The 122,041-nt window shown below is 56.3% G+C and overlaps 6 protein-coding genes across 9 annotated transcripts; 5 read left to right on the top strand and 1 right to left on the bottom strand.

Annotated features, from left to right (window-relative positions):
- The first annotated feature begins 21,358 nt into the window (after positions 1-21,358).
- NOS1AP (nitric oxide synthase 1 adaptor protein) lies at positions 21,359-52,963 on the top strand. Of its 2 annotated transcripts, none has more exons than XM_062581307.1 (10): positions 21,359-21,506; positions 29,402-29,473; positions 43,488-43,580; positions 44,099-44,157; positions 44,600-44,708; positions 44,991-45,132; positions 46,134-46,297; positions 47,035-47,202; positions 49,546-49,711; positions 50,353-52,963. In XM_062581307.1, exons 1-10 carry the CDS (start codon positions 21,402-21,404, stop codon positions 50,754-50,756), a joined length of 1,482 nt encoding a protein of 493 aa, XP_062437291.1. In that variant the 5' UTR covers positions 21,359-21,401; the 3' UTR covers positions 50,757-52,963. The 2 variants fall into 2 exon arrangements, with proteins under 2 accessions (XP_062437291.1, XP_062437290.1); XM_062581306.1 differs by having other exon boundaries at positions 44,084-44,157.
- A 319-nt stretch (positions 52,964-53,282) lies between these two features.
- SPATA46 (spermatogenesis associated 46) lies at positions 53,283-53,960 on the bottom strand. The gene has a single exon (XM_062581665.1). The coding sequence runs from the start codon at positions 53,958-53,960 to the stop codon at positions 53,283-53,285; it is 678 nt and encodes a 225-aa protein (XP_062437649.1).
- Positions 53,961-55,386: 1,426 nt separating this feature from the next.
- On the top strand, positions 55,387-74,356 carry UHMK1 (U2AF homology motif kinase 1). Of its 3 annotated transcripts, none has more exons than XM_062581303.1 (9): positions 55,387-55,717; positions 57,425-57,717; positions 60,602-60,793; positions 61,605-61,699; positions 62,667-62,743; positions 67,182-67,280; positions 68,226-68,314; positions 68,807-68,879; positions 73,904-74,356. In XM_062581303.1, the coding sequence occupies exons 1-9, from the start codon at positions 55,432-55,434 to the stop codon at positions 73,939-73,941; spliced, it is 1,242 nt and encodes a 413-aa protein (XP_062437287.1). In that variant the 5' UTR covers positions 55,387-55,431; the 3' UTR covers positions 73,942-74,356. The 3 variants fall into 3 exon arrangements, with proteins under 3 accessions (XP_062437287.1, XP_062437286.1, XP_062437285.1); XM_062581302.1 differs by having other exon boundaries at positions 70,086-74,356; XM_062581301.1 differs by having other exon boundaries at positions 68,807-74,356.
- Positions 74,357-75,670: 1,314 nt separating this feature from the next.
- UAP1 (UDP-N-acetylglucosamine pyrophosphorylase 1) lies at positions 75,671-85,242 on the top strand. Its single transcript, XM_062581664.1, has 10 exons — positions 75,671-75,992; positions 76,091-76,295; positions 76,976-77,151; positions 77,558-77,730; positions 79,180-79,373; positions 79,807-79,950; positions 80,572-80,760; positions 81,308-81,355; positions 83,946-84,012; positions 84,673-85,242. Exons 1-10 carry the CDS (start codon positions 75,671-75,673, stop codon positions 84,763-84,765), a joined length of 1,611 nt encoding a protein of 536 aa, XP_062437648.1. The 3' UTR covers positions 84,766-85,242.
- A 3,294-nt stretch (positions 85,243-88,536) lies between these two features.
- Positions 88,537-107,290, top strand: DDR2 (discoidin domain receptor tyrosine kinase 2). Its single transcript, XM_062581413.1, has 17 exons — positions 88,537-88,591; positions 94,351-94,460; positions 97,154-97,256; positions 97,375-97,606; positions 97,781-97,928; positions 98,179-98,284; positions 99,343-99,526; positions 99,601-99,844; positions 100,063-100,125; positions 100,308-100,438; positions 100,763-100,973; positions 101,746-101,969; positions 102,458-102,594; positions 103,033-103,224; positions 103,542-103,776; positions 104,768-104,917; positions 105,846-107,290. Exons 2-17 carry the CDS (start codon positions 94,376-94,378, stop codon positions 105,981-105,983), a joined length of 2,583 nt encoding a protein of 860 aa, XP_062437397.1. The 5' UTR covers positions 88,537-88,591; positions 94,351-94,375; the 3' UTR covers positions 105,984-107,290.
- Positions 107,291-111,004: 3,714 nt separating this feature from the next.
- Positions 111,005-117,882, top strand: HSD17B7 (hydroxysteroid 17-beta dehydrogenase 7). The gene is made up of 9 exons (XM_062581177.1): positions 111,005-111,039; positions 111,122-111,325; positions 111,401-111,493; positions 112,069-112,183; positions 112,793-112,987; positions 113,946-114,050; positions 115,562-115,618; positions 116,195-116,293; positions 116,909-117,882. The coding sequence occupies exons 1-9, from the start codon at positions 111,005-111,007 to the stop codon at positions 117,005-117,007; spliced, it is 1,002 nt and encodes a 333-aa protein (XP_062437161.1). The 3' UTR covers positions 117,008-117,882.
- Positions 117,883-122,041: the final 4,159 nt, after the last annotated feature.

Below are 122,041 nucleotides of genomic sequence, written 5' to 3'. Positions count from 1 at the left end.
CTGAAGGACTTGTACTATTTTAATGAGCGTCTCAGAACAGAAAAGCTCTCTACAAAGTATTAGATTTGGGGACCCGAAGCAATCTCACTAACGCACACTATCAAGTTTGATTGACAAGGCCAATACCCATAAACTATGCTGATTGACATTAATTAGTCTGCCAGCCTTTAATTGCTTCTGATCATGTCCTACATCACTCTGATTAAAAAAGTAGTCCCATTCCAAAAATCAGTGCAGCTGGGGGAAGACAGTTGGAGAAGTTCTCAGCTGGGGCCTGGGCTGTCACACTCGGTGCTTTCGCTCTCAGTGCACGGACAGACCGTCTCGAAGCAGTGGGACAGAGCAGGACCAGGTAGGCAGGTGGGTGAAACAAGCCTTTCAGTCCAATAGTTACAATGAACCTTTGCTGCTGCAGATATATATATATTTTTTTCCGGAGGGACCAAATGCTACCTGGGCCACGCAAGCCACTGCGGGGACAGCAGCACCCCATACCCCCACAACGAGCCTGCGGCACTGCCTGTCCTCATGCACAGCCCAGCATGTGCACTTCCAGCACAGGTTCTGGCTCTTACAGCTGCTAATCAGCTGGGCAGTGGCTAATGAGGCACTGGTGAGGCTGGTTTCCCCTCTCTTTAAAGATCTGGCCACCTACAGCAGGTGTGTTTTGGGGGAATTGCTAGCAGTGCTTGAGGAGGGGGGAAATAAATCCTTGCCTAGGGATGCTGCCCTAAGCAGTAGACAGGCAGCTGGGGTAGGAGGCATGGTGTTCGTAGGCAAGGGCTTGCTTAGAGCACGCTTTAAGGGAACTAAGCTCCCATGTTGGGGGGGGAAAGGGTGCAAGCCACCCCTGGGAGGAAGGCTGCAGCTCTGCTAGGCTTGGAGGGGTGGGAGGGCAGCATGGCAGCCAGCCCACCTCAGTATGGGAATTCAATAGCCAACTTCCTAAGACAGAGCCGGCTCCCTCAATGCCTTCTGGAAGGACAGTGGCAGCTCCCTGCTCCCAAGGTGGCAGCTAGCGAGGTGGGCAGAAGGTGGAGATGAAGTGCTGGAGATGAGCCTTGGCCAAGAAAGAGGGGTGAGTCTTGGGAGATGGAGGTGTCGGCCCCTTGCAAAGCCAGGCTTCAGGTCCCTTGGCAGGGCTGGCGCAAGGACACGACGCTGCTAAGCTGCACCCCTTTAACTGCCTTCTCAGTGCAGTGAGAAGGCTGGGTAAAGAAAAGCTGCAAGAGGTAGGAGGCTGTGGGGGCTCACCGCTTCTTCCCTTGCCTCCCCTTCCCCTGGTACATCCAAACCAGAGGCGAGGAGTTACGTGGACCACGCGGTTCCCATGGCAGCCAGCAGCAGCTCCCGGACCAATAAAAGCCAGGATATGATCACACTCTATTAGTCTGATAATATCATTTAGAGTTGACTTAGAACCGCGTCCCGTCTAATTAAAACGGAGCCGCTCGTGAAAAGCGCAAGAGCACAAAAAGGCACAGCGGATCCTCGCCCCGGGCCGGCGCAGCTGTCTTCTTGGTGAATGGCTTTTTATTTCCAGCTTCGCATCGGAGCTAATTTCATCCATCACCAGAACCAATGTGATTCATGCCTTCAGCAAGAGGGCTGTGCAAGGAGGCGGCGGGAGGGAGGGCAAAGCGCGCTTCTCCGGAGCGAGTGTCGTCTGGAGCTCAGCTGTCCCTTCGTTACGCTGCTCTGGCGCCTGGGTTGTTTTTTAGAGGCTCTTGTTTCTGCAAACCCAGGAGAAGGCAGGCAGCAGTAGGCAGCTCTCTGCAGCAGGCAAGTGCAGAATTCGGTCCGTGTCCCACTCCTCATCGCGGCCGTGAACGCGAGGAGAGCAGTGGCTGCGCAGGGCTGGCTCGAGGGCGCTCGCTCCACGGGTTTCGTCTGGAGGTCTGGGTGAGGGCAGGGATCCGCAAGAGAGAGCGCCTTCTTGGCAAAATACCAATTCGGTGAAAAGCAAAACGTCGCGTTTCTCACTTGCAGCCCAAGTGCTGGGATTCCCCGCAGTGCTCCTGAGCTGGGAGAGGGAAGTGACCGGCTGTGCGCACCCGGGGCACGTTGCTGACCCAGAGCCTGTTCTCCACCTGGGCGGCTGCGCTCCCAGGAGGACTCGTCCTCCGAAGCGGTCCACGTGCCGCGTTTGCCCCCCAAGCCATGTGGGTGCAGGTCGGGGGTCTGCAGCAGGGCTGTGCTTCTCCAGTGCAGGACTGGCCTGTGGCCTGCTGAGCTTCTGCAGGCCATGGTGGCTCTCCTTTCCTGTCTACCTGTAGGTAGCCAGGAGCGAAAACCTACCTGGAAGCTCTTTGGAGTCCACACGAGTGGGACGGAGGATGCTCTCCGGCGTTTCCCAGAAAGGCTCTGCAAAGGTTTTTCAGCGTGGCTGAATGCAGGTACTTTGCTGAAAGGTTGTCTTGGGCAGGAGAGTATTTTCACTTGGTATTTTTGTGCAGCAGCTGCAGAAGGGAATAACTCCAGGGTGCCGAGGAACCGGCCTCCTCCCCAGAGACTGGGTCTGCAGGCGGCTTCATCTCCTGGGTCTTTTACTGGCATTGCAGGGTGCTTGTGCCACCAAGGACTGCCAAGCACGCTCAAGCTCCTAAATTATTTCAGGGGCTTTTGACAGCCGTGTCCTCTGTCTCTGAGCAAGGGCACGTACAGAAATAGCAGCCTGGAGGATCCCAGGCTGTCGCAGCAGCGCTCACCGCCGGGAATTCCCTGGTGCGGCCACGCTGGCGAGGAGCTCCTCTCCCTGCACCCAGCTGGCAGCGCAAGGCAAGTTTTCCAGTGCGCAGGCAGCGGTGCCAGCCCGGCTGCGCTCCCGACCTGCCCCGGGGATCCCTGGCAGCGCTGAGCCCGGCTCCCCGCCGGCCGGCTGCTGCTTTCCTCGAGGCCTCGCTAGCGCTCTGGGCTCGGGCCCACCTGGAAAGGCGGTGGAGAAGGGTGTTCACGGCCGAGGCACGCACAAAATCTCTAAATTGGGTGCAAGCTGTGGCCCCGCAGATGAGCACAAGGCCTCCCTGCCCGCCTCCGGGCCACCTCCCCTGGGGACCTTTCCTCCAAGCAGGGCTTTCCCCTGGGAAATCGCACAGAGCAGCGTCCTGCTCTCCTTCAGCCTTTTAGCACCTTTTCTCTAGGCATTTAATCTTTCTCTTGCATGCTTAGTGTCCACCAGCAATTCACGGCCTGGTGTGCTTCTCCCCATCAAAAATATGCTCTCCACGCCTTTGGCTTGACTTCTGCTGGGGAGCTTGGGCATCCCGGCGCTTGGAGCCCGAGGAAAGAGCCCCCCTGTGCAGAGCGGACTCATCGCGAACCCACCGGTACCTGGGCCTCTCCCGGGCAGAGCTTGTCACCTTTGAGAGCAGATGCAAAAAAGTTGCTTTCAGGAAAGGAAACTGGGCAGCAGCTCAGATTAATTTTGCAGGTCATAACTGGGCTGCGAGTGCTGCAGCCCTGTGCAGCGAGGCGGTGGGGACGCCAGCACGAGGACCTGCCCTGTTGCCTGACATTTCTCCGGTTAAATTCATAACTGTCTGCTACATTAAAGTGCTTTTTAATTTAATATTCCATCAAATCCATGCAGATATAGAAATACAGGGCAATCACTCCATTTCATGGTTCTGGCGACACGAGCTTCTCTCTGGATTTAAGGACATCACTAGGCTTCATCAATGGAATTACAGCCTCCAAATTCGGTCATTTTACTTCTCTATAAGCTCTCCTTCCCCCCCCCCCCCCAACCTGGGCTCTCACTGCACTGCTGCTGAGCTCCTCCTTGCCCATAAAATAAAAACCTCTGCCCAGGCTGGGCTGCATCGCTCCAGTGCTGAGCTTCCCCCAGCCCCGTCCTGGCTGGGCACCCTCTCCCGCAAGTGGCCGGAGCTCAGGCCTGTGCCCAGGACACGGCGTTCGTTCACGTGCTTTGCATCGTAGGAGGGCTTGCAAACGGAGCCACCGCGTGCAAAACATGGCCTGTAATGAAGTCACCGAGAGCAAAGCCGGCGCAGCCCGGGGGAACCGCTGCAGCATCCCTTCGCAGGAGCGCGGCCGTCAGCGAAGAGCAGCCCCGCAGCCCGCTGCACGCGGGGAGGGAGCTGGGCACCGCGGCTCGCGGTGCCGGCGTCGGGAGCAAAGCCAGCGTTGGGGACGGATGAGCTGCTTCAAAGCAAAGATTCTGCTTCCGCGTGAACGTACTCTGCAAAGACACAGGAGAGTTAAGCAAACTCGTGAAGCAGAAGCATCCCTAGATGGGTTTTCTTCTCAGCATTAGCCAAGAGGGTATCAGCCCCCTTTCTAATCACTTCCCATTGGTGGGGCGATGGAGGACGGCGCTCGGGGCGAAGAGCCCTTCTGCTGCGGCCAGGATGCCATCGCGCGGTTGCGTTGTCTCGGGGCAGCTTAAAGCGAGCCCGAACGCAACTCGCGGCGACAAACCGGCGACAGGGCCGGGTGGTGAGAAACGAGCTCCCGGGTCCCCTGCGAGCCTTAACGCGGAGGCGCGAGGACGGAGAGGGAGGAGGCAAGCTCCCCCTGGGTGGGAGCTGGGGCTCGCGCTTCGCCCTACGCCGGCGGGTCGGCCCCTCGCGGTCCAGGTGCCGAAGGGCCGGCCCGCGCGGTGGGGTCTCCCGGGGCTGGGACGAGGATACGGTGCCAGGGAGGAGCCAGGCAGCGAGGAGGAATTGAAGCCCATAAAACCGAGGCCCTTCTGACTTCTTGGAGAACCTGAGCTATGAAGCAGAAGATGTCCAAGGCGGAGTTCAAGTGGACCCTCTGCCCTGGGGAGGCTTCGTCTTCGTCGGCCTCGGGGCGCCGCCGCGCGTGCATCCGTCTGGTCCGCCCTCTCAGTATTTACGACCTTCTTTGTCTGTGAACGTCCGAGAGCATCAGCTCACTCGTGCAAAACGCTCGTGGAGAGGCAAGGCGTCGCGTCTCGCTGAGAGCCGAGAGAGGGGAGGGGTTCCCCGCCTCTTGGAAAAGCGCCTTTCGTAATCTGCGTGCTAAACGCGCAGGCTTCCAGCGCAGAGGGAAAGGTACTCTCAGTGAAGGAAAAATCTCATCTGAAGTAAACCTCTTTATGCCAGGAAATCATTTAATTTGAATTTGGGTCAAGGTTTCTAGCCCATGCTAAGCGCCTTTGCAAAAGGGCTCTTGGTTTTCATCATTAAAAATTTTCCCAGCGATTTTTCAGCTGAAACATGGATTCCTCTTACAAGCTTGATCTCCCTGAGGACGAGACGGTTCTGGCGAGACCGGTGACTTATTTCTCAGCGGCCGTGCCCGGGCACCCAGGGCCCCCGGAATCGCTCCCCGTTTCCTCCGCAGGCGCGCGCGGAGGAGCGGGTCAGCGCCCGGGGACTGCGCTGGAAGAGGAAAGCTCCGGGCAAATAAGGCGCTTCCCCGGCCAAATGCAGGTTTGCTCATCGCTTAAAAACAGGAGGGTGAGCCGAGAGGAATTAAAGGACAGGAGGGAGCTCGGGGTCCGTGTGTAGCCCCTGACCAAGGGTCTTCAGACAAGCAAAACCATCAGCCCCAGTTTGGCGGTTTTAACCCTTGCACTGCCCGGGCAGCGGCGCTTTCGGAAGCGGCTCCCTTGGACTGCCAGATCGCACCATTCACCTGAATATTTCCGACCTTTCTTTTCTTTTCTTAATATATCTTAAGCCCTCCTCAGATAGGATCTCTCTCACTCGAGCATTCTCATGCAGGCTAAATTCCGGATTTTACAGGGCAGCTGGTGCGCGCTCTGGAGTTGCCATGGTTACTGATGCGTGCACTTCTGATTTCACAGCCCGACGGCTGTCCCGGCCTCTTGTTTGTGGAGCAAACTGCATAACCCTGAAAGCAAAATAAAATGAAGTATTACGGAACTTCGGGTTCAGAGAGCAGACACTGTGAATCAGCGCTCAGCATTAATCACGTTATCAGGCCCGGATTAAAATAACGCAGGCCCGCGGGAAGGCGGGACGGCCCCCGAGGCAGTCCGCTTCCGCGGCGGGAGCTGTCGCCCTCCCTCCGGCGCGCCCGGGTCCGGGTCCGGGGCAGAGCCGCCGGCCGGGGCACGGGGAGAACCGCGGAGCCAAACCCGGCGTGCCGCCGCCGCCGCCGCGTCCTTCCCGGGGGCAGCGGTGAGGGCACGCCGAGCGGCGAGGACGCGTTTCCACCACGTGTCTCAGCGGCACCAGGCACCTCTGGCGAACGTGGCCGTGGGAGGAGAGAAACGGTGGGACCGATGGACGGACGGACGGACGGGCGACAGGCAGATGGCCCCGGTGCACGGTGCCGTTGCCCTTGGGAAGCCAGGCTGGAGAAGGGTCTTTGCGTCCGAGCCCCGTTTCCCAGATAACAAGCTCTTTAGCTGTCTTTACGCCGATGAGTGATTTAAGGAGTGCAATCTGCTTAGCTTATTAAAGAAGTGGGTAAGAAGAAACCTGATCGGTCTTCAAGTATCTGTGCGGGGAGATGGTGTACGATATTAGACAGCACTTCGCTGCAGCTGATGAAGACATCCTGCTGCTCGGTCCCCGGCAGAAGGCACCTGGAAAGGCGGGGGAGGGCTTTTCCTCCTCTCCTCCGCACGCACACGTGCTCCCCGCGCTCTCCCACCGCTACCTCGGTGGGTAGAATCACAATTTTAACTTATCTGTAGAAGCGGGGCACAGGAAAGAAGCGGTACACTGAGGAAAGCAATTGCGTACGCACGTTCTTGGTAGGTTATTAAAAGATGGAACCAGCCTCGTTTCTTAGCTCATCAAGTGCTTGGGAAAAACATACTTTAGGGCAAGAACATGGAAATGGGTGATGAGCGCATCACCTTCAGGAGCCGGCAGCGTGAGCCTGGCCGAGCCACGTAGCTCCTAGCTCGCAGCCAGCCGCTTTCCCTCTCAGCCGTGGAGACACAGAGAGCCTGAAGGGGAAGAAAAGCAGTTACTTTTTTTTAGCTCTGCTCCACTGAGAATTTGTTTTTAAATGATGCCACAGTTCAGGGCATCTGCTATGTTCCCCGTGGGTCTCTGCACCTGGCTAGTCGCCTGGTTGGCGACTTAGTCCAGAGTTTTCTCAGCAGCTCCTAGAGGTGTTTACTTTACTCTCTCACGCTATGTATTTGCATACATCCAATTTGCAGTTCCCATCATCTAACCGCCTTGGTAATTGGGCAGCTGGTCTCAGAAATGCTGATTTGCTGCTCTGCTGATGGCATAATGTGTGTTTGTGTTTGCGAGATGCAGCCGTTACATCCTTCCCTCCCGGACTGAGCTCCGCTATCGATTCTGTTATTGGATTGGGATCACCACGACCCGCTGTCTCACTCAACGCGTTGACCGCGCTCGCAGGACTCCCCCCGTGCCAGCCGCCTGCCGCTGTCAGCCCGAGGCTCGCGCTCGGCTGCACGTACGCCCCGCGCGCGGCGTGACCTGGCTCCGGCTGCCGCGCGGGCCTCACGTCTGCTCTCTGTCCAGCCTGAAATAGGGGCAGTCTCCAAACTGAAGGCCGTTGCCGCTGCCCAGGGAGACCGGCGAGCAAGGCCAGCCCAGAGCGGAGCGCAGCAGCTTTTCGGTGTCTTGCCTCGAAGAGGGAGAAAGACAAGGAGCAAACTCGCCCTGGAGGAGCAGGGGGCAGAGACGGAGCACAGGCACGGAGCAACGCAGCGGACGGCTCGGGAAGGCCTTTGGGAGAGCAGGAGAAGGTACCAAGGATTTCCCCTCGGTGCTGACTTTATACAGGGCTTCTCGGAGCTTCTGAGCAGCGAGCTCAGAAGACCTAGGGGGACGCAGCGTGGCCGTGCATCGCCCAGCGGCCTGCCCCCCGGCCCCTCGCGCGCTCTCCCAGCGCGCCCGGCCCCGCGCCGGGGGCTCCGCGGGGCGCCGGCCGCGATCAGAGCCTCGAGAGCGCCGCGAAGCCGCCCCGCGCCGACGAGCCCCGATCGCCAACTCGAGGCAGCTGGTGGGGTTTGGCATACCAAAACGCCACTCTTCCCGTCTCGCCCCTGCTAATTTTCCTCCGTCTCTTAGTAACTGCCTGTTACAGGTTATGTTAATACATATTTAAATTCTCCAAAGAGCAGAAAATTAAAGGAAATTATGAATCAATTTATGTTTCATCTGATTCATAAACCTACACACTCTACAGAATGAGTTGATTTGAAATAATTAAAGTTAAGAACGTCCTCGTCACCTCTTCAATAATTCTGCTAGATGCGCTGCATTTTCCCCATCTCTACCCTGCTCTCTTTAGCATTTCAAATTAAACACCTTCCTTTGTTCTTCCAAGCTATCGCAAATTTAATGGGCAATTAAAAAGCCATATGTAATAATAACGACAGCAATAGCAATAACAATAGCAGTGCGCTGCTGTTGCAACACGAGGAGCAGACTGCCCAAGGAAGCACCGTGAGAAGGAAATTCCTGCTGGGTGTAGCCGTCTGCGGAGCAGCTCCGGCACGCTCTCCGTGTCCAGCCGCGGGGGCCTGATTATTTATAAGCCCTGTACACCCAGCACACGCGCTACCTGGGCAATGTGCACCTCTGCCTGGCCCAGCACAGGCGTTGGAAACACGGGGCGGAGCGGTCCGGTACTGAGTCCACGGGCTCCGGGAAGCGGCCCGAAATGCAGCAGACCGGGATGCACCATCTCTTCCTCTGCAAGCGCGGCTTGGCGCTCCAAACCTCGCCGCGGTGCAGCAGCCCTCGGCTTCGGCAAACCCCTTCCTTCGCAGAGCAAAGATGCCTGCACTCTGCTGCAAGGGTTTATTTTGTGCAGCTACGAGGACAGTCACTTCAACCCTTTTGAGGATTTCTCGTTAAGCTAATTTTTTTTACTGCCAGGTCAGACCCCACGTACCCACATGGCAGGGAAAAGAGGGTCTCAGCAGCAGGCTGAGCTCTCACCACCACTCCTAATTCCCAGCTCGCGCCGAGTCTCAGGCGCCCGCACCGTTCAGGTGGTGACCGAGGTGGCCGAGGTCAAGGAGCCCCCAGACCTCTGCTTATCTGTGACCCCTCGCTCACGAGCCAGAGCGAGAGCCTCCAGCCCTCACGGGGTAGATCAGTTCTTGAGGATGCTAACATTTCACGCTTAAGAAACAAACTGGAAATCAGATGAGACCAACATCAGTATTTATTCAAAAGCTTTCATATTTAGGAGAAGATAACTCATTGATTCTGCACGGTTGGTATTGGTAGTACTGCTTTTAGCGGGCATGCTTTTAATTCTCTTTATCTAAAGCTAAAGGCAGGAGACAGGCTGTTTTCACAGAAACCGGCCGCATTTCCCTAGTCTCAGGCATGCGTTTGCTCCCATCGCTGCTTTTTACCAGTGTTTGTGGATTTAGAAGTGGCCGCAGAGATTCTCTTCCCCGGCAGATAAAGCCCAGCTACGCGCAACACCGTGGCAGCGGTGGCATTTCACTCCAACACACGACTGCTGTCTGTCCAGATTGCTCCAGGGATAAAGCAGAAGGAAAATGTCAGGGCCCAAACACCGCTCCCCAAAGCCTCCGGGGAGCAGCAGCACGTCCCCCCCGACGCGAGCGCAGGCGGGTGTTACGGCAGGGGGTAACAGTCCTCTGTGGGGCAGCTCCGCTCCGAGTCAGGAACTCACAGCCGGAAACGTACCTCCTGACAGCGGCTCCGGAGTTACTCGGCGCCCGGCTTGGGAGGAGGCCCCGTTTCGCTCCCTTTGGAGCGACCTGACCTGGCTGAGCATGGGGGACCTCCTGCCCCAAGCGGGACGCTTGCAGAAGATCACCGCCCCGCAGCGCCGCCGGGATGAGCGTCGATGTTGCAGACCCTTGCGGGCCATGGGTAGTTTTCTGCAGTCTCGGAGAAGAGCTGGATTTGTTTCCTCCCCATCAGAAGAGACACGATGGCCTCCAAAGGCGCCACAAGATGTCTGGACTCTTTTCGGAGTCAGCAGAAAGCAGATGAAGATATCGAACCCGAGATATTGAGACCGCGTGCTGGATTTCAGCCTTGCCACGCGGGCTCAGCGCCGCGTGAGAAGCGAGGGAAACGTCCACGGGCGACGTCAGCCCCGGGGAAGCGCAGAGCGGTTACGGCAGCACCTACCCCGGCGAGCGGGCGGCTTACGAGAGCCGCGTCCAGCGCGCGCGGCCTTTCGGTCGCGGTTCCCCCTCCTCGGCTCGGCAGCCTGGGTCGTGCTCGCTGGCACTGCTGCGAATCGCTCCTGACGACTTTAACGGTGGCTCCAGGGCGGCAGAGGAACAGAAAACTGCCCAGCGCGAGCGCTGCTCCTGCAAGCTCCCCGAAAGCGCTGTCCCGGTTATTCCACCCTCCCGAAGGACGCCTGCCGGGCTTTGAGCGCAGTTCATGCTCTGGGGCTGCAGGGAATTAAATGCCATCAGGTTGTCTCTTAGGGTAGTAAGGAAAGAGTGCGGGAGACTTATTAAACTTCACTTCCATTTTCATCCGTGTCGAAGCCGTACTAAATAACTCCATCGAGGTGGATTTGGAGCATCTGTCACCTGCTTATCCGCAGGACAGGCAACTATGTGGATTATTACAAGTTCAAAATTGTGAAAAGTCTCACCCATTCTCTCATTTACTCCATATTTTTACTCTTTTTTCATATCTGTCATCCTGCAACAGTAAACAGCTTAATCAGCTGAACTCATGCTTCTCCTCAATTTCCCTTCCCGGTTCCCAGACACTGACACTTTAAAGGACTACTGAAATCCAGACAAGAAACTGTTTCCAGGACATGCTGCTGTTGCAAATTCTGTCTCCAGGGAGGAGGACGTCATCCTTCTTCTTAATTCTGGGCTCAGCAAACCTTTTCTCCGATACGTTTGGGATCCACCTCTCTGAAGGGAGCAGCCTGCAGGGGAAGAAGCATGGGGCGAGCGCAGGATGACGGTGGGGGAGACCTGGGCTGACCCACTTTTGGTGGGACCCCCCCACCAGGGACATGGGTCAGCTGAAGGCCTTTGGGCAGCAACTGGTTTCAGACTTGTATAATGCCTGGGGAGGGCACGAAGGGAAAAATACGCTGATAAGAGGCTGCTGATGTTCAACAAGAAAAGGCAGCCTTCCCTTTTCCATGATGCTATCTCGGGGCAGCATCACCTCGCCCTCCAAATGGGGGCTAGCGACAGAGGTGGATGTAATTTGGGGCAGAGAACAGGGTTCTGGGGACCTGTGGCGGGAGAGGGGCTCCGTCTCCTTTCTGTAAAAACAACGCTTCCATTTGCAAAAGCCACTTGTTTTGCTGCAAGTGGCTGGATTGATGCTCTTTGGCATTTCTGGTTCTCTGGGACGTTTCTCTTTTACATTTTGTGTATTGAAATACATTTAAAATGATTGTTATGTCACCGGGAAATGGCATAGCTATTTTAGTAATTACCTGGTTTATAGATTCATAAGGTTTAAGGCCAGAAGGGGCTATTAGGATCTGCAGAGCAGCGGCTGGAGTTCCTCGCCCGACGACGCCTCCCGCCTGCCCCGAGTTTGTGGCCGAGCTGCAATCCGCCTTTCTGCAGGGTCCCAGGCGTGCGAAGGCGTGCGGTGCCTCTTCCCTGCTTGCAGCCATCGCCGGGCTGCGGAAACGCTGCTCGGGGCCCGGAGCGAGCGCACAGGTCTCCCCCGAGACCAGGTTTATACCACTCCGCCGCGTTGCTTAATTAACAGCAGGAATGCGCTCTGAGCCCCTCGCCCGAAGGCTCTAAGAAAAGCAAAATGCTTTAATTAACAGAATAAAGTCCCTCCTTCCCAGGAGGCAGCCGGCTGCCTCCGCGCTCCCTGCAGCACGCGGGACGGTGCCGCAAGCAGCGCGGAGCCGGCGGGCACCGGGCACACGAGCCGGGAGCGGTGGCCCAAAGCCATGGGCAAAGCCCCCGCGGCACGTCGCGCCGGTCTCCCCGCGAATGCCCCCGCGGACGCGGGCACCGCGCATCGCCTGCAGCTGGCCCCTTTCCTGGGGCGTTCAGCCCCCCGCTCCGCGCTGTGGTCGGTGATCCTGGTCCTGCCTGCGTCGCGGCGTTCAGCTGCGCCCCTCGGGGAGCTCCGCGATGGGCAGGGATGCGAAAGCCCCTTTTTGCTCAGAGCTTCATTTTTGCCCTCTGTAAAACAGGAGTAACGGAGCTACCTCCTTCCTAAAGTGCCTCCATTTCTGCGAAGAGCGCTGCTACGCAGCCACTAGGTACCAGAATTATTAACACCGGTAAAGACCAACCAGGAATGCCCGATCTGGGCTCGGGCGCCGCAGAGCCTGCCAGGAGCCCGCCCGTGCTCGGCTGGACGTTACCCGTTCGCCGCGCACGTGCTGCCGGCCGGGCCGCGAGCCAAGGCTCGGAGCCCAGCGGGGCGCTCCCACCCAGCAGCAAAGGGCTGATGCCGGCGCTCGCTGCGCCGCACACGCAGAGCAAGAGGGGAGATGGAGTTGCACTTGGGAGGAGTTTGTCCTGCAGGGATCTGGCAAATGGAGACCGCCGCCAACCTGCACGGGGGGCTGGCGCAGGTCTTTGCTCTGCTTTCCTGGCAATAACCCAGTCCAGTTCTTCTGCGGCTTTGCAAGCTGCCTCGCAGCCCAGGATAGGAAAGCACGGTCGCTTGCACTTCGAGGTCCACGGAGGGCCTCTCTGAGCAGCACAGACCCAAATCGCCTCTGTTTCTTGCAGGGAAACCGAGTTGCTCCCCAAACCTACCTTGTTCCCAGCCTTCCTGCGCAAGGGGAGCAGCGTGCGTGCAGCACCGCGCGTGCGGGCCCCCGCAGAGGCCCCCCTTGCCGTCCGCCCGCGGGGGCTCGCCGGCCGGGCAGGAGCGCGCTGCTCCCTGCCCGCTCTCGCCTTTCGGACGGCCCCCGGTTCTGCGGCGCGTTCGTGGCCGGAGCCCGGAGCCCGTGCTCCTGCCTAGCTGGGAACGGCGAAGGGTCGGCCCCAGGGCCGCACCGGAGCCGGGAATGCCGAGTGCCTCGGGGCGGCCGCGAACCGGCTGCCGGTTGTCCTGGCAACGTGCGCCGGTTCACCCGCGAGCCGCAGCCGGCGGCTGAGAATGAAGTGGGCTCTAACTTCATCACCAGGGTTCGTTAGGTTAATTAAATAGCGTGGACGCACTCTGCTAATCGGCTTCGCGAGGGGAGAGCGGACTCGGCGGGAGCCCGGGCGCCGCTCGGGAGCCGCTCGGCTGGCGACGCTAAATCCAGCCGTGCGCGGGCGAGCAGCAGGCTGCGTCCGCCGCCGCGGGACGCGGGACGCGGGACGCGGGACGCGGGAGCGGGACGGGACGGGGGCCGACGGCGGCGCGGGTCCGCGCACACGGAGCTCGCGTCCTCCCCTCGGGGCGCGGAGCGGAGGTCGCACCCCGGGAACGCTCTTTGGAAAGGTCTGTGCCCAGCACACGCGGCCGCCGAGAAAAGCTGGAAAACCCGAAGAGTTAACCGCGTGGGAGCAAGCGAAGACACAGTCGCCTCCGTTCAGTAGCCCTGCGATCGGGGCAAGCGAGAGAAGCCGACTTCTGCTGCTCCGGGCGGCCGAAGGCCGGGCAGAGCCAGCCGGGCTAGCGCCGGGGTGGCACCCGCTCGGCTCCCGGCTTCGTCCCGAGCCCGTCCTTGAGCTCCGCACGGGGGGGAGGAGGACTGCTGCTCTCCGCAGCCGCTGGCGCGCGTTTTCCCCCATCAGCTCGTGAGCTTGGGTGATGCTGTTTTAAAAGTGGGGCTGCGTCTGCGCGTGCTTTTCGCGTGGACGGTAATTTCAGCATCTGCTCCGGCTGCTGAAGCTCCTTGTAGCACCAGAATCGTGTGCTCAAATATTTGTCAAAGGACGGGATTATTTTCTGTTGCTTCCAGGCTAATCACACAAAGAAAAGCAACATCTGCGCCGTGAGCGGGCTCCCGAGGAGGGCTGGCGGCTCCCGCGCGGGGCAGAACGGGACCGAGCTGGAGCGGCGGGCGCCTCCTTAGGAAGGGGCGCGCTCGGTCCGAGCGCGTCGAACGCCCGCCCGCCGCCCGCCCGTGCCGCCGGCTTCGCCTCGCTCCCTTCTCCGCGGCCCCGGCGTGGCGCCGGGCGATTCGCCCCGCGGGCGCGTCCCGCTGCCCCGGCCGCCGCGGAGCCTTCTGTCGTATCATCCTCCACGGACAGTTTTCTTTCCCACTTTCCATTATGTTTCCAGCATAAACTGGTCCTCGAAATACTGATAAGCCAAGACAGGCACAAGCTCAAGAGCCTTTTCCCCGCTGAAAACACCTGCCCGGGAACCTCTGGGTCCTTCCACCTCCATGGAAAACTCCCGCAGCAAAGCAGACCCTCCGCAGACGCAGCAGGGCTCGTGGAGCCAGCAGCTCTGCAAGGCTTCTAACAGAGTCATCAGCTCATGTTTTGCTTTGCTTTGATTTTTTTATTCAAAAATTCAAATTTTATACTATTTCAGAATGTCTGGATTTTAAAACTCCAAATAATTTCTGCTTACTCACAATTTAATATTTAGAATTCTAATTTGCACAAAACTTTCTAAAATTTTGGGCTAGCCATAAGCCCCCAGTGAAGGAACCAGCGGCTGCCCCTGCCTCTGTGTAAGGGATGATGCCCCATCTCTGCGGTCCTAACCAGGAGATGGCCCTTGTGCTGGCATGCCCAGCGCACCACCCACATCTTCTCATTGCCCATGTCTCTGCATCGCCTCTCTCTCTGCACTGCCCACGTCTCTGCTTTGCCACATCTCCTCATTGCTCACATCTCCACATTGCCCACTTCTTAGCATCACTCGTATCTCTCCGTCACCCACGGCTCTGCATTGCCCACGGCTCTGCGCTGCCCGCGCCCCTCATTGCCCGTGGCTCTCCATCACCCACGGCTCTGCATTGCCCACGGCTCTGCGCTGCCCGCGCCCCTCATCGCCCGTGGCTCTCCGTCACCCACGGCTCTGCATTGCCCACGGCTCTGCGCTGCCCGCGCCCCTCATCGCCCGTGGCTCTCCCTCACCCACGGCTCTGCATTGCCCACGGCTCTCCACCACCGTCTCTGTACTGCCCACGTCTCTGGGCATGCAGATCACTGCCCAGGGACATCCTGCGTGCCCCTGTTCTTGGTGGCCTTCCATCTCCCTCTAGCGGTGCCGGCGATGCTAAGGACACAGCCACGCTGCAGCACTGGCACCAGCACCGGCACCAGCACTGGTACCAGCACTGCAAGCCCTGCTCAGCTTCTTGTGGCCACCGAGGGGCCCCCGCGCTCAGCACCCACCCGCACCCGCGTGGGCGCAGGGTGACCGCCCCGCAGCGCTCCCAGCCGCCCTCTCCCCAGCCCCTTCTCCCCGGGGGAAACATCGCAGCGTGCCGTCCTGGTTATTAAGGCAGCCTGGGTTATTAACTGCTGTGTTTTACTTTTCCTCCTGACATTTTGAGTTACTGGAGTTTGATGTTTTTTTCACATTAACACATCTCCAGGCACGGAAGTTGAGCAGCAAATAGCGAGCTGCTCCTTGCTGAGATGCGAGGGAGGCCGCCGGCACACGAGGCAGGCGGACGCCGGGCCGGAGGCTGTGCCGCCCGTGCCCACGCCAGCAGGCCCCGAGGCGGCTCGAGCGCGGGGACGGCCGGGCGAGGCGGCGCGGGAGAGGCCCGGCTCGGGGCGGCTTTCCGGCTGAGGGCAGGGACGGGCACGCTTTGCCCGCGGCGGACGTGACTTGCGGTGGACTTTGCCTGGAGGAGGAAGCGTGCCCGGGGCCGGGCGTGGAGGAGCCTTTGCCGGGACCGCTCCACCCCGCGGGCACGGCGAGCGGGGCTGGGGGACCCGCCGCCCGCCCCCATGCTTCCCCGCCGGCGGAGCGGCACCCCTGCGCCCTGACATCGGGGGGTTTGCAGTCCCCAAGGGTTGTCCCCCGCGAGCGCCCGGGGGGCGGCGGGGGCTGCGTGAGCCGGGGTAGGCTCTGCACGCTCCCGCACGGGTGCAGGGTGACCCGCGAGTACTCGCACCTCGCGGCCAGATGCTCACCCGCCGCCTGATCTCTGACTTGCCGTGACAGCCGCGGGCTGGGCACGGGCGCCCCAGTCCTTTCTTAGCCGCCCGCACAAGCCACCGCACGCCAGCCTACAGCTAAACGCCTGCCTGTGTCAGAATTAATCATTCTGGCAGTTTACAAGGCAATTAAAGGAAGGGGCCCTGTGTCTGATTATACAGCAAATAAGCCTTGGCAAATTGCAAACGTGTCGAAAGTAGTTCCAATTAGCCACAGCAATCCGGCGGCGGGGAGTGCCCGGGACAACAGCTCACCCTCGCCTCGGTGTCTCGCGCTCGCGAGCTGAGCAGTACCGTGTCTCGAGACCATCAGCTGCGCTCCTGAGCTAAGAGCGCCAAGCGTGGTGTTTATTTATCGGCCGCGAGGGAGGGATTGCTACAAGTAGCAGGGCAGCGAGACACAGCAATTAGCGTATTGTTCCAGTATGACTAATTGCCTGTTGCCCAAGTGAAGAAGCTGCTCTTCCTCCTTGTTCCTGGTTGCAGAAGCTGAGATAAACTATATGTGTTCAGAATCCTTCTTGTCTCTATTTGATGTAATACGAAAGCCATGGCCAAAACCGAGTTCTCCAGAGAGGAGACATACGGACGGGATGAGCCCGGCGTCCTGGGCGCCCAGGCTCCTCCTGCAGAGAGGGGCGTTTTGCTCTGTCACTTCTCTTGCATCCGGACACAAGTAACCCCAAGACTTCCCTTGCGCAGCGATCCCACCCCACGAGCGGCATCACGATAAGCCGCGAATGTATCTCACGTGGCTGGAGGCCACACGCCGCAGTGCCGTGCTCCAGGCTGTGGCAGGAGGCACAGCCTGGCTCGTTTGCTCGCACCGAGCCTGAGCACCTGCAGAAGTGGTGATGGAAGCACATGTGGTTTGCTTTGCAGAGAAATAAAGGAGCGGGCACGGCAGCAGGGCAGCTGGGAGCTCCTGGAGCCTTTCTGGGGGGTCTTCAGGCTGCTGGAGCTGGGAAAGGAGCTGTGCCCCAGGGCTGTGGGCCACTGCAAGGATGGAAAGCACAGTATGCAGAGGTGGTAGGTGCTGGTCCCTGGAGTGGTCAGCTGCTAATGCTTGGAGTGGTAAAGCAGGGAACCTTAAGGTGGAAAGTAACATAATTATGTTGAGATTGGTTATGAGTTGTGTTTATGCAATGTGTCATGTTTCCTACAACATCATTTGAGTATAGTTATTATGAATGGGCCAGTGAGATTTGAACAGGATAAATAAATATTTCATTGGAGGCTGCAAAATGTTCTACAGACTGGTGCATTGTGTCAGCCTGGTGCAGGAGCGCTCTTGCAGCTGGTCCTGGGTAGCTCCCCTCCATGGTTCCTGACTCCCTGTGGTGGCAATGGGACACTAAAACCCTCAACCCTCCAGGTTTTCAAGGCTTCCAGCTTCCTTCCTGTGCACGGAGAGGATGGGCTGCCCCTGGGCCAGGGGGGACTGGCAGATTGGGGAGGGGGTTGGCAGGGACTGGCAGGAATGTTAATTTTAGCCAGCACCTGCTCTGCTCCAGGGAATATATTTATTTCAGAAGCACCATGTGTTTGTCTTTCTGAAACAAAAAATGCTTCAGGACTTGGGGTTTGTGGAAATCTTCCAAAAATCTGGGATAACTGCAAACTGAAAGGGAATCATGTTGCAAAGATTCAAAATGGTTATGAAGACAAAACCTGAGTTTTCAGACTGTTCCAGTAACAGTCCATCTGCATTCCAGCAAATATCAAAGGCCAGTCTGTGGCTTTCACAAACAATTCCAAAATTGTTCCCAGTTACACCTCTAAAATAAATATATATATATACATACATGTGTGTCTGATGAGAATGAGCTCTGTCAGCTCATCAGAATAAAATGTTAGAAAATGCCAGTATGTTTCTGACCTTAATTTGAACAGACTTGCCTTCCTCCCCTTTCTGGAGTTATTGCTTCCTCCCCAGCACTTGCTATTTAGATGTTAATCGCCAGTTTTCATTAGGCAAAGAGTGTATTTGCTTGCTGTGCTAACCCGAGTGCCTTGCTTAGCACTTTCTCCACCTGGGAGGGTGCAGGTGGCTGGAGAGAGGATGTGCCTGCCTCAGCTCAGCAGGGTGTTCACAGATAAGTCTTTAGCACGTAGCTGTTGAACTTTAGGATGCCACACACCAGCCAGGTCTCGATGGTATATAGGTGTATGCTCTAGTGCACTGCTTAAGTGCACGATTGCAACCTGGCAAAGGCAGCCAAAAGGACCTTGCTGCATTTGGAATTTGTGGAAGGATGTTAAAGCAAAATGGGGCTCCAAACTGTGGCCTGGATTGTACCTTTCCTGTCTGAATGCCTGACTGAGAGCTCATTTGCTTTACAATTTATTGCTTGGAGCTGTAAAAATCTGCCATCTGCTCGCTTCCTCTCATGGCCACGCTCAGTGATGTTTTTCATTCCCAACCACCCCCTGTACAATAAAAAGTATTTGCATACCTGGCCAAAAGCCCTTTCTGTTATTGCCCTTTGGAGCAGGAGACCTCCAGAGCACAGCGTGCACTACGTTTTGCCGTTACAGCTGTGCCACACTATTGCGGTGGAAGCGACCTGTGTGTTAGAAACGGGCTACAGATTAACCGGCTGTGGTGTGTCAAATGCTTTGAGAGTGCTGGTAGCAAGAGAAAAGGGATACTGTCCTTGCTGCCCTGTGGTGTGTGTTGAGCAGTCACTACTGTCTTGGTTTTGGTTCACTTCTTGACGTTCCCTCCTGCAGTGGTGTGGTACGAGAGCTGCAAGGAGTGCTGCTGCTACTGAATACCTTGCGATCCCTGCACCAAAGGTGTAAGATGCAAAGTGCTGGGCAAACACCACACTTCCCCCACATCTTCCTGGATGAGACAAAAGGTGGTTTCCTTTACAGGCTGTGAATGTTACAGTAATAAACATCTTTCTGATGAAAAGACTTCAGAATTCAAATAATTTTTTTTAAAGTGCAATAATAGACTGTGCATGCTGAAGTTTTTAGGCCAGTCTGGCTTTAAAAAGCCTGATGCCAAAACTTCATGTTTGTTTTTTGTCTTGTTTCAAATCACTGTCTGTGATTAAAAACACCTCTTGACCAACTTTTTTTTTTGTTCTAGACCAATTTGCTTAGTGCAGAACAATGCCAGAGTCTGTAGCCCACCGAGGTGGGTGACTGGCTCTCCCTCTCGCTGGATGCTGGGCTCACCAATGTCCCTCAACCCTGCAGATCTGCAGCCCAGGAGCCTACACCTCCCTAGTCCCTGGCTGCCAGCAGGAGGAAGAATATCTTCTAACTACTCCAGATTGAGAAAAGGGGGTCTGGAAATTGCCCAGTGATGGATGCAATAGCACTGCGGTTTCATGCCATGGCCTCACTGCGCACCAGGAGTGCTTGTAGGATGGACAGGCTGGATGTGGGCTGTGGTGCAGCCCCAGTACTTTCCTGGGCTGGGGCGGGGGGGGAGGTTGTGTGCTGGTGTAGAGCAGGATCCTGGGGCTCCGAGTGAAGGATGGAAACACAAGAAACCCCTGGGCTCCAGCACAGGGCAACTCTGAGGGAGGTGTGGGAGCACTGGAGAAGGGCACAGCCTTCCCTGTCTCCACATCAGTGGGCAGCAGGCTTGTGGTTTTCTGGGCTGCATTTCATTCCCTTCCCAGGAGATGGCAGGCCAGTTTTATAAATCTGCGACCCATATTTACCAGACAGTAGATACAATATGTTTCCACAAGAGGGCTGGACTAGACCTCACTGATACCAGAGTGCTTGAGGAAGAGCTGGGAACTGAAACACCTTCACTCACTAGGGCTGAAGTTAGCTGAGCTTATAGCTTAACTCCATCTACTCTGTTCTTGCTTACGTGTTTGAGGGTATTGCAAATGGTTATGGAATACCCTTTCAGGACTGCACAGTCCACGTCCCCAGTACTACGTCTCCTTGACTTTGACATCTCTATCTGCTTCTGCTGGCGTGGTACGTTGGACCTTTGACTCTGCCCGTCCCACAGACGGCCCATTGTTCCACCGCACGTCCTCCTGCCAGGGCGGAAACAGAGGGAACGGAACGATGGAGAAAACAAACCAGTTACACAACTTAAATACATAATTCTAGCATTTGTAATTATTGATCTTTGAGAGGGAGGAAACAGCTTTTGGACTTAAGGGACAAACATGAATGTAAGGGGTTTAAACATCTTCACACTTTCTGGGGAATTTCATGAACGTACTGTATTGGCACGGTTGCCTGCTGGGTGGGAGATCAGACTTGATGTCCTGGCAGAGTCCTTCCAATCTTCTGATCTGAGAAAGAGGTGGTGTTTTGGCAAACATGGTGCAAGGGCAAGAAGACTTGGGCACTGTTTCTTTTTCTTTCTTCACTTTTTTTCTTCCCCTCCTCCTCCTTGGATCACAGCTGTGTTACAAAAATTAACAGGAACGGGGAATCCTGTGCTAATGCCACAGGTATCCTAAACTCCCTGCAGGGTCTTCTAGACTTCATCTGGAGCACTGCCTGTATCATGCAAATCATTCTTGCAGTGACAGGTAGCTCCAGCTGGGACAAACCCATTGCAGGAAGAGCTGCTGCTTCGCATGCTGCAGCAGTACCGAACTGCGGAACTGAGATGCCCAGCTCTTCTTGGCTGTATGATTTCTAGACCCTGGGACTTCAGTTTTGACATCCAAACCTTTGCTAGAGGTAAACTGGCACATGCATCAAGAGCCCAGGTCACCAAATGCAGCAGAGTGGATCCAGGCTTGAGACTGTCCAACCAGTGGCTTCTTCCCATCCCGTACTCGAGACTGCCTAAGGTCCTGGTGGGCTTGGACGTCTTCGTACCTTTTCTGCCCACATGGATCTCTGCAAATGTCGTCAATAAACAAACCAAGTACTTTGATGTGTGACCACAGGCCCTGCCATGTCCACCAGACAAGCATCCCATCTGAGTTAGAAACTTTCTCTCTGGGGGACAGCTGATGTTTGTTGCTGTAGTCCTGCTGCTGAGGCAAAGAGGGGAAGCTCTAGTGCAGAGCAAGAGCAAAGCAGGCTGGCACAAGGTGGAGAGAAGGGCTCCAACCTCTCGTCCCCAGCCGTGTCCAAAGCCCAGTGTGCCTGCAGCCTCTGTGCCCTGGATACAAAACACAGCACTGCTCTCCTGCCCCGTCCCGAGTGGGGGGAATGTCGGCATCCGGCCTGCAGTGGAAAACCATCCCGTGACGCGCTCGTGGAAGCGCTGGCGGCTCCGTGGATCCCCGGGCTCCGCGGCGGCACAGCCCGCTCCCGCGGCCGCCTTCTCCGCGGGGCCGCGCGGGGCTGCGCGGCGGGCGGCGCATGCTCGGGCACCGCCTCCCCGCCGCGGGGCCGCCCCGCGGGAAGGGGCGGAGGTTGCGCGGCGGCGGCGGCGGCGGCGGCGGCGGCAGCGCGGTGCGGCGCGGTGCGGCGCGGGGCCGCCATGCCCGCCAAGTCCAAGTACAACCTGGTGGACGACCGGCACGACCTGCGCGTCCCGCTGCACAACGAGGACGCCTTCCAGCACGGCATCTGCTTCGAGGCCAAGGTGAGGGGCGCGGGGCTGCGGCGCGGGGCGCGGGCTGCCGCGGAGCGCCGCCGCCGCCGCCCGGGGAGCGCCGCCGCCGCCTCCCGTGCCTGGCCCGGCCCGGCCCGGCCGCGCGGCTCCCGCTCCCGCAGCGCGGCTCGGCTCGGCTCGCGCTGGGCGGCAGGCGCTTGCAAGCCCGCGTCTGCGTCCCCTGTTTTTTCCCCCTTTTCTTCTGCTCGGACGTGCGCTGTCTTTGGATGGTCTCGGCCGTAGGTACAACTCGAGCCTCCTCCGGCAGTCTCTGGCCGCCGGTGTCCGCGCTGCTAGCGCCTTGCTTAACTCTGCGGGCGCTTCTGCCGTCCGCGGGGTCTGGACGGCGCGAGAGGGGTCGGTGGCCGCGGAAAATCTGGCGTTTTCGGCGTGGGCAAGCAGAGGCTGGCAGTGCCGTGAGGGCAGGCTGGCTGGGGCAGGCAGGGCAGGCAGGGCACCGATACGTCTCCCCCGCCCGCAAGCGCCCTGCAGAGCTGCTGCCCTTCAGCCTGCCCGTGGCACGGAGGTGGCCCCGGCGCTGGGTGACAACCTGGGCGTCGCGTTCACCGGGTGAGGGACGGGGAGGGAGGGGGCCGTACCGCAAGGGTAAGGGGGCGGTTTTGCGAGGAGGCTGCTGGGCCTCGGGGGCTGCTCCTCGCTCCTGGGGCAGCATGTGCTCACCAGGCAGGGACGAAGCATCTCTGCTCTCGGGACAGCAGGAGCGCGCGAGTCTTAGGCACGCTCCTCATATTGTCCCGATCGGCCGTAGCTCTACTCCTCTTTCTTTGGCAGAATTATTTGAGTATTTGTAGGCTAGAGCAGCCCTGGGGGCTGCAGAGCTCTTAAAGGAGCAATCTGGCTCCCATAGTTCAGCAAACACTGTGGGGAGGGTTTTTGTTCTTCTTTTCCTCCATACCTAATATTGGTCCTCTAACCACAACCTGCCACCTTCTTTCTGGTAGCTTTCCCTGATGTCACTGTTTTAGTCCTTCTCGAATTCAGCAACAAACTAGCTCCGGGGCAAGCGGGACTGTCGATGTGATGCTGTCAGTGTAGATACTTGTGTGCTTGCATCTATTGGAGCTGCTTGCAGCCATATGCTCTGGCACAGGGACATCAAGGCTGAGTTAAGTGTCCTCTAAGGATTATGCTAATCCACTTTCTGGAGGTAAATCCAATAGTTGGAAAATCCCACTCCATCTTCTGCGGAATTTCACATTTCACACATTTTGATCTGCTTTCATTGGCCATCTCTCTTGGCATCCAAACCCCCTGTGTCTCTGAACTGCCTCGATCAGGCTGTTGGGAATCAGAGAAGCTGGCTCTGAGGGAAAGCAGGACTTTCATTTTGTTCTGTGCATTGTGGTCTGAACTCGAATAAAATCAAAAGCTGGGCCTCCTGAGTTTGCTAAAACATTCAGATGAAAGAACTGTAAGCTGCGGCCAGCCACAGGGCAACAGGCATAAATTCCCACTTGTGTAATGATTTCCTGTTTAAATAAATGGGTAGTTAAAGAGTAAAGATACCTTCTGTCCTCCTTACCTCCCTACCCAGCATTTTGGGAGGAAGGTGGGGAGATGCAAGCTTACCCCTTATCTTCCCAGTGATTTGACGCTCAGTGGGCACCGGCCCACTTGGTATGGGAAAAAACAAAAAGGACCAATTTGTGCAATACTGGCAATTCTGAACATTCAGAAACTGGGAATCGGACTACTCCAGCACATCCAAAAAGACTGAGATGTAAAATGAGTTAAGTCATGTTTTGTACTCTGTCATTTGACTTCTGAACCGCCCGTCCATTCAAGTGCTAGCTGTAGTGCTACCAACTCTCTCCGTTTTGCACTGGGAGGGCCCTTATTGACCCCTTATTGCAGAAGTACTTGATAGAGAATCATTCTTTATCAGGAGCTCCTTGGGCTGGGCCCTCTTCAGAGGTGGCAAGAGACCACTCCTGCCCAGAAAGTACTCGTGGTCCAAAGCAAGGCATGGTGGTGATTTGTAGTTTGGAAGCCGGAATGGGACTTGGCTCATACAGAGTTGCCACATACCTCTTTGCTGGAAACAAGTGCTCACCCTTCGATCCCAAGACTCATTAATCCGTTAGTGGTGCCCTGTTGTTGTGTTTGGCTTCCTAGGAAAAGGGAGATGAAGGCAGTGACCTGCTCTGATAGGTCCCCATTAGCAGTCTCCGCAGGAAGGAGAGGACGGGGCATGTGCGGACAGACCCTGTTCCCCGGACAGACCCTGCCTGTGGGCTGAGGCTGCAGCCTTGGGACAGGGTGTGGGGAAACCTGTCGTTCCTGATGTCAGACCTGTCAGCAGATAAATGCAGGACTAGAGGTTTAGGAAGATTGCTGTTCTCTTCAGCAGTAAGTGATTTTTTGAGGGGTTTGGGCTTTTTTGCTTTTATTCCTTAAGAAATTTTGGCAGCTACGCTTTTTCTATCATGTTTTTCAGTACTTTTCTCTACTTTCATGCGTGGGAAAGTGAAATTGAACCAAACATCTGCTGCTGTCTATGTTTGGAGACAGGACACGAAGGAGACTCTAGTCTGATCCGGTACGTCCTTTCCTAGGAGTCCTCGTAATGCTCCGCCAGACTGGGTGACTCACCTTCCTTCCACCCTTCGCGAGGCTGTGATCTATGGCAATACCTATTGATCGCTGTGAAGATAATTCCATTACTGGGAAAGGGCTTGTGGCCTTGGGAGAAAATTAAGCATGCGCGTTTCCACTCCTGCATACATTTTTGTGTGTTGTAGGGGACATAACAAGACTGAGAATTTTAAGTAAATTGGATTCCAAGCATTTTTCTTATCTAGGTCTTCAGCTCTCTTCTGCTTCAGGCTCCCTCAGTGTTGGCGTCTTTCCTTTCCTAAAAGGTTAGATTTGGTGGGAACAGATAGTTCGGGGTTGTGAAGCTGGGTGAAATCTGGAAGTCGGAGGCAGGTTGTTCCAGGCTCTGCACCTATTTAGCTGGGTGCGAAGGACTTGGCAGCTTTATTTTGGGGCTGTTTATACTGGCAGCACTTGAGCATGGAGTGCTCTGCAGGGTCTGCTCAACCAGCAGCGAAGATGCAGCGTGATTTAGCCGAGGATTGCTTGCTTGACGCTATAAATAACCTGCCCGAGTGCCACAAAAGTTCTTGCCTGAAACAGTGGCATATTTTTGCCATACTTGTAAAGTCATTTCAGAGGCTTCTTGGAGGAGCTCTCAGCTCACAACTCTGCCAGCGTTTGGAGAAGCTGGGTCTGCTGCGACTGCGGGGTCCCTGTCTGGCAGCGTGCGGGTTGTCCAGCGCTGGAAGGAATGAACAGGGGTTGGATGCTGCCAGGCTTGCTTTTGTGCTGATAGAGTTCTCCAGTCCTGTAAAAATGTCCGACTCGGGTTTAAATGCAGGGAGATAGCCCAAGACAGCCCATGGTCCGTGTGGGGCGGCCACTGGCTGGGTCACGGAAACGGTGGTGAGCGGACAACAAGGCCGTGTTTTATTTGCACGGAAAGATTTTGGCTGTCTGGTAGCGTGCTGCACCAGCTCGCTTTCTGCCCCAGCTTCCCTGCTGCAGGGACGCTGCCGGCTTCCGCGGTCCCTCCCGCTCCCTTCCCTGCGAGAGCCCTCCTCTTTTGCAGGCCTGGGAAACGTGGCCCCGTGTTGCTCTTGGCACGCTCCGCCGGCGGCCCCGCCATGCCCTGCTCCGCTTCCCTGTGCAAATTCCCCTCCCTTTCCTTCTGCCCTCACCTCCGGGCTCAGATTACATGCCGGGGTCGGTGGGCGGTCAGGCCATAAATGCAGGGAACTGCAGAAACATTCCTCTGTGTTCGCTCAAACCAGTTTTCTTAACCTCCCTCATTAACTGCCCGCAGTACTGAGATGTGGTCTCCGGAAGACTTGGGAACCGCAAAGGAAACGGCGCTGCTGGCCAGGCTCCGAGGGAGCCGGCGGGTCCGGAGCGAGCGAGGAACCCGCTGCAGCTCCCTCGCCCGAGCGTCGTACCAGCTCGCTCCACCTGCCCTCCAAGGGGCACGGTGGGCAGAAGCTCCAGAAGCGTGCTTCGTCTGGGGGGACGAGGAAATGCGAGGAGAATCCAGCTTATGAGGGAGAGCTGTGCTCCGTAAGGCAGAGCAGGCCAGGGGAACGTCCTGGAGAGGTCTGCAGTAGCGATGAGACGCTCGGGCCTGTGGCAGTTGCGGTATAGCCTATTTGCAGGCGCTGGTTCAGCTCAGCCTCGTCTGCCCGTGTCCCTTCAGGCCCCGGGCCTCCCTCCGGCGGCGAGTGCTTCGTGGCGAAGCGGCCGTGACGGCAGAGAGCATCTGCTGCTCTCCTCTCCACCTCCAGCTAGGAGAAAATCGCTGGGTAGGACTTGCAGGCAGAGGAGTTTCTCCTTGGTGCGTGGACCCGTTCCAGCAGAGTGGCTGACGAGCGGGGTGGCTGGGTGCCCTGTGGTGGTGAACCACGGCCCGATGACCTGGACCTTCTGGAGGGCTGGTGGTGCTGTGCCCTGAGCCAGCCGGGGGACAGGAGTGCCTGCGTCACGGAGGCTGGCTGCAGCGGCAGCGCGAGGCGATCCTTGGGGGATCTGTTTGGTTTCGAGACGTGCCAGCCTGTCGTGGAAATGGGTGCCTGCATCCCCTGGCAGAGGGAGAGCTCGCGGTTTGGGCCGCGGTGGTTCTCGCGTAACTCGCGTGCAGCTCCTTCTGTTGCTCCGACAAAAGCGTCTCGCGCGGAGCAAAGGCTGCCGGGGAAGACGCGCGGCTGTGGGGAAGTAACGTGATCGTGCAATAAAACTCCCTGGCGCGTAATGCATGTGCACGGATTGATGTGACTTGGGACTGCGTAAGTGACGTTCTCCTCCTCGTGGCTTGGCAGTTTCTCCTTCTGGAGCCTCGCGCTCCTATGCGTTTGCCCCAGTATATCACTATAACGAAGGGGTTACCAAACCTCTCCTCTGGGTCTTCTTGCAAAAGCCTGCATTTAGTGTAGATAAAAGCCTTTGCTCTCCAAAGATGTTAGATGGAGTTGCCCAGAATTACGTGTCCCTGTGGCATATCAAGTGCCTCTGCCGGCTGCGCCGGTCCGACACACCGCCGTAGAGTACCTGGCTCACAGAGCTGGGTCCGTCCCTCGTGCCCTGGGGCTGCAGAGGCCCGCCAATGCAGGGTTTGGCAGAGCTCGAGCCTTCCAGGTGGGCAGAGAGCCTGCTGCGGCCGCACGGCTGGCTCGGGCTGGGAAGCGGAGGATTTTCCCTTAAAGTCAGCTGGCATACTGTTTTTTCCGTTCCCGTTGGCCCCTGAACCTGCACCGTGATGGTCTGAGTAAACTTTCCCGCTTCCCTTCGGCTGCGCGTTACTGGGAGGCCAGGGAGGAGCGCACGGGGCTGGAGGAGGCGGCGCGCGCTGGAGCAAATCCCTTTGCGGCTCGCGTAAGCGCGGCGCGGAAACGGGCAGCGCCTGGAGCTGGCAAATACCCTTGAATGCTTTTCTGTTGACTGCACGTTGGTAGCGTTAAGCGTTGCCTTTTCATCACCTGTCTGCTTTCTGGCGAGCAGCTGATCCTTCCTCTGAACCTAGCCGCTTCAATTTTTGTTTTTTTTTTTTCATTTTCTTTTTGGCATTTCTCCCTGCTTAATCACGGAGGCACTGCCTTCGGTCCCGTTTAAACAGCAAAGCGGTTCCCTTGTTTTGAATGTTTAGTCTGAAGTCTCACAATTCCTGCAGAGAATGGTGATGGATTTGACAGAGCTGCGGTTAAACAGCGAAGGGCCCGCGCGTTGCGGGACGGGTCGCCCCAGCTATTTTAAGGATATTCCAATATCTGGTTCTGGTAATAAATGACTCTGTGCAGCTGAGGGGATATTGGATTATACCTGCCTGCTTTGGACACAGCATGGATGAATGAGTCCTGCTGGCCTGATTACTGACGTTACTTTATTGGTGGAATAAGGGCTGCTGAACGCCCGAAATACTGTGGTGAGTGAACGACTTCGTGGCTGTAGGTGCTGTTCTGGCGAGAGGCCAAGCCAGGCGGTGAAAAAGAGTTATTGCTCCGTATTTCATGCCCTGTTATAATATTGCTTAATTTCAACACTGTGATTCATACACCTGCGGATATTGTGACGTGCTTCATCAGAGCTTTTAGGAATTAATCCCAATAAATTCAGTATAGTAGTAGTGAGAGGGAGGAAAAGAAATCTGAATGATTAATCTCCGGGGAGCCAGAAGTTTGCTGAACGTTACTTCAAGTTCGCTTACTCGTTCTCGCCTTTGCTGATGTAGCTGTGAGCAGAGGCCTTAAAAGACTATTTTTCATTTTCCATTTTTTAAAAATTCTGTTTGCACTCCTCCAACCAGCCAAAAAAGGGGCATTTGTTCCAGGTCAGGAGGGAATATTTTTCTAACTTGGATCAGCATTACTACCCTGATATTGGTGTGATCTTGCTGGCTTTCTCTTAGCCCAGCTTTGACAAGCATGTGTATCAGCCTACCTATCTAAAGGTTGCATTGACAAATTCTTGACTGCTTTCCTGAGTTTTTGCTCTCTGCAAGCTCCTTTCCTGGAGCAGAGCTGTGTCTCCTGGAGAACACTGTCCCCCAGATCTACGTGACGGTCTAAGCCTGCACATGTCCTCACACCTCTGATTGCTGTGGAGGATGTGTTACCGTTAAAGTGGACTGTATCTGAGAAACCTTTGGAAAAATCATAGCCTAAAGGGAGTATTCCTAGCAGGAAAGCATCACAAGATTTGCTCTTGATGTAACTCTGTTCGTAAGCTAGAAATGAGACTCAAAACGATGCCAGAAAAACTTGCAGATGAGGTATTAGTGAAAAGATGAGCAGAGGTGGAGATAGGTCTGTTACAGAATATTCACCTGGATCAGATGGTAAAGAGGATGTAATTTGGTTGTGTATTTTAATTTGGCCAAGAGGAAGCAGGCTGGGGAACTGTGCTCTTTGAAGGATGACTCATGAAGAGGACTCGGATAATTAACCCTGAGGTCCCAGTCTGACGCTTTATCGGATCGAACTCAGTCCTCGAGGGTTTAAGCAGAGTACTGTTAAGTGGAGGTTAGTTTCAGTGGTTCTATAGCCATTTCCCATTGCTTCGGTCCGTTCTGGGCTCGGTGCAGAAGTTGTCGAGGAGACCTGGCTTTGTAAGGATCAAGAAGGTAAGTATCCGGTGTAGCCAAGAGTTAAGAGGTGACTGGCTCATCTTCCTCAATTATCTGGAAAGGAAAAAGGCTTTCAGTCTCGGGAACAGCCCAGCCGAAGGGAGGGATAAGTTCCTCAGCCTGTCTGGAGCAGACCAGGGACGAAGCGGAGTAATTACCTGTCGGTCAAATACATGAGGAGAGGTGCAAGGGAACGAGGAGCTCTGCAACGCTTTAGTTGCGTATTTTTCTTAACCCTTTCCTGTAGTTCAGCCAGAAGTTCTGGACTTAATGCAGAGACTCCTGTAACCATGGTCAACTTGGAGGTGGGGCAGGATGACTGTAATGTTCCCTTCTGGACTTCTGCAAACACGCAAATTCAGAGAGTTTTTAAGGACTGGGTAAAGAAGCAAAAGATCATGCAGGCTGAGGGAGAGGTATGACCACTGTCAGCTGTCTCAAAATCATGACTCAGTTTAGGAACAGGGTGAAATTAGGATTGAAAATTTAGGATGGGAGAGTTTCTCAGCAGGAGAGGGGGTGATGCTGTAGAACTGGCACCAGTGAAAGCGATAAAACGACCGTTGCTCGGGACGCTTGAAGTACAGCAGGCAAAACGCTGCCCATTTCCAAGATGAAACAGCCCTGGATGTCGTCTGAGCGATGGAGGAGTCGCTAGGTTTCTGGGCCGGGTTGGTGCCATGGAAACTCGGCTGATCTGCTCTTTCTTTTCCTCCAGTACATCGGAAGCCTGGATGTGCCGCGGCCGAACAGCAGGGTGGAGATTGTGACGGCAATGCGGCGGATCCGGGTGAGTGCTGCTGCCTGCCTGCGCGCGCGCCGTGCCCTGCTGCGGCCGGAGGGGCTGCAGGGGTGCCCGACGGCCCCCGGCGTGCCCGACGGCCCCCGCGCCGCCTGCGGCTCTTCCCACTGCTTCCCCCAGGTCCCGTTCTCGGACGTTCCTCCTGTCCCCTCGCGCTTTGGCTGTGATTTTCTCGTTGTTTTTATCGGTTTGTATCTTTTTGTCATTAAGATCTCCGCATAGCCCGGGCTCAGAGGCTGCAAGTTTGCGACCGTGTGTGTAAGGCTGTCGCATGCGGAGTTTTTCCAGGTGTCTCCATGCCCGTGTGGTATCCAGAAAGTTCTGTTTGCCATGCCTACAGTTAATCGCCTTCTGAGCATCCCTGCCGTGGTCGTGGGAGGAAATGCTTGTCTCCACATTAATGCTGCTTCATCTTGTGCAAGAGTGGTTGCTGCAGACACGGGGGTGTGGGTGGCGGGTGGCTGCTGGATGCGAGGTTGCTGAAGCTGGAGGGAAGGCGTAGCATAGATGCGACTCTGAGGAGGTCCTTGGGTCCAATTGCCAAATCAAAGGTAACAGCAAGCTACTTGCCTTGGGTAAGCTGTGTGCAACGTTCAGCATTGGCTGGATTTTGTGCCCACAAGTTGGTGTCCAGCAAGTAGCAATGTGCTAGTTACCGTACCGAGTTTAGAGTACTCAGAAACACGTGGGCAAGGTTTGGGCCCTGCCTGTAGAGGACTTGTTTAATAATGAGTAAGTCAGGGGATGTCAGATGGTTATGAAATCATCTGGCTTCCCAAAATAGTTGTAGTTGGGATATTCAGAGCTCTCATCGTATAATGCTTGGCTAGTAGCCATGAGAGCAGCCTTTGCCTTGGCTTCCCTGGCAGTTGTATGCGAAGCTGGAAGGTGTTCAGGAGCACGTAACCAGTGAGGAAACAAAAAACCAAATGAGCTCACTGCCTGGCGTCCACCGAGTTTTAAACCCACAGGATGATTGGTGGCTCTTGGCCTCGCTGACCTGCCTGGGCACTTTGGGGGTCTCCAGCCCCAGCAGACCCTGGGCAGCCTCAGTGAGGAGATATTCATGCTACCAGCTGCAGTGGCTTTGCAGGTGTCACCCCTGTCCTGGTAGCCTCCGGTAAGGAGCAGACAGCCTTGGGTGCCAATAGGCCAGTTCTGGCTGGGGCACCAGTGTCTCGAGCGGTCTGCTGAACCCTGTGCCAAGAGGTGTTGTAGCGCTTTGATCTCGGCTGCTGCCTTGTGCTGACATGAGTATCCTGAACATCCAGGAACTAATTTTGGAAGAAAACTCACCCAACTACCCCAAAATCTGCCCCCCCCCCAGCAGCTGTGCAAATGCTGGTGCTGCAAGAAGCAAGCTAGCAGGAAGGGCATGCAAGACACCCCTTCTGGCAGCGGTTTGACCTACATCCAACATAAACAGCAGTGTAACTACAGCCAAAGAAAGTTCATTCCTTAGGACACAACAAGGAATCTGCCCATGTGATCCAGGACGTGCTCCCTCCCGGAAATAATACTCCTGGAAATGATATCTAAGGTAGTTTTTTGCATGAAACGGGAAGGACTGTGCATGTGCCCTTGCAAGGAGGCTGAGTAATTTGTGAGCAGCCAGCCTCCCTGGACAGCCCTGTGAAAGCGCCCATCACCGGGACCTGCCGCTGTGGCCGAGTGGCCCTGTCGGGAGCTGAGCTGTTGTCCTATTCTTCTCTAAAGGCCTTGTGTAGACTTTTGTTACTTATTCTGTTGCACTTTTCTCATTGCTGGAGGTGGAGAAGAATGTAACTTCCCGCAGACTCAGATTTCCAGGCTCTTTTGTTTCCGAATTTCAACAGGGAATAGTTTGAGGGCTTTTGTCAAAGGCTGTTCTGCTGCTGCCCTGTCCTCGCTGTGATGACTAATGTTGTGGCTTGGGAACAAAATGGAAAGTCTTTGTTGGCCTTAGATTTGCTCAATTTGCTTTTACACCGTTTGGGACAGAGTAACTGTTAGGCCATTAAGAGGTCTCCTACATTTGTAGACAGATATTTCTCTCTCCTTTTTGTCAAACACACCATGGCCATTGTTGTTCTGGAAAAAGACATTTATGGCAAGTCTTTTGAAAGAATGCAGCCCCCGGCCCAGATCTTGCCTGACTTCGTGGAAGCATGTGAAGACTGGCACAACTTTGAGGGCTTAGATAAACCTCACTGTGTTTAAAAAATAGCCTTACTGACTGGTGTAAACAAACTCAAGCGTAGTTCAGACTGTTCATAAACAAAGCTTTGAATTAAGGGACCCAGGTAAAACAGAGATTTCCAGTGAAAAAGGGTGAGGTTGAAACAGGTGCTCGAGCTTCCTTGATCTAGCGTAACGCAGGGCGAGATGTGAATTAGCAGAGCGCCCAGGCTGTCTTGTCTCCCTCGGCCTTTTACGCGGCCGCCATGGGATTTCGAGAGGTTGCGAGAGGACTCGCTGGCCGGGCGGAGCGCCGGAGGCTGCTTTTAGTTTGGCTGGAGGTCGAGGAACGCGTGCCTGTCCTCGAGCCGCGGCAGCTCGCTGCCGCCAACGCTTTCGCTTCAGGCTGGCGCGGAGTCGTTGAGCCTTGTCTCCATACCAGGAGCAAAATGAGGTTGCTCTGAGGACAAATTACCCGATTCCTGTTAACGAATCGGGGCGCTGGGGCTGCCTTTCTGACTCCTCGGAGAGGGGAGCGTTTGCTAGCGGTGAGTTAGCGGGACGGGTTTCTCGGTGCCGTCGCCTGCCCTCCGGGTCGGGGGGCACCGCGCGACGGCTCGGGCCGGAGCAGGGAGGGCTTGGCCGGGCCCCCGGGGCTCCCGTGGGCGAGCCGGCGGCGCAGCTTTGCTCCGAAGGCAAAACCTTCCGACTGCTCGGGGTGCAAGGGCTGGGAAACCAAGCTGTCACCGCAGGGAGCTGCCGCGGGGCACCCGAGCCACTCCGGGTGCCGCGCGTCTCCGCCGCGGGAGAGGTGTTGCGTCTTCCGAGCCGCGGTGACCGCGCCGTGCGAGGCTGAAGTTTCAGGTGTCTGAGCTAGCTGCGAGATACCCCTCTCTCGTCCTCTGCCGCTCTCTCCTCCAGAGCGGCTGAGCACGTGGGGCCCCAGGGGGCAGCCATGGCTGTGCATTTTTCATCTTGTCATGATGTAAATATATGCAAATACTTTCCTCTCTGAGCTTCTGGCACGTTTCCAGTGCAGCCAGTGCTACCTGGCTGTGGCTTGCTGGAATCACTCTAGGGATGATTCAAAAAAAATTTGATTCCCCCCCCCAAACTGGAATTCCTGCATGCGCTTCAGTCCAGGGTTTTTTGGAGGGCAGAAAGGCTGCAGTCCTGTACAGGCCCTTCTCAAATGCTGTTTCTGTGGTGGTCATCTTTGAGCCCGCTTTTGGGAAGCGTTCAGCTCAGTTTTGCAGATTCAAAAGAATGAGACATTTCGAGCACTTTAAAATATAGCTCTTCTGGCAGGTACATCTGATCTGGCAAGGCTTTTGCAACTTTGCAAAGCTGAGCTTTATTTTAGCAAATTTGGCAAAATTGCTGAATTTAAATGAGTTCGTTTAAAGCAGCATTTTTGCATCCTCCGAAAGCCACGCGCACCGTGGGATTGGTGTGAAAATAGCTGCGTTTGGCCATTTACTTCCTTAGAGAACGCGGCGTAATTTCAAGCTCGTTCCGTTAGAGCGTTCCTGCGACGTACGCGTTTCCACCGCGTTGGGCCGTTCGCTCTGCGGAATTGCCGCGCTGGGGACCGGGTGAATTACCGGCGGGACGGTGACGTTACGTGGTTATCCGGGGTGAACGAGGGTGCGTGATGGTAGGTCGGGGAGGACCTGAAGGGACGGCTGTCAGAATTTCGTGGCTGTTCCGGCAATCGTGGTGAAAAAGGACAAATTTCCAAGCAAGATTGCTGTGCTTCTCCCGCCGCCGCCACTCTCATGTAACTGCATAGTAAAATAACTTCCCGTTTCTTTCAGTCTTGTACCTCGGCCGCCTGTAGATAAATGCTCGTGGAGTTGCGGCAGGTTCTGAGATACCTGCGACGCGTTACAGCTGTCAGACCGGGAGCAGAGCCCATGGTGTGGGTGGTGAAACGGGACCGTCGAGGCACCAGCGATGCCGACCCTTAGAGCTACTTCGGGTGCCGCTTTAGGAAGGGCACGAGGGAGACGTTCAGCAACGCTCGCGTCCCCTGTGCTCCCGTCACACATCTTGACCAACCCAAGCGAATATAGGCGTTTTTTTTTTCTCCCCCTCAGTTGGGCTTTCCCTCTTCTCTTTCTGTGAGCGAAACCATGGGCTCCTTCTGCTGAACGTCCACACTGGAGCTGGTGGCAAAAGCGTCCTGGGGGCTCCGTGGAGAGGAGGGGAAATAACTTCTGGCTCGCCGAAGCTTGCGGGAGAGAACCCCCACCCAGCATCCCTCCCTCCCCACCAGCTGTGCGCTGCTGTTTCACCCCAGGTCACAAAATTTGGGGCCGGCTTGTCAGGTCGCTTCACAAAAGCCTCTCCCCGGCTGCCCTTGCGCTCCCTCCCGCTTCGCTGCGCCTCGACCTTGTCCCTCCTCATCAACGATACTTCGAGCAAGTTCTAATGCGACATCGCAAGCGCGGTGGTGGTAGCCTGGGTTGTCCGCTGGGCTGAGCCGGGTGCGTGAGAGGGTACTGGTGCGTGCTGGAGACGCGCCTCTGGCTTGCCACGGCTCTTTCCTTCGAGGAGCCCCATGTTGCACGAACAAACTAATTCTGGTGGCACAACAGGGCCAGCTCAGAGCTGGAGCTCAGCTGCGCGAGGAGCAAGAGAGTCCTGCACCGGAAAGCTCATTTGCTCGGAGAAGCTGTGCTGTTTTCTTGTGGAAGTGCTAAAATGCATGGCGCCGGCGTTACCTTGCGGCTCGTGAGTCACGAGGGTGGGATGTCAGAGGTATTTAACGTAGCAAGGCTATGCCTTAGCGCTGAGCTTAGAACAAATCCGCGGAAGATCTGGCGTCCCGCGAGGCGTCGCGGGGAGCTCGGCGGGGTCGCGCTGGGCCCCTGCAGCAGAACCTGGCTGTTCCCCTGCAGCCTGCGATGCAGCGTAACTGAGAGCGACCCCAGATTTTGCTGGAGCTCTTAGTGGTGCCCGGATGGCTCCCTTGCACTTTGCTTGGCCGCTCCGACTTTTCCTCCTTTTCGAGAGGCCTTTTGTAAAAAGGAGAGATGTGTTGCAAGCCCCGGATCGCAGATAGGATGGGAGTGAGCCTTGCTGTGAAGGGGGAGGGCTGCAGGACCCCCGATCCGGAGTCCCGAGAGCACTGGGGACACTGGGCAGCAGTCGACCTGTGGCCAGGGCCCCCCTTGGGGACTGTCCTCGATCTCAAGCATTGGGCATTAAGGGCCCTGAGGAAAACTAGCTTAGGAAAAACAGAGCGAAGAGTGAAAAAGTCGCAAGCAGAGGGTCAGGGATCGAGCAATTTTTAACCTCTGTCTCTGAGAGATGAGAACCCGGGACGCAGGGAGACGAAGCGACTTGCCGGAGCTCCTCTGCGGGACCCGTCCCGGAGCAGGGAGCTGAACCCAGCTGCAGTCAGCGTTTTAAATGCTGATCTCGCGTACGATCCTTTTTGCTCTTGTGCTTCTCTGCTGGTCCTCGAAGGCTGAGAGCCCCTTGATTTAATTTGTTGAGATCTTTGGTGATGCGGGAGAGGAGAACAAGAGTGCCGAAGCGGAGGCAGCTGCAGCCTCGCAGAAACCTCGCCCGGGGAGCTGTCAGCAGCGAGCGCCCCGAGGGTCGGGCCGGGGGCCGCCGCGAACGCGGGCGACTTCTCGGAGGAGGAACCAATTCCGTGTCTGGCCAAGCTTCCCTGACAACAAAAGAAGGATCCTGGTGTTTTCTTAATGTATCGCTCATTTTTTTTTTCGCCGAAGCAATTTTAACTTGGTCAAAAAAAAAAAAAAAAAAAAAAAAGCCCAAGCAAACTAGGTCTCCTTCCTTATGCTCCCTTAGAGAAACGGCAGGCCTGTTTTAGCTACAAAATCAGCCTGGAGTCAATATTCACCAGAGGAAACTGCAGCAAAGAGAGTTAAACTTTTGGTTTAACTATTAAACTGAAAACAGCTCTATCTGTGATATATTTACAATGTTATTGTTGGATTGCAGTAATGCAGTAATGGAATATATTATCCCAAATCATTTCTTTCTCTCTTGCTCCTGGTTGCGCTTTTTCTTTCTTTTTTTTTTTTTTTTTTTTAAACCCCAAGGCCTGCAGGTTCTTTTTGCGTTTTCCTCTAACAATATCTGTTAACTTCCTCTTAAAATTGCAGAATGAGATTTGTCTGAGCTCATTCAGACACTTCCCAATTCCCAGGAACGCCGAGGCCGTGTGTGGCCCGTTTCTAGTCCTGGAAACGCGAAGAGCTCATCTCTGCCGACCTTTATAGATATGTTAAGAAATCCTCTGTTTAAAAGAAGAAAAACTAAAGCAATAGCCCCAGAGCCGGCAGCGGGGGCTCCTGGGGGCTGCGGCTCCTGGGCAGCCGCGTAGGTGCCACGCGGGAATGCGCTGGCTCCGACTGCTCGGTGCTTAGCTCAGAACTGCTAATTTAGGTGCTTGAGGTCTGTCTTGTGATTGCACAAGCTTTCTAAAGTTAAATTGTTCACGGTTACGTTTTGAGCAAGGGCGCTTAAAAACACACTTTTTTTTTAGTTTGCATGGCTTGAATGTACCCGTCTTTGATTCCCAGCGGTTTGATCTTCTGCGTTGTCCGAAGTCGAGGAGGTCCTCCTCTAAGGACGCCTCCCCGGACCGGCTCTTCGGGCAAGCGCAGCGGAGGGAGTTTCTCTAAACCCCTGTGACTTCAGAGCCGGAGAAGGCAGCCTGGAAGGACCGCGGCTGGATCCCGCAGAGCGCCGCGAGGGCAGCGGGAGCGGAGCAAACCGGGGCGGACCCGGGCAGGCCGGCGCCGCCGCTCGCCCAGCGAGCCCTGCCGTTTGCTTTCCCGAGCGCGTGTGCTGTCTGCCGCCTTTATCAGCAAATAGTCGACATTTTTTTTTCCTCCAGACCTACACAGAAGTCGGCATTGTTGCGCTTCCGTCGCTGTGGGATTTTGTTGGAGCAGCACTGCCGTTCTGTGACTTTCGCCGTCTGTCGTTGCTTCGTTTGGGGGTCCACCAGCCAGGTGGGTTTCGTCCCTTCGATCCGGGCTGTGCCGCCCTATTAGATGGCATTTTTGGCCAAATGCTTGCACAGGGCGGAATCGAAGCATATTTTTTCTAAGTTTCTGAGCCAACCCAATTGCCTTTGTGAGCTGCATTTTTAATTTGATTTAAAAAGATTGCTCAGGGTCTTGTTTTGCATAGGATTATTGCCGCGGCTGGTTATACGACGGTCCTCCTGGTCGACAGTACGTCCTGTAGTGGCTGTTTTCTAACTCGGCCTAAAGTCTTGAAACTTTCATTAGCTTGGACTTTCCTTAAGCATCCAAGTTCATAATTCTTTCTAAAACTCTCCAAGGGGCATTATTCAGACTTGATGGTTTTAAGGTGTAAAATTCAGCGAGTCTTTTTAATTTAGTTACTAGTTATTGCTGAAGTAGCATGAAACAAATGTGCAATATGAATAATTCCCCTTTTCTTTCCAGTTACAAAACAAAAACATCGTTGAACAGTTCTTGCATCTAATAAGACCCACGGCGTTGGCTGGTTTCTGATGTGTGAAGTGTTTCCTGCTGTTGCTCGTTCGTTCTTCATTAATAGCCTGGATTTCATAATTGCTGACTTGGTTACGTTATTACCAGCTTGCCTTTTTTTTCAGTCTGTCGCTGCTGTTCTCCCCGGCCACTCGGCTGCCTCCTGGGCTGCCGTTACCCAAGGTTTTTACGCAACGGTGGGAGAGGAGCTCTTTGGCCCGCAGCGGGCAGAAATACCTGGCTGCGTTTCACAACCGAGGGTGTGGACCTCGCCGGGCTGCGCCCCTCGCTTGCAGCTCCGCCGCCTTTCCGGAGCCCCGCGCAGGCGCGTTCCCCTGCCCGCCCTCCCGTCCCGAGCTGCGCTCGAGGTGCCAGACGTCGCCTCGCGCTCGGCTTCGCGGTCGTGCCCGGCTTGCGCGCCCCGGAGTCCTCGGCACGCGGCATCTTCCCTGTGCTCCCGGGTTGCTCTAAGGGAGGGTCCGGCTGAAGCTGTGGGGCCCGCGTCGGAACGGTCCCCTCCGTGCTGCTCCGGCGTCTCGCTCGGTTCAGGGGCCGAGCCGGCCCGAGCAGCGCAGCCCTTCCGGCTTCCTCCTCTTCTGCTCTTTGCATAATCCTTCTAATGTCCCCTCCTCGGGCGTCCAGAGGGAGGGAAGCAGATTAGTGCTGGGCTCTTCTCCCCGGCTTTGCCGGGTTAAGCTCTGCTACCAGAGCTGGCCCATAAGGGGAGGGGGGGGGGGGCAAAAAAGCCCCGCTTGCTAATCTGTTTTAATCCGGAGCTCAGCTCTGCTTTATACCAGATCACCTGCAGACAGGTGATCGCCTCTCTTAGGCGTGTGCGTGCTCTAACAGAAGAACTAATGAGCGTCTGGTTAGAAACGCTACCAGTTCAGTCGGATACGGAGTTCCCAAAGAACACGCGGCTGCTAATTTCGGTGTCGGGGGGTAAATACTAAAATGCATGTGCCTCATCTCTGATCCTCGCTCTATCTTCAGCGCTGGATTGAGTTTATTACAAGAAAATGAAAACTTAGATGTCCTGCTGCTTTTAACGCTGATCCATCCGTAGTTCGAAAAATACGCCCAAGCTGCAGGAGAAGCAACAGCACCCGCCGGCAGCGTCTGCCGGCTGCACGCGGCGAAGGCGGCGGCAGCTCCGCTCCCTGTTTTCCTTAACCCGAGGGAGCAGAGCAAAGCCACCTGGGGCTCTCTAGCCCCGTTATTTCTATAACCCGTATGACCACTATCCCATCCTTACTCGCATACCGGTTGGCACGTGCGGCCCTTGGTCGTCTCAGACTGAAGCACGGAAGCAGGGAGGGAGCTTGCGTGGGCAGGGCTGTTGGTTAGGGTGGGAAGTCCAGCCGGTTGCAGAGCCCTGGCCTTCGCTGCGGAAGAGCTTCTTCCCGCTAGAAGGACTTCAAACGTCCTGGGCTTGAATCTTCCTGCGGGTTCGTACCGGTGCCTTCAGGCCGTCAGCCCCGACTCTTGCCTCGCAGGAGGATCAGGCCTGCCGTGCTCAAATCCGGGCGTTCCTCCGAGGGAGCCTGCCCGTTGGGGCGCCCGGCGCCGAGCAGGCAGCTTGCGCTCGCTGAACTTTGGCTGCTCTCGGCCGTGCTGTCAACGCTCGCGGCCTTATCGTGCATCCTGTGCTCTCTGGCATTTCTGGAGTCAGGAAGTTAAATGCCAGTCCCGGTTTTCCTTTTAAAAATGAAAAGCAAGTTTTCTGCCTCCTGCCGCTGTACAGAGAGGCTGGAAAATGACTCCTGGATACTTAGTAAGCTCTAATGCATTGCTTCCTTGCACTTCTGAAATCACTGTTTTTCAAGGCTCGGGTTAAGCGACTAGCTTAAGTCACGGGCTCTGCAGATCTTCATGCCTGGCTGCTTTTGCATCTTGACACTGCAGAGAAGGGGATTTGCTGTTTTCCCCATGACAGTGGCGTGGCAGGACCTGCAGCTTAGCTGGCCAGGGCTTGGTCTCCTCCTAGCACTGTTGGGAAGCTGCAGCGTGGGCCAGGAAAGCTCCCCTCAACGCAGGAGATATCCGTGCAGGGCCCTGTCCCTCTTTCCTGCCCTGCTTTCAGGACATGAAGCACAGTAATTCTTACAAGCTGTGGTAGAAGTGAAGGAGATGCAGCCAAGCTGCTATCCCCATGGTCGCAGGCTCCCCTCTCTCTCGCTTCTCTGCCATCAGACTGATAGCTTTTATCCATCTGTCTTACATCTGTGAAAGTGCTGGCATTAATTGAAGCTTGAGTTTAAACAGGAATCATAGAGGCGTTGGTTGGAAGGAAGCTTTGGAGATCATCTTGTTATTCTGATTACATTAAGAAGATTGCTTTAGCTTTGGAGGCACAGAAGATGAGAATAGCTGGAACGGAAAGCAGGGCGGGCGACGGATGCTTTTAATGTTATCCACCAGTCCGAAGGAGTTGGCTTGGTGGAGCAGCCTTGACCTGGGCGACGTGACTCCCGCTACGCTGCGAGAAGCGGCCAGGCAGAGAAACCGCGGCTGCCCGCAGGCAGCCGGTCGCTCAGCTGACCGTGTACCCCGGCTCTTGGTGCACTGGCTGCGGCCAGCTCTCTGGGTTTTACTTGACAATAATCCAGCCTGTCAAACCCGTAACCCAGCTGAGTACCTAACTACATGGGTGAATCTGTGCCTTTAAGTGACGGACATGCCATGGGCTCCTAGCCTGGAGCGGTGAGCAAGTCCTTCAGACAGACCTTCTCTAGCTCCAGCCCATGCTGTCCTTGGTGGCTTGTGGCTGATGTCCGTCAGGCTCTGGACACATGCCACCCATGCGAGCGCCAGGCTTGTCTGGTGGCAGGTCCTTGCCGTGATGCTCGTCTGCTCCATGGGGTCCTTATCTCACTTATAAAACTATGCCATGGCTTGAAACATAAGCTCTGCCTCGCCGGCTCTGTTCCCGTGCTTTACATTGGACACCTTGTGCCATTCGCACGGTGACTTGGGAACCTCTACCAGCTGGCCTTGTTTTTCCTTACGTTCCTTTCACCTACGTCAGGCGCTGTTGTGAAACTCTAGATGCATGGCTTGCAAAGGTACCTGCTTTCCACGTGCTCCTGGAGCCGGTGTCATTGCTGTCCCGGCTGCTGACGTTGTCCCTTCAGCCTAGCTAGTGCAATCGTGATACGTGACCAGAAGCGAAAAACTTGTAAGGTGAGTTGTAAGTCACCATCACTCCTGCCAGCGTGGAAGAACAGCGATACCGGCCCTGACGTGCCTCCAGATGTGCACGAGGCTCGGAGAGTCCCGGGACGTCCCTGAGCTGGGCTCCCTGCAACGCCAGGCGATGCTCCCGCGCTCCTGCAGCCCCCCTTGCTGCCCGCCTCTGCCGGCACCTCCGGCCTCTGGCCGGTGCCTCGCGTGCCGCTGTCCAACGAAGACCGGCTGTCTTCTGCTTGTGAGTAGCCCCGGCCTGCTTTGGTGCGATCCCCAGCTCTCGCAGCTGCCTGGCGACAGCCCGGCTGAGGCTTTGGTCCCTGCAAGTGGCCAAACTCTCAGGGCGGCCCGGGAGCGAGGAGCTGGTCCGGCCGTCTGCAAGCGGCCGCTCCTGCCCGGAGCAGTTGCAATTAAGCAAGTGTGCGGGGGCGAGTGTGGTTGCCCTGGGATGTGGCCATTAGCTTTCTCTTACCAGCTGGGTGTTAACGAAGCCTCTACTGAAGTGCAGAATAATAAGCGTGCGGGAAGCTGTTGTTTGTTTTAATGAGCTGCTGCGTGGGCTGGGTGGAGCTGAAGGATATTGCTAAGTGCACTCCTACACCGTGAACTAATGCATCCGCCACGGGGCTGCCGGTACAGTCGGAGCCCGCCCGGACGGCTGTGCGGCTGGGTGCAGCCTGCCGTCACGCAGCACGGCTTCCCTGGGCACGCAGCGCCCGCGGGCGCCCGGCTAAACCACGCCGTGCAGGAGTGCGGCGTTGCAGCTTGTGTCTTGGGTCTCCCTTAAGGATTGCTGGGGGGGGGGGGGGGTTGGGGAAAAAAACCAACCTAAGCCCAGGACATTATAGTGGGGCTTCGCAAAGGGGTTTCTTGTAAGGGACGTAAATCATCTTGCAAATGAGATCTGCAAATGAGGGTTGAGAGGCAGCTGTTACGTAAGGGGAATTTTATCTGTTGAACCATGTGTTTGGTAATTGATTTAGTTGGTACCGGTTCGGATTTCTCTTGCGCTTCATAGGAAATTAGTATTTCTTAGACTGAGGAGCTGATTGCAGATGACTTGTGTATGCACCCTAGTTTGCTAGCAAAAGCAATGAAACTTGGAAATAGTGGAAGGAGGTTATAGGAAGGGAAATTAAGGCTGCTATATGATAGGAAATAGCAAACAGAGCAGATGGGATTTATCATGAAACATTTCATGTTATTGGAACAAATATTCTATGATAAGTGGGTTTGCTGTGATCCAGGGATTATTTCAGAGCAGCCGTCTTAACTCCGTTCTGCTGCTCTCACAACACAGATATTTTTAGGTTGATGCCGGTTTATACCCGTCAGTACACACCACCGTCAGTCGCTTACCAAAATTAAACCTGAAGTTGGATGGGAATATAGACACTGACCTTGTCAGTACAAACCAAAATCATATCTTATTTCAGACAAACACATGTACCTCGGAGGAGGCTGCATTTTTCCACGTGTGCAAACTCTAGGGAAACTTGGAAGAGCTCTAAAAAGCACTGTTAAACCAAAGAACCAGCGTCCGACCAGCGGCTCTCCCACGACCCGAAGCCGCTCCGTGGTTTCACCTGCGAGGACGGGGCTGCTGGCTGGCAGCACCGCCGTGGGCTTCGCTGCCGAAAGCAGCGGTGCTGGCCGGCGTCGGACCTGCCCAGCGCGTTTCGGGAGGCAGGACGTGCCGCCGGGGAACGGCAGAGCTGTTGCCGGCCGGTTTTCCAAGCCACCTCGGCACGAAGCAGAGGTCTGCGTAAATCCCTGGCGGGTCCTATCTGTATCCCGCCCTCAGATCTGATCCTCCAGAGGATGCCGGTCCCTGACTGTCGCCGTCTAGCGTGGCCTCTTTGCATGCTCCGCCTGGCAGCGCTCATGAAGTTGCAAAGAGCTGGTTAGCGGTCTGCAAACAGCCCCGGAGCGAACGGCGCGCGGTGCACGCCTTGCACGCGTGCGTGAGCTTTCCTGGCTTTTTGCTCTGGGAATAATCTGTATTATTCTCCTAATACAGATTTTGTTTCCTTTTCCTCCCCGGCAGTGAGGCTGGGGGGAGTTGCTTTTTCCCACTAGCTGAATTCTCCGAGCTTCCCTCTTTCCCCAGCACAACTTTCAGGGAAAATTTTGGTCCTCCCCTAAGGGAGCGTAGAAACAGCGAGGCAGGGGAAGAAAGCGTGTTTCCACGCGTTTTGCCTGCTTTGCACGGAGTGCCCGTCACCCTCAGTTTGCTACGTAATTTTATTCTGAAGTGACAAGGTTAGGTGCGCCCTCCGTTAAGCAGCATACGATGCTCTGTTCTCCAGGAAGGGGGATTTTAGTGCTCTTCTGGTAGGAACGTGCTGCGCAGTGACGCATGTGCCAGCTGGCGTTATTTTGCAGTCGAAGACCACATCTTTACGGTTATTTATTGAGCCCTGCATAGAAGACCAGCGTTAAAGATAGTCCCCCATCAACCCGGGGGCCGATGTGAGGCTCCTGCGCTCCGATGAGGGGGGGGTTTTCTTCTCTAATCGAGAAGATAAACATGTTTGTGCTGTAGGCTGTGTAAAATTCAGGGATAGTCTGTATGCACTTGTTTCTTTCCTGGCTGGAGCTTTACAAGTGAGCTAATACTTTTTTTTTTTTTTTTTTCCCATTTGTGAGAAAACCTTAGTTTCTTTCTGGAACGCATTCTTTTTAAAACTTTGGAGCAAGTCAAACGTTTGTTTTCGGCCTTTCCGCAAAAGCGCCTTTTCCGGGTCGGCCCCCATCCACGCCTCTTCTCTGGGGCTGTTACCTGACCAAGGCCTGGCTGAAAACAAGTTTCTCTAACCCTGAGATATTTTTCAGGTTTGCTGTCTCTTCTGAGCCCGAGTTAGTCGGCACTTGGGGTGGCCCGGAGGAGGAGGCGGCCGCGCGGCCGGGCGCCCGAGAGGTGCTGCGGCCGGCGGGCAGCGCGGCCGCCCCGGGGCCGCTCCGGGGCCTCTCCCGTCCCCCGCGGCGGCGGCGGCTTTCGGGCGGCGCTGGGGAGCTGGCGGCCTCGGCGGCCTGGCGGCCTCGGGGCCGGAGAAGCCTTTCCGCGCTGCCCTCGCCCCTTCCCGTGCGAGCCGAGCCCCGGGGGGGGTTCGGCGGTGGTGACTCGGCCTTTCCCGCTCTTCCCCCCCCAGTATGAGTTTAAAGCCAAGAACATCAAGAAGAAGAAAGTGAGTCTCGTCGTCTCGGTGGACGGCGTGAAGGTCGTCCTGAAAAGGAAGAAGAAGGTAGGCGGCTCGGAGCCGGGCCGCGCGCCCGGAGGCCCGGAGCGGGGCCGGCCGGGAGGGCGAGCGCGCGTGGGGGGCGCGGGGGGCCGGCCCCTGGCGGCGCCTCTCCGGGGGGGGGGGGCGCGTGCCCCGGGATTTCTGCTGCTGCGGTCCGGGCGGTTTCAGCGCACGCTGCTCGTGCTGCTGGGCCCCAAATCGCTGCCAGGCGCTCCGTGGCAGCGTCCCGCTGGCGGAGGGGAGGGCCCCCGAGCAGGGGGGTGAGCCCGAGAGCGAGCGGTGCTCGGCTCTGACAAAAACCTCCGCTGAAGCTTGTTCCCCAGCGTGGCAGACCCGGCCCTGAGGCACGACAGGGGCCGCGGGGAGGTGGTGGCACGGTGCCTGTCCCCAGCAGGGCCCACGAGCCCACGAAGGGCTGCAAGAGAGCAGCAGCCGGCCCGTGGCCAGGGCCCCCCTCGGGGACTGTCCTCGATCTCAAGGACAGCATCTGACGTACTCATTTCCAGCTCCTTTCGTTGCAGAAAAAGGAATGGGCCTGGGACGAGAACAAGATGCTCGTCATGCACGACCCCATCTACAGGTGAGGCTGGCCGGCGCTGGGGCTCGCGGGCTGGCCCGGCACCAAAGGCAGTTCCCCTCCTGCCTTACCGGCTCCTTCTCGCTGAAGTCCAGCTCCGGGAGGGCGAGTGGAAGAGCCAGGTGTGCCGGTGGCTCTCCTGCGCCCCGGGGGATCCCCGGTGCCCCGGGCTGTGGCTGTTCCCTGCGAGGGCTGAGCAGAGCGGCCCTGCGCTGTCTTGGTAAAATGCTTGCTGCTGCTGAATCAGCAGAATAATTTCTTAAACCCGGTAAAACCACTAGCAAAAAATTTCTGATGGGCTTTAGCAATGGTGTGCTGCAGAGCCTGGTATCTGCCAGCACCCCGGAGCCTGCCCTGGAAAGCGCTGGAGATGGTCCTGCCGGTTTCCTGGGCGCCGTGTGTGACGTTGCAGACCGTGTTCTCCCTCTCCTGTCTGTCCTTGCAGGATATTCTACGTGTCCCACGACTCCCAGGATCTAAAGATCTTCAGCTACATTGCCAGGGATGGGTCTAGCAACATCTTCCGGTGTAACGTCTTCAAGTCCAAGAAGAAGGTAAAGATGTTGAGGTGCGCGTCGCTCTGTCCCAGGGCCTCCGTGGCTTTCCCCTCGGGGCACTGGTCCCAGCCCTGGCTCTCGGTGCCCTGCAGCACGCCAACACCCCCCTTCTCCAACACCCCCTCGTTGGTCTGGGGCAGCTTTTTCCCTTGAAGTTCATTTGCATCCAAGCTGATGCGAGCCCATGTCATGCTGGGGAGGTCCCCTGGCACGAGGAAGCACCCGAGTGCTGGGCAGCCCGGCTGAGACCGTGCTCCTCGTCCCCTCTCCTCGTCTCAGAGCCAAGCCATGCGCATCGTCCGGACGGTGGGGCAGGCGTTCGAAGTCTGCCACAAGCTGAGCCTCCAGCACACCCAGCAAAACGCAGACGGGCAGGAGGATGGTGACAGCGAGCGGAACGGGGATGACCTGGACGTGCCAGGTACCGTGCCGCCGCTGAGGGGCAGCGGGGCAGCGGGGGTCCGTGCTGGCTTTGGGGGCTGGCAGACGCGGTCTGCAGAGCCGCTCTCTTTCCGTAACGTCGGTTGCCGGCTAGCGGCCGTGGGGAACGGATTTGCGCGGCAGTCTGGCCTGCGGAGCGTTGCGCTCCGGCTGGCGCGGCGAGGAGCCTTCGCTAGGCGTTAGCCTTCGTCCTCGCAGTCTGGGAGCCCGTCGGCAGCAATCCGGGCGCTGCTGGATGCTGCAGGTCCCTCCGGACTCGGTGCCACGAACGTGCGCTCGCGGCTGCCGGAAAAGGGGCGCTAAGCGCAGCCACTGCCCCGCGCCGAGGTCCTCGCGCGGCTCGGTCTCCGCTCTGCGCTGCGATCGGCCCAGGCGAAGCCGCTCCTGCCGAGCGGCGACCCCGCTCGCTGTGCCCCGCAGCGTTACTGCTGAACCTCCGCGTGTCTTCTCCAGCTTGTGCTGGAGCCGTACGTGTCCTTAATTCTGTAGCGCGCCAAGACCACGCGTGCTATCCCTGCGAGGTGAAGACCCTACGAGCGCATTCGCTCCGTTTTTTTGTGCTGATTAACACATCCCACTTTGGCAGCTTCTGTATGTGACTTTTTTTTTCCCATTTGTTTGCTACTTCCCTTTTTCCCAGATGTTTTCCAAGAGGTTGCTCAAACGTCTGCAGCGTTTCCGGGCCGGTTGCGTGGGTGCCCGTTCTGGTGCCGGCAGGCCCCGGTGCCCGCGTTGCGCTCGAGCTCGCTGCGCACTCTGCCCCCCGCGCCGGCGGGTCCCAGCGCAGCTCCGAAAGCCTGTTGGGAGCAGCCGGGCTTTTGCCTGCTGCTTCCGTACCGGTTTTTCCAGCAACGCGGTTGCAACGCCTTGATTATCAGGCTGCCGCTGGTGTCCGGGGCTGCTCATTGCTCTGTTTTCCCCGGCGGCGCGGGAGGTTTGGCTGTGACAGTGCCCGCTGTCCCCCCCACCCCCCCTCCGCAGGCTGCCGCCTCGGCGGCGCAGAGAAGGCGGCCGCCTCGGCGGAGGAGACAGACATCGACGCCGTGGAGCTCCCACTGGCGGGGACCGACGTGCTGGAGTTCAGCCGGGGGGTGACGGACCTGGACGCCGTGGGGCGGGATGCGAGCGCCTACGCAGACGCCAAGGTAGGGCCCCCACCGGCCAGGGCGGCTCTGCTGGGCTCTGGCCAGGGCCCCGGGCCGCGAGTTGTTTTAGGGCATTCCCCAGCTCCCGGCTCCAAGGCGCCCGCCGCCCCCCCGCCGCCTTTGGCACGGGAGCAGCCCCCTCCCGGGAGGGAGAGCCGCGTCCGGGCCAGCCGCACCGCAGCGGCGCAGAGCGGGTCAGAGCCCCGAGCACTGATTTTCACCCCTCCTCCTCCAAAAAAAAACCAAAAACAAAAACAATTTTTTTCGACGCACTGGAAATTTCCAGGGGAAACTTCTGCCTTTTTAGAAATTTGCTGCAAAATCGTTTGAGCTTTTGTCAGCACATGTAGAAGCGCTGGGCGGCGAAGGAGGGCTGGGGTCAGCGAGCCCGTCACCCCGCCGGAGGCGGGCTCGGCGCAGCGCCGTTGCTCCTGGCAGATGCTGCTTTTGAGGCCGGCGACACGGGCCCCGTCCTTCCCCAGGCATCTGCTCCCGTGCCTCGCGAGCTGCTGCGTGAGCAGATTTTCCTGGGCTCTAACCTAATTCCCCTTGGCCGTAGGATAAGCCGTTCTACTGCCGGAGGCTTTGTCCTTGGTACAACTTAAAAATACCGTTTTCAAAGGTTTTCAGCAGCCCTGCTCTGGCAGCCAGGGCTCGCGAAGCGTCCTGGTGCCGCTCGCGGCGGGGTGGCGTGGCGGGCGCACGCGGTCACGCTCTCGGTGCTGCTGTTTTTGCAGGGCTGCCTCCACCCCGAAAGTATCCTGACGGCGTCGCCCAAAATGCTGCTGCCCTCGACGGCCCAGCTGCCCGAGCTGGGCACGCCGCTCTCAGCCCACCACCAAATGCAGCTCCTCCAGCAGCTCCTGCAGCAGCAGCAGCAGCAGACGCAAGTGGCCGTGGCGCAGGTTGTCCCCCCGCTGTGTCCCAGGGTGGGGGCAGAGGGGGGCTCCGGGGAGGCGGCGAGAAGCTGCACGGCAAGGGCAGAGCTGAGGAAATGGAGGAAAAACGGGGCAGGCTGGAGGGAGCCGGGCCGTCCATCCGCCTCCTGGAAGGGATCGGGGTGCCGGGCCCCCAGCGGCACCGGAGGGCCCGTCTGCCGCGGCCCGGCCTGGCTCGCTCCCTGCCAGCGGACCGCAGGTGCCTGTAGGCAGCGCGGGTGACGGTGGAAGTTGGCTCCGTTTCTCCATGACATGCGTTCCCTGGCAGCAAGCTAGACTTGCGGCTACAGTGCACCAAGGAGAAGGGCTGGCCTCCACGTGACCCGTCCAGGCTTAGCCCCCGGGAAGGTGCTTTTCTTCGTCGCAGGCTGCACTGAATGCTGCACCTGCAGGGTGGCCTTTCTCCAAGGGCCCCTTTCCCGAGGAGGCGCGGGGACGTAGTGGGGGAGCCCGGTCAGCATCCAGCCCCTTTCTGGCTCCTTGATCTTCATCCAACTTGCTGCGTTTGCTTTATTGGTTCCCTGAGACCTCCCAGAGCCCCCTCCAACTGCTCGACTTTCTTCCTGCTTCCAGCAGCTTTTCTGTGCTTTCCGACGGTTTCTCTCTTCACGCATCAAAAAATGGCAGCAGTGCTTCTGGCTGCGCTGCTGCCGTGGGAGCCCACGTGCCCCCCGTGGTCACTGACTCCAAGAAATAGTTTTTCTGCCTGGAAGAGTGATTTGCATCCTAGGGGGAGGCAGTTACCTCTCGCTGTAGTAAAAAGATACTTTAGCTTGGGCAAAGCTTATCAAGCAAAGCCAGGTCCCTCCAGCAGAGACTTGGCACTTTTGGTAGTCCCAATCTTTGTGTCACCTGCAGGTCTTTGCAGCAGTGACTCCTCTTTCTTCCCACTTCCAGATAAAAAGATATGAAATGGGGTAAGGCCATTTCTTGTTTGGGTCATGGGATGACAGCCACTGGCCGCATTCCCCTTTCTGCAGCAGCTGACACTCTCCTCTGGGCCTTTGTCCACCCGAGGATGGGTCTGGTCCCGAGAGCTGTTATTTAGCTGCTCCCTAACCCATTCAGTGTGTGCCATGGTGATTCTGCAGCGTGCTAATTTATTAGTGAGAAAGTTGTTCTCTGCGATGTCAAATGCCTTTCAGATGACTGGATACGTTACATCAACTCCTTCCTCAATAGCACTTGTTATCTTCCCTCCCGAGTCCTGAGCCGGTTGTCCTGACCACGTGGTGATTGCCATGGGCTTTATTCCCTGCTAACAAAGGCGGCAGATCCGCTGTGTTGTCCGGGGGCTCCGCCGGGCCGAGGGGTCTAGAGCTTACCTCGGCCTGCAATTGCTTGGCTGGGAATGAAATGTCATTTAGTCCCCTCTCGCTGACCAGCGAGACCTGGCATTTGCGAGGCATTTCCCGACGCCAGTGAAGGGTTAAGGGCAGGAGTCCGTGCTGGGTGTTATCCCCAGAGAGCCCGGTGGCATGAGCCGCTGCCCCGCTGCAAGACGTGAGGTTTGGGCGCTGCTCGCTTCTTCGCCCGGCTGGTCCCGAGCATTGCCTGGACCCTGCTGCCGAGACGGCCGCCCTGCTGCAAGGAAGGGCCGTCTCCGTGCCGACACCGTGCCCACCGAGCCTCGGCCCCCGCCTTGCATTGCATTGCCCTGCCCGCGCAGGCCAGCTCCCGCTTCCCCCGACCTTCCCCGCGCGCGGGGGGCTTCAGCCTTCGCCGGCCCTTTGCAGCTCCGGGGCAGCTCTCGCGCTGCGGCTCCTGACGAGCAGCACCTTGCGTTGCCTGAAGGACTGGGTCTGGGAAACCTGCTTGGCTGGGGCAGGCTCCCAGCACACGCCTGCACCCCTCTGCGCCTGCAGCACCCCAGGTCGGCTGAGCGCGTCCTTTCTGCCTCGTCCCTCTGGCGTCCTGCCTGTTCTCCTGCGTCGCTGGCCACCTCTCCAGGATCTCCTCTGTGGCTGTGCCCTCCTCTTCCACCACCTGCTTTTGCTCTCTCTGTGCTTGAGCTGGCTCTGTGCCGCAGCCGGGGTGAGGGAGAGCTGCGGGGACGCGCAAGGTCTTGCTGATGGCCCACGCTCTTCCATGGTTTTCCTCTCTCAGATTTCTCCTCCTTCATGGGGAGTAAGTAGCTGGTGCGTTAATACAGCAATACCTGCAGCACAGCGGTTTCTTGACCAGATCATTAGGGACCAGATCATTAGGTGGGACGCTGGCAAGCCCGCGGGGACAGGCTGCGGTGGGGGGAGCTGGGGCGGTCAGCCCCAACACAGGACGGGGCTCACCAGCTCTCCGTCTCTCCCGCAGGTTCACTTGCTGAAGGACCAGCTGGCCGCGGAGGCCGCCGCGCGCTTGGAGGCCCAGGCTCGAGTGCACCAGCTCCTGCTTCAGAATAAGGACTTGCTGCAGCACATCTCGCTCCTGGTGAAGCAGGTGCAGGAGCTGGAGCTGAAGCTCTCGGGGAACAACACCAGTAAGAGCTTCTTCCCCTTCTTCTCCCAACGTAGTTGGCCAGCAGCCATGGCCTTGCAGCACGGGCTGTCCCGCTCCTGGTGCTGTGGCCCGGGGCATCCTGCTTGGCCCCTCGCTGTGCTGGGGCTGTGTCCTGCCCCATTGCCAGAGAGCATTTGCAGCATTTTAGTGTAGGGGGAAATCAGTGCTGTTCTGGTATGGTTTGTGTGTGTGCGGTGGGTGCTTGTGGCATGGACACAGCACGGGCAGGTTGGTGCGGACAGAGGCAGTCACATGTGGTCGTTGGCTGTATGTCTGCTTTCGGCAGTGGCTGCATGGTCTAGGCCACTCGAAACCTAGCCAGGCTCCTTACCTGCCACAAAAACCGCTCCTGGACCTTCTCCAGCCGACATGGCCACCAGTTTCCTGCAGGAGCTGGAGTGAGAGATGTGTAGCATTTTCTCCTGTAAAACTGGCTCTTTGCTGGCCAGCAGTAGCACCTGGCACAACTCTTCCTACTAGTGACCCCTCTGAACAGTGGCAGTGGGGAGGCTGATGACCGCGCCGCCTGGGACTGTCCCTCTGGTGCCGGACATGGCTGGGAGATGGTCGGCCGAGCTGGGGCGGCGCTGCCTCCCTCTCACTTGTGCCCTTCTCTTGCAGTGGGCTCCCAGGACAGTCTGCTGGAGATCACCTTCCGCTCCAACGTCCTCCCCGTGCTCTGCGACCCGACCACCCCGCAGCCCGAGGACACCCCCCCGCCGCCGCTGGGCCCGGGCTCTGGCTTCGCCAGCGCCCTGGGCAGCCCCATAGGTAGGAACGACTGCCTGGTGAAGCTGGAGTGCTACCGGTTCACGCCGGGCGCGGGGCCGTGCGCCCCGGAGCCGCTCCTGGGCAGCCTGGAACTCATCAAGTTCCGCGAGTCGGGCATCGCCTCCGAGTACGAGTCCAACACGGACGAGAGCGAGGAGCGTGACTCGTGGTCCCAAGAGGAACCGCCACGCCTGCTCAACGTCCAGCCCAGGCAGGACCTGGGCGACAGCCTGGAGGACGAGATCGCGGTGTAGGGACGGTGGGAGGTGGCGCGGAGCAGCCGGGACCCCTGAGCCCGGTCTCCCCTGCTGCAGAGGTGCTGCCCGACCCAGGCGCGGGGCAGTGCCGGGCTGCTCTCTGCCCAGCTCGTGCCACGCGCCGGGTCTCAGCGCGCGGGGAGCCTTGCGACGGCCCCAGCTTTAGGGAGGCAGGGCTGTGCCCGGGTAGCGCGGCGGTCCCTCCGGTAGGGCGGCACGCCGGCAGCAGCCCTGCCGGGAGCAGGGCGCAGACCTCCTCCTTCCCTCGGCCGCATGCCCCTGCTGTCAGCCACGCTCTGCCGAGCTCAGCCAGGCCTCAGCGTCTTCTGCTTTGCCCCAGGCTCCACAGCACGCGGCTGGGAAATGTGAGGAGATGGGGACGGAGCAGCTCTCGGTGCGGTGGCCGCCATCGGCTGGTCGCGTCCCGGCGGGGCCCCTGGCTCCGGGGAGGATGGTGAGCGGGAGCGCGGGGCAGCTTGCGCTGGCAGCCAGGGCTGCAGCGAGGGGACATTCCCTCCCCTGGGTCCTTCCCGCCGCCGCTGCCCCCATGGAGCGCCGTCCTGGGGCTCCTCAGGGTGGCCGCTGGGTTGGAGAGCCTCTTCAAGCACTTCTCTACGACCAGTGCCACCACAGCCCTCTCCATAGACAAATCTTCCCATTCCCAGGCAGTCACTCGCTCCCCAGCCATGGTTGGGGGAGGAGGGGCTGGCAGCTGTCCCGTGCAGCAATGCCCCACGTGCAGGGTGGCAAGCTCTCCTCCTCCTCCTCCTCCTCCTCCTCCTTCTCCTCCTCCCCCAGCGCTGGAAAGGCACTGCTAGCTGCTGCAGGAGCTCCTGCTCCGGGGCCATTTGGTGGCTCCGTGTCTGGGTTGTGCTGGTTACCTGGCTGCTGGCGACTCTGCTCCGTGGCACAGTCTGGGTTTGCAGTGGTGGCTTCAAAGGGCCAGCTGGCCCCAGTCCATGCAGGCGGAGGAAGGGGGCTCGCAGGCACCCGCCTCCAAACACCCCCCAGGCGGCGACGAAATTCCAGCCGCGCTCCCGCGGGCTGAGCGCGGCTGTAGGGATAGCTGCCGCGAGCTGCCGAAAGGTCTCGTGCCGCGTGCTGCAGGGCTCGGTGTCCGCGTCGAGCCGGTGCCCGGAGGGCCGCAGGGCGGCTCGCGTGGGCGCAGGCGGCCGGGGTGCACCCGTGCGGGCAGGCCCCTCCAGCTCTCCTGTTTGCTTCCTCCAGAAAAGTAAGCGCAGGGTCTCGGCATCCCCCTCGAGCCCGCGATGCCTGTGGCTGGTAGCTCTGGGTGCTCCCAAAGGATCCAGAGCTTTTGTCTTTCCTGCAAGTGCGCTTGTCGTCGCGGCGGTCTCTGCGAGGCCGCAGCTGCAGGGGCGCGAGCCGCAGTCCCGATGTCTGCCCTGCTCCTCGGGGAAGAGTTGAAGCGGTGGGATTGGCGCAGACGTCTTCCTCCTTCCACCCTGCTCTCCTGCTTCTGCTTAGCTTTGCTGCTTCCCGCTGCCCTCGCCTTCGCCAGCTCTGTCTCTGCTACATCTGCCTTCAGCTAGCCCTTAGCCGAGCGTCCCGGGGCTCTCGTGCATCTCCTGCTCCCCTCCGGGTCCCGCCTGCGGCGGGGGGTGGCTGCGCTCTGCCCCCCGCGGCCCCGCGGGGCCGAGGAGCGGGCTGCGGGCCGGAGCGCCGGCCGCGGGGGCTGGCGCCCGCCGTGGGCAGGGGGCTGGAGGGAAGGGGGGGGTCGGGACGCCCCGAGCAGCGGTGCCCTCTCGCCAGCAGCGCCCCTGCGCGCGCGTCCCGCCGTGCCGGGGTCCCCGCGTCCCGCCGCCGCGGCGCGGCGCTTGGAGGTGGGAGCCGGAGGCGGGTGGCCACGGGGGGCCGCCCGGAGGTGGGCGAGGAGCCGGGTGCCTGGGGGCGAGGTGCGGGCCGGGATGGGGCGCGCGGGCGAGCGCCGAGGGGGGCGGCCGGGGGGTGGGGAGGCAGGCGCGGGGGGCCCGCGCCGCCTCCGACCCGCCTCGCGCGTGTGTTACGGACCTCGACTGGGGATTCGCAGCTCTGTTTTTCGTCCTTCCTTTCCCTACAACTGTCGTGTTACTAACCGCTGGCGCGAGCTGTCTGGGAAGGCAGTCTGTCGATGTAAGTGCACTTAACCCTTGGGTGTTGTCATTAGGTGACTGGCTTTTGCTAAATAAATCTTTCTATTTCTCGAGGCTTTTCTGTTGTCTCTTCCTTCTCGCTGGCTCTTGCTCTTTCTGCACCGCTTCTCTCACCCTCCGCACTCGGGGCTGGAGGCAGCCCTGCCGCGTCCCACCTGCTTTGCAAAGGACCGCGCGGGCCGGGGACACTTCCCACCCCGGTACGAGCCCCCCGGGCACGCGCCCTCCGGGCCGGCCTCCGCCCGGGGTGTCTGCGACGGCCTCGCCGAGGGGCCCCGCGCCCGTCCCGGCGAGCCGCGAGCGGGCAGAGGCGCCGGGCCCAGAATAATCCCATTTATTGCGTTTCGGACGGGGACGGCGAGGCTTGGACGGGTCAGAGGGGCGCCGCGGCGTCCAGGGCCTCCTGCGCCCGGCGCTCCTTCTCCCACAGCGCCTTGAGCTTGCGGTAGTACACCCTGCAGCTGAAGCCCTCGCGGGCGCCGTGCCGGATGTGGGTCTTGAGCGAGCAGAGCGTGGGGAAGACGCGGCAGCACGCCACGCACTTGTAGCCGTCCTGGGGCGCCAGCTGCCACTGGGAGGCCGCCAGGAGGTCCTGCACCGTGACGCCGTCCCAGGCTGCCGGCCCGCGGCGCGCCGGCTCTGCGGGCCGCGGCTCGTCCGGGGAGCACGAGGAGGAGCAGACGATCTCCGAGAGGTCGTCGGGCTCCTCGGGCTCCCGGGCCGGGCTGGCGGGGCGGCCGGCGGCGGCGGGGCGGGCGGCGGCGCACACGAAGTAGCTGTACGGCGAGAACCAGGGCCGGTAGACGGTGCAGCGGTGAGCGGGGGGCTCGGCGCCCGGCGGCTCCCCGGGGACGGCGCCGGCGGCCTCGGCGGTTCCTGCTGGGAAAGACGGGCCGAGGAGGCGGCGGAGCCCGGGGGGCCGCGCGCGGCCCTCGGCGCCCCCGCGGGGCTCACCTGGCCGGCCGGCGGGGCGCGGGGGGTCCGGGCTGCTGCTCCCGTCGCCGCCGGGCGCGGGGGCTCCCGAAATGGAGAGCAGGGCAAAGCCCTCCATGGCCGTCGCGCGGCCGCTGGGCGGCTCCGGTGTCCGCGGCGTCGCCGGCGGCGTCGCCCGGCGAGGTCACAGCGGGCGCCGCGGCCGCCCGGCTCCCCTCCGCCTTGTCCCCCGCAGGGGAGCACGGCGTCTTCGCCAACGCCCGCGCCGCCGCCACCGCACGGCCCGTCTGGCCCGCGGGCGCCGAGCCGGGCCCCCGCCCGCCCGGCAGCCAGCACCTCCGCAACCTGGGCAAGGCCGTGGGCGCCAAGGTGAACGACCTGCTGCGGCGCAAGGAGCCCGCCGCGGGCGCCACGGAGGTGAACGCCGCCGCCGCCGCCGCCGCCCCGCGGCCCGGCCGCCCGCCCGGCGACGACGGGTGAGTGCGCGGCGCCGCACGGGCCCCCGCCGCCCCCGCCGGCCGCCCCTCACCGCCGCCCTCTGCCCGCAGGCCGGCGGCCCCGGAGGCCCTGCCCCGGCTGGACCCGCCGCCCGCCGCGGCCAAGAAGCGCGCGCCGCGGGCGCTGAAGACCCCCCAGGACATGCTCGTCGCCCCGCCGCCCGCCGGGGCCGGCCCGCGGGAGCCCCCCGAGCCGGCTGCGGCCGCGGGCCCGGCCGGCCCCGGGGAGCAGCGGCGGGCGGCGAGGGACGCGGCCGCGCCGGAGGGCCCCGGCGCCCTCCCGGTGCCCGACCTCATCCACAAGGGCAGCCGGGAGAGCCGGTGGCCCGGGCCCGACCGGGCGGCGGAGGAGAAGCCCCGCGGCGGCGGCGGCGGCAGCGCCGAGCACCCAGCGCCTGGGGGCGGCCCCGGCCGGGAGGCCGACGGGCCCCATCCCGACCTGCTCTCCTTCGAGTAGCGCCTCTGCGGGGGCGCTGCCGCCAGGACCGCCGGCCGCGCCGCCCCGCAGGCAGAGCTGCGCGTGTACGTGTACGTGTGCATACACGTGTGAACACAGGCGTGCACACACGTGCACACGCGCGCGCCGCAGGTAGTCAAATCCGTGCGTGCGCACGCTGCCAGCGCACTGCTCCCGGGCGCTGGTGCGGCCGGGCCCCGCTCCGAGCAGGCGCTGCTGCTGCTCCAGTCCCTCTATTTAAGTTGCCCGGGGCGCCCACGCGCTCACCCACGCGTGTCTTGCAGCGGGACGCGCGGATCGCGCAATAAAGGCTCCTTTTTACCCACGGACGCGCGGCCTCGTCTCCGGGGGGCGGGGCCTGGGAGAGGGGGCGGGGCCCGGCGCAGGGGGCGGGGGCAGGTGGGGGCGTGGTTTCCCGCCGAAGGGGCGGGGCCCCCCGGAGAGGGGCGTGGTCTTCTCGGAGGAGGGGAGGGGCGTCCGCCCGTGGGGCGGGGCCCGGCGGGCGGGTCGCGCCGCCGCGCCGCCCCGCTTCCGGTGTCATGGCGGCCGGTGCGCGGCCGGTGCCCGCAGCGCGGCGGCGGCGGCCGGGCGGGAGGCGGCGGCGCGGCGGCGGCGGGGCGATGTGAGGCGGCGCCATGTCGGGGTGCGTGTGGGGCGCGGCGCCGCTGCTGGAGGCGCTGGGCCGGCTGTGGGAGGTGCAGGCGCCGCTGGGCAGCGGCTCCTCGGCCTCGGTGTACCGGGTGCGCTGCTGCGGGGACCCGCGCGCCCCGCCCGGCGCCGTCAAGGAGTTCGTGCCGCCCCCGGCGCGGCCCGGCCCCGCGCGCCGCCCCGGCGCCCGCCCGCCCGCCGCCGACTGCGCCGAGTACGGCTTCCGCAAGGAGCGCGCCGCGCTCGAGCAGCTCCGCGGCCACCGCAACATCGGTAACGGCCCCGCGCCCCGCCCCGCCGCGGCCCTCCCCCGTCCGCCCCGGCAGGGCCCCTCCCGGAGCCCCCGGAACGGCCCCTTCCCCGGCTGGGCCCCTCCTGGACACCCCCAGAACGGCCTCTCCCCTCCCCCCCCCCCCGGCTGGGCCCCTCCTGGACACCCCCAGAATGGCCCCTTCCCTCCCCCCCCCCCAGCTGGGCCCCTCCTGGACACCCCCAGAACGGCCCCTCCCCTCCCCCCCCGGCTAGGTCCCTCCTGGACACCCCAAGAACGGCCCCTCCCCTCCCCCCCGGCTAGGTCCCTCCTGGACACCCCAAGAACGGCCCCTCCCCTCCCCCCCCGGCTAGGTCCCTCCTGGACACCCCAAGAACGGCCCCTTCCCTCCCCCCCCAGCTGGGCCCCTCCTGGACACCCCCAGAACGGCCCCTTCCCTCCCCCCCCCCCCGGCTAGGTCCCTCCTGGACACCCCCAGAACGGCCCCTTCCCTCCCCCCCCCGGCTGGGCCCCTCCTGGACACCCCCAGAACGGCCCCTCCCCCCCCCCGGGTGGGCCCCTCCTGGACACCCCCAGAACGGCCCCTCCCCCCCCCCCCCCGGGTGGGCCCCTCCTGGACACCCCCAGAACGGCCCCTCCCCCCCCCCCCCCCGGGTGGGCCCCTCCTGGACACCCCCAGAACGGCCCCTCCCCCCCCCCCGGGTGGGCCCCTCCTGGACATCCCCAGAACGGCCCCTCCCCCCCCCCCCCCGGCTAGGTCCCTCCTGGACACCCCCAGAACGGCCCCTTCCCTCCCCCCCCCCCCAGCTGGGCCCCTCCTGGACACCCCCAGAATGGCCCCTTCCCTCCCCCCCCCCGGGTGGGCCCCTCCTGGACACCCCAAGAACGGCCCCTTCCCTCCCCCACCCCCCAGCTGGGCCCCTCCTGGACACCCCCAGAATGGCACCTTCCCCCCTAGCTGAGCTGCTCCAGGGCACCCCCAAAACAGCCCCTTCCCGCTAGGGTAGGCCGCTCCGGGGTGCCCCCAAGTGAGTGCCTCTTCTTAGCGCCCCCACTGCATGGCCCACCCCTCAGCACCTCTTCTCACCTCCACCCTTGGGTGCCCTCACGCTGGCAACCCCTGCCCCCAGCTGCTGCCCTGGGAACCCCCATACTGGCACCCTGCAACCTCCAGCTTCCTGCTCCCCTCTCCCCAAACTGCTGGGTTTTGGCACCACTAACTCCCAGTGCTCCTCATCCCTAGGGACCTGAACCCCCCTCAACATCCCTAAACTGGCACCCTCTGTCCCCTTTTTTCTCCCCGTTCCCCTTCCCCCAGGGAGACCTGGCATCCCTAAGCCACAGTGCTCTGAGCAGGGCACCATTCCCTGGGCCGGGAGTCCCCAGCCCCTTGGGGATATGCAGTTTCTCAGCCCCACACGCTGGTGTGGTGCCCCCCCAAACTGACACCCACAGGCAGGCAGGGCTAGAGACCCTTCCCCTTAGCTTTAGCAGAGCCTGTGGGGTGTGTTGAGACCTGCCCGCTCTCTGGAGCGCGGGGAAGCAGTGGGCATGACGTGGCTGCCGCCATGAAGTTGTGTTCCCTGGCTCTGTGAATGTCGCGCCCGGTGGAACGGACGAGCCAACTCTTGCGCCTTTGGAAGAGGAGTAGCGTGAGGCGACCGCGGCTGTTGCGCGTTACCAATGCCTGGCAATGTTTCTCGTCGTAGTGACGCTGTACGGTGTGTTCACCAACCACTACTCTGCGAATGGCCCATCTCGCTGTCTCCTCCTGGAGCTGCTGGACATCAGCGTGTCAGAACTGCTGCTGCACTCCAGCAACCAGGGCTGCTCCATGTGGATGATCCAGCACTGTGCCCGAGACGTCCTCGAAGCCCTGGCTTTCCTGCACCATAAAGGCTATGTGCATGCAGATCTCAAGCCACGCAACATCCTGTGGAGCGCGGAGGAGGAGTGCTTTAAGCTCATTGACTTTGGACTTAGCTTCAAGGAGGGGAATCAGGTTTGGCACGTGCTGCTCTTGAAGCAGTTGTCTCTGTCTATGTTGAACTGCGCAGGTCTACGCTGCTTCCAGCTCAGTGGTGCTAAGCAGATGTGCACTAGGTGGGGGGAGAGCTCGGGTCACGTGAAGTTGGCTGTAGGAAATGGGGATGGGGACTGTTTTCCAGGGATCAGATCTGAACTGGCATTCCTGTATGTGGGGGCATAGGGATCCACATGATCAAAATAGTAGCTGAGTTTGATACTAAAGGCTTCCTGGAAGGCTGAAATGCTGTTTTGCCTTAAAACAGAAGCACATGTTCGCATTCTCCTTGCATGCCTTTCGTTCCTGTTAATGTGTTGGCCTCTGTGATACCCAGGACAATGAACTCCACAGTTAATGATACACTGAAAAAAAAAAAGTGTTTTCTCACAGCTTCCAGGAAGGTTTGCTAGTTTTTTGGTGGCTGGATGGATGGGAGTGCCCAGATCCACAGGATTTCCTTTTACCATCCCTTCTCTCATGTACTAGTAATCTGGGCCTCACCAGTTAATAGCATTATCTCTGGCATTGTCTCTGTTCTCTGTAGTTTCATCCTCTCTTCAGCAGCTTCCCTTTCTAAGTATGTCCGTATGTTCCTCTCCTGTGCAATTATGTTGACCAGAGCTCTTGCTCCAGCAGTGAGTAGGTAGCATCTCTTCTTTACAGCCGTAGACAAGTCCTTACCTGTTCTGTTCTCTGCTTTTCCTGTTTGTTGAGCTTCCAGACCCTTTTCATACTGTCACCTTTGCTTGAGACTGATAGTCTTTTTCTTGAAGTTTGTCCTTGCCCTTTTTGCTCTCTTCCATGGCCTTTGATAAAAGCAAGGGCTGCTCATCTTTCTACAGAGAACCTCGGGAGATTCTGTTGTCGGCTCGGAAGAGTTTCCTTCATCCCTCCCTTTGCCCCAGTAACAGTCTGTGAGGGGTATCAGTAAAGCTTTTTGATCAGATAGCCTCTTAGCAAATTTGCCTCTTCACTGAATGATGTGCAGTAAGGAGCCTAGTAAACAAGCTACAGTTTTTCTTTGCAGGCATTCTTCTGGGTTGTCCCTATTGCACCCTACTCATCTAGAGGCTTTAAATTCATATTTTGCAACTGGTTTACCTGGTATTGACAGCAAAACCCGCTGATCTGTGAATATTAGAGGATTGCGTGGGTAGCCTGTCTCTGAATTCTTTGGTACAGTAACTGATTTTAATGTGTGTACTTCTTAAAAACTCTTCCATGTTGTTCTTCCATTCTCTTGTGGTTTTGGCCATACATCGTTTTGTGTTGGTAATCTGTTGCTGTCTATCAGCAAAAAACACTCTCCTGGTGCCATGTCTGCTGCAGATAGATTTATGTATGTGTATATATATATATATATATTTTTTTCTTTAGGCCAGTATGTTGCTAATTGCTCTGAGTTTCCTCCCCTAAGATGATCTTGTGTTTTATTTGCTTCTACAGTTCCTTCTCCTTGGCTTTCTTGAGGCTGGATTTCCTCTGCCCAATCTCGGGAACTTCCTGGCTGGACCGATGAGCTTTCTGACCCTGCCCCCACTGCCTTGTCTAGCAGCACACATGCATGCTTTTCTTATCTGAGTCGGACCACGTTACTTGCATTTGTGACAACTCTGCCCAGCTTTTCCTTGCATAACTTTTTCTGCTGTTACTGTTTAACAGAGCGTGGTTAACATAGAGCAAGGTCTCAGCCATGTAGATGTCTCACAATATTTCAGATATTTCTCCCTAAATGTTCTTTGTTGTTGTCTAAATTGCTTCCTTTGCTTTGCTATAGGTTCTGCTCTTTGCTGATAGGTGGAGGGACCCTTCTGAGCCTTTTTTTTTTTTTTTTTTTTTTTTTTTTTTTTTTTAAGTTTATGAAACACTTATGACTTTGTTCCCTGAAAGTGCCTTTTGGAAACTTTATCTTCACAGAAGTGAAAGAACCAGATAATTTTGATTTAAATATATTCCCTGTGCAAGGATTCTCAGTCCTGCACTTCATCCAGAAAGCAGACTCACATTACAGTGTTTTAAAACAGACCCTCCTATATTGAAAAGAACCAGTGCGCGGTTTGTCATTGGAGGTTCACAAGACTCAGATGGAGCCATAGCCAATCTGATCTAGCTTTGGCTCTGAGCAGGAGGTTGGAGTGGAGATGTTCGGATGGCCCTTCCAGCTACGCTTCTGTGATTCTATGATTTATCCATTTTATTTTAACCAGACAGTGTGGGGGTATTTCACTCTCTCCAGCCTCGGCAGCTAAGCAGATAATGATTGCTGCAGTGCTTCTGACTGCAAGGCAAGAGAAGAAGGAGGTGCGTGGGAAGCACCTTTGGTAATTTCCTTGTCTGAGTGTTAGATGCCTGCCTTGTTCTTAACGTTTTTTTCCAGAGAACATCAATAGTTGAATAACGGAAGCAGTTACTGATCATCACTGCTCAGGCTAAGCTGTTTGTGCTCTTGTTCAGTCAGTGTGGGAGCACATTGCAGGTATTCAGCCCTTACCCTGAAGTTTCCAGAGTCCTCCACACTTAGAGATCAATGGGCCATCTTGCAGTGAGGCTCAGTATTTATATTAGGCCTCTTTCCTCCAAGCAATGTCTTCTTCCTGAAAGACTAGATTTCAGTGGCATTCCTACTGTGCTGCTGGGAGGTGTTTCCTCTTCTAGACTGCTTTGGGTTTTTTCCTCATCAGCACAGCAGTTTAGTGAGTTGAACTACCTGTCTAACATGACTGGCTGTATAATGCTCTCTGTCAATTTAGTAACAGTATTTAGCTGACCCACTTGGAAGGACCTCTAAGCTGATTTAAGGGTGGAGTAGAAAACCTGTGTCTGGAAAGCTAACTTCTTGTTTTTCTTTCATCTTACGCAGGATGTGAAATATATTCAAACAGACGGGTATCGGGCTCCAGAGGCAGAACTGCAGAACTGCCTGGCACAGGCAGGGCTCCAGAGTGAAACGGAGTGTACCTCTGCTGTGGATTTATGGAGTCTGGGAATTGTTTTACTGGAAATGTTCTCAGGAATGAAACTGAAACATACAGTCCAATCTCAGGAATGGAAGGTGAGTGAGAACTGCTGCTGGTGCTCATGCTTACACCAAACAAGTCCTTGTGCTTACTGTCTGTAACCTGGGTTCATGAGGTAGCACCTGGGAATTAGTGTTTCCAGGAGATTTCTCATTTCCATTGTCTCAGGATTTAAGTTTTCAGAGCCTTAAGAGACCCCCTTGCCCTGTGCAGCTGGCATGTGTGAACACTGCCTGTGTTCTTAGTGAAATCGTGGGGCTCCAGAATTCTGCGTTTTAAGCCTATGGCTGGCCAAGGCTGGTAATCTGGGTTGTGCTGATTGTACTTGGCCCAAAAGGAAGAATGATGTAGATCACTGGTGACTGCCAGCTAGGTCAGCAGCATAGTGACAGAGCAGTGATTCACTCTGTTTAGTCTAACATTAGCTCCAACTTGGGGTTTTCTCATAAGTGAATATCCTCAGAAAACAAGAGGAAAGTTCTGTCATGAATAAGGAGCCTGATTCTGTCCTGTCCTCTGAATAAATTAATTTGTTTCATGCTCTCCTTCCCAATAAAAATATCCATTCAGCATCGTAATATCACAGTAAGAACAAGTGTGTCTGCACTTGAAACTCTCCATATTTCACATAGACAAATGGGAAAACTTCATCTGATGTGATCACCTAATGGTTTAACATGTGAGGCTTGAGCGTAAGGGATATTTCACATAAGCCAGGTGCCGGGAGAAGGGGATTAGGCATCACTTTCTGACCTGGATGAGGAGGGCTCTAGTACTGAGACATTATAACAAGCTTTGCGCTAGTATTTTCTTTCCTGTCTAAGCATCACTGCTTTTTCTTTCCAGACAAACAGTTCTGCCATCATTGATCGCATTTTTGCCAGTGAAGGGGTGGTTAATTCAGCCATTCCAGCTTATCACCTCAGAGACCTTATCAAAAGGTACCTTATAACATTTAGTAAGTTTCTTAATAGGGTACTCTGATGCTCAGAAAGCTTTGTGCCTTGCTTTTGGCAACTTGGAGCCCAAACCTCATGCTCCAGTATCTATAACCTCCCTGCTACTGTGCTGGTAAAAAGTGGGAGCATTAGCAGAGACGCTTCAACTCCTCTAATTTTTGGCACAATTTGGGAGTAGGCACATAGTGAATATCAGTCATAATGTTTGTTATTTGGAGTGTCTATGCTTTGCTCATTTCGTGTCTGAGTTGTATTTGGGGAAAACTGGAAAAATAACAGTACCGTGAAGATTTTCCTCCTTTAGAGGAGTGGTGTTAGAAATCGGGGGGGAAGATGCTGGTGCTTTTCCACTGCTGTCACGATTCAAATATGCTGTGTGCAGCTCCCAACTGAGAGGTCTGTAGAGGGGTTTGTTGTCGCTGTCCCAGCGACTCAGCGGTCTGTTGGAAGCTGCAGAGAGGAAAGGAAGACCAAACTCAGCAGAGAAGGCATCTAGAGCCACTGGTATTTAAAGCTAAATTGAGGAAGTTCTCAGGAAAGTACTGGCCTATTACCTGCTTTGAATCCTATTTCCAAAAAGGTTTGGGAGCTCATAGTGTCATTACTTTCAAGAGACTGTGCATGCGTGTCTGAGACATAGGTCGAACGTTCTGAACAGGTGGAGCTGGAATATGTGCCTTCTGTAAACTTATGAGTGAGCAACTTCCATAACTTGGTGTTGAAGGGCATCTGGAAGGAAAACCCACTGCATTGTGTACACAGAACACTTCAAAGGAGTCCTGCTTCTGTGCTTGTAGCTCAGAATGAAAGATTTGCTTCTGACTGTTCTCCTTGTATCATAAGCACCTTGAAGATAGGCAATTTTGCTATACTGGCTTCCAGACTGATTTGAATTTGCAGATTTGTAGTTGTCCCATGTAAGTGCATAAGGGTGTCTCTTCTCTTGCAGCATGCTTCATTGTGACCAAGGAAAGCGAGCCTCTGCTGAGAAGGCTTTATGCAGCCCATTCTTCAGTATTCCCTTTGGTAAGCCATGCGTGTGGTCCCTGATCACGGCTTTCTCAGCATGTGCTGCAGGCAGCGCTGGGGTGCAGTTAGACTGTGGTGTTTTGGGTTCTGGTCTCTTTGCTGCTTGCTTGTCCTTTGTGACCCTTGCCAGCCTTGCTGCGGTAATATTTTAAGTGCTCTCAGTGCTGTCCTGTCCCTCTAGCCGTGTGGGCTGTCACTCTCCTTGGTTGCACTCTCAGTGAATTCTGTTCAGATCAAACTGAACCAGAGTGTATTGACAACACCATTCAGCTGAGGAAGACAGAAATGGCAAAAGTACTTAGCCAATACTGTGACTATTGATGTACTTTTAGGGTAGGCTGATGGCTTTTCTTTAGCTAAGTTTCCTGTCTCAGAAGCCAGGAATGTGACCAACTAAGGCAGTCTCTGATGGAGGCATTTGCTGCTGCCTTCACTTTGACTGGCTGAGCAATGCCAGATTCTCACAGGGCTGGAGGCCATTTTGGGGTGTGGCAGAGCGGGGGGTGCGGCAAAGCGCGGGGTGCAAGCCTGATTTTTGCAGTGACTTGAAGGTTGGGGCATGCCTCTTCTGGTGTCAACGTGGCAAGTCAAACGCAGTTCCTCTGTCACTGACATCTCTTTGATCTGTCATTTCCTCATCAGTTGAGGAAGATGATGGTGTTTCCCTGAGTCTTTCCACCTGGGTGGGTGTTTGGTTGTCTGCAAAAGATGGGCTGGGACCACCTTCCTTAGGCTCATGGCCCTCCTGGTTTTCTGTTTCATAGAATCGGTAAGGTTGGAAGGGACCTCTGGAGATCATCTAGTCCAACCTCCCCACTCAGCAGGGTCACATAGAGCATGTTAGACAGGGTTGCATCCAGGCAGGCCTTGAAGATCTCCAGAGAAGGAGACTCCACAACCTCTCTGGGCAACTTGGTCCAGGGCTCCGTCCCTCTCACAGGGAAGACATTCCCCCTCACGGTCAGGCAGAACTTCCTGTGCTTCAGTTTCTGCCCATTGCCTCGTCCTGTCACACGGGACAACTGAAAAGAGTTTGTCCCCGTCCCCTTGACACCCTCCCTTCAGGTACTTGCACACAAGTATAAGATCCCCCCTCAGTCTTCTCTTCCCCAGGCTGAAGAGGCCCAGCTCTCACAGCTGTTCTTCAGAGGGCAGGAGCTCCAGCCCTCTGATCATCTTTGTAGCCCTACGCTGGACTCTCTCCAGTAGCTCCATGTCTCTGTCGTACTGGGGAGCCCAGTACTGGATGCAGTATTTGAGATGAGGCCTCCCCAGGGCTGAGTAGAGGGGCAGGATCACCTCCCTCCAACATTTTCATACTTTCTTGTAATACAGTATTTAAGGCAGTTGCTGCACATTGATGATATAAACTAGCAGCAGAAGCTTTGAGTAGACGTTGAATAGTAGTTCTATCTTTGCTCCAACTCAACCTTGCAAACAAAAAGTCAAACACTATTTGCCTGCAGACCCTTCTTTCCAATATATACTCACAAAAAAAGAAAAAAAAAAACAACACGCAACACAGTGCAATGTATAGTTTCAGTAAACAAAACCAATCTGTCTATTCAGATTCTGAATTGGCTCTTGCATTGTCTGTCAAGTTCTAATATTAAAATTGCAGAAAAATAAGTTACATTTATGCTCTAAAACTAAACATCCATTTCTTATTTCTTCAGTAACATTCTCCAGAGCTTGTCTGCTTTCAAGAATACCACTGAAGAGCTCTTCTGCTGCATAAATCAGTGCTTAGGGTATCCAGCTTCCAGCTGTACTAGGGTTCTCCCTTGAATCTCAGCTATGCTTTTCATAAGTTGCTTGATGAACCTTGCAGTGAAGGTTAGCTTTTTTCTTTCCTGAAACTGCATCAAGATGTTGACATTCCTGTTTATTAGGGAAAGGTAACAAACTCATCCCTGTTTTCTTCTGCAGGGAAACTTCTCCTGCACCTCAGAAACTGGGACTGTTGTAATCAAAGCCACCTTCCATGAACCTTGCAACCAATATTGCTTTAGAGCAGAGGGAATAGTATATTGCTCTCTGGTCTAGTTTTAAACACACAGCCCTTGAACTGTACCTGTTTGTACTAGGAAGCCGCTTCTGTGGTTGGTGTGGCAACTTTATACAGCAGCTTCAATTTTTCTTAGTTACTGGTTCTCTTTTTTGCCAAAGTTGTGCTGTCAGCTTGTCTGCACACAGAAGCATTTACTGTTTCTTTCCTAGGAAGTTGGAAAATTATCTCTGTCATTACCTTTCGCTTGGACACAGTTTAGAATGAGAACAGCTGAGAATGGCTCTCCTTGCCATTTACTGCCAAATCTTGGCTCTCCAGATCATCAACTTATTTCCTGAGCTGCTTGCAGGCTGCAGCCCTTTGTGTTGTGAGTGTGGTTGATACCAATAGGAACTTTTGGGTAGGAGCAGAGACACAGGGCAGAAGTACCTCCTAGGACAGAAGGGAGTTGCAGGAAATGTATTTCTCACTTGGCTGCAGGAAGCACAACTAGATTTGAGTATTAGGGGGTTGTTTATCTCCCTTCCTTGAAAAAGGACATATGAAATGAAGACAGACTTATGCACTTTAATGGAAGGGGCCCCTTATAAGATTGAGGCCAGTTACGTGTTCTTTCAATCCTCTGTTCTTATATTGTTTCTCGATTGCCAGCAGTCCTGTGAAAGAATGGTCACAAGGGTTTGCTTGCAGCTGGAACGTGCCTGTTTATCTGAATGTGGCACTTCTCCCCGAAGAGCTGGCTCTGAGCCCTGTCTGGCATAGTCTAGACTGATAAGACCCTTCGTCCTCCCAGCTTTTCATAAGGAGTCTTCCATGTTGCACAGAAGGAGGTTTATAACGCGTGTGTTTCCCTACCATCTCCTTTTGCACTGTGAAAACCACATGTTTTGTCTGAGCCTGGTAGAGAGGTCAGCTCTTCGATACAGTGCTTAGCTGGAAAAGTATTTCCAAGGAAGTAATCACCCTGTATCTTTACAGAGCTAATCAGATGGCTCAAACTGGAGACATTTCTTCCCTTCTCTTCCCACTGTCTGAAATGATCTTCAGGGAGTATGTGGCATTATTCAGTTATTTTTCTTTTTTTGAAAAGTGTCAAGAGCTCTACCAAGGAAAGGGGTTACTTGGCCCTGTGCACAGTAGTTAGCTGTTCCATGGAGTTAAAATATCTCCATTGACTTTTTTACTTTCCCTCCTGGAAAGTAAAGACTCCTCCTGGAGTCTTGTCCCTGAAGCTGGATTTGGGAGTGCAGATTGCATGTGTTTGCCTTGAAGGAGTGCATGAGCACCAGCTCTCAAGCAGAACTGTCAAATACAAGAACCGTAAGGTACTGGTATTGTGTTCTGCTATTGTAGCTTACAGATGCCATTAAAAATGCATTAACACTTTTCAAGTACTGTAAGCCAGCCTCCTAGATCTTAAATTCAGGACTGACCTGCTGGTCCCTTTTGAGAACATGGAATCAAGCTTTTGTCTTTTAAGAAGTTACACTACCTACCCTTGCTACTTTGGGTTTCTAGAAGTCCTGTGTCTTCTCTCACGAGAAGTTATTCTTGTACTTTGGCACTAATCTGCTCTCCTTGACTGTTTCTTAGTTCCATAGTAGGATGCATGCAACGCTACTCCAAGTTGTCTGTGAGCTGCCCGTTTCCTAGGGCCAGAGGACCCATGGCGGCAGGCTTTATTTCTGCTCCCGGAAAGTTGTTCACAGGCTCACTGCTCATCTGCCTCCCTCTGGTGGCCATACGCTATTCTATACTACTGTATTATTTAAGAAGTTAAATTATTTTCCCTTTTTTTCTCTCCCAAGATTACGTGATAGTCTTTGAAACAGTGGGTTGCAGCTGAATTTTTGGAGGGGTCTACCGTTTTATGTGGTATTTAGGGAACAATTAGGACACATCCTAGAGAGAGCTGAGGCTTGTGCCTTAGTGCAGCTTAAGAACTGGAGACATGGAATCTGGTCAGCCTGTTTTCAGCTTGTGTGGTACCACAGAGTGGGAATCCTGCAGTAAAAGGAGAAACAAGTTGCAGAGTAGTTCTCCTTTCATCTCCTCACATCCCCATATATAAGGGGTAGGTTGCTCAACTATCTTATCCCTTGATAGATGCATCAACTTCTAAATCTGAGCGAAGCAGCCGTAATTCCAGTCTTAATTGCTGCTAGCTTTGTAGCTGTGAAGGCATTTTCAGGTGCTGGCCTCAGTATTACTGCATAGTGCACTAATTCTTCTGGGAGAGTTTCAGTGCACAGTTGGAGGCAGGGTGGATAAAAGCTGTAAACACAAGTAATAGCAATACTGCACTGCAAAGAACAGTTAGAGCTTGTTTATGATAAAATCACATATTGCATCTTCTCCCTGTTTTATTGCTCCTTTGGACTATGATTCCTTTTTTTTTCTTTAACTTTGTGGGTGTCAAAACAGCTCCCCATATTGAAGATCTGGTGATGCTCCCAACGCCTGTGCTGAGGCTGTTAAATATTCTAAGTGATGCTTCTCTACAGAGCGAAGAAGAATACGAAGGTTGGTGTATGCCATGCAATTCTCATATAGCAATGTTGTCTCAAATTATTTTATTTGGATTTGGGGATGTCAGAGCAAGTGAAGGAGCATTTAGCAGATGTAAGAAGAGCAAGCAAGGAGCTTCTCTGCTGAGCTGGGTGGAATGTGCCAACAGAGGATAGACTGGGACTAAAAGATTGAGATATGAAGCAGAGTTTGTAGTGAATCCCTGGGGGAATCCAAATTAAAAAAAAAAAATCTTAGATTTTTCTTCTTTGGTTAAATGCCCACAGACTTCCTTATTTGTTTGTGGCTCTGAACTTCTGCTAGACATGGCCAGGACCCTGTAGAGCCCAACAGCAGGAATCCTTGGAAGTTTGCTAATTAACTTATCCAAGGTCTCGACAAAGAACTAAAATAACTTGTTTGAATTCTTGAACTGTAGCAAAACTATAAGTGATATGCAGCAAGCACGTTTGTGGAACTTGCATTTCTACTTGCTCTCAAATCCAAGTAAGTGGCAGAAGCTACAGAGCTTACTCTGGGGATGAGAGTCTAAAAGCCTAAGTTCTGCTCATACAAAGAAGGGTTTGTGGCAGCTACTTTGGTTCCCCTTCTCCAAGTGCCATGACAGAAAAAAATGCTAACAAATCTTAGATGTTTTAGCTGCTAGAAGGCCAATGTTTGTGTGTGTAAGGAAGGCACTGGCCATGTGCTCCAAGCCCCATTCTCAGAGGGATTCACAGCCCTGCAGATCTGTGTTCCCAGGCCTCAGTTTGGATACTTTGTCTTGTGGTTTGGCTGTTAAGCAGTGTCAGTTTCTCTGTGCCATTTCTGGCTTATTTATCTTAAACTGGGAGCAAAAATAATGTATGTTGACTAAAGGTTGTTGATGATCTGGCCTTTGTTTCCTTCTTAACTCATCCCAGTTTGCAAAGTGAAAGAACCAGCTCTTTCTTTTCTCAGATATCCTGGAAGACATAAGAGAGGAGTGTCAGAAATATGGTCCGGTGGTTTCCTTGCTTATTCCAAAAGAGAATCCTGGTAAAGGCCAAGTAAGTGAACGGAGGGAAGAGGCTGTGGATTCCCATATACACTCCAGATGCCCCAGCACTGCTTCTCTCCTTAAATCTCACGGATGATGAAAGTGCTAAAAATAGCTGCTTACCTTGAGAGACAGCACAGGTTCCTTTCTGCATACATAAGGTTCCCTAACCTGGAAGGACCCTGCACAGCCTTAGAAGAAGAGCTGGGGTATGAGAGAGAAGAGGACAAAGCAATGGGTGGGAGAGGAAATGTTGAGGATGTAAAGCATCATTGTGCTTTATCCCATATGTGACCCCCTAGAAATGGTGAACAGGAGGTGAAATTCCAGTTCAGAGGCACAGACGCTTCCTTTGTAGCACCACGGCTCTGTGCTGAACCAAAGGTGAAGGGAAAAGATTTGACTGGGAACTGTTTCCCCAAAGCAGTGGGCACTGCAGAAGTGGAGGGAGCGGACGGTGTGGTGCAGTGGGAGTGCTGTTTCTCTTCTCTCTCTCTTTCAGGTCTTTGTTGAATATGCAAATGCTGGTGATTCCAAAGCTGCCCAAAAAATGCTGACTGGCAAGATTTTTGATGGCAAGTTTGTTGTGGCTACATTTTACCCACTGAGTGCCTATAAGAGAGGATATCTGTACCAAAACTTGCTGTAGGCAGTAGCAACAATCAGGAGAGTTGTCTTGCTCCTCTTCCTCACGTCATGTTTTACAGTTGAATGTACAAAGAGCTTCCTAGCCCTGCTTTTAAGTCATCTGTAAAGGAGAGATGCAAAAGACTGAAACGGGCTTTGAAATCTTTACTGCTGCTTTGTGATGTGCAGAGGAGGCCTGGATGGCTTTAAGCGTGTGCTTGTGTGTGTGTTGTGCTTGCTTGTTTACATTAGATGTGTGGCTTTGCCTGCCCTTAGCAGGTGCTCAGGTGACCAGAGTAGTGACTGTGGAAGTCTTGGGAGGCAGAGCAGATCTTGAAAAGCATCTTTTAAGTGATTGAATTGAGACCATTTCACAATTTGGCCCTAGCAATTGTCTTTTTGTTTGGGGAAGGAATTTCTTTGTTAAACTTTCAACCTACCCTGTAATATCTGTGCTCCCCTCCAATGGGGAGGAGAAGGAAGGCTTCCCTGGCTTTTTGGGTGTCTGTGGTAAAAAAGCAGAAGCACCATCCTCTCTAAGGTAGATTGGGAAGACAGACTTTGAGTCTTCACGTCACAGAGCAGAGGGAGGCAGTGAAATGAGATCTGCCCGGCCTACAGAGTTACCCTGTCACTGACTCGACCTGAGAAGAGCCATACATCTTACCTGGCACAGGTGCCCTGCTGGGCTTGTGGAGTGAGGTGTGGGTGAAGCTGCCTGCAGTGAGCTGAGCTTGCTTTTGTGGGGGTAGGCAGGAGCTGAGCAGTTGTGGATATGTGTCTTCAGAGCAGTGCCAGTCTCAGTCCCAAAAGAAGCTGTAGCACTTTGTAGCCTGAAGTGATGTGAAACCTCTGTCATATGGAATCATCTTCCTTATCTTGTAGCCTGTGCTGGCACTGATGCTCTGAACTCTGATGCCAAATCATCTGTAATATTTAAGTGTCTTTAGGTGATATTTTTGAAAAGAGTGCTAGAGCACGCGGTATTCTTCGTGTCTCCAGCAGGACTCCTGTCCTGCAAGTCTTCTAAGAGAGAGAAAATACTTGTCCGTTGTAGGTTCCGTGCTTGGCTTTTGTGATGTGTGTTTTGGTTTTGCATTAACCTGTTAAAATTGTTGTAGATGAGAAGCACTGACACTTTTGGTCCTTCATAGGTTACACAAAGGGCCGGAGGCAATCTGAGATCCTGTATGGAAAGGGCTTGGTCGCTAATCTGACTTGACCGGCCAGAGTAATGTCATGGACAACAGCCCCATGCTTTGGGGGGAAAGAAGCTGGGTGAGCTCTGTCACTGCTCTCCCTGCTCATGGGGTTTTCCTGCAGGGGCAGAGGGTCGCTAACACAGCAGCCAGCATGGCTCAGCGGCTGTGCTTCCCAGGGGCTGAGCAACCCGCTCCTGGAGGGCACAATGCGGAACAGCCTTATGCAGAGGGGGAAGAGCGTATCTCGGCTTGAAGGCATGGCACCAGTTCTGGTGATGAGGAGAGCTCTCCAGTCAGAAGCCCTCACGAATTCCTTTTTTCCAGCTGAAATACCTGGGGGTAGCTGCCCGAACTGTCTCTGAGCCTCCCTGGAGCTGATTTACCTTGCAGTTAACATTCTGCACCCTGCTGCTGCTGCTGGACTTGCTGGAATCCTGCACTTAACGTTCCTCTTGATTCTTGCTCTGTGCACATGTGTGCAGTGCGTCAGAACAGATGTCTGCAGCATTTCGCGAGTCTGAGTTCCTCTCTGTCTTGGGCTGGAGTCCTGTTTACTTTTCCCAAACTTCCCCAGGAAGGACCAATTTTTTTTTTTTCTGTTGCTGTGAGGTGGTAAATTTTCCAGGAAAAAATTCCCACAATGAGTTTTTAAGGTATGATTTGCTGATTGGACTCTTTCCAGAATGATGGTACTTTGGTGTACATTGCTCTACAGCAGCCTTACGTAGATGGGGTGTGTGATTCATTTGCTTTTAATTTGGCTATTCTTGCTGTGAAGCACTACTAGTGCCTGGAAGGAACTGGATGATTAGTCAGATGAGGTTTTTCTTTTTTGTGTGGAAAAGCAGTGTTTAAATTGTTTTAAGTATTCTAAATATTGGTAAATATTGACAGCTTCCTCATCACCGAGTTGCTGCTGTCTCTGGCAGGCTGAGCCACAGATAAAAGCACTTAGGCTCAGAAATCTGCGTGTTAAATGCTGTCATGTTAGCAACATTAAACAGGCTGCATGCATGCATGTCAGCTGGCAGAAGAAGACCCAAGAGCTCCTGCCAAGCTGAGCGTCAGCCTGTGCGGGAATGCAGCGAGCTCCCCTGGGTGCAGGGCGTGAGCTCGGAGAGGTCTGTCACTGTAGAGTGGTATGTGAGCAGAGAGATGGCATCGTGCCGGGATGCAAATGCGAAACATCACCTCCTTGGATGCGTTTCTCTTGGACTGCGAGCTGGTCTCTCTCTCCTTTCAAATATATCTCCTTTTAAGTCAAAATTGTGCTTTGGATTTGCAGCTAAAGATAAGAGCCATACCAGGATTAACCTTTAGGCACTAGCTAGAGCCTGCTGCTGCAGCGTGGTGGAGCTGTTCCACCAAAGAGTTTTGTTTAGCAAATTTAATATGAATTAAATCAGCCTGCGAGGTGCAAGCTGTTGTCACCAGCTTTTTTGGATGCTCAGTGAGCAGGCCTGAGCTCCGAGTCAAACAAAGACCCAAAGCTGCTGTTGACTTTTTTGTTGTTTTGTTGTTGTTTTTATTTTATTTCTTCTCCTCTTTCTCCTGGCAAAAGTTAAAGATGTTGATCTGTGTCCTGTCACTGGCTTCAGTCCCTTGCTGTGAGGGTACCGGAAGCCCCAGAAACTCCTAAGAATTGGAAGCGTTTTATCATCTTCCCACACCATCTGCCTTCAAAGCCTTTTCTATCAAGCTGGAGCTCACTGTAGTGTAACAGTGAGATATTGGTGGCTGTGGTGTAGCTCCAGACCTGCTAAAACCTCTGCTGTTACCTCTAGATTGTATCTAACGCATGCATGGTGATTAGGCTGGATGCACATGTCCTCAATTGTGCCTGGATAGGCCTGGCTTGCTTTGTTTCCAAAATACTATGTGCTACCGGTACAGAAGTCTTGGGGTTTTCCACTTTGCTTGCTGGGTTTCTTGGTCTGTGCTGGCATGGCTTCCCTCCAAAAGCCACCCTTCTCCAGAACTACTTAAAGCAGCATTAAAATGCTGCTCGGCTCGGGCCCTGAGGGTGGCTGTACTCCTGGGGCTGCTGACCCATGTCCTTGGCGAGCACAGTCAGTGTGGCAGTGGCAGATGTCTTTCCCGGCGCAGTAGCACTCAATCCTGCCGGCAAGTTCACCCGCAGGCTGCATCTGGCTGGTTATTTGCATCTGAATCCGCCAGTATGTTCCTGATGTGGCCTTGGGGATTTGACCTTCCTGCAGTGCAGTATCTTGAGAGGACACAGGAGTTGGGTGCGAATGCCACCCTGGCCTAGCAGCTGTGGTGGTGTGGGGGGTGCGTTCAGACCCGGCTGCACCCAGGGGCCGGTGTTCATCATCAGCATAGTGCCCATCAGAGCTCGTGTGAAGATCAGCAGGCTGCCTTTAAGGGAGACAGCTGGTTTAGGGAGGAAAGGGATGAAAGATCAAACTGCTGTGGTGTGGGGGGTGCGTTCAGACCTGGCTGCACCCAGGGGCCGGTGTTCATCATCAGCATAGTGCCCATCAGAGCTCGTGTGAAGATCAGCAGGCTGCCTTTAAGGGAGACAGCTGGTTTAGGGAGGAAAGGGATGAAAGATCAAACTGCTGCATATGGCAAGATTTTTGTACAGTGTCTCTACATGGGGTTTTCCTCAGCTCTGAAAGCTGAGAGCAGACCCTTACCCAGCCAAAGGTGGGAAGAAACCCACGTGCCCCTCCCTGAGCATCTCTGTGTTCACAGGGCACAGAAACCACACTAGAGGTGGCAGTGCTGGTGGCTTAGTTCTTGTGTATCTTCTAATGTTGTCATTATAAGCTTAGCACCCGTTAAATACAGGTATTAATGTAACACTGGCCTCCCACCTACACGAGGGGAGCAAGTACGTGAGAAGCGCAGTGGGCACCTCAGCCCTCCTCAAAGGGGCACCAGTGGCTCAGAGACCTGAAGCCACTGTGTGGCAGCAAGGCAGTGTCACCTCTCTGCCCAAGGCCCAGCCTCCCCGGCACTGCCAGAGGGCAGAGGAACCAAGGGGTAACTGCCCTAGCACGGCCAGGGCGAGCGGGGCTGCGGCCTCTGCGCAGCGGGACGCTGGTGGTCCCCGGGCTGCCTTCCCGGTACGAGCGTGCGCGGGGCAGGCTCTGCCTGTGGAGCTGCTGCTGCTGGTGACGAACGTGATGCAGAGATCTCCGAGGGGCTGCTGCGGCCCACGCCGGGCTTCCGGGGCTGCCCCCTAAATGTTTGCTTGTCACACAAATCGTGATGCTGAGGCTTGCTCTTAGTGCTGCTTGCGGATGTGTTGAGGAGCGCGGTGGTGCCGGGTGGCCGCTTGGCCCCTGCGGTATGGCCTTTTGAGGGCAGGCTTTTTTGGCACTGAAGATGCAGCATTAGGAGACTCCCACAGTTGGCACCTTGGAGCGTGTGTGTGAATGGGGAAAACGCTGGAGCTTAACTATTTTACCTATTTATTGTTTGGGTCTGAAAGATGTTTCATTAAAAATAATATTGTGGTCAGTTGAAGAATGGCTGCCCCGGAGGCAAGTCAATTTGCACTTGCTCCGGTGGCGCGGTTCCTGTGGCTGTGCCGATAGCTTTGACCCCGTGCCTGTTAGTACTACGTGGTGGTGCTTGGAGGCTGCTGGGACGAAGGGCCCCTCTCGGGGTGCATGGCCCAAGCCACCTTGGGGGAGCTTTCTGGCGTTTTGCTGTTAATGACGCTGAGCGTAACAACGTGCTGCCAAAAGCTTTCGTTGGCTGCCTTCTGGCTGGGCTTACATGTCTTTTCTCGGCAGCAGGCTCCTGCCCTGGCTCGCTCTGTGCTACGCCCTGCTGACGGATGCACCATGGCTCAGTCTGAACGCTTCTCCTGTGCCAGGCGCCGCCTTTTTAGACTAATGCCACTGATGCTGTGTGTGTGGGAGCAATGAGAAAGAGGAGTTCTTTGCACTTCCTCCTATTTATTACATGCAAGGAGAGTAACTGTTTTTTAAATCACTGGCTGAAGCACAAGTCAGTTCTAATCTTAATTTTATTCTCACTGGACTCCAGCCTCCTAACAAAGCGTAAGCACTGCGTTTTACTTCAGCTGTCCTTGCAGAGTGTTCAGTATACTTCCCTTTGCCGTGCCCGGTCCTGTAAACATGTGCCTCTGTTCAGATTAGCTGTAAACTGTTGTATCTTGTCATGCACCATTGCTGAGCAGATGTGTGCCTGATACAGATGATTAATAAAGGATGCTTCAATATAAAGCGGTTGCTCCTCCAGCCTTTGTGGGACCATTGGTGAGATGCTGTGTGCCTAAACTGTCACCCTGTGCGAGGGCATCTGCGTGTGGGAACGGGAGGCTTGGGAGACACCCTGAGGGTGACACGGGTACGAATCAGACACGGTGACTCTGGGATCTGGCGTTTGAGTTTTCTTTGGTCAGTTTTTCCAGACCTTCCACTTACCTCATCAGGTGAACACGAGTGCAGAAGCGTGGCCTTGAAGAAACGCGGGCTTTCCCGTCTGCACCACCTCCTCCCGGCATCCTCCATGAGGAGGCTTCAGCCATCCCACCTCGGGACTGAGACGGTGCCGGCGTGTGCTATAGCACTGCTTGCTTCTGCTCTGAAGTAGCACCTGGGTTCCTCCAACACTTGCTCCGTTACAATGGTTAAGCGATATAATCGGGACAAGCAGCCTCGCTGCTCCTGGGGGCTGTTCCAGGCTTGGGTCACGAGGAGCGAGGCTGCTCAGCCCTCCGCTTGGCCGGGAGTGCTGGTGGGTGCTGCACAACTTCTGCACCCGCCCCGACTGCGGCTCCTTGTTGGACTGGAGCAAGGCAAGGACGCGGGTGGGGGCGAGGCAGCGGCTGGGCGAGCCGCCGGCGCCCTCTAATCCGAGGGTGAAGGATCCCCGAGGGGCACCGCAGAGTGGCTGCGGCCCCTGCACCGCGCTAGCACCCCGCCCGCTCTTTCTGCAGCCCTCGGCTCCCCCGGCCTCCCGTGGGAGGTGCCGGCCTCCTGCCGGGGCCTGGGGGAGGCACTGGAGGGCCTGGGGCTCCCTGGAGGCGCCGCGCGTGTCTGACGTGGCCCCGGCGCAGCTGCGAGCGGGTGGGGCTCTTACGGGAAAAGCCCTTCCCGGCCCGAGCCGCGGGCGGCCCCTCGCGTGGGCCGCGGCCCGGCTCCACTCGCGGGGGTGGGGGGCGGGGCCTGCCGCGGGGGGCGGGGCCTGCCGCGGGGGGGCGGGGCCGGTGCTCCCGCAGCCGCCGCCTCTGCCGTTAGGGGGCCCGAGCTGACGTGGCGGGCGTTGCCATGGCGCTCGCTGCTGCTCTTTCCCCCCCGCCCTCGGAGCGGGCGCTCTCATTGGCCGCGCCGCGGGGGGCTGCCACGTGCCCCCCGCGCGGATTGGACTGGCGGCGGCGCTTACGCAGCCGCGGCCGCGGCGCTCCGCCCCCTTCAGGGGCCCGGCGCAGCCAGTGAGGGCGCGGGCCGCGCCGCCGCCGCCTCCCATTGGCGGCGCGGGGGTACAAAAGGGGCGCGGCGGGGGCGCGGCGGCGCAGAGGGCGCGGGCGGGCGGGCATGGCGGAGCCGGAGCCACAGCCGCAGCCGGGCCCGGAGCCGGCGCTGGCGCGGCGGCTGGCGGCGGGCGGGCAGGGCCACGTGCTGCGCTTCTGGCCGGAGCTGGGCGGCGCGGCGCGGCGGGCGCTGGCGGCCGAGCTGCGCGGCATGGACGTGGCGGAGCTCAACGGCTTCTTCCGCCGCGCCCGCGCCCAGGGCGGCGGCGGGGCCGGGGCCGCGGCGGCGGCGGCGGGGCCGGACGCGCGGATGGAGCCGGTGCCGCGGGACGTGCTGGGCAGCGCCTCCCGCGACCGCGGCCTGCTGCCGCGCTGGGAGCGCCGCGGTAGGTGCGGGCGGGCCGGGGCCGCGGCGGGGCCGAGCCGGAGCCGGTGCCGGTGCCGGCGCGGCGGGCCCCACGCGTGTGCTTTCCCCCGCGCGCAGGGCTGGCGGAGATCGCGGGGAGCCGCGTGGCCGTGCTGCTGCTGGCCGGCGGGCAGGGCACCCGCCTCGGCGTCCCCTACCCCAAGGGCATGTGCGACGTGGGGCTGCTCTCCCGCAAGACCCTCTTCCAGCTGCAGGCCCAGCGGCTGCGGCGGCTGCAGCAGCTGGCCGAGGAGCAGCACGGCAGCGCCTGCCACATCCCCTGGTAAGGGGCTGGCGCGGGCCCCGCGGGCGGTGCTGGCTCGGGCCCGCTGGTCTCGGTGGGCCAAGACCTCGCGGGCTGGCACGGGTTGCGTTGGTGGGTGCCTGTCGACGTGGACCCCGTTGACGCTGTCAGGTCGAGGCCGTGTGGGTTGGTATTGGTGGGTCGGGGTCCCGTAGGGTTGGTGGAGGCCTCCTTGGCATAAGCCTTGGTGATGCTGGTGGGTCCAACCTTAGCAGATCCCCTCAAAGTTGATGGGTCTGGTCTCAGCAGCACTCAGAAGCGCCTCTCAGGTTGCCTGTGGCCAGTTAGTTGGAGAGGTTGGCAGAGAAGGGCGGGGAGCTGGGAGGCGAGGGGGGATGCTGGCTCAAAGGCACTACTGTGGGCACAAGCGGGAATTTGGGCAGTCTGCGTCAGAGAGGGAGTTGCCTGTTGCAGCTGGGTGTCCCATCAGCAGCATGAGGGTGGGGAGGCTGGAGATAGGAGTTGTGGGCAGGGGTGGGACCCTTCTTTTGGCCGCCAAAGAGGAGGATCTGCTGAGGGTCACCTTCCTTTGGAAGGTTTGGGGGAGAAGGGAGTGCCCTGTGTGGGGTGGGCTGAAGCAGGTTGGCGTGCTTGGGGTGGAGGGTATCAGGCCCTGCCCTGGCCTTCCTGCTGATTAGGGCTTTTGTGTGCTGCGGCAGGTACATCATGACAAGCGGCCGGACTATGGAGTCCACCAAGGAATTCTTCCTGAAGCACCAGTATTTTGGCTTAAAGAAAGAAAACGTGATCTTCTTCCAGCAGGGGATGTTACCAGCTATGGGATTTGATGGGAAAATTCTTCTAGAAGAGAAGGGCAAGATTTCCATGGCCCCAGGTTTGTGACCAAGAACTGGAGAGGCGTGGCGGTGAGATGCCTTTAGGTGCAGTGCTGAGGGCAAACATATGTGAGGCAGCAGAGCTGATCTCTCAGCTCACAGGTGCTGCTTTATCCCCCAGCTCAGCAAACAGTTATTTTTTTTCACTAGCTTAGTGTTCTCCTATGTCAGCAAGCTCAATCCCCTCCAAAGCTATTGGGGTGCTTGAGGTTGCTTCAGGGCAGTTGTTTACAGTGTAAGTTGGCTCTTGGGTGGTACAGGCTGTGAGGTGTCTTGCACAGCAGGGAGGAGCGGGGTACAACTGCTTTCTGGTGTCCCACGTCTGCAGAGGACAAATGTGGATGTGGGTGACTGAGCAGGACAGCTAGGTATTGCTGTGGCCCTGATGCTCTCTCCCCCCTTCAGATGGGAACGGGGGCCTTTACCGGGCCCTAGGTGTGCATGGCATCATGGACGACATGGAGCGGAGGGGTGTGCAGAGTGTCCATGTGTACTGCGTGGACAACATCCTGGTGAAGGTGGCTGACCCCGCATTCATCGGGTTCTGCTTGGAGAAGGAAGCGGACTGCGGTGCCAAGGTATTGTTTGTTGAGGCAGGTGGGTACGTTCCTTTGGGAGTGGTTCCATCCCGAGCTGTTATGTGGCCTGTTTGTTCCACGGGGATCTGTCCTGATACTTGGCCCAGCTTCCCTGGCCCTTCCTTTGCCAATCTGCTACAGTCAAAAGGAAGTGGTGAGCACTGGGTGCTCCTCCAGAAGCAAGTGCTTCTGGAGTCCCAAAAGCCCCTCAGATCTGGTTCTGACTGTGGTCCACACACCACCTGCCTGCACCTGGCCGTCAGAGATGCTGTTGGCAAGACCCAGCTCTTGTGCCTGCAGGCGCTGGGCCGGTCGGAGCCCTGGAGATGCTGTGTGCTGTTCCTTCCCGGCCCTTCAAGAGACGTGTTCTGCTAGCACAGCCTCATGGCTCACAGCTTGTCTAGTCCCCAGGGCCAAGAGCTGCTGGGGAGCCTTGGCCTGCCTATTTCCCACCTGAACTTGAGGAACACTGGGTAGCTGTTGTCCAGGAAGCTCTGGGAAATCTTAGTACCCAGGGACTCTTCTGCAGGCTGCTAGGTGTCCCCAGCTGTGACATCCTGGATATCCGACCAAGCTACAGTGGGTGCAGCTGACTTCTGACACTGCACCAAGCCCTTAGTTTTGTGTGTACCTTGTACACCTGAAGCTTTTCTTCAGGTTTAGATAAACAGTGAAAGGGGCTGTGCGCTTATGTTTGCACTGGGCTGGGCTTGGCTTAGAGCCTGGCCTGGGGACGAGCTTTGCAAACAGATGATAGGGCTCACTGGCCTTGAAGCTCTCCCTATGCAAGCCGGGGAAAGGGAAAGTAGTTCCTCCTTTTGGCGCAAGTAGAAGCAGCAGAAAATAAAATGTTAAATTAAGAAGGGAGAAAGCCCAGCCTCCCTGAGCACTGCCCCACAATGGCAGAGTGATTCTTACTGGACTGGTAGGAATTGGCTGTGGAAGGGGACCCTGCCAACTGGGAGGTCTGTCAGGTATGAGGAAGAGGAGGATGGAAGATCTCCACAGACTACTTGCAGGTGCTAGGATGTGATCAGGTGCTAGGATATGATCAGGTGATGACCGAAAGGAGCCCTGTGGGTGACAGCTCTGCTGAGACAGCAGCCATCTGCTAATGATGTGCAGCAAGCTGGCTGTTCACGCGTGCGCTGAATGCTAAAAATATCCATGCCCCCATCAGCCACGTGAGGGCTTGGTGCTAGGCCAGGCCTATGCCTTCTGGATGTGCCTGGTGCCTGTCCCCCAGTCCTGGTGTCTGGCCACCTTTGGTGACCATTGCTGGAATTACAAGGGAGGGGAGGGCTCCAGCATCTGTATCCCTCCTCTCGCCCTGCTTCCTCACATAGGAAAATGCCTGGAGCTGCTAGATAAAAAAGGATGCGTTTGAAGCATGGTGCTTTGGGGACAGCCAAATACAGGCCTTTTACTGATTGCACTTCCCTTGGGCAGGTGGTAGAGAAGACCAACCCCACGGAGCCGGTTGGCGTGGTGTGCAGAGTGGACGGTGTGTACCAGGTGGTGGAGTACAGCGAGATCTCCCTGGCCACGGCACAGAAACGAGGCCCGGATGGACGACTGCTCTTCAACGCAGGCAACATTGCCAATCACTACTTCACCACGTCCTTCCTGAAAGATGTAGTCAAGTATGGGCCTGCCGGGGAGCATTCGTCTGCTTGCATGCTTGAGGAGGAGCGCTGACGCTGAAGCAGAGCTCGCTCTCTGGCCGCCTGTGCCTTGCTGTCTGTTGCTTATGCTCCAGCTGTTTGTAGGATGCGCGTGCTGGGACGAAGCCCACGTGCTCTGTTCTGTGTCTAATGTCTGTCCCCTGCCCTTGCAGCTGCACCCGTGACCTGACCCCTGTCTCTGTGCACGATCCCTTACTCAAGATTTCCCTCCGTGCCAGAACTGAGCTATGCAGGGTCATCTCTAGTCTGGCTGCTGCAGGGACGAGAAACCCGTGTCTTTGGGACGCCTGGGTGTGAGGGGCAGAGCTGCCTTTCTAATGCAGCAGTTGTTTCCAAGCTGGAGAAGCGCCGCCTTGGCTGTGTGAGTGACAGCTCTTTCTTGGCCTCGCAGCACTTATGAGCCGCAGCTGCAGCACCACGTAGCTGAGAAGAAGATCACACATGTGGACATCACTACTGGGCAGTTGATCCAACCTGAAAAGCCCAATGGGATCAAGATGGAAAAGTTTGTTTTTGACATCTTCCAGTTTTCCAAGTACGTTGCTGTTTACCCTCTGCAGTGAGCAGGCTACTTGCTCTCCCTTGAAAGCTCTGAGACTTCCAGGGGTGAGGGGGGCTGTGTCCACAGGTGACACCCTGGGGTCAGGATGGGGTGGAATGCTGTTCAGCAGCAGCCGGTAACGTGTCCTAATGTGACTGTGGATAGCAGCAGTAGGAGAGACAGTAGCTGTGTGCCTTTTGCTTAGTTAAGCTTCAGTCACTTCCTGCTTTTTGGCCACAGCTCCTGGGCCTGAGGGGCAGTAGCCTGGTATCTCCTAACCCTACAGCCCCTCTGCGTTTATGACGGTCTCTCTTGGAAGCTGGGGAAGTTGAGTGATGGGACTCTCTGAACTGTTCTCCGAGAGCACAGCCAGCACATGCTGTGTTTGCATGTTGTGATCTCGGTATCCTGTTCAGTCAGCACACGTGCCAGCCTCCTCTGTGGACATCTGGGTCCTCTTAGCATCTTTGTGGTTGTGAGGACTACTGGTGGGTACAGGTTACAGGGTGTCCGTGGCCCTGGCTCCACCAGCCTAGGAGCAGAGAAGCCAAAGCAAAAGGGAGCAGACGTGTTCTCTGAACCTGAACTTCCCATGCCTTCTTCCCTCCCTCCCAGGAAATTTGTGGTGTATGAAGTCCTGCGTGAGGACGAATTCTCTCCTCTGAAGAACGCGGACAGCCAGAACGGGAAGGACAATCCCACCACGGCTCGACATGCCTTGATGTCTCTGCATCATCGCTGGGTTCTCAATGCAGGGGGCCATTTTGTGGATGAAAACGGTACACGCATCCCCGCCATTCCCCGGTAAGCAACTGGTCCTGTTACTACCCATGCAGTCATTTGCCTTCCTGCAAGTTATGGTTGCTGGCTTAGATCCTGCCCTCCTGGTCAGGGTAAGCGAGGTGAGGAGCTCTCCTTCAAGCTGGAGAACCTTGTGTATTGTGTTTGGGCATGGTATAAAACGTCAATTCCCAGCCCTCCCCTGTTTTCACACTCCTAAAACAATGTTCCAGTATTGCCTAAAGCCACTAGTTGGGGGCCCTTCTTGTGGCAGCCTGTGCTGCGGCTGGAAGGGTGTGCTCTCTCTGAGTCAGCAGAAGCTTTCCTTCTTGTTTCAACCCCTGTGAAGGACTCCATTGCACAGCCAAGCTTGGAGGACACGGCTTCCTACAACCCACATGTGCTACCAGACTTGTGCAGCAGCCAGGCTGGGGTTGTGGCATCCCTCAGCTGAGAGGCTTTCTGCTGCCTCTAAAGCCATGAGGGAAGGCCTGGAGAATAGCATACCTCACACTAGTTCTTCTGCTCTGTTTTTTCCCATCCTTGTTAACGCTCGTTTGTTCCCACATAGTGTCACAAACGGAAGGTCAGATGCCATCCCAGCTGATGTCAATGACAAGTAATTATACAGTGTAGCTGGGCTGCAGTGCATGGTGGCGGGGCTGTGCTTAGGTACTAATGGGCTAGGCGAACTGCTGCACCAGACTGCAGTTGCTGCACAGGCTATGGTGGGAGCGTGCTGGTGACTGGGCTCTAGTAGTCACTAACTGGATGGACGGGCTCCAGGGTGCATGCTGGGAGTGGGGCATGTCTTACTAAAGGATCCTGTAGATGTTGCTTCTCGTGGTAATGGGTGGTATGTAGCATCTGCTAATTCCCTGCACTCCTTTCTGCAGAGGCGTGGTGGAACCGTATGGTAATAACTTCAAGGGTTTTGTGCTGATACGTCGGGGCGGGAGAGGCTTTAGCCAGCCGGACTCTAGCTGCACTCCCTCTGCTTGTATCAGGTAGTGACATGGGGGAGCTCAGAGCCTGAAGGGGACATCAGGACCACCAGAGCAGGGAGGTGTCATGTCCATGTTGAGCACACAGAGTCATGGTTATGGCTCCTCCTGCAGGATGTCCTGCCACAGCTCCTCACCCACCAGAGGCCCAGCGTTGACCCTACTGGGATTATTGCTTCTGTCTCTAGAGTCAGGGCTGTCCCACATGGACACTCTGTCTTGGGCAGAGTGTTTCCAAGTGACTGGGCGCAGTAAAGATCTGCTGTGTAGCACATATGCCTTAGGTACAGCCTCCTGTAAGGTCGGTAGGAGCCAGGACCTTCAAGCTTGTGAGGCTTGGAGTCGAAGGTGGTGTTTCTGCTCTTCAGGGCTCAGTAGTGCCTGCAAGGATCTGGTCAGGGATTTGCAGCTCATTCAACTGTTTGATCTGTGTGTAATGTAGCCTGGCTAGGGCTTGACTCAGCTGGGTTATTCAGCGGCACATGGGTTGGCCACCTCTTCCCTGACCTCCCATGGCTGAGCACGCTGGGCTGTGGGTGTGGGGTGTGCTCTGCTGGCCTTGGCACTCCCCCGGGGAGTCGAGATGCAGTGACGTCTCCTTCCACCCAGAACATGCAGGATGGCAGAGAGCCTGTTGCTTATTGGAAGCAGCTCCCAAAAGTCACCTTTGTTGTGAAATACACTGGAGTTTCCCTTCTTCCCGGATTCAGTAGTCATCACAGTCCTGTGTTCATCATGCTACCACCAGAGTAGCACTGCCTGGACTAATCCTACTCAGTGCTTTAGCTGTTCCAGCCATCCAGGAAACTGAATTTTATCCTGAAACTGGATAAAATGTTATGTAAATGTCAAGCAGGCTTTGACATAGCACATGTAACCCTTCCTGTAGGCCATCAGCTATTTTTTATGTGACTTCAGGTATTGAGTTTTGAAGATCCAGGCCACAAAACCAGTGAAAGCCCCTTGCTAGGTGCTTCAAACCAAAGTTTACAGAAATGTTCAAGCAACTTCTGTAGTAACAGTACGTTCTCCTGTAGACACAGGGAACATCGGCTAGACTTCTAGGAATTAAAGCTGAGAAGTGTCAGTGAGTTGGGGAATAAGAAACCTTGTTATCTTCCACCCTCTGGATGCCACTTTGAAGAGAAGTCTTCTACTTTTTGACGCATGCACTTCAATCTTTTAATTAAGACTTAAAGTGCTTTCACATATATAAATAGGCTGTCACCCTAGTTTTTATGTAGGATAAAGGTTGCAGCTAATGGCAGCTTTTCTTATGATTATCTTAAAGTGAGTCAGGCTAAGGAAAATGTAAGTGCAAGAACTAGATTAGAGTAGGTGAATTAAGTTGTTGTATTTACTCACAGCTTAGCAGAGAGCTGACCTAACGCGTGGCAGCAGGGATGAGCTTAGACCTGAGGGGACTGAGCGTTGTCGCAGGCAACGTCCTGCGATGCCAGGCAGATGTCAAGGGGATCCCTGGGGTACCGCACTGGTACCTGATACTGGTACTGATTCCGCTGTGCTTGGAACTGGGAGCTTAGTTGGACGAGTCTTGTGAGTCAGCTGGATGAGGGGAGCGTGCCGGGGGGCCTTCCAAAGGCTCGATAGCAGCATGGCAGGTTTGGGGGCCCCATGCGGACCCTTCCCAGCAGTGCTGCGCTAGCTGCTCGCCGGTCGGGCTCGGGGTCCAGCAGTGACAGGCAGCCCTGGCGTGGGTCCACAGTTTTTATCACCAGCTTATGAAAACAGTCTTTTGTGACCGATGAAGCAGGAGGGTGCTCTGGGGCCCACTGAGTGCACCCCTCTCGTGTCCCGGGGATGCTGGATGAGGAAGGGATGATTAGTTTATAAGCAGCCTCAAATACAGCGGGGCTGTGGTGTGGACCAGAGGCCTTACGTACTGCTCTAGTTTCACAGGTGGAAGGGAACACTGATCCATGGTAAAGCTCCATCTAAAACTCTCACCCTCTCAGCTGCTGCCATTATCTAAACTTCAGCTAGCACCTAAGTGGAGAGCGTGCGAGGCTTGACTAACCTGGGGGAGCTCTGCCTTGGCGGGGTGTGGGGGGCTGGCAGCTGCCTGTGCGCAGCACACGGCAGCCAGCTGCTGACCCAGTGTGTGCTGGCATCTGCGAGATCTTTGGGCTCTGGTCCATTTTCCCTGGCATGAAATGACTAATGCTTATGACTTCTTCTTTGCAGTTTGAAGGATGCAAGTGACTTGCCAATCCAGTGTGAAATTTCTCCCCTTATCTCCTATGGAGGAGAAGTAAGTATTCACTCTCAAAGTGCATTTGCAGATTAGCCAGCCTCGTGGGGAGGCTCACAGGGCACGTGTGCAGCAGTGGCCTGTTTGAACACCCTGTGACTCCTGGGTAGGGAGGAGGGTTAGCGGCAAAAGTGTAACTCAAATTCACTGTGAAGTTTCCAGTACCAGAGCTGGGCTAGTATCCCCCAAGCCTCCAACACAGGAGTGGTTTCTTGTCCTCAAGATCGGAGCCCGTCTGTGACTGGTTCAGCAGATCCGCAGAGCAGGTGATACGGGCTGCTGGTTTGCTCTCCGAGAAACGCCGGCCCGTCAGCTGCTGCTTTGGGCCCTTAGAAAGGCTGGACTGGGAGCCTGGGGCATACTGGCCCTGGGCAATGCTGTTGCTAGACTTCACTGCAGCGTAGAGCCCTGCACGTAGTCGGGCTCTCATTCCAGCTTGGAAGAGCCGACTTAGTAGGCAGGAGGAGTAGCAGCTGCAGGGCAGCGTCGCTGTGAGCTGCCCGTTGCAGGTGCCACCCCTGCACGAGAGGGGGCCCCGAGAGCGGGGCCGTTCGGCAGCCGGGGCTGTGCCCTAGCTCCCTGGCGTTTGCCCAGCCACTGGCCGCTGATCACGGATGAGCAGCGTTCAGGTTCCTAACGAGCCACTTCTTGCTCCGTTAGGGCCTGGAAAAGTACGTGAAAGACCGAGAGTTTCGTGCACCTTTAATTATCGACGAGAATGGGATCCACGAGCTGGTGAAGAACGGGATGTAGCAGCTGTGGCAGCGAGGTGCCAAACCCTGGCCGTCCCTCGGCTGATGCACTGTGAATTCAGACACATGAAGGTTTATAGCTGTTACTGGTAGGGGGTGGCCTTGCTCACTCTGACTTGGTGTGCAGAGGAGGATGTAACCCACTTCGTTCTTGGCATGTCAAGTGCTTCTATTTATATTTTAATTTAAAAAACAAACACTTTATGGATTCCCCTACCACAAAGCACAGCTGTGGTGCTGCTAATCGCACTTCAGCCTCTGGGCTTTTATTTTTAAATGTGTATATAGTAATAGTCATTGTACATGCAGAAGATTTTTATGGTACTGGGCTGGGGTTAATCTTGAATTTTTATTTTTCTCAAATACACATGACTATTTTTTTTAATAGGGTTCTTGTCATTGCCCATGTCCTCCCTTTTGGTCATCCTTTGTACCTTGCACAACTAGGAAGAATCCAATTAAACCTCTGAGTCCCTCCTGTCTGGTGGTGGTTAGTGATGGTGACGCTTCTCGGAGGTCTGCTCTGTTCTGCTCTCAGAGCAGACACCCAACTGCCGTACACTGAGTGCGCAGCTTTTCCCAGCACAGCAGAGGCTGCTGTGCAGAGCGTGTCTCCTGGAAGCAGTCCCAAGCAGGTCGTTCAGCACCAAGTGCTCTTTTAAAATGTTTCTTGAGGAAACCAAGGGTTATGCTTTCTTTTTGAAGTTCTGGAAATGGCAGCAAGCCTTGAACAGGCAGGAAAATGCGGGTGTCCAGCTCGATCGGAGACCTGGGAGCAAAAGCAGCCGGGCACTGTGGCATCTGGCAGCAGCACGTGTTGGCTGGTCCCAAGTCCTGCCACAGTCCCTGCCGTGAGGGGGAGCCGCTCGTTACCACCGAGGGGGAGGTTTTTCCTGCATAGGGCGGGAATGGGGCACTGGAGAAGTGGCCGAGTCCCTGAGGTGCCAAGGCTCCCGTCAGGCAACGCGCACACGTGGCACAGGCTGCCTCGCGGGGCTGGAAACCACGCAGCGGCACCTCTGCGCTGCCAGCTGAGCTCCCTGCAAGAGGGGACCTGAGCGACCGGCCCAGCCCTGCTGGTGCTGGGGTGCTGCTGGCCGGGCACAACCCCCCGGGGCTCGTCACTGGGGTGGGTAGGGGCCTGGGCTTGGCGCCCGGAGTTGTGTGGGCGCTCATCCTGCTTCCTCGCCCACACTGCCCCGCACGGGGGGTCCTGGGGCTGTCGCGGCCTGGCAGCTCGCCATGGGCAAGTTGGGCTGCGTGTGGCCGAGACTGGCTGGCAGCAGGGGGTCCCGCGGGAGCGGGGCCGGGATCCCAGCCAGCGAGGAGGCGAGGAGCCGCGGAGTCCCCCTGCGGGTGGGTGGTCTGCGGCGCTGCCTCCCCGCGCTCGCGGGCTTGGCGGCGCCCGGGAGCAGCCGCTGTGGACGCGGGGTGTCCCTGCTCCCCCTCGCTGGTGTGGGGCAGGCAGCGTGTGCGGGCAGCTGCCGGCGCGCAGCACAGACCCCTGCGGAGGGGATGCGTGCAGCTCGAGGCCGGCAGGGCAGAAACGAGGGGCCGCGCCGCGGAGCGGGGAGGCGATGGCAGCCCCCGCTGGCACCCTGGCGGGGGAGGGGGTGGCGTTTGCCTGGGCTGTTTGGGTCCGTTTGCACACCAACACCTTTGCCTCACGTCTTGGGCTAGAGCAACGCGTTGCTGCCTGCTGCCAAGTTACTTCAGCGCTAATTCCAGGTAGCGGGAGGAGCGGAGCAGAGCGGACTGGTGTTTGTGCCGGGGCGCACGTAGGGGCGTGTGTGCGCTGGCGAGCGTATTCCTGCGGGAACGCATCCACGTGCCTGCGCTGCGGGGGCCCCCACGAGCGTGCGCGTGTGGGGCAGCACACCTGGGAGCGGGCGCACAGCCCTGCAGCGGGCGCTGCGCCAGCCCCAGCTCCCCGGCACCGTCCTGCCTGCCCTCCTGGAAAGCCTCGAGGTACCGAGAGCACCAGGACCCACTCGGTTTTCTGCCTTGCTTGCATCCCTCTTCCCCCGCGGAGCCTGCTGTGGCCGAGCCTGGCTCGCGCGGGCACCCGGGTGTAACGTGCTGGTGCACGCTGGAGGGGGGGCTCAGCGCGGCGTGCAGGCACCGCGCTCGCTCCGCCTGCACCCCAGACCCCACAGTGAAGGGCCCGGACGCTTCCTCCCTGGCACCCCTCTGGGACCGGCTCCGTGGGGCTCCCGGAACAGCATCGCCCCGTGCGGCAGCCCACGGGCCCCCTGCCCGCCCGGGGCTGGGGGCAGCGGCCGAGTCCCTCGCTCCGTCGCTGGCGCCCCGCCGGGCGCTTCGCAGCCTTCGCTGCCTGTGACTCAGTGTGTGCCTGGAGCCCAGATGAGCTGGGAGCTGCCGAGAGGGTTTGTGTTGGGGGGGGGGGGGGTTGCAGCGAGGCTGCTGCCGCCCCGCGGCAGGCGCCGCCTCCGGCTTCACGCGGCCGTGCCGTGGGGACGAGGGGTCCCGCTGCGCGCCGTCCCGGGCACGGCCGGGGACGCGGCGCCCGGTCTGCGAGCCGCGATGGCGGACTGGCGCGGGGGCCGCTGGTGCCCAGCTGCCGGCGGGGCGCGCAGGCGCGTGCTCCCGGGGGCGAGGGCGTCGCTTCCCCGCGCGGGCACCGGCCTTCCTGGCAGGCTGCGCGCGGAAAAGCTCTTCCCGGTCGTTCACGGGGGGTTGTCAAAAAAGCAGCCGACGTGGGGCTAGCGAAGAGCAGCCTAAGGAAGTTAGCTGGGCGCCCTGGGCGCGGGGAGGACGCAGCTTTCGAGGGCTGGGGAGACCCGAACGGCCCCACTGCCGCTGCGCGTCCTGCTGCGGCCTCCCGCAGCCCCGCTTCGCCGCCGCCGCCGCGGAGCCCGAGCGGGCTGGCGCGGGCCACTTGCGCCACCCTCCCCTCGACCCTCCCCTCCGTGCTGCCGGGGGTGAAACGGCTAACGCTCGGCTGAAAGAGTGGTTTGAAATACTAGCGAATGCTTTTTTTTTTTTTCCCTAATTTTGCATTTTTAACTATTGCACAAAAATTTGTCTTAAACCAGTTATTGTTATCTTATCAGCACTACGTTACGAAGTCAGTGGCCACGGTGCTGCGTTTAGTGCCTGGAAATGATGTGAAAAACTCAGTTTTAAAGTGCAGCTGGGGGGAGCTTGAGCTTTTTCTTCCGTGCAGCCTCCTGGCGGCAGGTTTATTTTCCCTGGGGGAGTCTCGGCCGCTTTATTTGCTGAGCGAAGACACTTGCGCGTGGAGGATGCGGGCGGCGGGAGGCGCGGCGCGGGGCCGCCCCCGCGGAGGCCCCGGCGCGGCAGCCCGCGCTCTCCCAGCGCGCCTCCCGCCAGAGGGAGGTTTCGGGGCCGGCACGCGTGGGCCCGGACACGTGTGCTGTCCCGCTGCGGAAGGGGCAAGCGCTGGAAAGAAAAACCCTGCCTATTGCTTTAAGCTCCCTCGCTGGCCGCGGGTATTTTTTTATTTTTTCTCGCGCGCTATGAATGGGTTTTGCTGTAAATTATAGCTTTGCACACATTCCCTCGGGTCGAGGAAAATAACCTCCGCCGAAAAAGCAGCTTGGATTGGTGACTGGCTCCCCCTCTCTGCTCCCTAATTGAAACCAAATGTGCAATATGTTGGATTGTGGGATTTCTGGCCGGCTCCCAGGAATCTGCAGAATGCACCAGCGCTCTCAAAGGCATCTTGCATCAGCCCGGGGAAGTTCGCTCGGCGCCTGGCTCCTCGGGCCGGGGCGAGGGGCGAGGAGGCTGCCCGGCGCGCCGCCGCGCCACCGCGCCCGCCCGGCCCCCGGCTCCCCGCCGCGGTGAGTGGCTTCGGGGCGCGTGGGGGGGCACGCGGGGGGCGCCGGGCCCCGCGTTTCCAGGGGCACAAGCGCCGTGGGGACCCCCCGGCTTTGCGGGGCGCGCCGAGGCCGCCGGCGGGTGTTCGGTCCCGGCGGTTCCCGCGCGGCGGCCTCGAGGCCGCCCGGGGCTGAGGAAATTTTGGCCCTTCCTCCGCGGCCGCCCCCGGCCCGTTCTCCCTCGCCCCCTCGCGTCGGGCCGGCGCTTCCTGGTGCGGCTCTCCTTGGCTCCCGCGCGTGTTGCTGTTGGCAGCGCCGGCGTTGGGGCCGGCCGGCCGGTGAGGCCCCGCCGTCCCCGGGGTCCCCCGGCTGGGCGCGGGGCCGGGCGCTGCCGGGCGTCCCGCTCCGCCTGGCACTGCCGGCGGGTCCCCCGGGCGACGCCACGGCCCGGCCCGGCCTGGCGAGGGGCCTTTCGGCCGGCAGAGACAGCGGAAAGGGCGACTTTCCTCTTCGGGGCGGCATGGGCGATGCTCCGGCCCGGCGCCTCCCGCTCGCGGCGCCGGGCTGGCCGCCCCGGCGAGACGCCCCCGCCCTCGCTCCCCTCTGCTCGGCGCAGGTGCAGGGAGCGAGCGGGGAAAGCGCTCCCCCCCGGCGAGCCCAAAGCAGGCCGCCAGCGGCCGCGGCGGCACGTTTTGCCGCGAGGGTCTGTCCTGCGCTAGCCGCGGCAGATCGCAGCTGCCCGCGGGAGCCCGCCCGGAGGGGCAGGGGTCTCCTCTTCTCCCAACTGCCTGTGCTGGAGGGAGGGAGGTGTCACTGAACAAACACAGATTTAATTTTCTTCCCCTAATTTTCCCTGGGAATTTTGTGTAGAGCAGGAGGGGAAAGGGAGCAAGAGGAAAAAAGGGAAGAAAAAAAGTGCTCAAAACTAAGCAAAAGCTGCCAGGAAGAAACATCAAAAATGTGCAGTAAAAATTTCCAGTGCTTGAAATTTTCAGCAAACATTTTCAGACGAAACGTAGCGAAGCCGTCCCTCTGTCAAAGCTGGCGGAACAAAAATGCTTTCCAGCTGTTTTGCCAATAACTTGTAGCCTGTTTGACCAAAGGCACCTTTGCCCGGAGCCCCGCGCTGCTGCGTGAGCAGCGGGCCCTTCACCGTGGCTCCAGTGAGAAAGTTTCCTTGCATTAGACTAAATGTAAATCCCTTCCCTTCGGGAGATTCCAGCATCTGGTATCCTGATGCTTAAAGAGTTTACACAGACTGAAAGAATAGCGGGAAGAAATATCTGTGGATGCTTTTTGGACTACAAAAGGAAATTGAGTGTTTTAGTGCTGCAGAAATTGGCTATGATCAAATATGAGCCTTGTGGTCGCTTCTCACCAATTTGGAGCTATGTAGTTGAAATTATCATTTGCAACCGAGTAGCTGGCAAGTTAGCCTGTTACCTAAACTTTCCAAGCTGAGGATAGAAAAAAAAATGCAATATATGTGCTTTTCCAAAAAAAAAAGGAAAGAAAAAAGAAAGAAATCGATAGAAAGCAGCATGCGTACGTGCAATTTGTTCACTGTGTACGCAGTATAGCAGCGTTTGTGCCGGTGCAGCTCCCTGTGTTTCAGCAGAGGCACCCAGCGGACCCGGCAGCTAACCACCGGGATGCGAAGCGCCGATTTTGAGCGCCCGGTGCGAAGCGGCGGTGGCAGAAGATGAAGTCAGTGACGCGCGTCCCGTCCCTTTGGGAGGCCGGGAGAAGCGCCGTGCTCTCCCGCTCCGACCGCCCCCCGCCAGGAGAACCCCCGGGGGCCGGCGAGCCGAGGGGTTCGGGTGCCCCTCCGCGGCACCGCGCGTCGCGAGCGAGCGGCGGGCGCTTTGCAACGTGTCGGCGGCGGCGGAGGCCTTTGCTGGCGCGCGCCGGCGGGAGGCTGCCCTTCGCCGCGGCCGGCCCTGCCAGCCGCCCTCCGCCGCCACAAAGGGCCGCTCTGTCCCGGCTAGAGCAATCTGCCGAGGAAGCCGGAGCCGGAGGCCTGGCCAGGAAAAGCAGCCCAGGCTTGCAAATATTTATATCGCACACACCTAAGGGGTATAAATACGCCCGCGAGCTTCCCAGAAGAGGCGCTGAGGGGCGCCTGGCACAAGGGGCTCCGAGCCGCCCTCTCGCAGCCTGGCTAGCGCAGGTGAGGTGGGCTAACGGGGGGCGAGGGGCGGCCTCGGCCCGCTGCGGCGCGAGCCCGGCGCCGGGGCACGCTGCCCGGCTGCCCTTGCACGCTGCCCGGCTGCCCTTGCACGCGTGGCAAAGAACGGGCCGGGTCTGCACGGCGAGCTGGGCCCCGTCTGGCGGCGCCCGGGCAGCGGCTGGTTTCGGGGCGGGTTTGGGTTTCTCCTGGCGTTTGCTGCTCTGGAGGGGACGGGTTTTCTGATGCTCCGCAAGCGAAGGTTGATCCGCGGTGGCTCTGCAGCAGTGTCCGTGGGAGGAGGCTCTCGCTGGCATGCGTGTGCCCCGGCCTCCAGTGCCCCCGGGATAATTATCAGATAATTATAATTATCAGGTAATACCTTGGCCGTGCAGCGTGGCAGGGACCTGGCTACCACCAGCCCGCTTGCGTCAGGGCACGGGCGCCCGGGCAGCTCGTCCCTCCAGCGTCCGCAGCCCGAGACCGTGCTGGGTCGGAGCTGCCACGAGGGTTCGTGGCTCGTGGGAGGCGTTGGCGGCGAGGGGCCGCGCCGCGCTCGGCGGGAGGCCGGGGGGGTCGCGCCGGCACCTGCGGGCCTGGCCGGGCCCGAGGGCTGGGCCGTGGCCCGCTAGTCCCGGTGGCCCCGGGCTGGCGGCGCAGCCAGCCTCCTCGGGACCGGGAGGCGCCCGGCACTTCTGCTCGCTATTTTAAAACAAGCAATTTTTGTGTGTGTGTGTGTTTTGTTTTCGCTTCCGAGGATCTTCGTCTCCTGCCACGCAGTTCAAACAAATCCAAACAAGCTCTTGCGTTTGCTCTCTCGCGACCACAGTAAATGGCTGGGCTTTAGCCGCTTTTTTTTCTTCCGCTCCCGTGGTAGACCGCTGGCCCTCGCGCCGGGGCTCCATCCCGCCTGGTGCACGGCGGGGGGCCGCTCGTGCGCGGCAGTGGCCCGTTTCTACCCGCCCCAGTGTGCCCCGGACCCTCCACCTCCGAGCGCGGTCTGCTCCGGCCGCCGTGCCGGGGGCCAGGGACGCTCTCCTTGGCACGTCTGCGTAGCTGCAGCAGTGCTGGCTTTTCTGTAGCTTCCTCGCCCGTGGCCTTTGCAGGGGCCTGTTTGGGAGCGCTGTAAGCTGTGGTTTGATTTGTGTCTCATCCCAGCCTGTCCCTTTGCCCTTCTGGTGACAGCAGGGCCGAGTTGCCCGGGCGTGGGAGGACGTCAGGGCCGAGCTGTCCTGCAGTGGGCACCTGGGGACATTGGCTGTGTTGCCCGAATCGTGAAACAGCCTGGGGAAGCGACGAGTACGGTTTGCAAACGCACACGTCTCATCGGCACCCCTAGGAGCGGGGCACGTGCCTTGGGAACTGCTTGTGAGCTCCCTGTGTGCCAGGTCTACTGCCTTGTCTCCTGGGGATGGGACCAGCTGGTCAAACCTCTGCAGCACAGGCCTTCAGGTGTCACCTGTCATCCCTGCGCTGAGCCTAGTAACCTGCATTGGAAAAAAAGCGTCTGTGGCCTCGGCAGAAGGAGGGTTTCCCTTGTCTGGTCTCCTGCGGTGACCGCAATCAGAGGCGCAGCAGTGTGAGGTGGGTGTGTAGTGCAGACATTTTCTCCGTAGTGCAGCCCAACTACTTCCAAGCATTTTGGTGCCTTGCCTGGTTAGCAGCCAGACTGGCAGAGGCTCCCAGTCTAACCAGCACCAACTTCCCCTGCTTAGCTGAGTTTCTGAGGGTTTCCTCTAGGCAGCAGCGTCCCTTAGCCAAACTGTGAGTTTAACCTCGCAGTCACCCTGTAAGGTGGTAGGTCTACAGGAGGTCTAGGAGAGGAAGAGTCTCCCCATAAGGTCTGTAAGGAAGATCTGTAGGGCTTTGAGTCATCCTCAAAACACCCTCTGGGTCGCTGCCTCTGTACCAGCTTGGAGACTTATCAATGCAAACGAGATTTCCCTGGCAATGCTGGGCCCCAGGCTGTGGCTTACCCCAGCGCTGAAGTGCGACCAGCTGCTGTTTGGTCAGGGGCTATGCTTCCTTTACCTCCCTCCCCCCCAAGTCAGTAGGTTATTTATCCAGATGTGAATAATAGGCATACAAGCTAGATTATTTTAATCTTTTTTAAAGAGTCCTTCAAAGTCGCTGTGCCTGCGGCACTGGGGTCGGTCCTTCGTGCCTCGGAGGCCGGCCATGCCTCGTGGCGTGGGACTGGAGGGCCTCCGAGCGTGCAGGTCTGCGCACCCCTGCGCTGCGCGTGCTGGCTGCCACGCTGGCTCTCATCCTTCCTGCGGAGCAGCATCGTCCTGTCCCCAGCACGCGCTGCTGCCGGCCACTGCCCCTGCTCAGATGTACCACTTTCCTTCCTGTTGCAGACTATCCGGTTGTTGATCTTTTTTTTTCTTTAAATCGCCTACTTGAAAGCCTGAAACCCTGCTGGGCCCAGCTCCCCCTTTTGCAATCCCGCCTGTGCTCGCAACTCTCTGCACGTCCTTGCGGATAATTGCTGGCGTCTCCGGACGGCTCCAGCCCGTCCCCGAAGTGCCCCATGGAGAATTGAGCAGGACGCGTTGTCTCAGCGCCCTGCGCGACTCGCTGCTGCGGTCGCAGCTGGACCCGAGCTCTGGGAAGCGTCTGCGCCACGAGGTCTGGCTTTCTCCCGGGGTGCCCCGGCACTTGTCTCCCAGCCAGGGGTGGGTGACAGTTTTATAAGCTATGCTGCCTTGGCCGGGCGCCCGTCCCCTTCACCGCCGGATCTAATGAACTCCTTCTGGCAGAGCCTGAGAAAACCGCGGCTGGGAGGTGCCCCAGAGGCCCCTGGCAGCCCCTCCGTGCCAGCCGGGGCCACAGCACCTTGCGCTCGCTGGCACCCGAGGTCTCGGCTGTGGCGCCGGCGCCGGCCCCTGTCCTGGTGCCCAGGTGGCTCGGGGGGCAGCCTGGGACAGTGGCCTGCAGCAGGCCGCAGCACTCGCCCGCGCTGCCGGTGTTCCCCGTCTCTGCAGCATCTTATCGGGGTCCTTGTCGGCAACGCTGGCCTTTCTCAGCTCATCTGGGAGTTTGCTGTGGCAGAACTGAAAAGTGCTCAGCTGTGGAGAACTGTCAGAATAAATACGCTATAAATCACAGGCAATTATCTGTGACTGCATCTCCTGAGCCAGAAGGCAAGGAAACTGTGTTTTGCAATGTGTTATTATTTTGTGAGGTTGTGCAACATTTTGCTTTCAAAACCTTTTGAGGACAGGGAGGCTGGTCAGAGCGTTTCTGGAGTGATACTGAGCTAGACGGCGCCATCCCTGAGCAGGGCAGCTGGAGGCGTCACGTCGGTCCCTTTCGAGCTGTGCTTCCCGAGCTGATGGCACGTGTCCTCCCTGGTTGCAGGTCTGACGAGCTCGTTGGGTCCAGCACAGCGTGGGGCCACGTTAGCGGGTGCACCAGCCTGGCCCTGCACAGCCGAGGTTGAGGGAGTGCTGGTGGCACAGGGACTGCTCTGACCACTCTGGTGGAGCTGTGTCGGCCGGGGCTTCCTCCTGTGTCCAGGCCAAGGGGGTCCCTTGTGCGGGGCTGGTGGTCCTGGGCCGCCATGGCACAGCTTGATGCCTCAGCGTGATGAGTCCCGGCTCTCTCTCCACAGGCTCCGGAGCCAAAGCACTGCCAACATGACGGCCCTCTCCAGCCCAGCCCTGCTGCCACTGCTGCTGCTCCTCAGCGTCCCGTGGGCTGCGAGAGCCCAGGTGAACCCGGGTAAGTGAGGTGAAGGCCAGGCAGCTGCAATAGCAGTGGAGTGTGCAGTTTGCATGGTTGTGGTCCTGTCAGGTAGAAGCCAAGGCTCACAGGCAGGAGTCTCCTCCTGTGTTGTTTTCAGGATCTCAGGGGCTTCTCCAGCTCTGGGAGCAGGGCAGTGTCCGCATGGCCCCACGCCTGCCCAGGATTTGGGTGGCAGGGGGCGAGGCAGTTGGCCAGGGTGATTGCAAGGCACTTGTCAGTCCCATGAATGGGATCCCCAGGACAGGGTGCTCGGTCTTGGGTGCACGCCAGCGGGGTCGTGCTCCTGTCTTACACGTCTCCATCGCTGGCAGTGACCCAAAGAGCACCTGTCCCCAGCCAGCACACCCCGATCCCGATCCCGACCCATACGACGTCACACAACTTGGCATGGGCTGCCTCACGGTTCGGGTTGGGGCAAAGCGGCAGGCAGAGCCCCAGCCTCTGAGTGGGAGCCCTGGTGCATTTGGGGCTAATAGAACCAATTTGGGTTAAAGTCTGAGCAGTGCAGGAGAAGGGACAATGCTGGGTTATTGTTTCCTGCAGCTGTAAGATACTTCGTTAGCAGTTTCACAAACAACCAAGACTGGCTTTAGTAAAGAGACTTGCTGAGGTGCCTGGATTCTGGTCAGAAACAATTTGTTCTGAAACCTTCAAAAAACTGGATTGAATGTCAGCAAGAAAATCCCATTAAAATGATTGCATCTGCAGGACTCATCCCTTTTCTGCCCTTCTCCTCCATAGTGTGTGGATGAATACAAGGCTCAGACTCCTTCAGCATGCTGCAGCTTTCCTGGAGGCCTCCTTGTAGCCAGTGCCTTCAGAGGCTTATTCCATCCCTGGGCAGAGTTTGCTGGGTCTGTCCTGGAGGCTGCACAGCACCAAATGAAGCAATCCTATTTCCTCTGTAGCACTGGCTTTACCTGGCTAGGATGGTTATTAACTCGGGCCAAAGTAGCTCAGCTGATCCCCAAGAAACCGTCATAGCAGGGCTTGCTTTGCATTCAGTGAGGTTTGCAGCTGTATTTAAATGGAAATTCAATGAGAGCTGCACTCTGCAGAGCACTGCAAGCAGTGTTGCAGAGCCAGAGATAGGAAAGGGCGCTTTGCACAACGCCAACACTGCTGTTAAGGATGTGGTCACCCCGCTGTCGGGTGTATGAGACTGAGATATGCATCACCAAAGCCACACCTGGAGCTTGTTCCTCCCCTGCTGTGGTGCTGTCTGGATCCATGAATCCCTGTACAACAGCAGCCTGGGTTATCTCTATGCGCTGCAGAGGCCTTCCGAGGCATAGGGGGGATGGAGGCTGGCCTGAGACAGGCTTTGAGAACTTACTCCTGGTCTGCAGCACGGTCTGTGCCTAGGACTTCCAGGAGGACTTGTTGCAGGTGGCCTCCCAGCTGGCAGCTCACCTAGTCCGACCCCAAGGTGCCACCTTGACATGACAGATAAAGCAGGGAGATAGTTACGTTGAAATGCAGGAGATGGCATGATTTGGTGACTGTAGGAGAGCCAGAAGTGATAAGCAAGCCTCCTTCACAGCATGCAACCTCTCCACAGGCTCCCCAGGATCCTGCATGCCATGCAAGAGGTGACAAACACTGTGCCATGGCACGGGGACCAGCAATGGGTGCTTTGGGCTCCCAGGCAGCTCTGCACGCTGGGCCACATGGTCCTTGCTGGCTGCAGCATAGGGTGAGCTGCTGTCTGCAGGGCAGGAGGGTGTCCCTGCTGCTGCTGCAGCATCGCCTCAGCCCTTGGCCTCTGCGTGGCTGTTTGCTTGGAGGTGGTTTGTGGAGGGAGTTTTGCGGGCTGGAGCCGGCGGTGAGACAGCAAACACCGCCAAACAAGCTGCTCTTTCAGTAGCGCTCTTGGCAGCCGGGCGTGAAAAATAACTCCTGGGAAGCAGCGCTGTATGCGGTGCCCAGGGAGCTGGCTGCTGCCCGGGGGACGCAGTGAGGCACCACAGGCACCAGGTACTTTTCCACTCCTGGCCGGGGGCTGTGCGGGCACCAGAGGAGCACGGCCCGGCAGCAGTGCTGGCGCCCGGTGCTGCAAGCAGGCACAAGAGCCGGTGCCGGCAGCGGTCGCGAACGCACTGATCGCTTGGCCTGCTCTTAGCCCTCGCTCCTCTGGGCAGCTGGGGGGAGCAGGCAAGGCAGCTGCAGCTAAGAACAGGTTGCTGCATGTATTTCTGCAGGTGAACTGAGCTGGACTGAGCCCTTTGGGTCCCCCTAGAAGAAGGAGTGGGCAGGCAGGGTGGCGGCAACGCACGGGCTCCCACTTGCTGCCCCTGCTGAAACGCTTTGCGGCAAGCCTGAAGGGCTCTTCACGTGGTCCCAGCCTTCGCCCACAGGCGCGTGGGTGCTGTGAGCCCTGCCTGCTCCTTGCAGCCCCCCCAAACTTCAGCAGCCTTCCCCAAAGGACCATCCCACATCAGGGATGGTCACGGGTCCAAACAGCAAACTCAAAAGCCGAGTGGCAAGTGCGGCGGTGCTCTTGGTAGGGGAGGCGCTGTGCCCCAGTCCCAGCTGTCGCAGGGCCAGTGCCGGGCACACCTGAGAGCTAGGCAAGACACAAACCCAGTGCCGCTGGCAGCGGAGGGCACCTGGGGAGCCGGCAGGCCCCCTCCAGCCCTCTGCTCAGCACCCCGCCGGTCTCATTGCAGCGGTGTGCCGGTACCCCTTGGGCATGTCCGGCGGGCACATCCCCGACGAGGACATCTCGGCCTCCAGCCAGTGGTCTGAGTCCACGGCTGCCAAGTACGGACGGTGAGTGCAGGGCTGCTCTTTGTGGCATTGCGGGGGCTGGTAGGGCCAGTCAGAGCACTGGTTCTCCCCGTGCCCCCACCTGCAAGCTGCTCCTTTGCTCTCCCCGCGGCGTTTCCAGGCTGGACTCAGAGGATGGTGACGGCGCCTGGTGCCCTGAGATCCCGGTGGAGCCTGATGACCTCAAGGAGTTCCTGCAGATTGATCTGCGTGCTCTGCACTTCATTACACTGGTGGGCACCCAGGGGCGCCACGCGGGGGGCCACGGGAACGAGTTCGCCCCCATGTATAAGATCAACTACAGCCGGGATGGCACTCGATGGATCTCCTGGAGGAACCGGCATGGGAAGCAGGTGAGGGGGGGGATGCAGGCTCTTCTCTGCCGGCATCCTGCACCCGGAGCCATGCGTGGAATCCCCTGCCTGGCACCACGTACACAGGCGTGGCGCCCAGCCAAGGCCGGTGCAAACCCTGAGAGCCTTTTGCCCTGAGCGCCGCCTTCCCCAATCCCACGTCTGTCTCCTCAGGTCCTGGATGGGAACACCAACCCGTACGACATCGTCCTCAAGGACCTGGAGCCGCCCCTCATCGCGCGCTTTGTCCGCTTCATCCCTGTCACCGACCACTCCATGAACGTGTGCCTGCGCGTGGAGCTGTATGGCTGCGTGTGGCTCGGTGGGTGGCACAGCCCCGCTACCGCCCAGCACCGTTCTCTGTGCTGGCAGCACGGCTGTCCAGCCCTGGGACAGACCGCTTTTGTGGCTGTCTGTCCCACCTGGAGGCGGTAGGGTTGTGGGGCTGTGGAGCATACCACAACTGTGCACCGTGCCTGCAGCAGGGCTGGCTGCACTGGCCGCCCGGCCGCGAGCCCTCTCAGGAGTGGGGCCTCTGGAGAGAGGGGCCACTCATCCTTCCTTCCCTGCAGACGGACTGGTGTCCTACAATGCACCAGCTGGGCAGCAGCTTGTCCTTCCTGGCGGTACTGTCATCTACCTGAACGACTCTGTGTATGATGGAGCATTTGGGTACAGGTGAGGTCCTGGGGTTTGTGTGCGTACGAGCGGTAGGAATGGGCAGATGCCGTGTCGGGTGTCTACTCCATACGAGCAGCTCAACTGTGGCAGGAGGGGACGGGAGTTGTTTCTGGAAAGGACTTGTTTTCCCACATTTGCAAGACAGCCTGCTCGCTGGCAGAAGCACAGAGAGGTCCTCAGCAAAGCAAATACTTGGAGGCCTCCCCAAGGGGGAACAGATATGCCCTGCTCTGGGAGGCCACGTGCAAGAGGTTGTGATGGAGATAGCGTGACAGAGATGGCATGACTGGGACAGCACTCCCAGCCCTTCTTTAGGATCTGTGATAACTGCGCTGTGCATCTCCTCAGCATCTGCAGCTTTTGCTCTGATCCTCCGGGCACTCTGCTGGTGGTGTCACACATACAGGACAGCTCCAAAGTGCTTTTAACCCAATATCTGGGCACACAGCTGGCATGTTGTTTCTTTTATCTGCTCAAAGAAGTAGTTTGAAAGTCCCTTTTCTAATGCTAAGACACTGGGCTCCTGAGAGTCTTTCACAGGGGTGCACGCTGGGGTCGTGCAGCCCACTGCGTGTTAGTAGCCCTGGCTGAGTGCAGGAGCAGTGATTTGTGCAGGGCCTGGCTGCTGGTGTACTAGGAAGGTTGTGCCCCGCTTACCTGTGGGTTTGACTTAGCCTGGGGGCTGTGTCTGTCTGTCTGCCTCATTTCTTTTTCCATAGCCCTGTACAGACTTCTCTGCTGAGCACCCATCTGCCTGGCCAGCTTGCTGGGGCTGATGGATGGTACCTCCGGACGGGCAGTGTCAGTGTGCCCCGAGAGGAGCAGGGCTCTGCGGCCCCCCTGAGCAGGCGGGTTGGAGCATTGCAGTCCCAGGGGAGTGCAGTGGGTTAGCACTCTGAGATTTCACGAAAGAACCTCAAGAAGCACCAAAAAATCCTCATAAATTTTGCAGGTGCTGTGAGGCCCTGTCTGGTGCCTGGGCAGGGGCCGGGCACTGACAGGTTTCCAGGCTTCACACGAGAGTCACGTTCATTTTCTGCCCTCACTTATGCCAGCATGACAGAGGGACTCGGCCAGCTGACGGACGGGGTGTCAGGTCTGGACGACTTCACGCAGACCCACGAGTACCACGTGTGGCCGGGTTACGACTATGTTGGCTGGCGGAATGAGAGCACCACTGGCGGTTATGTTGAAATCACCTTTGAGTTCGACCGGATCAGGAACTTCACCACTATGAAGGTCTGTGCCCCCCATGGAGCCTCCCCGCCCCCCCACCCCATGCACTGGGGCTGTGCTCACAGGCTGCCCCACAGGTGCACTGCAACAACATGTTCGCCAAGGGGGTGAAGATCTTCAAGGAGGTGCAGTGCTACTTCCGTTCCGACGCCAGTGAGTGGGAGCCCAACACCATCTCCTCGGTGCTGGTGCTGGATGACGTGAATCCCAGTGCCCGGTTCGTCACTGTCCCCCTGCTCCACCGTATGGCCAGTGCTATCAAGTGCCAGTATTACTTTGCCGACACCTGGATGATGTTTAGTGAGATCACCTTCCAGTCAGGTACCAGCAGCCCTCCCAGGTGGGATCGGTGCCTGCAGGATGCTGTCCTCCCACCTGCCTTTCTGGGGTTTCAGACCCCTGCCATCCATGCTTGCGGCCCTGCGAGGCCCCAAGGGTACTGGCCCTGGCTTGCTTCCCTCCTGCACAGGGGCTTGGGGGAAGGAGCGGGGCAGTGGGTGCCCTTGCGTCCCTGAGAGCCTTGTCTTCTCCCTTGTCAGATGCAGCCATGTACAACAACTCAGCGGCACCCCCAGAGGCGCCCGTAGCTCCCACCACGTATGGTAAGGCACACGTGGCTCCTGCTGCACACGGCAAAGCATGTTGCCCCAAGCTGGCACTTGGCCGGCAGTGCTCTGGGAAGCTCAAAGTGGGAGGTTTGCTCAGCCAGTGGAGAAACAGGAGCTGGCCCTTGCTCTCTCGCACACTAGCATCACCAGTTCTTGCTCTTCCTTCCTCCTGCCAGACCCCACACTCAAGGTAGATGACAGCAACACACGCATCCTGATCGGGTGCCTGGTGGCAATCATCTTCATCCTGGTGGCCATCATTGTCATCATACTGTGGCGGCAGTTCTGGCAGAAGATGCTAGAGAAGGTGGGCAAGCACGGGGCAGCTGGCCAGGTCTCCTGGGAGTGCTGGGCATGCCATCCTGTGGGCTCTTTGCCCAGCAGGTCTTCCTGCGTGCTTGGCAAGGGGGAAGTGGAGACTGTGGTTGCTCAAACCCTCCTGCAGCACCAGAGGTGGGAGGCTTCAGCTGGGGGGTTCAGGGCTGGACACAGCCACAGCGCCTGGACACTGTGCTGGGACAGACCTGCTCTGAGCGGAGGGTAGGCTGGAGTCACCCAGGAGCCCCTGTCCCACCAGTGCTGCAGGGACCCCCCGTCCAGCTCTCTCCCCTCCCTTGTCCTCACCTCACAGGCCTCTCGGAGGATGCTGGATGATGAAATGACCGTCAGCCTCTCCCTGCCCAGTGAGTCCAGTATGTTCAACCATAACCGCTCCTCCTCGTCCAGTGAACAGGAATCCAACTCTACCTACGACCGCATATTCCCCCTGGGCCCGGACTACCAGGAGCCCTCACGCCTGATACGCAAGCTACCTGAGTTCACACCGGGGGATGAAGACACAGGTGAGAAATGCAGACTTCTGCAGTCTGTGAGCAAGTGACCATGCACTGAGTGTGCAGCACCCCACCACAGGCTTGGGCTGCAGCGTGGTCCAGCCTCGCTGCCTGCAAGCTGCACAATACGTGCTGGTGCCTTCATGGGCACAGAGCTCTGATCACAAGGAGTTTTGACCCACCTCAGTGTTCTTGTAGAAACTAACCCCTCCCGTCCTTTCACAGGGCCCCACTGTGGCCCCTTCTCTCTCCCTTTGCCTGCGGCTGAGGAGGAGGCTAGTCCTGCTCTTCCACAGCAAGCCAGGAGGCATTTGTAGGGCTGAGCTGCGACCCAAGCTACAGTTAAGGCAGTCTTTCTCCACCTCTTGTGTGAAAGAGCTGCACTGTCCTCCTGGTTACTGGTCCTGCAGGCAAGGAGGCTGGAGGGAGCTGCCATAGCTGCCATATTGAGCTGGCCCAGCCAGGAGTTGTCAGCGAACCTGCTTCCTGATATGTTTTGGGGGGCCAAGGGAGGATTTGCTGCAGCAGGCAGTGTGGGTGGCTGGACCCAGGACCAGAGCAGCAGGGCTGAAGGAGCTCAGCCATGCAGAGGAGGCATGGGGAGGTTCTGGGGAGGTGCTGGCGCCACTTCAGATCCCCTGCAGGGAGATGGGGAAGCTTGTGGCCAGAGCGCTTCTGTGCCCCCCGAGTCGGCGACCAGGACTGGAGTGTGCTCGACCCTGGCACAGTGGGTGCGTGCAGGACACCCACAGCAGGCCTGGCCCTGCTATCTCCCTCCCAGGCTGCAGCAGCCTCGTGAAGCCAGCCCAGGCCAGCAGCCCCGAGGGCGTTCCCCACTACGCCGAGGCCGACATTGTGAACCTGCAGGGTGTCACGGGCGGCAACACCTACTCAGTGCCAGCCCTCACCATGGACCTGCTCTCTGGCAAGGATGTGGCCGTCGAGGAGTTCCCCAGGAAGCTGCTGACCTTCAAAGAGAAGCTGGGAGAAGGCCAGTTTGGGGAGGTGAGTGAGAGCTGGGCCTGCTCTGAGCAGGGGCCAGGCAAGGCTCTCCCCATCTCAATGCTTCGGGAAGCCGGTGGTGCTGAGGCCACAGGTTCAGTAAGCACAGTGGTTTGGTCAGCGGGGGCTGGGAGGGAGTTGCCTAGTTTGCAGCTGCCTCTCTGGGGTGGAGCCGTGCAAAGAAGGGTGCTGAATCCACGCGTGAGCAGGAGACATGCAAAGCTCCATGAGGCCATGGAGGGAGAGGCACTTACTCTCTGTGGGTCAGGGGCCCTTGCGAAGTGGTATTCACCTTGCCAGCACCTTCTTCCCAAAGAAGTGCCTGAATTCAAGCCATGGGTGGGGATGCTGACCCTTCCTGGCTGTGCCTTCCTTTCCGCCAGTGCTGCCATCACTGGTGGCTCTGCAGTCCTGTTTCTACAGTCAGTGATGTTCCAATTTGCAAGGGCCACAGGGGACAGGTGGTGGAGGTAACAGTTGCCTCCTTCCAGGTCCATCTCTGTGAAGTGGAGGGGATGGAGAAGTTCATGGACAAGGACTTTGCCCTGGATGGCTTAGACACCAGTTCCAACCAACCTGTGCTGGTAGCTGTGAAAATGCTGCGAGCAGATGCCAACAAGAATGCCAGGTATTCAGTCAGGCAGTGCCCGAGCCCCGGCGCCTCTGCACGCAGAGCAACTCCCCTGAAAGCGTTCACTCCAGCCCCTTTCACACACAGCCCTTCTTAATAAAGTTAGGCCTTTTGGGAAGTGCCACCTCTTCCATGGGCCAGATGGTTGGTGGAGCAGCAAGGACCACACACGTGCCCAGGGCACCTGGTCCTTGCTGGTCCTAATCCGTTCCCCAGCTTCCACTGCTAAGCCCACCCCCCAGCCATGTGCAGATCAGCCCTGAGTCACCAGACCCATTCTGAGCAGATCCCTGCCCCAGTCCAGGGACAGCCGGGGGCAGGGGGACCCAACAGTGCTACTAGGACTGGGTACGAGGTATGCTTAGTCCATCTGTGTGCACCTCTGTGCCTCTGCGGGTCTGTCTATCCGATCTGTGTGGTTTCTGTTCCGGAAAGGAATGATTTTCTGAAGGAAATCAAGATCATGTCGCGGCTCAAGGACCCCAACATCATCCGGCTGCTGGCGGTGTGCATCGCAGATGATCCACTGTGCATGATCACTGAGTACATGGAGAACGGAGACCTCAACCAGTTCCTGTCCCGCCATGAGCCACAGAATCCCCCAGCCAGCAACACGCCCACTGTCAGGTAGCGCCTGCTGTGTGCCACTCTCAGCGGGGAGGTTCACAGCCTCCTCTGCCCATGGACGGCATAGCCGTGCTCCCGCCCAACGCATGTGCAATGCTCAGGTCTCATTGCCCTCTTGGCAGCTTTGTTGGTGCCACCACAGGGCCTTCATCATCCCCAGGCAAGCCTGCCATGAGCTTGCTGGAGCCCCGTTGCAGCACAGCGGAAGCTCCCTGCCCCATTAGGGTGCTTTAGGACACCCTGGTCAGGGCTGAACCTCCTGGCTCCCGTCCTACCCAATGCCTCAGTCCTCCTTCAGCTTTCCCCCCACCTTGCAGCTACAATGACCTGCGGTTCATGGCTACTCAGATTGCTTCTGGCATGAAGTACCTGTCCTCCTTGAATTTTGTGCACCGAGACCTGGCCACGCGCAACTGCCTGGTGGGGAAGCAGTACACCATCAAGATAGCTGACTTCGGCATGAGCAGGAATCTGTATAGCGGGGACTACTATCGCATCCAGGGGCGGGCAGTGCTCCCCATCCGCTGGATGTCCTGGGAGAGCATCCTACTGGTATGTGGGGGCTCTGACTGATGCTGAAGTGGTCTTGGGTCTACTCACACCTTTTTTCCCTTTGACTGAAAGCTGCAGGGGATTTGTCTTGCCCATGTATGTGGGCGGTGGAAGGGATGGGGGGACTCTCTGCTCCATAGCAACATGTTTTGCACTGTGCGTGATCTTCACATGAGCTCTGTGACTGCTGCTACAAAGCAGTGTCTCTGGGGCCCAGGTTTAGGCTGAAGCATGCAGCCATAGAAGCACAGAATGCAGCAGTGGAGTGGTAGGACCTTTCTAGGGGGGATAGGGGGGCTCTGGAGATCTTTGGAGTGTAGGTCCCCAGCCTGTGAAGGAGTACGTGACATCCTCTCTTGGCCATGGTCAGAGCTGAATGAGAGAACAGGATTATTTTTTATTTTTAACAAGCTCAACCTCTCAGTGCAGTTGATGCCAGCCAGCCTCAGAGCTCACCACGCTCTGGCCCCAAGAAGAGAGCAAATCTGTGGGAATTAGCCCTTCTTTGGGTCCAGATCTGGTAGCTGAAGCCTCCAGAAAGAGGCACTGAACAACATGTGTTTATGGATTGGAACAAGGTAATTTTTCAGCCGTGGTGGTTCCAGTGTTGGGCACCCACTCCTAGTGTTTGGTGACTGGCCCCTTTGGCACAAGGCCAGTGCTTGTGCAAGCATCTCTGCTGTGCAGCAAGACCACAGGTTACCAGAGTCAGAACTGGACCCTGCCTGGCAAAGCTTACTGGCCTTTCCTTGCAGGAAGCCAATCTGGCGCATGGCACGCAGGTGGGAGGAGGAGAGCTGAAGCATGGGGGCAGCATGGCTGTCAGTAGCAGCCATGGGGTCTGAGCCCCATCTCTATCCTGCTGGTCTCTGTGTGAGTGGGGACTTGACATGCAAGCCTCTGCTTGCACAAACAGACGAAGCCCAGGGGCTGCAAGGTGAGTGTACAGTCTGCTGTGACAGACCTCTCTCACACTGCTCCCTCCAACCAGGGCAAGTTCACCACGGCCAGTGACGTGTGGGCATTCGGTGTGACGCTGTGGGAGACCTTTACACTGTGCCGGGAGCAGCCCTACTCCCAGCTGTCGGACGAGCAGGTCATTGAAAACACCGGCGAGTTCTTCAGGGACCAGGGCCGGCAGGTAGGGATCGACAGGCCTGGAAGCCCAGGGATGTGGGCAAGGGTTTTATGGTTACTAAACAGAAAGCTTGACTAAGGTAAGTTTTATGAGTTGAGGTACACTCACATCAAGAGGAATCTGTGAGAAGGGTCCCCTGCATTTGTACAGGATAGCTGGATAACACTAGAGGTAGAACAAGGTCAGCTGAGCCCACTGAGCTGCACCTGTGATCTACAGAATCAAGGCACTGTTTGTCTGCTGACCACTGCCTGGGCTTTCCACCCCTCCCAGCTGTGCAGTTTCAGAAAGAGGGTGAAACTACCTGCTGTGCACATCAGGGTTACAGTGGAGTGAGACGTTCAGATACCAGGCCAGAGTCCCCAGACCATAAGCTGAGCTGCTTCAAGTGTGTAGGGCTTGGGGTGGCTTTGTACCAGCAGAATGCTTTTGACCCACTGTAACTTTTCTGCTCAATGAATACCTGTGCATGCCTGATGCAGAGCAGGATGGGAGCAAAGGGAGCACAGTTCACCGCTGTGCCTGAGCTTGCTTTATGCACTTTGCTGGACAGTGCCAGAGCACTCGTGTTGTGCAAGATCAAAACCATGTCGAACACAAACTCTGTTTCTTTCTTGGACCCAGGGGATAGAAATGTTCAGCCAGGTTGTGAGACATGAGTAAGTGTGTCATATTCAAATCCCCTAGCCCCACCATCATGCAATTCTGGGACGCTTCCTTTCCTCTCTGAATGTGAAGCAGCATAGCTTCCCCCTGCCCTGGTGCCCTCTGCATGGAGAAACCAAGCTACCGTAGACCTGGTTTGCTTTTTGTCTTATTTGTTTTGCGTGGCAGTAATGTAATCCCTTTGTAAGCCATTTGTCTTTTTCCTTTTATTCCTTTGTCTAAACTCCCTTTGTAATCTTTGTCTTTATTTTTTTTTTTTTTGAAGACTTACCTCCCCCAGCCTGCACTTTGCCCTGACTCTGTCTATAAGCTAATGCTCAGCTGCTGGAGACGAGACACTAAAGATCGTCCCTCCTTCCAGGAGATCCATCGCCTTCTCCAGGAATCAGCCAGTGAAGAATGACTCATTGCTCCCCCCATCTAGCCCGGTCCCCTTCCTGTCCCCAGAAGAACCTCATACACAAACTGAAGCCACTTCACTTGGACTTAGCAGTAAAATCCGGGCAGCTGGTCTTGTTCTCATTGTACAGTAACAGCCTAAGAGGAAAACCCCCAAAGCAGCAAGAAGAACCCAGGCGTAGGACAGCTTGGACTTGTTTGCTGAACTGAGCTTGGGAACGACGCGGGCTGAGACAAGCGTTATTTATTGATGCAGCGTGTTCTTGGTGACAATGGATTTGGACAAAGTGGGTTCTCTCCCCTGCCCAGAGGGGAGGAACATCAGCTGTATTTTCTCCATGAGGAAGCTCCTGGCCCGTGCACCGGGCATGCATCTGTGGAAGGGATGTGCACTGGGTATGTACCTGGCAGAGCAAAGGCTTCTGTGGAAAGACGGCATTGAGCGACTGTGCCTAGCACAGGGCTCAGAGGCAGGGAGCACACCACAGACGTTTGCGGTGATGTAGGAGTTGGTACTAGCTCACAGTGGGCTGTGCAATTACAGGGCAAAAATCAAAGCTCTCTGGACCTCTGGGGCTTTGGACAGGCTGCGTGGGTGGGTGAGGACACCCCATTCTTGTCTCCCAGCTGCCAGTTGCAAAGGGAGAAGCCCAACCGCACTCTTAGCTCCTCACCCACTGCTAGAGCGGGCAGTGTGTCCTGCCAGAGACAAACCTGCCACCTGCCTGGGAGCACTGCCACATAGGCACTCTGTGGCTCTTCCACATCTGCCAGGAAGGAATGGGCCCACCAGCACTGCTGTGACGTGCATTGGAGGGGACCTCCTCTCATCAGAGCTGCTTAAGTGCCAAAGAAAGGCATTTTTGGTGCCCCGGCACCACCCCGGCACTCCCTTGTTCTCGGGCTGGGGATTACAGCTCAGCTGAAGTGCCCAGGGTGGACTCTCCAGCCAGAGCATCTTGTGGCACCTGGCCCTGGTCCATTCTCTCACAAGGAGAGATGTAGACCTTTCTGCACATCTCAGATCTGGCAGCTTCACGAGCAAAGCAAGCCTGTTCTGACCCCCATACCCCACAGAAGCCCTGACAGTTTACTCGTCATGCCCCAAAATCAGTTTCTCCTGCAACTGGCCAGGAGGAACTTTGTACTTAGAGGGTACATGGACCCTCTCACACTTTTGTACATGTTAGTTCTGCACCATCAAGTCACGCATGGCACAGTTTCCAGTATACTATTGCTAAGGCATGTATATATTCAGTAGATGCACCTACATATAGGGGCAAACCCATTGAAGAGACACTTGCTACATGACTCGAGTTTCATGTGTCCTTGCGGCAGATCAGAACCCATCTCACTTCCTTGAAAAGTGTTGGGCCACCTTGGGCACCCCCAGAACCTGGCTGGTAGTGACTGGCCAATGGACTCTGGGGCCCCCATCACAGCTGACCAACACGCTTAGCACGGGGTGCTGTGTGTGCTGAGAAACAGTGTATGGGGAGAGCAGCCTGGGGTAGTGCACACATGTGGGACATGTATGTATGTGCCCACTGGCATGGGCAGGTGCAGGGCATGAGTGCGCCTGTTGGCAGTAGATGAGGGATGTGTGTGTTTGTGCCTACCTGCATGGGCAGATGGGGGATATATGTGTGCATGTGCCCATCAGCATAGGCAGGTATGGGATGTATGTGTGACCACCGGGCATGGGCAGATGCAGGACATGTGACCAAAAGCAAAGTGAAGAGAAAATATGCAGATGACAGTATCAGAGACAGAGGAAGGATAATTGAGAGAGAGTTCCTGGACAACCCACACCACTTGTACAAGGAGAAAGCAGCAGAGCGGGAGTTGCCCCATAATGAAAGAAGAGAAAGTCTGTGTGTCGAGGCTGATTCAAGCAGTCTCTAGGTGGTGTGTCCTATCTGCTTTCAGTGCTCGCTGAGTGTGCAGCCTGTGGCCACACTGAGCCCTGCAGCTCAGTGGGTGACCTAGGAATGAGGACAAGCCTTACTGTGCCATGTAGTTGGTACGCATCTATCTTTGCCCTTGGATACCTTCTCCCTGCACCAGAGTGTGTGTCAGCCTCTCCCAGCCCTGTGTGAGCCAGTGAGGAGCAGAGCACATCAGGCAAGGCAGGAGGCACGTTTTCACTGTGGACAGTCCAGCTCCTGTTGACCTGAGCCCTGGGCTCAGTGCTCCTGAGCTCCCCTGGGTGCCCTTCACAAAGGCCCATGCAACCAAGAGGACACTCTGTTTAAATAGTGCATTATAGTGCCCCGGAAACAGCCCCAACCTCCATTGCCCAAGGAGGTTCAGAGGCTGCGGGATCCCCAACATTGCAGCCCCGAGCAGCTTGCTCAAGCTGTGATGCTGGTCGTACCAAGCAGAGGCTGGACCAGAGATCTCCGGAGGGCCCTTTCCATCCAGATCTTTCTGTGGCCCTAACCCTGACAACGACAACTGCACCAGAAAAGAATAATCTGATTGCGTTTTCATTAGGATGCACAGTGGTCCCTGTGGCCACACAAAGAACTTGAAGGCAGAGCACACCACGGCCGCCTGCAGAAAGCCTTCTCTTTGCCAGCTGAGAGCATAAACGACTCATGCTCCCCTGCCTTAGCCCTGTGCGCTCACTCATAGGCAGACTGTATGTGAAATGCTCCCCTCCCATTTTTGACAGTGTTTTGTACTTGCAAAAGCATTGCTGGGAGCAGCTGAGTCCCAGAGGAGAGGGGGCACATATGGCCAGGCTAGGTTAGTGGAGAGTGCGCAAGGGCCAGGAAGGAAAAGACAGCAGGTCTTATGTCAGGAGAGTGCCCTGGGACTCAAACATCTCAGGTAGCTTCCATCTGCACCTCCGAGCACCTCAAGGAAACTTGGAACAGAGATTTTACTTCCAGAGTAAAATGGCTCTGCAGCAAGCTGCTCTCAGAGAGCAGACAAATGTCGAGCCAGGGAATGACTGTGCTGCATGATCAGCTCTTGGCTCTAGGGGAGAAAAGGGAAAGGCCATGGAAGGGAAAGGCGTTTTGAATTGGTGAGCCAGGAAGTTGTTTATGTTTTATGATGGCTGAAAGGTCAGAGAAGGCTTTGCGGGAGAGGATAAGGGTGGGAAGTATTCTTTTGCTATCTGGAGAAAAAAGCTGAGTTTGTAAGCAGTGCAGAGAGCGCTCTGGAGTCCTGTTGGTGCATATACAAAGATCTGGTGCAGCACCTCCAGATGCAAGAAGGATTCATGATGAGTTCTCTAAAGAGCACTGGCTTTCTCCAGTAGCACTGTCTGCTGCAACCTGGACAGCAGGCAGCTGGGGTCAGAGGCACAGTCTACACCATATTCCCCCTTTTCCAGTTTCATGCACCCAAAAATTACACATCAATTCAAACTCTGCAGCCCCTTAGTCAGAGCACTGCCTTTGGAGTAGCAAACTTACTAGCAGGTAGTTTAAGAGGCACTTCAAATCAATAAATACAATAGGAGGAGGAGCAAATTAATGCATTGGATTAGGTTTTGGAGAGACAAAAGGGAAATCTTGTCCAATTTGGTGAAAAAGATTTGCACCAGCTGGAACTCGTATGCTGTATGTGAGAGCAAAGCTTGCCAAGGGAACCAAGAGCCAGAGCCATGGAGGACAGTCTCGCGGTCCCAGGGATCCGCTTTGCATGGCAGTGCACAGACCCTTGCAAATGTGTCCAGGCTGGGGTTGAACGTCAGTGTGGAGTCCAGCTGCCTGCTAGAGTGCAGAGGCTTTGGCTGGCTTGCCCTCATGTGGGAATGCTGTGCCCGCAGATGTGTGTATATAGTGCTTTGCTGCAGAACATCTCGGCTCAGACCAGCCTGAAGGAGTGATGACATCTGGTGCCCCCCAAAACAGGTGGTTGCTCTGGGGAGCCCCGACTCTGGCATGTGTGGCACGCCACCCCCAGCCGAGCACTCGCTGCCGCAGCGCACCAGCACCTGGGTGGGGTGCCCGGCTCCTCTCTGAGGAGTGGGCTGGGACAGTGGGGTCCACGCAGAATGCGGGCTCAGCACAGGGAGGGGGTAAGGAGCTCAGGTAAGGCTACTCCAGAAGCCTGGGGAGCAGTGGCTGCAGGTGTGGGGCCAGGACTGATGGACAGTGAGGGCTGAGGTGAGGGGGCAGCACAGGCTGAGGTGATGAGCAGCATGGGCAGCAAGGGCTGAGGTGAGGGGGCAGCAAGGGCTGAGGCGATGGGGCGCTGAGGGGAGGACGCAGCGCAGGCTGAGGCGAGGGGGCAGCAAGGGCTGAGGCGATGGGGCACTGAGGGCTGAGGGGAGGACGCAGCGCAGGCTGAGGCGAGGGGGCAGCGAGGGCTGAGGCGAGGGGCAGCGAGGGCCGAGGCGAGGGGGCAGCGCGGGCTGAGACGAGGGGCAGCGCGGGCCGAGGCGAGGGGCAGCGAGGGCCGAGGCGAGGGCGCAGCGCGGGCTGAGGCGAGGGGCAGCGAGGGCCGAGGCGAGGGGCAGCGAGGGCCGAGGCGAGGGGGCAGCGCGGGCTGAGACGAGGGGCAGCGCGGGCCGAGGCGAGGGGCAGCGAGGGCCGAGGCGAGGGCGCAGCGCGGGCCGAGGCGAGGGGCAGCGCGGGCCGAGGCGAGGGGCAGCGAGGGCCGAGGCGAGGGGCAGCGAGGGCCGAGGCGAGGGCGCAGCGCGGGCCGAGGCGCAGCACGCGATACGCGCGCGACGCGGCCGTTAGGGCGCCCCCCTGCGGCCCGCCGCGGCCCTGCGCGCAGCCGGCGGGGGGGTGGAGAGGCGCAGGTCCACCCTGCTCACGTGGAACGCGGGGGGGAGGCGGTGCTCCGCGCCGGCCCCGCCCCGGCGGCTCGGGCCACCGTCACGCCATCGGCAACGCGCGCCGGCCCCTCCCCCGGCCCCTCCTGCGCGCTCCGATTGGCCGGGGGCGGGCGGGAGGCTGGGCGGCGGCGTCAGGTGCGTAAGGCGGTGACGCCGCGCCGGCGGGGGCGGGGCTTGGCTGACAGCGCTTAAATGGCGGCGGCGGCGCGAGGGCGGGAGGGGAGATGGAGCGGGTGGTGCTGGTGACGGGCGCGAGCAGGTGAGCGGGGCCGGGCGGGCGTTGGCGCGGCGCGGCGCGACGCGACGCGACGCGAATAACGGCTCGGCGCGTGTCGTTGCAGCGGCGTGGGGCTGGCGCTGTGCCAGCGGCTGCTGGAGGAGGACGGCCGCATCCACCTGTGCCTCGCCTGCCGCAACGCCCAGAAGAGCGAGGCCGCGCGCGGGAGCATCCTGGCCGCCCACCCGGCCGCGCAGGTCTCCACCGTGCAGGTGGACCTGGGCAGCCTGGTGTCCGTGCTGCGTGCTGCCCGCGACCTCCGCCGCAGGTATGCGCGTCCCCGGCTCCCCTGCCCCCGGGTCCCCTCTGCGTGCCCCTCACTGCTCTGCTTCCCCCCGTGCAGGTTCCAGCGCCTGGACTTTGTCTATCTCAATGCCGGCATCATGCCCAACCCCCATGTGAACTTCAAGGCCCTCTGGCAAGGCCTCCTGACCGGGTAGGAGCCTGTGGGGTGGCTGCAGGGAACTCCTGTCCTGTTTTGGGTTTCTGAAGAGTACCTTTCAGCTATGAGTTACAGAGCATCTTATGAAGCTGTAGCCTTAGCCTGTAAACAGGGAAACTGAGCTGGGGAACAGCATGACTTGGATTGAGCCTAATAGGGAGATTGCATGTAGGTGCCAGATCATTTCCTTATCTGAACTAGAGTTAATCCTGGGATGTGGTTCCATACTGAAGCTTGGTTTTGTTATGAGTAAGAAATGAGAAAGCAACTTTTTTTTAAGTGATCATTTACTCTGGTGGCAACTCTAAGCTGTAAGTAACAAGTATTGTTTAACCAGTATTGAGACTTTTTTTAAAAAGGGACTCTAATACTTAAATTTTAGAAGCCCAACAAATTTTCATGGATTAATAGAACAGCCTGCAAGAGGGGGAGGGGGGAAACTCGAAGGTCTCTCTGTAGACTTTGAGGTGGAGGATGTTTCTGAGTGACTGAAGTGCTGATCTGGAAGAGCAGGGAGAGCAGATATCTCCCTGCAGTGTTCTTCTCTAACTCCAGTTGTTAACTTCCAGCAAGGTGCTTCGTATGCTGACTACTGCAGAGGGAATAATGACCCAGACAGATAGGCTTAATGGAGATGGACTGCAGGAGGTGTTTGCTACCAACCTTTTTGGACACTTCATACTGGTGAGACTGTATTTGAAGGTCAGACTCTAGATCTGCTTAATGTGGATTATGATGGATACAGCAGGGTATTGATGAATCAGTTCCACCTCACAGATCTTGATGTTCTGATGAAGATTGGAGCCTGACTAGTAAAGAGTAAATAAGTGTTGTATAGAACAGTGAGCTTTGTCCCCTTATGTGGTCTGCTCCAAGCCCTCTTTGGAGGAATCAGTAGAAAGTCCTATGCTTTACTGAAATTGCAACAAATGATGGTAGTTGTTGTGAGGCTTAATGTAATCTTAAGGATGCTCTAGGTTGTTAGTAGATAGAGACAAAGCTGACTACTTTCTCTCCAGAGAGAACATGTAGGCTTGGCTCTATTAAACTCTGAGGTGCCAAGCAGCTGTGCAAAAGAATGCAATCTGATTATGAATGTTCCTTGTGGAACTTGTGTTATATCTGAATAGTGGCAGCTTCTCCTGGTGGAACTTGGCTGGTATGTGTGCTGGCCACTATAGTGGAGAGTGGCCAAATCTAGAAAGTCTAAAAGCTGCAAGCTTATCTCAAGGTATGGTTTTATAATTTTAAAACTACTGTGCTAAATAAGTTAAAACAACAATGCTTCTGCAGGTTCGACAACTTGAATCTCTACTCTGTGGTAATGAAAAGCCATCACGACTCATCTGGACCTCTTCCAGTAATGCTAGGGAGTCTGCGTTTAGCCTCTCTGACTATCAGCATGCCAAGGGTCGAGAATCATACAGTTCCTCCAAATATGCTACTGACCTGACAAGTGTTGTCCTAAACAGGAAACTTAATAAGCAGGTAATGATGGTGTTTGTATGTCTGAAGAAGCATGATGAGCTCCTACTATAACTATCATCAAGTTGTTATTACCTGATTAAATTTCTTCATAGTAATCTGATAGGTTCCCTAATGCACATGTAATATCAAAGCTGAGATTGAACCAGTGGTGTAGGTGGTAGAAAGCAGTTAAACTGTTGGCTGTAAGGCTTCCTGGTTAGAGAATATGCTGAGGAGGCTGTTTGGGCTTTTGAGTTTTTTTTTTTTTGACAATGAATTTTGTCTGAAAGCAGAAGTAATTAAAGTTCTTACCTTACAAGCTATAGCCTTCTCTTTAGACAAAGGAGCTGGTCTTAAAGAGCTGAGGACTGCTACTTGGACTACCCTTTACTTTTGGTGTACTTGTCTATTACAACAAAACTGCTCAGGCAGCTTTGTCTGCAAGCGCTTGAGGTACAGGCTATCTTGAGCTATACACCCAAAGCTGGTATTCAAGCCTGTCACACTAAGACCTGTGAGCAATCTGCCTTTGTCAGACATGGATTCTGTTTGTGGACTACAGTGCTAATTAGTGATTGCTCTTGCACTTTCTTCTGAAGTGCTTATCCTGAGAAAAATGACCTAATTCCCAAAGCCTGTTTTTTTTTTCCCTTAAAGGTTGGCCTCTGAGGTAGAGTGGGCTGTAGTTTGTTAGGTGGCTGCTGTAGCTGTATGGAGACTACCAGACTAGGATTCTGGTATGTTAGGAGACAGCCTTTGGTCTTGAGCTTGTTCAAATTCAATAAATTGAGGCTCACTACATCTCAAGGGACCTCCTGGACGTAAAATTGCTCTATATTTGGTCTCTGGAGAAGAGAGCACTCTTGTAATCATTTCTCTATACTCACCTTTATTTTCTTGTTGGGAAGAATTGAGAGGGAAGGAGTTTGTCCTGTTTGTAATTTAATTACTGTTTCCAGACTGACTGTTTTCTGTGCAGGGCCTCTATTCCAGTGTTGTTTGTCCTGGTCTTGTTATGTCTAACATGACCTATGGAATTCTGCCAGTTTTCCTATGGAAGCTGCTCATGCCCCTCATGTGGCTGGTAAGTTGAACTCTAGGTTGGGTTTTCTGGAGTTTTGTTGGGCTGGGATTGTAAACTGCAGTGGTGTACTTCATAGCAAGTGATAAATGTTGGGCATTTGGCTCCTTGCTACTAGTATTTTACAACTGTCTTCTGTTAGAATAGGCAGAGTGGTCCCTTGCAAGGGACTGTCCATTCTAAAGGAGCTGGAGGCCCCTCAATGCCTTACTGACCTTCTGAAGCAGCAGGCCCCCTGTGGAGGGGAGAGGGTGATCTCTTCTGTTCTGGAGCCCCTTGGAGCATGGGGTACAGTGGAGAGAGGCTAATGGATCCCTACTGCTTATACTGGCAGCTCACTTGCCTGCTCTGACCCTTAGAACTACTACTGTGGCAATAGTGCTAAATACCTATAATCTGGGATCTGGATGCTGATCCTGGTAGGAGAGGGGACTGTTCTCGAGACTGACTCTGCATTTCTGCTGCTTTTGAGCTAGTCTTCCTTTCCCTGTCACTCTCCAAGCTGTGTTCAATACATTCACTGGATTTGCTGCACCCTCTTGGTATTGGGTGGAGGATGCAGCAGTATCTCTGTTTTGTTGTGGGTTCCTAATACAAAGCAAAAGTGAAAGCTAGAAGCAGAGGAGGCTTAGCCAGGCCTTACAAACCTGCCCTTTGCTGTCTTGAGGCCTGGTTCCCAAACTGAATTCCTCTGACTCCCTGAGTTGATGCTGTTGGACACCCCAGCAAAACACAGCTATGCAAATAGACCCAGTTTAACCCTTAAACCATGACAGCACTCATCAAGGCTCCCCTTCAGAAGGATTGCCAGCATGTTGTTGGCTTATTAAGTCCCATGGATTCTAGTGTCACCTATACCTAGAAGCCTGTCCTCTGTACCTTGAAATGCTGTTTGCTTCTAGAATACAAGACTTTACTTTCAGAGTTCTTCCTGTACCTCTGGAAAGCAGTCTCCTGCTTTCTATTACTTCTCTGCTTGCTTTCCAAAAGCCTCTTCTTTGCTTTCCAGATTCAGTATAGTTGTGTCCTTGTATGCAGACTGCTTCTCATAGCAGCAATACCAAAGCTCGGAGATCTGCCTTTCTCCTTAAGCTGTCTAAGGTGGCAGCTGATCCTGATGGATCACCTTTCTCCTGTCAACGGGTAAACTTCTCATTTGCCGTGCCACACTGGTAGTACTGCAGCTTCTCTCTGCATCTCCCTCATGCAGTGCTGAGACCATTCAAGAAAAAGGTGCCTAGAGGGCCCATTGCCCTTTGCTATGGGGATTCTCTATGTGTAGAGGTGCAGCGTAAGAATGGCTGACTGGTGGATGGCTCCAAAGAACTTTGAGCTTGTGATAATAAAGGGATATGTGTTGGTCATAAGTGTGGTATTAACTGTAGTCAGCTTCAGAAAGCACTTCTACCTGTGGTGGTAGATCTTGCATTACTGGCTGCAGGGGGCTTGCCAAAGAAATTTTGGGCCAGTGTGCAGATTCTAGCATGAAGATATTTTGTTTTTTTTTCCCTCAGATACGTTTTTTTGCCAAAACTTACACTCTGACACCATATAATGGAGCAGAAGCACATGTAAGTAGTTCACAACTTGATTAAGTCCTTTTTCTCTGTTAACTCTTCCCAGTATCTGCTGGCTTGAACAAGTAGTCTCTGTAGGGCTGATGAGTATGCATTTTTCCTTCTAAACAGTGTGAATAGTAGCAGACCAGTTGTGAGCAGGGTTGATCCAACAGGTGGTGCTTTATGCCCTTCATCTGATCCCCATAAAGTATTTCAGAAACTGTTCCTTCCATCACTGTCAGGAGTGCTGTTTGACTTGCTTGCAGTCTGGCAGCCATGGGTATTTAGTTAAGAGGAAATGAGAGGAATGCAGGATGCAATGTGGATCAAGTACAGTAGTGAGCACATCTAGGTACATGAACCACTTAAATGCTTTCACACTGGGAATGTGAACTGTGGTTTACTACTGGCTCAGGTGGGTTGAATCTGTGGGGAGCAAGATCAAAATTTCTTCTCTGGACATCAGATCTTTCTGCTTCATAAAATCACCTGTGGTGTGCTCACCTGTATCTATTAGCAGGCAGGTCCTTGACTGCAGGCCTGGCTGGGACTGCCGAATTCTGTACACAGCTGTACTGTTCTTCCTAGGTGTGGTTGTTCAAACAAAAGCCGGAGTCCCTGGATGCACTTGTCAAATATCACAGCTGTACTTCTGGACTGGGAAAGAGTTATGTGGAGCCCAGAAAGGTAACTGGAGAAATGGATTGCTGCTGAAGGGGGCTTGGCTAGGATCTTACTTTGCAATCCCTTCCTGGAAAGGTTAGTGCATAGGGTGTCCTGTGGGTGGAATGGGAGCAAGATGAATGCTGAGCAGCAGTGATGAGTTACTCTAAGAATCTCATAAATACACACACAACTACCAGGCTCAGGCTGGAGTCTGGTAAACCAGGAGAAACCAGGGAAGATTTCCTGCAGAGGATGTGAAGCTTAGTGAACTGGGTAGGAAGAGGGTGTCAGTCTGAACAGAGCTGCAGTAGTTAGGATGTAGATCAGATGGGACAGGTGTCTGCATGCTTTCTAGTAAGTGTAGCTGGGAGGAACCTATGGATCTATTCTATGTGGATGTTACCAAGCAGCACACCTGTAGTGTGCTGGAGATCATAGGCCTAATCTCTACCATTAACATGCTGTCAGACAGGAGGTGGGGAAAAGCATATTGCCGTATTAACAATCAGGCAGAGTGCTGTGTGTTCCTTAACTGTACTATCCTTCACTTGCACCCCACCATCCCTAGAGTTGCCCTCACCATCTGTGCTGGCTGCTGTCAAGAGATGTCTCACAGTACTGATCTTTCTCTTTCAGATTGATGTTGATGAAGAAACTGCTGAAAAATTTTATGAAAAACTATTGGAACTGGAGAAGCAGGCTCTAGAGAGATATGATGATCTCTTAGATAAGTAAGGCCAGTCTCAGTGGGTAACAAGCTTGTATCAAAGATGTGGGGTTTCTTCCTTGTGGTGCTAATTGTGATGCCTGCAGTTCTGCAGGCATGTGACTTCAGAACCTACCTTCCTTCTCTGCAGAAGGTAAACAATTCCTGAAAATGGAAATGTGAAACTGAGAAATAGTCTTTCTGGTATGAGGTTTTTCTGACATAAAACTGGAGACCTGGTGTAGGTGGAGACTGTCTTAACACAGTTGCAAAGCATTATCTTAAAGCATGACTGAACTGTACAGTTCAGGAACAGCCTGAAAACATGTGGTTTAAATATCTGGCTTGGTGCAAGAAAGGCAGTGGTCTGGTGCTGTTCCAAGTCCTGGCTCCACCCATCTTTCTAGATGGTGTGGACATGACACATTACCTGTGGCTAATCTTCAAGTACTTGAAGACCCATCTTCAGACGAGCTGCTTTTCCATTTGTACACCAAAGTTGGGGTCTGTTTTCCAGACATGCTCAAAAAGATTGAACCTTAATGAAAGTCAGGCTCTTTAGAGTGTCTGAAGGAGAGCTTCTCAAGAGCTGGGTAGTCCTATAATGGAAATATCCCCCTTCTCAACTGCAACTTGAGGGATACCTTGCTGTAAGAGGTGTGAGCAGTCCCTGGGTGTGGAGCCATGGGTTCTAACCACAACTGGCTGGAAAGACTGCTAAACTGATGTTAACTTGGTTTCAGAGCTAGTCTGCTCTGCTCATAGCAAGAGAGAGGTTACCTTGTTTTAACTATTAATTTGTCTTTTTACTTACTGTACCAAGTATTCTTCCAGATGTTTATCTTGAGAGCTTCAAGTACCTGGTGTACCTTAAATGCTGCTGCAAATAAATAATTGGAACTGACTTGTGTCCTTGCTGAAATGGGGTCTTTACTCCAAGAACTGAATGCCTTTGGTTTGGAGGGCTGGAAGGGAGGATGTGTGTCTTCCTGCACAATAACCCTGCATGTACCTGGGAAGTGTTTTGGGGAGGTGCTGTTCTTTCTTTAACCACCCATTTGGGTTTGCTTTATGTGTTCCTTTTAGCTGATACTAGTGTCTTTAATTTTTCTGAGACTTCAGTGTAGTTATGGTAGATGCTAAGCCCAGAAGACTTGAGAACAGCCTTGTGGTACTCTTGTTCTGTTTAGCTGGTATGTAATGTGTGGTGCTCTGTCCTCCTGCAAGTAAACAAAGGGAATAAGCACAGTAGTGTAAAGGGCAGAAGTCTTCCTTGAAGAGCCTTTGGGTTTTCCAACTGTGAAGCAGTGAAAGAGGACTTTTTTTCCTCTCCAACTTATGCTTTAATACCTATGGTGTGTCTGAGACTATTTCCCAGCTTTAGGCCCTGGGGAGAAGTAGGAGTCTCTGACCATTGACTTGTCACATAATTACAGATTAAATCTGGCTTTGTCAGCTGGCTCTAGCAGTGCTTGGGCACTTCCTGGGGGGCCAGCAGGAGCCAGCATCAGGCTAGGAGGAAGGCTGTGCTGTTCAGCTGTGCAATCACTTGGCCTGAATGTGGGTTCCTACTGCCAGGCAGTGGAGATGAGGGCTCCCTGAACACACAGGCTCTGAAAGTGTGGCTGCTGTGCTCAGCCTAGTGCACCCTGCTGAAAGTGCTGGCGTGGCCAGAAATAAGGTTGGCTCAAATATTTGTGTGGGAAGCTGCAATGGCACAAGCCCACAGCTGGCATTCAGGAACATTAAAGTCTTGCAGAGGCTTTTCATTGAATTGTTTTGTAGGGAGATACAGGTTTGAACAAAAAATTCTATGTGGATTTTTTTTCTCTAATGCCTTTGAGTGCATCTGCAAGGCAATGGTGTGGCCTTCTATGTGCTGTAAATGCAGCTCAGTCCTGTGTTTGGGCTGAGCACCACTTCTCAGCCCTCGTGTGCCTTAGGTATTCACAAGTATCAGTGTGGGTAAGAACAGAATGAGAAATTTGGTATACGTGGAGCAAATTTTCCCTTGGCTATAGCCTTAGCTGTTTAGATTTTCAGAGCAGAAGACATGTGCTATGGGTACCATCATGTAATTGCCATAAAATGTTGGTGGGGAGGGATTTATGGAGGCCTGTAGTCCAACCTCCTGCTTGGAACAGGTGTGTTCCCACACAGCAGGTCTGGGTGTTGTGGCTGTGTGTAGCCAGTCCTGAAACCCTGTGGGGCTGGAGCCCCTCACCTCTCTGGTGCCCTTCCCCAAGGCTGTGGTGCCCAGCTGGGGAAAGAATCACTGACAGATGGTCAGCAACTGTCTGATCCTTGTTGAACTGCTGCATACCTGATCCCCACAGCATCCTGTGGTGGTGTCCAGCTCCTTGTTCTGGAGAGTGAGTAAGCACTTCCTTTGGTTTTAGACTGCTATGTTGATAATTTTGCTGTACTTTTGCCCTGGGGTGTAGTAGGAATTGTTCACCCCTTATGCCTTAAGTTTCCCCCAACCATCTTCTAGCTGGAGGCACCCAACCTGCTTGGTCATTTGTTCTGGGAAAACTGTTCCCTGTTCTAGTTCTTTGCTATTTCTGTCCCATTCCCTTTTTGAAATAGGATGGATGGTACAGCATGTGTAACTCAAAACAGTTCAACACAGTGCTTTTTGTCTACCCTTGTGCTCTTTGGCATTCTGGGCCCGTGAAGTAAGTACAACTTACTGGGAGATGGGAGGCACAGGGTTCTTATCCCAAGTTAATTATATGTTGTTCTGCACCTTCTCTCAGACAACTGCAAGCTGGGTTTGAGGCTTGATGCAATGCAGAGTAATGATGCATGCAGTCCTGATGGTGTAACTGTGACAGTCTAAGGACTCAAACAAGGTAAGGTCTAGAGGTGTAGAAGCAGTACACATTTTTTAATAAGCAAAGCTAGTTAAGAATAATATCTATAAAAGCAAATACTTTCTAGTACACAGGAAAATACATGCTAGAAAAATACATACTTTCTAGTATACAAGCTCTTTTTGAGCCTGGAATAAAGCAGCAAATTTCTGGAATGAGCAGAGACATGCAGCAATACCTAAGAGTTCAAAGTGTTTTTTTTTTTTTTTTTTTGAAGTATGTAGTTGTGTAATATGTGCAATTGTTAGAGGAAGTTATATCTGATGGGAAGGGGCAAATTACTTTGGCTTGTGGAGCATGCTGAGGTTGATGGGGAAAGAGGAGGGATAGCATGTCAACACCAATCTTTATCTGTGATGTCAAGTAGAGCTATGAACAAGTTACTGAACTCATCTTTAAAGCATGTTGTAAGCCTCCCTTGAACATCTGGGCTTTAGAGAAGTTAGTGTTTCTGTTCTGTGTGAGCTCAGCCTGGTGCACGGTTTAGTTTCATCTTCTTTGTTGCCGTGAAGGCACCTGGTATGCAGTGACATATGTTACATTCTGTGGAGCACAAGCATAGGATCTAGGAGTTGTGCAGTTCTGCTATGGGGTGTGGTTGATGTTGGTTGTCAGGTGAATTTGACTTTCAGATATGACCAGGATCCTTTTGATTCATGTTGGGTTGCTATTGATAAATTTAACTTCCTCTGTTACTGCCTTCAATTCTAAGCTTATTAGGAACTAGGAAATCAGAGCAGTGCTGGTGTGAAGGGCCTGTGGAAGTCTGTAGTTCAGCCTCCTTCTCAGACCAAGTTGAAAGAAGAAGAAATAAAAGGAGCTAAAGTACAATCTAAGCCTTGTAGAGACAGGATAACCTGGAGAGATAAGACAAATCTCATGGTTTCCCGTGAGCTCAGTAGTCTGTAAAGCTAGAGATGCACAACCAACCCAGGAGTTTCCTAAAGACTGTTTTTCAGCTGCAGGTGCTGGTCTGGGGAAGTGTGCAGCACATTCGTGCTCTAGTGTCAAATAGTGCTTGCCTCAGGCCTCTGCTGCTCTATAGGGCTTCCTGCCTGTTTCACCCCAGGCATCACCATCTGTGCCCTCTTGCTGCAGAAGGAGACTTGGCAATGTCTAGCCTGTCTGGGAGCAGTTTTGCTCCTCTCCACTGCATTGTGAATTGCATTGTGAAAAGCCAGACATCTTTGTTTGCACTGCCCTCCTGTTAAGGAGGGGACTGTGCTGTGGGATGGAAGTTGTAACCAACTGTGAAGTCTCAGCCTTTGTGCTGAAAGGACAGGCAGTAGGACCTGGTGACTTGAAGTGTAGGCTGCCCAAAAGGCAGGGCCTGGCTGACTGAGCTGTTTGTTCCTAGTGAACTTTGCTAGGAGAGCTGCTGCCTTAGAGGAAGGCTCAAAGCACATGGGGTAATGTGTGTTGCTGGAAGAGAAAGGACTGGGTTGTCCTAATTCCCCATCTCTGCCTATTCTAGTGAGCCTATCCTTTTTTCCTGTAGCTGTACCTATTTGTTATGGGCTGGCTCATGCAGAAGGTAACAGGGTAGCAGGAGAGAGTGTGAAGAGCATGTGCTCTAAGATCAGGTAAGACTGGGAGGTTACTGGGCTCTCACACACTCTCCCACCAGCAGCTGTTGAGCTATACAAGCTGTCTGCAGCTCTGTTGGTGGGTTCCAGTTGCTGTGCACAGCATGGCCTGAGGAGGTTTCATGCAGTTCAGAGCAGTTTTGGACTTGCAGCATGCTGTAACAAGCCAGGTTTCTCCTGTAGAATGTTTCCAACTCTACTGGCTCAGTAACCTGACCACACCTCGAAGAGGGAACGCAAAGGGCCTCTGATCCTCATGTCCTGCTCCATGGCCTTCAAAGCTGGGGGTCGGGGGGGAACGGGCATAGGTAGGGGAAACCCTGTGTAAAGCAATTACTCTTTGGGCTCTGAGAAATGGCTGAGGCCATTCTGACAGCCCAGAGAGCCTAAGGTGCTGCTTGGTGTTTCCAGCTGCAGAAATGTGCAGGGTGTGCATTGCTTAGGTGCTTCTCTAGTTTGGTGCCTGGGTAGTCCTGGGACTAGATGGTGATTGGGCTGGAGTCCCAAGGGGCTGAATTTTGCACCACAGCCATCTAAATGTGGTTTGTTCCCTGCTTGATACTGTAGTGACTGTGACCCAGGTCATGCTGTGCATTCTGGT

This window comes from Rhea pennata, chromosome 8 (genome assembly GCF_028389875.1).
Source record: "Rhea pennata isolate bPtePen1 chromosome 8, bPtePen1.pri, whole genome shotgun sequence".
In the NCBI taxonomy this organism is placed as follows: Eukaryota; Metazoa; Chordata; class Aves; order Rheiformes; family Rheidae; genus Rhea; species Rhea pennata.
The sequence above is the reverse complement of the archived record's forward strand: the minus strand, read 5'-3'. Positions and strand labels throughout refer to the sequence as shown.

What these genes read in the sequence shown, in the direction of transcription:
- NOS1AP (XM_062581306.1), top strand. Translation starts at nt 21,402, where the DNA reads ATGCCCGCCAAGTCCAAGTACAACCTGGTGGACGACCGGCACGACCTG. An exon ending in TCCTGAAAAGGAAGAAGAAG is followed by an intron (nt 43,581 to 44,083) that starts GTAGGCGGCTCG and finishes ACTCATTTCCAG; the next exon opens with CTCCTTTCGTTGCAGAAAAA. An exon ending in TCTTCAAGTCCAAGAAGAAG is followed by an intron (nt 44,709 to 44,990) that starts GTAAAGATGTTG and finishes TCCTCGTCTCAG; the next exon opens with AGCCAAGCCATGCGCATCGT.
- SPATA46 (XM_062581665.1), bottom strand. Translation starts at nt 53,960, where the DNA reads ATGGAGGGCTTTGCCCTGCTCTCCATTTCGGGAGCCCCCGCGCCCGGC.
- UHMK1 (XM_062581301.1), top strand. Translation starts at nt 55,432, where the DNA reads ATGTCGGGGTGCGTGTGGGGCGCGGCGCCGCTGCTGGAGGCGCTGGGC. An exon ending in CCGCGGCCACCGCAACATCG is followed by an intron (nt 55,718 to 57,424) that starts GTAACGGCCCCG and finishes TTCTCGTCGTAG; the next exon opens with TGACGCTGTACGGTGTGTTC. An exon ending in GAGCGAAGAAGAATACGAAG is followed by an intron (nt 67,281 to 68,225) that starts GTTGGTGTATGC and finishes TTCTTTTCTCAG; the next exon opens with ATATCCTGGAAGACATAAGA.
- UAP1 (XM_062581664.1), top strand. Translation starts at nt 75,671, where the DNA reads ATGGCGGAGCCGGAGCCACAGCCGCAGCCGGGCCCGGAGCCGGCGCTG. An exon ending in GCCGCGCTGGGAGCGCCGCG is followed by an intron (nt 75,993 to 76,090) that starts GTAGGTGCGGGC and finishes CCCCGCGCGCAG; the next exon opens with GGCTGGCGGAGATCGCGGGG. An exon ending in CCAGCTGATGTCAATGACAA is followed by an intron (nt 81,356 to 83,945) that starts GTAATTATACAG and finishes TCTTCTTTGCAG; the next exon opens with TTTGAAGGATGCAAGTGACT.
- DDR2 (XM_062581413.1), top strand. Translation starts at nt 94,376, where the DNA reads ATGACGGCCCTCTCCAGCCCAGCCCTGCTGCCACTGCTGCTGCTCCTC. An exon ending in GGCAGAAGATGCTAGAGAAG is followed by an intron (nt 100,439 to 100,762) that starts GTGGGCAAGCAC and finishes CTCACCTCACAG; the next exon opens with GCCTCTCGGAGGATGCTGGA. An exon ending in AGCAACACGCCCACTGTCAG is followed by an intron (nt 103,225 to 103,541) that starts GTAGCGCCTGCT and finishes CCCACCTTGCAG; the next exon opens with CTACAATGACCTGCGGTTCA.
- HSD17B7 (XM_062581177.1), top strand. Translation starts at nt 111,005, where the DNA reads ATGGAGCGGGTGGTGCTGGTGACGGGCGCGAGCAG. An exon ending in TTTTTGGACACTTCATACTG is followed by an intron (nt 112,184 to 112,792) that starts GTGAGACTGTAT and finishes ATGCTTCTGCAG; the next exon opens with GTTCGACAACTTGAATCTCT. An exon ending in GTTATGTGGAGCCCAGAAAG is followed by an intron (nt 116,294 to 116,908) that starts GTAACTGGAGAA and finishes TTTCTCTTTCAG; the next exon opens with ATTGATGTTGATGAAGAAAC.